The sequence below is a fragment of the Capsicum annuum genome, chromosome 5, assembly GCF_002878395.1.
Source record: "Capsicum annuum cultivar UCD-10X-F1 chromosome 5, UCD10Xv1.1, whole genome shotgun sequence".
Classification (NCBI taxonomy): Eukaryota; Viridiplantae; Streptophyta; class Magnoliopsida; order Solanales; family Solanaceae; genus Capsicum; species Capsicum annuum.
The window spans coordinates 155,362,837-155,507,015 of NC_061115.1; the positions used below are offsets into that span (position 1 = coordinate 155,362,837).

The window sequence follows — 144,179 nt, forward strand, 5'->3', positions numbered from 1 at the left end:
GGAAGATGAGGAAGCAATGAAATCTAAGTACCCTCATTTGTTCAAAGATGAAGAGGAAGTTCAAGAAATGGAGTTAGAACATTAACAAGTAAGATTTTTTTTATATATGCATAGTATTTATGTGATGATGTGAATGTTAATAATGGACTTGAACTTGTTTTGATCGAATAACTACACTAACATTCAAGGACGAATATCCTAAAGGGGGAAGGATGTAACACCCCATATCAAGTACGTGTATTGACATATTCAAGTACGTGTATTGGTCTTATTTAAATGGAATTAATTTTTTATTTTATTTATACCGGAATTTGCCCGTCGATGGTTTGATGCGAAGGTTACTGAATAAGATTTCCAATGATATAAAGATTTCCAAAAATGGATAGGTTTCGGATATAATCGAGCACGTTCGAAACTATAAAATGGTGGCCGGGAGATTTGGGAATAGTAAATGTCCAAGAAAATTCCTGCACACAAACTACTGAGGCCAGCTGAATTTTTAGGTCAATTTTGAATGATCATAACTACCTTAATATAATGAACTGGGAGATCTGCGACCTATGAAAACAAATATATTTGAGTTTTCTTTCCAATACAATTGGTTTCATCCAAATCCAACGTCTGAGTAAGGAGTTATACTTGTTTTACTTCAGCCTATCAAAACAGATTTTTAGGGTCAACGTCAAACGACCATAACTCCTTTTACAGGACGAACTGGGTGGCCTACTTTATATGAAATGAAACCCCTTTGAATTATCCTTCCAACGATATCAATTTCACCCAAATACAATATCGGAGCAAAGAGTTATGGTCGATCTACTTTAGCTTATCAAAATAGTCCACCAAAGGACAGATTTGACATTATTTAAATTTTAAAGGCATTTTGGTCATTTCCTATTATATTCTGGATGGTAATATGTGTATATATACATGTATATGAGTTCAAAAACTCATTTTCATCATCAATCATTGAGAAAGAACAAACCCTAGCCAAATTTGACCTTTAAATTACTTTTGATTCAACCATAGAAATCCAAAGTAATCTGATAACTGCGTTTGTCATTTCGAGAGCTTCGAACGGCACCTAGTATTTATGCAAATAGGATTACATAATCAAGAGGTGAATTCTAAGGTATAAATATTGTTTGCCTTGTTCTTTTCCATATGTATATGTGTGATAGAGGATTATATGTGTGGTATCATGGGTCTGATTGGTATCCTAGGGGCATAAGCCTATCATGGGTCGATCCCTATTTATGTGTTTATGGGTGGTATCCCAGGGGAATAAGCCTATCATGGGTCGATCCTAATTTATATGTACTGGAGGTAGCCTAATGGTCACAGTACAATATAGTAATGATTACAAAGATGATAAGAACGAAGGTAAAGTGATTGAATAAATATAATGTACAGGTTGTCATAAGTTCTAGTAAGTGTGGTCCACTGCTATTACGATTTATTCACTTGTTTCTGATTTCTATTGAGCTCGCATATCATATGTGATTATCTACAGCTTTACACACTCAGTACATATTTTGTACTGACGTCCCCCATGGGGACCTGCATTTTATGCTGCAGGCACAGGTACCTCAGCTCATACACTGCACAAGTAGGAGCCAGGATATCCAGCTGCTTTCGGTAAGCTCCAGTTTGCTTCGGGGCTTTCCGTGTCATATCCAATCACTTTTGGTATTGTATAGAAGTGAGTTATATGGCGGGGTGTGTCCCGACCTTAATTAAACTTTGTGTATTGTCTAGAGGCTTTGTAGACCTAATATAAAGTCAAGGTGGTGTTTTGATAATAGATGTGATGGCTCCAACGGCAAAGTATTGTATATACATATATATGTGTGCTCAAGCTTATACAGGTGATTATTTCCTTTTATATGCGACATGATGTTGTCCGAATTTCGGGTTGTCATAGAGGTATGCATGGGAAGTATAAGGTTATAAGCTGGTTCTCCCGGGCCTCATCGGTTACGGGTGCCAGTCCACCCCAATAGGATTTGAGGCTTGATAGTAATGCCCCAAGATATCATCCCGAGATGTCACACGATACTTAAAGCTATAAGTAGCCCCAAGCTAACCCTTCGAGCCTGCTACTAAGTCTAGAACTTACTTTAAAACAAATAAATTAAGTATTAACTCAATATCATGCCAAATTTGGGATAAAATAACTAAAAAACATCATTTGGATAACAAATACTGAAAATTTGGAAACTCCAACTCATAGTCCGACAAGCCTCTACTTACTAAAAAACTAGAGACTCATTGGGACAAACCCCCAACTGAATCGCGCATAACTAAATACAATAAATGACTGCTATCAGGACTGAAATCATAGAAAAAGGTCTTCAAACCATGAGGACTCACCAACTGCAGATGTGTAGATGAAGGTACTTAGGGATCACTGTCGTTGTTGAGGTTGACCACCTGAACCATCATTATGAGACAATGTAGCACATAGACATATATGTAGATCAGTACTTTGAGAATGTACTGAGTATATGGGGGTGTATCCAATAAGTAAGCATTATCATCACTCTTTATAAAACTATGCATGCTGATATAAATGACTCACATAGCTTGAATAAATCTAAAATCTAAATATCATAAATCATGAATAATTAAACATATAGCATAAATCTTGTGAGTCATTATACTTAGTACTAAAATTTGTATTCTCCTCTTATTCTCAAAGCTTGTAATAAAAAGGAATCTTAAATAATAACTTTCAAAACTTATGCTTTTATCTTGAGCAAAATAGGACTTTGGGGACTCAAGGACTTGAGGAATTTAGGACTATAAAACTTTTGAGACTTGGAGACTCTGGGAACTTGGGAGTTTCTTCTAACCAACATAAACCATGTGAGCTGACATGAAGTCTAACATCTTGCCCACGTTGGGGAGAGCTGTTCTACCTATTCCATTAGAATAGAACCTTAACTTTAGTAATCACTATCTTAACCCACTAGGGGTAAATCATAATACGACGTTGGCTTATAGTTCTGGGGTATGAGACCTTGGTATCAAGCCTAACTCGGTGCTAAATACTAATCCCATACTTAGGCTCAGAACTTTTAGAAAATCCACCCTAAAATAGTACAAAGATGTATAGAAGAAGCTAATTATACTTCTGTTTTCTTTATATCATAAATACAACCAATTTCTATTTTAGCTAAGGATTCAAAGATCAACTTTCTTTCTTGAAACTTGGTAAACAGTCATCAAGGAGGCTTAAAATCTTGATCTTATTAAAATATCAAGGATAAATCTTATAGCTTAAAGCCCATGTTTCAAACTTATGTTAAAACACCAAAATATTCACGCTTGATAATGTAATTATTGGTAAATCAACTCAAAATCTGGAAAAATATAATCATGTGCATAAATATTCAAAAGTAAACATGTAAATCAATATCCAAATTACTTAAGATCTCAAAATCATGCAATTAGCAATATGTGGTATAAACACTAACTTAAATTTCATGGAAATCATATCAAAATTCAAAAATTTGTAACTTAAAGTAAGTTTTTGGGCACAAGAACGAAAGAATTATTCTTGTTGAAAACCCACATAACTTATTTGGATTGATTCAATGGAACAAGTTGACTTTTGAAGCCTTGAGAATGTTCTTGGAGGCTTGACTTGGATGTCCTTGAATGGTGATGTTTTGATTCTTTAATTTTCTTGAAGAAGGATTTGAACCTTGTTCTAGAGGATTGATCTTGAAAGGAACCCTAATTTTGATGCTATGGATAAATATGAAGTTATGTTTTATGATTGGATTTAATTAGGTGTTGAAAATGGTGGAAAAAACCCAAAAAATCCTCTTAAAAATGGCTTAAAATTACTAAACGGAGGTCCCCGATGGTTTGGACGACGAAACGTTGCCATGGAGATGGACTGTCCCTTAAACCCATTGCTTTTTGGCCAGAAAAGAGGATTACTACCTCAGTTGCAATGGTTTGGTCGATGGTCCATCGCAGGCGCGACGGTCTGTCAGCCTTCCCGTCGCACTTTAGCAGTCCAGATAGCTCACTGTAAAATGGCCATAACTTTTTACCCCGATACCATATTTTTGCAAAATTAGTATCATTTGAAATCTAATTAAATTATCTATCTATTAGTTTATCATGATCTCAAAAATTCATAGTATAAAAAAAGATATTCTCGTTTGAAGTTGGCTATACCAAAATCCTTCTCAAAAATTCAATCGGTAAGGGATGTTTTGATTCGCCTTATAGCTAGGACATATTTGATTCCTTAATACACACCAACCTTGATCATAAAACTACCAATGAACTATAATTTATTTATCATGAACTTGAAGCATGGTTCTACTATCATTTGGAATTCTCGGGGTATTACATTAAGTGTGATACTTTTGTAAGAAGGAGCATGGTTGACAAATGTTGCTAAGTTTGAAAGATATCAGTCACATTGCTTGAAGAATAATTGTCTCATTCTTATTTTTGACCAAAAATACTCCTATTTCATGTCATATAACTTCAGACCAAGCATTTCTCATGTGCAACTCTTTTTTTGGTCGAACAATCTATCTTATTCCACATAAAACCAAGTCTCAATTACAACTCAACTCATAGCTATTTGCTACTTCACTGCTAAGCCCAAAATTAAACTATGTTTATCTTTACAAGTGCTCTCTGAATTGTGTTCTCTATCCAACTTCTGTCTTTATATGTCTTCTTCTTTAGACTCTCTATAATTCTGATTTTTCCTTCCTCCATCACCTGTTTCAGCAAGCACTTTGGTTGTGGTACTTTAGCATTCCATAGAGCATTAGTTTTTACCCTCTAGATATTATAAATCATCGCTGCCGTTAGTGCCCATATAAAGGCTCTACTGACTCTCCCTTTTGCCATCCTTGCAAGCCTTATCCAAATTTCTAGTACATCTCTCCCTATTAATTTGATTTGTAACCGGTCCATAAGTCCATTAAAACAAGCCTGGGAGAATGTACATTAAAAAAATAGGTGTTTGCTTGTCTCTGGAGCACTCCCACATAGAGGACATAGGTCACTTTATGTCATTTCCATCTTCCTTAGTCTATCCATAGTCAATAACCTTTTATGCTTCATAATCCAGCATATGAAGCTGTGTTTAGGAACATTAACCATACTCCAAACTCTTCTCTCATGTGGCCATACCACGCTTTCACCTCATCTCCATATATAGCCACTATGAATAGTATACTTCCTTACAAGTGTGAGCCAATGATTTTGTACATAACCAGAAGCAAATATCTTCTTTATTTCTATAATTTTCTTCCAATACCAACAGCTATCCTTAGGGTCTTGATACTGCCACCACTCTTGACCTTTTAAATATATGTGGTTCACCCATTTAACCCACTAATTATCTTATTTTTGACCAATATTCCAGATGAACTTCGCAATACCAACTTCAGTCCAGCAAACAGTATCCATTATCCCTAATCCCACTGACTTTTTTGGTCGGCAAACTATGTCCTATGCGATAAGTGGGGCTTTAGTGGTTTGCTCTTGCCCACTCCATAGAAAGTTTCTACATATTGCAATAATTTGTTTCATCAATCTCCTTGGTATAATAAGAATTGATGCCCAATAGGAGTGGATGTGCATTAGAACCGAATTGACGAGTTGCACCCGCCCTGTATATGACAAGTATCTAGTTCCCCATGCTTTAATCTACATGAAATTTTCTCAACTAGGATCTCACAAGGTTTGGCCGCGGGGGAGGGGGGGGTAGTGGGGGCGGGGGATGAGGAAAGAGTGGGAGTGGGAGGGAGGCCAAGGTTTGGCCGCGGGGGGAGGGGGGGTAGTGGAGGGCGTATGGATAGTGATAGTAGGTTGAGGGTTGGGTCTTGGAATATAGGAACCCTTCAGGGTAAGTCCATAGAGCTTGTGAAGATTCTTAGGAAGAGGAGGATCAATATTGCGTGTGTTCAAGAGACCAAGTGGGTAGGGTCTAAGGCTAGGGAGGTGGATGGTTACAAGCTGTGGTACTCTGGGAGCGAGAGGTGTAGGAATGGAGTTGGCATCTTAGTAGATGAAGAGCTTAGAGGTGAGGTAGTAGAGGTGAAGAGGATCAACGATAGGTTGATGACTATTAAGTTGGTCATTCGAGGGTTTACCCTGAACGTGTGTAGTGCATATACGCCGCAAGTGGGATCAGAGGGGGAGGAGATAATGCGGTTTTAGGAGGCATTGGAGGAGGTGGTGAGAGGCGTGCCTAGCTCGGAGAAGATTGTTGTAGCAGGAGATTTCAACGGGCACATCGGGGCGTTACCTTGAGGCTTTGGTGATGTGCATGGTGGTTTTGGTTTTGGGGAGAGAAATGAAGAGGGGCTACTCTATTGGAGTTTGCGAGGTCCTTTGGGCTGGTGGTGGTGAACTCGGGCTTTCCGAAGAAGGACGATCACCTGATCACCTTTTGAAGCGCGATAGCCAGGACCCAGATTGACTTTTTGTTGCTTAGGAAAGGGGATAGGGCGTTGTGTAAGGACTGTAAGGTCATCCCGAGTGAGAATCTTTCGACCCAGCATAGGCTTTTGGTTATGGATTTGGGTATAAAGAAGAATAGAAAGAGGAGGAGTAAGGAGTGTAGACCTAGAATTAAGTGGGGCAGCTTGACGCCAGTGAATGCATGGGAGATAGGGGAGAAATTGGCAGGAATGGGAGTATGGGAGTGTAGGGGGGACGTGGGTAGTATGTGGGATAGGGCGGTTAGGTGCATCAAGGAGAATGCAAGTGAGGTGTTGGGTGTTTCTAGGGGCCGGGCCGGGCATCATCGGGGGGATTGGTGGTGGAATGAAGAGGTGGAGAAGAAAGTGGGGACCAAGAAAGGGGCGTATGCTAAATTGGTTGAGAGTAAGGACGAAGAAGAGAAGCGGGTAAACAGGAAAGAGTACAAGCTAGCTAGGACGGAGGCTAAGTCAGCAGTCACGGCAGCTAAGATGGCCGCTTTTGAGAGCTTGTATATAGGGTTACAGGGGAAAGGAGGGGAGAAAAAGTTGTTTAGACTCGCTAAGGCTAGGGAGAGGAAGGGTCGTGACCTCGATCAGGTGAGGTGCATTAAGAGGGAGGACGGTAGAGTGTTGGTGGAGGACGGCCACATTAAGAATAGATGGCAGTCGTACTTTCATAGGCTCTTGAATGACAAAGGGGATAGAGATATTGTGTTAGGAGAGCTGGAGCACTCAGAGGAGTGTCGGGATTTCAGCTACTGTAGACGTTTTAAGGTAGAAGAGGTTAGAGAGGCTGTTCGCAGGATGCGAAGGGGTAGGGCGACGGGGCCGGACGAGATACCGATGGAGTTTTGGAAGTTCGTTGGAGAGGCTAGTGTAAGGTGGTTGACTGGATTGTTTAATGAAATCTTCAAGACGGCAAAGATGCTCGAGGCTTGGAGGTGGAGTACTATGATCCCTCTCTATAAGAATAAGGATGACATCCAGAGTTGCAATAACTATAGGGGGATTAAGTTATTGAGTCACTCTATGAAGATTTGGGAGAGAGTAGTCGAGGTGAGGCTGAGACGGATAGTGTCTATTTCAGAAAACCAGTTTGGATTTATGCCTGGCCGCTTGACGACGGAGGCAATTCACCTGGTACGGAGGTTGGTGGAATAGTATAGGGAAAGGAAAAAGGACCTGCACATGGTATTTATTTACCTGGAAAAGGCTTACGACAAAGTCCCCAGGGAGGTGCTTTTGAGATGCTTGGAGGTGAGTGGAGTACCGCTGGCATATATCCAAGCAGTTAAGGATATGTATGATGGAGCGAAAACTCAGGTGAGGACGGCGGGCGGAGACTCAGAGCATTTCACTGTCTTGACAAGATTGCATCAGGGATCTACTCTTAGTCCCTTTTTATTTGCGTTGGTGATGAATGTGTTGACGCGGCGTATTCAAGGGGAGGTGCCTTGGTGTATGCTTTTTGCAGACGATGTAGTTCTGATAGATGAGACTCGAGGGGGTGTGAATGACAAATTAAAGGTGTGGAGGCAAACTCTTGAGTCTAAAGGGTTCAGGGTGAGCAGAAGCAAGACAGAGTATGTGGAATGCAAGTTTAATGATGTGAGGCGGGAGAATGAGGTAGTAGTAAAGCTGGAATCACAGGAGGTATGTAAGAGGGATAGTTTCAAGTATCTCGGGTCCGTGATCCAGAGTAACGGTGAGATTGACGAGCATGTCTCGCACCATATTGGGGCGGGATGGATGAAGTGGAAGCTCGTATCGGGGGTGTTGTGTGATAAGAAGGTGCCGCCCAAGCTGAAAGGAAAATTCTACAGGGTGGTAGTCCGTCCGGCCATGTTGTATGGAGCGGAGTGTTGGCCAGTTAAGAACTCCTACATCTTAAAAATGAAGGTGGCAGAAATGCGGATGTAGCGCTGGATGTGTGGGCTGACTAGAGGGGATAGAGTTCGGAATGAAACTATCCGGGAGAAGGTTGGTGTGACTCCAATGGAGTGCAAGATGCGGGAAGACCGATTGAGATGGTTCGGACACGTGAAGAGGAGGGGCATGGATGCCCCGGTTCGTAGGTGTGAGAGGCTAGCGTTGGATGGTTTTAGGCGGGGTAGGGGTAGGCCGAAGAAGTACTGGGGTGAGGTGATTAGGCGGGACATGGAGCAGTTACAGCTCACCGAGGACATGACCCTAGATAGGAAGGTCTGGAGGACGCGAATTAGGGTAGAAGACTAGGGCCGGTTTGGGTCGCTAGTGTAGGGAATTACGTGGTGGGGGTTTTATTCTTGTTATGATTCCGTGTTCCATGTTTTATTACGAATCTGTGTGCTTTCCTCTGTTTTCTAATACTTATGGGTGCCGTATTTATGTTATGTAATCTAGTTCTGTGTTGTACTATGAGTTTGTGTGGTATCTCGTGACTTGAGTCGGGGGTCTATCGGAAACAGCCTTTCTACTTCTTTAGAGGTAGAGGTATGGACTGCGTACATCTTACCCCCCAGACCCCACTAGGTGGGAATACACTGGGTTTGTTGTTGTTGAGGATCTCAAAATCAATAAGGGACAGCTTTTTTGGAGAGATTGGAATTCCGAGGTATCTGAAGGCATTTTCCCTTTTTCATACCCTGTAAGATCATAGATGTCATCTACTTCATTTTTCTCCATGTTGGCGGTGAAAATATTTGAATTACTTGCATTGGTTGTCAATCCTTACACATTAGAGAACGTCAATAGGCCTTTTAACATTAGCATAATGGAGCTGAAATTACCTTTGCTAAAAATCAATATATCATCCGCAAATCATAGGTGGTTTAGCCTTATGGTTCAACATTTTGTATGAAATTCAAACACTGCATGTTCAGCTACTACATTCATAATTCTTGCAAAATATTCCATACATAACACAAACAAAAGAGGTGAGATGGGGTCCCCTTGTCTCAACCCTCTTTTCCCAGGAAAATAACCATGAATTTCTCCATTTATGGCGATAGAGTATTGTGGTGTAGTTATACATTCCATCACACATTTAGTCTATTTATATGGAAAGTTTAGCCTATACATCATCTCTTCCACAAATTCCTACTCCACTGAATCATACGTTTTCTTGAAGTTTGTCCTGATTAAGCAGCTACTACTCATATTCTTCCGACTGTACAATCTCACTAGATTTTGTCACATAAGTATATTTCGGACAATTGTTCTTCCTTTTACAAAAGCACTCTAGTTATCTGAGACAATATTTGGCAGGATCCTTTTTAATCTGGTGTATAACATTTTGGAAATTATTTTATATATTGTATTGCAGTATGAAATGGGCCTATAATCACCAACATGATCTACTTGAGATGTCTTTGGGATCAAGGTAATAATAGTATCGTTCACCCCCTTGAGAATTTTTCCTACGTTGAAAAATTCTAGGACGCCAGCAACCATATCCTTTCCCACTACGTTCCAAGCATCCTTATAGAATTGGCTTTCATACCCATCAGGGCCAGGTGATTTATTTTCGTTAATAGCCCATAAATCAGCTTTAACCTCTACCTTATTAAAGTCCATATTCAGTGCACTTCTCTGCTCTGCAGTCACCAGGGTCCCTTTTTGAATGACACTTTTGTTTACATCTTCTCTACCCCTAGCATTAAAGCCCAGTAATTCTTTGTAGAACTCAATAAATGCATGTGTTATGTCATGTAGTTTAGTTAGTTGTTGGCCCAGAAATAGATACACCAATAGAATTATATTTAGCAGACGATAGAATTATAAAACCTATAGAAAAAAGCATAATAACTGCCGTAAAAGGAAATCAGAGTTAGAGTTAGATTTATAATAAATTAATTATGCGAAGACCATTTAAAAATAGAGAAGCTTTTAGAAAAATTAAAGAATCTTTAATTAGTAATTATTCAGAATATATAAGTCTAAATAAAACAAAAGAAAATCCACAAAAACTAGCCTACTTAATTACATTAATATCTAGTATTGAATCAAAATTAATAACACATTTAAAATCTAGAAGAATGAAACATATACCACTTAATTATGATAAAATTAGATTTAGGTATCCACCGAGATATTATAAATATAATTTAAAATGAATAAAGTACAACGATATAAAGAATTAAAACAAATTATCTCTGAAAAACGTAAAGAATTAAAAATAAGAATAGAAAGACTAAATTATAATATATTTACCGGAGTTAGTAAAAATTCAATAGATACACAAAAAGATGAAATATCAAAATTAGAATCACAAATAGATAGTTTAGAATATGTATATCAACATGACCTATTCACAATAAAATGAATAAAGAAGAATTTATAATAGATGAAAAAATATATGAAAACTATGAAGGATCAAAAATAAAAATAGTATTTTCTAATCTAGGACGAAGATATAAGAAAATAGGTGAACATTTATATCTAATGTTAGAAAAAGAAGAATTAAAATTAGAAGATAAATTAACAGCAATGGTAAGAATAGAAAAAGAAAATGAAGAGATAGATAGGAAAAAGGAAATAGAAAAAATAAAATAACAAACTACGGAAGAAATACGAAAAATAGAAGAAACCGAAAATAGTAGGATCGCTGAATTAGAAAAAGAATTACAAATGTTAAAAGAACTGTATGAACAAAGACAAAAAGAAAAAGAAGAAAAAGATAGAGAACAGAAATTACTAAACGAGATAAATCAATTTAAGGAAAAATTAGAAATAAAAAACGAAGAATTAGAAATAAATAATATAGATATTGAAGAGACAGATAATTATGAATCCTAAGATAGTGAAACATATACAGAAATATTAACAAATACAAAAAATTTAGAAATCAATGAAAAAGAAATTAATGAGGAAAACTTAGAAGATACCCACACAGAAATAAGAAAACCTATATATTATAAGAATAAGTTTAAAAAATATAATGAATATGATAAATGGATACCAAAACAAATAGTGAATAAAAATTATAACTTTTTAGATCTAGATTGTGTAATAGATACAGAAAAAACAATACAATTATGGATAGGATACATGACAAAACAATTATTAGATAATAATATAAATATAACAGATGCACCGGAATATATAGAAAAAACACTAATAGGATCAGTAAAACTATGGTTTGCAAATCTAACCGAAAATAGCAAAAAAGTATAAAGAACTAATAAACCTATAGAAGGAACATCATCGACAACAACTAAACTAACACCTATAGAATTATTAAAAAAATATGAAACAGCTATAAAAGATGAATTTGGTAGTACGACAACAATCGAAGAAGAACAAAATGAAGAAAAAGATACAAATAGAAATTTAATGTTAAAATTAGCAATATGTAATATGTGTTATATAGATGAATATACTTGCGCATTTAAAGAATATTATTACAAAGGAGCATATAGTATAGAAGAAAGTAAAGAAATAAGAAAATTATATTTTAATAAATTACCCGAGCCATTTAGTTCGAAAATAATAAAAAGTTGGGAAGAAGCAAAAATAGTAGATACGTTAGGAGCAAGAATAAAATATTTACAACAATGGTATAGAAACTTATGTGAAAAATATAGAGAAGAATTAAAAATGGAAAAAACATTAATAAGAAATTTAGCTTGTTGCAAAAATAAAATAGCACCCCAATTTGGATGCGAAGAAAGATATTATAAGAAAAGAAAAAGACATAAGAAATATAAAAAGTATAAAAAATCAAAATATAAATATAAAAAACCAAGAAAGAGATATTATGTAAAAAATTATAAACATAAGAGGCCATATAGAAAAAAGAAATCTATAAAAGAATGTACTTGTTATAATTGTGGAAAATTAGGACATTTAGCTAGAGATTGTAAATTACCTAAAAATCCAAAAAATAAACAAATATCAGAAATAAAAATAGAAAATACCGAATACATGCAGATAGATTATATAGATTATGAATTAGAAAGTGAAGATAGTATATATGAAATTTCAGAAAACGAAACAGATAATGAAATAGATAGCGAAATAGATGAATCAAATGACTGAAGAAGATATAAAAATCATAACAAAGGAGAATATTTAAATGATGAAGAAACAGAACAAAAAATAATATTTGACAGTAATATATTTGATGAAATAAAAGGAAAAGAATTAGATTTAAGTGTAGAGAAAATATTTAAAATACCAACAATAAAAAATATTTTTACTAGGAAAAAGGATGAATATTATGTAGTATGTCAAAAAGAACATGTAATAGACTGCAGATATGCAAAAGGAAAAGCTAGTATACCACTGGTAACAAAAAGAATAATTAATAAAGAAATAAATGATATAAAAAGTAAAGGAGATCCAATAAAATATGTACACCTTGGAGGTACAGAGATATTAATAAAAGCATGTTTTAGAGAAGGAATAGATACACCAATAGAATTATATTTAGCAGACGATAGAATTATAAAACCTATAGAAAAAAGCATAATAACTGCCGTAAAAGGAAATCTAATATACCAAAAATTTAAATTTATAATAAGTGCAAATTATTCAGTAGCAGTAACAGATAGGAATATAGATAAATCATTAGTATTATATTGGAAAATATCAGGAATAGAGTTAACCCCAGGAAGTAAAATATTTACAGCAAGATGTAAAAATCTATATGTATTAACAACAAAACATAAAATAACAGGAAAAAATAAGATTAACAAAATACAAATAGAAAGCCCATTCGAACAAATAGTAAAAACAATAGATTATAATGATTATACCTATAGAGACATAGATACAGAAGAAAATTTAGAAATAGTAAATGATAGAATAAGTACAACGAAAAGAATAGCTAATGAAAAGCCAGAATCATCAAGCTCATAAAAAAGAACAAGTTATGAAACAAACTCAATAAGTAATTTAAACCAATATTACATAACAGGAAAAATAAATGAAAAAGAATATTTAATACTTTTGAACACAGGACAAGAAGAAAATTATATAGAAAAATATCTAGTAAAAAATGAAGAAATAAAAACCGACAATAATATATGCCCAGACTTACCAAGAAGTTTAATAAATAATAAAAATCTAGCAGAAAAAGAAATAATATTAGGAGTTAGAAGAATAAAAATAGAATTCGAAGTAAAAGAAGAAATGCAAAAAGCAGATATAATATTAGGAATAAAATGGTTAGAACAAGTAAAACCATATAATATAGAACATACACAATTAACCTTAACATATAATCAAGAAAAGTTATTCTTAAAAAGAGCCTTAACATGAAATGAAGATACATGTATTAATGAAGATAGTAGTAGAAGGATATTACAGTAGATATTATACGCCTATGATAGATACAGGAGCAAAAGCTAATTTATGTAGATATAATTGCTTACCAGAAAGCAAATGGGATAAACTAAAAACACCAATAATAGTTAAAGGATTTAATAATGAAGGAAGCTTAATTACTTATAAAGCTAGGAATGTAAAAATACAAGTATGGGATAAGATGTTAACAATAGAAGAAATTTATAATTATGAATTAACTTCAAAAGACATACTTTTAGGAATGCCATTCTTAGATAAATTATACCCACATATAATAACCAAAACAGACTGGTGGTTCACAACACCATGCAAACAAAAAGTAAGAGCAAAAAGAGTAAATAATAAAATAAGAAAGAAAACTGATTGGATAAAAGGAAGTGAAAAAATTACACAAAAGTTAGAAAATATAAACAATACTGAGGATACAGTAGAACTAGTAGTATTTTCAATAAATAAAACAGAAATAACTATATTTTCAATTAATAAAATAGAAATAATTCAGAAAAAATTAGAACAATTATATAGTGAAGATCCATTAAAAGGATGGGAAAAACACAAAACTATTATAAAAATAGAATTAATAGATAAAAATAGCATAATAACACAAAAACCATTAACATATAATTTTGATGATTTAAAAGAATTTAAAATGCACATAGATGAATTATTAGAAAAACAATATATACAAAAAAGTAATAGTAAACATAATAGTCCAGCATTTATAGTAAATAAACACAGTGAACAAAAAAGAGGAAAAAGTAGGATGGTTATTGACTATAGAAATTTAAATGCAAAAACTATAACATATAATTATCCGATATCAATTAAGATATTAAAAATACGACAAATCCAAGGATATAATTATTTTAGCAAATTTGATTGTAAATCAGGAGCAATAATGGAGCAGATACAGAGCAATAATGGAGCAGATAAAGAGCAATAATGGAGCAGATACGAGAAAATCAACGGAGACAAGATACTGTACAGAATTATTATTAATGTAGCAAAAGTCTTACTTGTAATAGTAGAACATTAATTAGGATGTAGAAAAACTTTACGTAAAAGTTAGAATAGTTAAGAAAAGATAGAATAGGATAGGCCTTATGGCCACCATTTTTGACTTTTTTGGTTTTAGTTTCAGAAAGTAAGAAACATGTAAATTGTAAACTTTTCTCGTTCTATAAATACAGAGGCAGAAGGCATTGCAAAAGGCAAGCCTTCATGCGTTGAAGCACTCTTACTCTCTCCAATCCACAAAAATATTCAGTTAATTAGATAAACATACTCCAATGGAAAAAGCTATGGAACAACAAAACTCAGAAACATCAAAGCTACCCGAACAGATATATCTATTTATAATTATGAATAGCTAATTTCATAATTCCCAACAATCATGATATGATAAAATAAATTCATATTAGTTACTTTATAGTAGAATTATTCGAAGAATAATATGTTAAGAAGTTTATTAATAAAGAGGAAACGGAGAAAAATCCCTAAGGACTATGCCATCCTAAAGGTGAAACCAATGAGGCAAGAAGCCGTGGCGGGGAGTAACCAGAGTAGAGGCGCTGTTTAAGGGAAAAATATCCGGATTACCATGTTAATAGTGACAGAAGAACATATTATTTAAGAATAATCTAGTATATAGTAAGCTAAGATGACTATATTTCATGTACATGGTTGAAGGGAATATTTTGAAAAAAGCAAATTTATGAAAATGAATGATAATATATCTGATATGATGGTAGATAAATTCAAGATACTTATTTTGTATGCACTTAGAAATATAAAAGTAGCAGATATAAGAAAAATAATATTAGAAAAAGCTTTTGGTAAATATTACATGACTAGAATAAATTATATACCACAACTACCTAACTACTCTTATAAATACTTACGATGATAAGTTACATAAAATTTTTAGAAAAAGATAAAAAAAAATGCAGTTACTAGAAAAACAGATAAAAATAAATATAGATAAATACATGAAAAACAAAGATATAAAATTTCTTAATAAAAATATGCAAAAACTACTAAGGCTAAAACAAACAACTACAAAATATTATAATTTTAAAAATAGATCATTTAGATTATCTTAAAGTTTTAATATTATATATACTTAAAAACATAGAAATCATAGATATCAAGAAGATAATATTAGCAAAAGTAATAAACTATGAAATTGAAACTATAAATTATCTAGAACAGTTATACGAAGAAATTTACCCAGAAGGATATTATTCAGATTAAAAAAAAAATGTTAGAATATATTAGACAAACTAGAGAAAATCAAGAAAATCTAAATAATGAAATTAATTATAGAAACCGAATTAGACAAATAATGAAAAACCTAAAAGAAAAATTAATATGGATAGAAAAAACTTTAGAAAATTTAGATAAAAGTACATGTGATAGTTTACATAATTTAAAAAACTCACTACGAGAAGAACAACACAAGATAATAAATAACATTGAAAATCTAGAATTAGATATACATTATAGCACAGATCAGATAAATTATTATACAAGAATTTGTAACTCTGCAATTACTACAGGATAAAATAATTAATGAATATATCTTACGAAAAAAGTAAATTATTAAAAGATATTGAAACAAAATATCCACGCACTAATAAGAATTAACCGCATTTACGGTACCACAAGGATTTTATGAATGGAACGTGTTACCATTTGGATACTTATTGGACTAGCTACGATCATACAAGAACTAGCAAATAACTACGCTAACGGAAATCCAATATGGAGCTACTATTCAAGAGATCACCAAATGATATATTCAAATTCAAAAGAACTAAGACAAGCAGATATGGAAGACGTAAGACAATGGATACTGACGCTACTTAACCCAGAAAAACAATCTACCGCGCGAGCAATAAAAAAGGGATTTATTTCAGACGGACTGCTAACAAGATACTGTAAGATAATCGGACATAAATATCCAAATTTATCACATACTAGAATTAACTTTTGAAATTGGTAGTCTAAATCATGAATTAAAACCCAACAATACAAAATCATGAACTCTAATACACATAAATCATGAACTCTTATAAATACATAAACCTCAAAATTTTGAAAAGATTCTTGAGCTTCTTGGGTGGAAGGAACCCAAGAATCAACCTCAAAATTTTGAAAAGGATTCTTATATAAAATAAATTTCCTTTTGTTATTCTTTTATAGGTAGTGAATATCTTATATAATTCCTCCATAGCTGTTAGCTCTTCTCCGTCTTGGGTGTATATGGTATTTAGTAGTCCATAGTCAAAACAAGTTTTAACTAGGCTTGGGTTAGTTTTGGGTAGTGCTATCAGTTTATTGTATCCTTGTAATTTTTGGGTTATATAATTGGTATTTGGTTCTTTGATGTTTGTAGCTCTGGGGTTATGGTTTAGAAAGGTTTGTACTCTGTATATATTTTCTATGTATTTCTGGGCGGTGTAGTTGTATACTTTTTTGTCTTGGTTTAGGCTATCTCGGTATGTATTAGCTATCTCGGTATGTATTAACTTGTGGGGGTATGAATAAATGGTCTTTTTGTGCTTTTGGGGTAAATGGTTTTTCAAATATTTTGTTCATATTTGCATTCTGGTATCTTGGTCTATTAACTCCTTTGCTTGTACCTGCAGAAGTAGATTGATAAATGTTATGGGTTTTATGGAGTGTCCCAACGTCTCCTTCTAGCTCTGGATTTTTAATGTCTTCCGATCGACATAGCTCTGCACACTGCTGAGTTAGCTGATTTGTAGCCATAGACTTCAGTTTACCTTCATTAGTCTTTAGCTTTTCTATCTCATTACCCATACTGTCCACTTTCATTGAAAGCGTAGTTAGGGTGTTAAGTATTTTTTCTAGAGTATCTTCCTCTACTATTTCAGTCTGTGTAGCTTTGTCTTGATATGTAATCTGCAATAACATTTTTGTTAGTACTGATCACTTCAATTGTAAATGTGAAATTTAATATATTTAAAACTAGTCTTCGAATCTCTTTTGTTGTAACTGAATTTTGTATTTTCTTTGTTAACCACCATCGTACCTGTGTATTATCTGTTCGTACAATAAATTTGTTATACACGATATATGGCTCAAATGCTAATAAACATTTATATAATGAACATAATTCTTTTCTATTTATTTCCCATTTTATTTCTGTCTCGTTGAACGTACCTGAGTAATATCTACAATGATGTTCTATTTTTTCTGCTTCATATCGATATTTAAGTACTCCTCCGTAACTATATTCACTTGCATCTGCTTCTACTATATATATAAATTTTTTATTTTCATCTGGAAATTGTAATTTTGGTAATTCTCTACAAAGTAATTTTATTTTTTGAACTTGTTTTTTATCTTTTTCATCATAATTATATTCTATATCCTTTTTTAATTTTTTCTGCAGTGGTTTTAAGGTTTCTGCCAATTTTGGAATATATTCTCTTACTTGGTTTACTAATCCTAAAAATGATTGTAATTTCTTTTTTGTATCTAATTCTTCTTTCGAATTTATTATTTTTTGTACTATATGTTGTTGCATTTTTACTCCACTTTTATCTATTTGTATTCCTAAAAATTCTATCTGGTTTTTCATAATTTCAGCTTTCTTTTTGCTTAGACTTATTCCTGATTTTTCTATTATATCTGTGAACTGTTCTAATAATTTTAAATGTTCTTCTTTAGTTTTTGTATATAATAATATATCATCTATGTATACTATACAATTAGATAATTGTTTAAAATAATTATCCATAAAATGTTGGTATCTACCTGGTGCATTTTTATATCCAAATGGTAACACATTCCATTCATAAAATCCTTGTGGTACCGTTCTTGACACTAAATATTCTATTTGTGCTCCTTCTGAATTTCACCATACTGTGGAAAAATTTTGTGTTCAATTACCTTCTTGAAGCCTTTTTACTTTGCATTTCTGCTTCATGAATTGATCTCTTTCCTGACTATATAATTTATAGTCACCTTCCAGTTTGCACTTTTCGTCAACAAGCATTGTATTCATAGGATCAATTTGCATCTTGGTCTGACAAGATAGTAATAATTCAAGTGCCTGCTCAGCTTATTGTTCAACATTGTTGAACCTCTCTTTATTTAGGTTGGTAAGAACTCTTTGCAGCCTGTTCATTTTCCCCTGTAACTGATGCATTTTCCTCCCTGTTATATCAGGCTCCCAACTTTGAGAAATTCTCTCCTTGAAATTTGAGATACGGCTCCACATGTTGAAATATCTAAATTGTTGCTTCCTTGGACCTCCTGATGTATCCCAATGTATAATACGACACTCGTATTTTAGGAACTCGGATCAATAGACTAGGATCCTAAGTTCATGTTAGAATCTTTTAGTAAGATGTCTCATCCAGATCATGCCCATGAGTCATCCCCATAATTTTATTATAACTTTTGACAAGGAGTGTCGAAGGAAAAATATATTCCTTTCTTTGTGACTCTTACAAATTGCACTTTGTTATCTATCGGTTCGCAGTTCTATATATATATTCATGTCATGATTACTTTATTTGAGTTCTAAGCTATTTGTATGAACATATATTTTATCATATAGGATGTTCTGGTAGTTTCTCCTTCTCTCTTTTAGTCTTACTCTTCTAAGTTCTATGGCTATGTCTATTCCATGTGATTTCTTATGTACATTCATGCGATGTGTAAATTTATTTGATATTGTTTTGGGTACACAAAATCTATATGTTTGCATAAACACTTCAACACAAGTTCAAGACTATATCAAGAAAACCTATGAAGTTTATAACACCTTCAACACAAGTTCTTCAAGAACTATCAAAGAAGTACGTTATTCCAAGAAATAAGATGAAGAAAAAATAGAATGAAGTCCTCCGAATTCACTAAGTGTCCTAAGGAATTAATTCCCCTCAAGTACCCGAGGTTTTGGAATTTTTCCTCCCGGGATTAAATGGCTAACAATCAGAATATAGCGGTACCTCAAACCTTCTGATTCTTCAAACACACTCAACGACTAGTGATCACAAAGAGTTTATAGAAGTAGAAGAGTATTTTTCAATGCAGAAATTTTTCATACTACCTGAGAAAAGAAGTTTAGGTATTTATAGCCAGCAAATCCCCTTTTGAAAAGAAAGCAATGGTTCATGGAAGGGTGTATCATTTTGGAACATTTATGTCCATCCATTTTGAAACAACATATCTTTTTTGAATTGTCACATCCAACCGAACAGTCACCCCTTTTCCAAAAAAGTGTGTCTTTTTCTCAAAGGATTGTGTCCCTACATTTTTCATTTACACCATTTGAACCCAACAATCCCCTACATGAATGGGGAATGGCTAGTATTCATAAAATATTATGGACAAGTATGTGATCACCAAGTAAAAACTAATTGATCTGGATAAGTGGATTTCCCTTTGAACTTTTCGTAGTGAACATGCATTAGATTCACTTGGTCAATTGGTAGATTTGATATATTTGAACTATGGACCTTTAATGTACACCTAGACAACACATGTTACACAACCAGCCTTTTACCATTTATGGTTCTCATGGTTTTGTTCGTTTTAGCCATGAACACGTTCTAGTTTCATGAGAGCTTAGAGAATAGGACTTTACTAACATTCACCTTGAAGGCTTCAATTTTACCCTCACATAGGTGATTTCTAAATGTTCAATCTTATAGATTAAACTATTTGGTCAAATCTGTCAAATTTAGATAATTATTTAAATTCGTCGCACCACAAGTCTTATCCTTGTTTAGTAAACATTATCTACATCATGAGAATGAGTTGGGTATATTGACAATTTTATACCTATCAGTCATAACTTTGTTTAATCTCCTTGAACCTAGCTCTTGGGATCTACAGTCTTCTAGGTAGAGTTACCGTCTTGCTAACTTGTCCTAAGCCGTAAACCCATTCCCTTAGATGTTCTCTCAACTCTCTCTCTAGATAGGTCTTTTGTAAGTGGATTTGAAACATTATCTGTAGACTTCGCATAGTCAACAGTGTTAATTCGACTAGAGTGTAGTTCTTTAATAGTATTATGTCTCCATCTTATATGAAAAGATCTACCATTATACATCATGCTCCTTTCCTTACCTATCGCCGCTTGGCTGTCACAGTGTATACATACTGGTGCCACAGATTTTTTCCAATAAGGAATATCTTTCAAGAAATTCCGAAGTCATTCTACTTCTTAACCGACTTTATCTAATGCGATAAATTCAGATTCCATTGTAGAGAGAGCAATACATGTCTGTTTGGATGATTTCCAAGAGACTTCTCCTCCACCTAAAGTAAATACATATACACTCATGGATTTTACTTCATTCAATCCGGTGATCAAATTTGCATCACTATATCTTTCAATTACCGCTAGATATTTACTATAATGTAAAACAAAGTCTTAAGTGTATTTAAGATACCCCAAAACTCTTTTTATTGCCATCCAATGAGTTTTATTGGGACTACTCGTGCATTGACTTAACTTACTAATAGAACATGCTATATCTGGATGTGTACAATTCATGATATAATCAAACATTCCAATATTCTTGCATAGTCCAACTGTGAGTCACTTTCACCTTCAGTCTTTTAAAGTTCAAAGATTTGGGCTACACCAAATTCCAAATACTTGAACTTGTTAAGTACATTTTTGATGAAATGAAACTGTGAAAATGCCAACCCTTGTGGAGTTCTATTGATTCTTATTCCTAAGATTACATTCGTAACTACAAGGTCTTTCATATAAAACATTCTCTCAAGAATTTATTTCATAGCATTTATGTCATAAATGTCTCTACTAATGGTCACCATATCATCCACATACAAACAAACAATGATCTAGTGATTTGGAATGTCTTTAATGTAAAAACATTTATCATATTTGTTTGTCTTAAACACATTTGCAACATTGTTTTGTCAAACTTTGCATGCAACTGTGTAGGTGTTTGTTTTATTTCATAAAGTGACTTAACAAGTTTCCACGCCTTCTTTTCCTTACCAGGGACCACAAAACCCTCAGGTTGTTCTATATAAGTTTTTTTCTCTAATTCTTCATTTAGGAATGCTATTTTCACATCTATTTGATGGATTTCAAGACCATATACCATCGCCAAGGAAATTAATATCCGAATTAACACTATCCTTGTTACAAGCAAGTATCTATCAAAGTAATCATGGCCTTCCTTCTTTTTAAAGCCTTTTAGTACAAGTCTTGCCTTGTATTTGACAATAGTACCATCCACTTTCATTTTTCTTTTGAAGATCCATTTAGAACCAAAAATTTTATTTCCTGGAAAAGATCAACCAACTCTCATATGTGGTTGCTTAAGATGAATCAGTCTCACTATTGACTGCCTCTTTCCAAAAGGATGAGTCTGAAGATGTCATTGCTTCTCTAAATGTTTGATTCTCATTTTCTAAGAGAAATGATACAAAATTCGATCCAAATAAAGTTGACGTTCTTTGACGTGTACTACATCTTCGATTCACATCATTATGTATATCCTTGCATGGTTCATTTCAGGGTCGTTTAGACCCTCCACTAAACTATTCCTGTCTAGTTTTATACGGATAAATATATTCAAAGAACTCAGCATTATCTGATTCAATTGCCGTATTTTTAATGATATCTGGTTGTTCGGATTTATGAACAAAAAATCAACTTTCTTTACTACTTTTAGCATATACTATGAAGATATAGTCCAATGTCTTATGTCCTATCTTTACTATTTTAGGCATAGGAACTTGAACTTTCTCTAGACACTCACAAACTTTGAAATATTTCATGTTGGGTTTTCTTCATTTCCAATTTTCATATTGAATTGATTGTGCCTTGCTATGGGGCTCTCTATTGAGTATTCGGTTAGCTGTATGGATATCTTCCTCCCATAGGTTTTTTGGTAAACCTGAATTATAAGTAAGACATTCATTATTTTCTTAAAAGTTTGGTTTTTCCTTTACATAATTCCATTAGACTGAGGTGAATATGCGGCAGTAGTTTGATGGACAATTCCATTGTCTACACATATTTTGACAAATGGAGATTCATATTCTCCACCCTTATCACTTCTTGTTGTTTTGATCCTTTTCTCTAACTGATTTTTAACTTTTGTTTTATATTGCGTAAATACATCTATTGCTTTATTCTTAATTTTTATCAAATAGACATAACAATAACTAGTGCAATCATCAATAAAAGTTATAAAATACTTTTTTTCACCACGAGATGGTGTTGACATCATATCACAAATGTCAGTGTAGATTAAGTCCAATGGATTTGAATTCTTTTCATCGAACTTATACAGATGCTAGTATACGTTGATTCCACCCACGTTTGATATTTTGATTTATTGCACTCAAAGTTTGGCAAAACTTCTAAGTTAATCAGTTTTCGCAATGTTTTATAATTAACATGTCCTAATCGTTCAGGCCACAAATCTTTAGACTCAAGCAAGTAAAAAGAAATGGAACTTTTATTGATTGGAACATTCATTTCATTCATCTAAAATTGGCCCTCAGTGAGGTAGCCTTTTCCTACATATACTTCTTATTTAATAAGTACAATTTTTTCAGAAACAAATACATATTTTGAATTTGTTTTTATCAACAAGTGATACAAAAATAAAGTTTTTCCTTAACTCCGATACATACAAGAGATTGTTCAGAGTCAACATTTTGCCTGGGGTCATTTTTAGACAGACTTTCCCTATTTCTTTAACTTTTGTAGTTGCAGAGTTTGCTATATAAATATTCTCTTAGCTTTGAGCAAGAGCGAAAACAACAAACAACTCTTTATTTGCACAAATGCGGTGGGTAGCACTAGAATCCATCCACTATTCTTGAGGATTTCCACCAAGTTACATTCAGACATCATGGCACACAGATCATCCATTTCATTCTTAGATTCAGCCATATTTGCTTGGTCCTTCTTTTAGACTTTCTGTGGGATATGATAATCTGTTGACTTGTGGTCAATCTTGCCACAATTAAAGCATTTTCCTTTGAATTTCTTCTTTGGATGATTACTTTATTATCCAGCTTTCTTCCGCTTCTTTGAATTTTCGGGGTTGTCTTCTACAATATTAGCTCCATTCATTATTAAATTTCCTCTAGACTACCTCCCTACGACTTTATTGTCCTCTTTAATGTGCAACCTTACAATGAGGTATTAAACTGTCATCTTCTTTCATTAATATTTCAAGTAGTTATTGAAGTCTTTCCACAAAGGTGGCAATTTCTTAATAATCGCAGCAACTTGAAATGACTCGTTCACAACCAAACCTACAAGAAAGTTTATGTGAACATTACGAACATTTTAGCATTTTTAAATAAGGTATCCATTAAATTCATTCCTTCTACAAAGAGATCATGGATGATGACTTGTAACTCCTGTACGAGAAACAATAGTCTTGCTGTCAATCATTTTGTACTCTAGGAATCGCGCAACATAGAACATCTTGGTTCCCGCATTCTCAGCCTTATATTTCTTTTCCAGCGTATTCGAAAATTCTTTAGATGTCTTTATTATGTTGTAGACATTGTATAGATTATCTTAGAGGCCACTTAGGATGCAATTCCTACATAGGAAATAAGAATGTTTCCACACCACTGTTACAATGAATTTCTCCTAATCTGATATTTCTTGGGCATTTCTGGAGCATATTCTAAAATAAACCTTTAAAGGCATAAGGTAGTCATATAGAAGAGCATCTTTTTTTGCCACCTCTTGAAATCAACTCTATAAATTTTTCTGGAGTTTTCCGCTAGTGCCATAGTAGGTAACGCATTTGTGCGACTGGTTGTAGCAATATTAGTTACAGGCACACTTGTCACACCATCAAAATAAACTTCTAGAGTTATTTTTCCTGTCACAAAAAGATAGTTATTTTTTTGGTAAATATTATACTAATCACAAGTTCGTAGCAACCTATAAATACCACTTGTTTCTAGTTTATTGATGAAGTTTTTATATCTTCCAATCGTTAACCGAATGAGCTTTAACTTGTGATAAAGATTTTATTTCTTCAAATCACTTGCTAAGTTCAAATGGAGTAGAAATATTAAAGATTTTATCTCCAGAAATAAAAAAAAAAAACTATACATATTATGGGTTTATTTTCTTCAGATTGTTGTTTCAGGTATAAAAAAATTGTATGTTTGCATAAATACTTCAACAAAAGTTCAAGTTGATATCAAGAACACCCATAAAGTTTTAACACCTTCAACACAAGCTCTTCAAGAACTATCAAATAAGTATATTATTCAAAGAAATAAGATGAAGAAGAAATAGAACCAAATCCTTTGAATTCATGGACTGTCCTTAAAAAATTAATTCCCCTCAAGTACTCAAGGTTGTGAAATTTTTTCTCCATGGATAAAATGGCTCATAATTATAATGTAGAGGTACCTCAAACCTTCTAATTATTCAAATAAACTCAATGATAGATGGTCACAAAGATTTTTTAGGAGTAGAAGAGTCTTTTTCAATGCAAAAATTTTTCATACTACCTGAGGAAAAAAGTTCAGGTTTTATAGCCATCAAATACCCCTTCGGAAAGGAAGCAATGGTTCATGGAAAGGTGTATCATTTTGGAATAGTTATGTCTATCCATTCCAAAACAATATGTCTTTTCTAAATAGTCACATACGACCGAACAGTCACTCCTTTTTCAAAACAGTATGTCTTTTCTTTGAAGGGTTGCATCCCTCCATTTTTAATTCACACTAATTAAATCCAAAAACTATTTTATGTTTATATATCCTATTACTTAAGCCCATCTCTATCCTTCATTCAAGGATAAATGATACTAAGGTGGGCATATTGCAACATCCTTGAAAATTAAGATTTTCATAAGGTTCACACCTATGGTTTTAAACCACAACTCATACTATTCATTTGTAGAATGGATCCAACAATCTTTTAAATTAGTCGAGATACCACAAGTAGAGTCAAGAATCATAGAATGAGACCACGAGCCATGGAACCATCCATGGAAACTTGTCTAAAAAATTCTACTACTCGATAAAAATGGTATTTGTAGACACATTCCAATATTATTTCCCAATCCCACGACATGTCAACTACCAAAAACTGTAAACATAAGTATAACAAGTGTATTGGATATGATTTAAGGTCAAAAAAGTACCTAACAAAAGGTCGAGTTGGAAACCCCTCTATAAACTAAGTTTTAGTATAAGATTCTACTAGGGTTTACTTTAAATGATAACTACTCCTAGAATATGAAGAGTTATGTTCCCTAATATCTACCAAATTAAATATTTTTAAGTACTTTTTTCATTTCACCAACCATTTTTCAATCCAATTTCATTCCTAAATGTTATAGGCATTTTAGTGGAGAATTTTCAGTTCCCACAACTCAATCCATGAGCCATGATTTATAGTACAACCTACGATTTCAAACTATGAGGTCAACATAATTAGTAATTTTTAAAAAACATCCAATAGTTGTATTAATGAGATTATTGGCCCTAATATACAAAAACTATGATGTTTTGATCCTTACAACGGAATATATCATGTTAAGTAATTGATTCCTTGCTCATTATTACACACTAATAGTTAGGAACTGTAAAGGATTTTCTCTCAAGTTTCTTTCAAGCAAAAAGACTAGGGTTCAACATCAAGCTCAAGTTTTCAAAGCTTTAGTTCAATATTCTTTATAAAATAAGTGTGTAGGAATTTAATGATGATTTCCTTTCATTCTCACATCCAACACATTATGATTTTTCATGAAATTAGGTTTCTAGTTAGGATTTACAAATCCACTTTAAATTCCATCTTTATTTAAGGAAATTTCATGATTTTCTTGAACTCCCATTTCATATGATTATGGTTTCTATGGATATTGTATTTTCTTATAAGCTTTGAAAGGAGTATCTTTGTTGGGATTTATACCTTGACATGATCTTCACATATTTTTCTTTAAGCCTATATTTTAAAGTATGAATTTTAGAGCCATAGTGACCTATGAAAGATATTTGAAAATCTATAAGTTATGCATGTTATATAAATTTTTTCATGATTTAAGTTATGAACATGATTTTAAATATGTGTCTTAGAAAGACAAATATCATATGATTTTAGATAGAAGATTTGAGCATTGTTCCACAACAAGAGATGTTTCAAAAAGAGATATTGATCAACGCTCATGATAAGCTTCTAGATAATCTTAAAAAATATGTTTTGAACTATATAGGTGTATGATTTTGAAGGATTAGTTATCTCTGAGAAGATAAAATTTATAATAACCCAAATAACAAAAATATGTGCCATCGCAGGATGATATTTTACAACAATGTCGGATGTTGTTCGCCTAAAGGATAATTTAGTAAATCCGTAGATAGATAGATAGGTCTTATACCCTGACAAGGTATAAGGTAGCCCTCTCTAATAGGAATTGTAAATTTGTACATCAGGAGCTTATATGGTGCATGTTGGCTATAAGAAACTCCTACTTATAGAACCTTAGATTTTTCAATGTTAAATTTAGTTGGATATTTATAGAAATATATATATGATGTTTATTTTTCATATATACAGCTTCAGATACAATTCAATTCAGTTATATAGATTTATGACTTCATTACTTCTTCTTTGAATGCGTTTTTACTAGAATTTCATCTATTATGATTTTATTCTGATATTTATCACATACGGACTGTTTTATATGATATGTTACTTGCTATGTTCATTCCATGATTTCAGATAGTATTATTTCGGATACACATATTTTAGAAATCCCTAGGTATGGCTTTTAACCATATTTAATCTTATCTTGATGTCTACATTCATGAAAGTCACATTTTTCTTTTCTCGAATCATGACAAATATATGAATTTTTGTTCTATAGTTTTCTTGTTTTTTATTTTCCAAAAATATTGTTTTGGAATAAAACCTCCTGGTTTTAAGAAAAGTTTATTCATAATTTGTTCTTTTCTTCAAGTTATGCTAAGATTATACTTTCAGTTGTATATTTTTCTTTGAACATAGTTATTACCTTCTTCATACTGATGATATACCACTTTCCACATAACTTTTTTTCTTTTAATGTAGAAACGGATGATCGTTCTCATGCACAAACATTAGTTATTAGCAGTTTAAATTCTAGCACTGGTGATTCCTTTCATTTAGGGACCTAACTTAGTTTCTCTTTTCTTTTATTATTTTAGGGTTTGTTTTATCGGTATCTTAGGGACTTGTCCCTTTATATTTTTTTATTCAAACATACAGGCTTGACTAACATTAGAGTATAGTTCATTAAATCTTTTTAAGCTTAGTATTTTTTGATCTACACTCTCAGTTGTGTTTCTTTTTAAAAGTTATGTATACGCTTTAAATTTTACCATCCACTTTATGTCTATTAAATGCTCAAATATTCTATGCCAAAGATTTGAAGAGACTTATTTGTGTTTTTAGACATCATGTCTTGATTAGGGTGTAGACTTGATTATGATATAACATTCCAAGAACTCATAATGACCATATCAAGTCCTCAAGGTGTTTTTAGGGATATCTGAAAGCCTTAATCTTTAATGAATAATTTCCCAACCCCAATTAAATCTTTGAAAATATAAACTCCCCCTAAGTCAGATCAAATAAGTTAATAATACATTATAGTAGATATACTGTATGGTCACTATAATGATCAAAAACTCTTTACACTAAAATAGAGTGTAAAACCTTTTTCTTGTTTCCCCTAGTCCCAGACATAGGCCTATTTGGAGTGTGTGATGGTTCAAGAAAATCTGGTAGTTATTAAAGTTTTTTTAGATGGTTTTTATATAATTTTGTATTAGAATATAAGTTTATATAGTCGTAGTAACTTATGATGCATAAAATGAGTTAGTAGAACTTTTGTTATAGTGATTGTCGTGAATGGGTTAGTTCAAAATGTAGAATTTTGAGAAGTGTGTTATGAAAATATCAGAACTAATACCAAGTCTCAAGTTACTAGTTTGGTCTTGCTGTAGTGGTAGAAGTGTCATTCTAGTTATAGAATTGTCATCGCAGCGATACCTCATTTGGGATGGTCTCGTTGCAGCTGTGAAAATACAAAATTTCAGATTTTAAAACCTTAAAACCAAATTTTCCCTTATATTTTTCTTGAAACATCAAACCTCTTAGTTAGAGGCAATTTTATTTAGTTTTTGGAGTTTTCATTTTTGAAAGTAAGATTCTTTTATATTATAAACGTAAATTAGTCCTTTAAACTCATAGAAATTTTAATCATGGTATAATTTGGAGGTTAGCCCTTAATTATGAACTATTGAAGAAATTAGTTTATTATTAGTTGTTATTGACCCTAGGGTATTGTAAAATACTTTGTATGGTGAAATTCTTAATGTTGATGTTAAAATATGTTGAAATCAAAAGATTAAAGGGTAGAAAACTATAAGAGGAGGAAATAGGGAAAAATATTTGGTTAATTTGATAAAAATGAGTTCTTGATGTTTAGAACCATTGAAATATTCTCAAGAACCATCTCATTATTGTTTATATATCAAGAATGATTTAATATTAAAAAGAAGGTCAACCTTTTTGGAAATTAAGTAGTTACAAGTAAATAATTGTGGTAAGGTATGGTTTACCTGCAATAAATGCTTGCTTGACCCTATGCTTATATATAAGTTGGGTGTTTGTGATTTCATTTCGTGCATTACTTGTGATTTTTGATAGTATCATGCATTCACATATGATTATGTAATAGTATTGAGATGACATATGGATAGGGTGTCACGACAAATAATTATTAGATTAGGTACTATGCTAGTACTAGTACATGGAGTAATCTTATGCCCTACAAGTAATATTTGAGAGTCAATATGACTCAAGTATGTGTGTACATAATGCATTCTTAGAATAATGATTTCAATTGAGCATATGTATACGTTGTGGTAACTATTATTGATGAGTCTTGCTAAGTGTAACTGATGTCCTTGTATACTAGTATTCTTGATGAGATGAAGTGTTATTAGTCTATTTGTTTGTAAATTAATTGTAAGTTTTCGTTCGGTCATGATATTTGTATTTAACTTGATTATTTATATGATGTTGACTCAATCGATGATGTCTTCTAGTACTTAATTGTTGTACTAATACTACCTGTACTTTTCTTCTTATTAAGTGTAAACCATTCTCTAGCATTTAAGACGAGACGATGATTCTAGTCTATGATTTTAGAAATCGATTCAATGAAGAACAATAGGTCTAGGCAGCCATTAGATCATGAGTATATTGTTTATGTCCTTTGTTTTAAGACCAAGACATTTCTCTTCTTAGTATTTTGATTATATTTTAAACATGGTTTTTTGATATGGTTTAGATGTTATAGTAATTTTCAAGTCTCGAGAGTTGTAATAAGTAGAGATACATTATGCACTCTAGTTTTATTTATGGATATTAAGTAAGTTAGTATTTAATTGACCTTTTTAATGTTGTATTTTACTAAGTTACTAGTAAGTATTTGAGGAAAATTACTTTTGAAGATCTAACTTAGTTAGTTAAGGATTAGGCTAGATGGTTCTCTCATCGAAGAGTTATAGTGGAAAGCCCCTCATGACTATTTGGGTCATGAAAAAGATAGTATCAGAGCATTGGGTTCATTGATCTTGTCATGCAAGAAAAGGTCTAGTATAGTCTAGAGGAACGATAGAGAGATGTCTATACTTTTCTTCGAAAGACTATAGGGCTTTAGGAAAACAATTACACTTCTCTTTTTTTTTTCCTACTAGTATTTGATTCCAATGGATATCTAACCTACATTACTCTTATTTCGTAGATGTTTAATACTTATTCTACATGAGCATAATAGTCAAAATTATCGTAGCAGCAGGTACACTAACATCAATTGATGAAGCTTTGGTTAAGGGTAGGTCTCATGGTAGGAGAAGTGTTAAAAAGAGATGGCGTATGGCTGCCTTATAAGGGTAAAGCCCGATCAAGAAGAGGACCAGCCAGCTAGAGATCACTGTCCCTTCCCTCATAGTCGGATGATCTAGATTTAGTCTAAAATGAAGAGGTAATGGTTGAGAAGGAAATAAAGGTAGGTTGTTTATACGTGGTGCTAATGTAGAATGGGGCCACTCAGGTGCCTATGTCTGTGGAATTGATTCAACAAGTCTTGATATTTTTGAGTAATTTGTTTGGCGTAGTTACTCCAGTAGTGCATGCATTTTACTCCCTAGCCTTACAGCGTGATACAGTTGTAGCGCCCTGTATGGGTGTGGTCTCTAAAAAGTGCTTCCCTAATAGGTATTGGGAGCAGTGATAATATCATGAGCCTAGGCTATTTTAAGTTCATAAAGATAAAAGCTCTAGTGTTTCATGGTAAGAAATAAGAGGATACATTTGTGTTCTTTATTGATAGTCACAAGCATCTACATAAGATGGGAATTATGGAAAGGTATGGTGTGGTGTTTGTGATAATTCAGTTGCATATGGGGGCCAAATAATGGTGAAGGTATTTTTTGAGTGTAGAGTTGGTTTACCTCTACTTACTTGGTCGTAATTTCAGAATGTGCTCCTTGAGAAGTAAGTTCCTCTTACCTATCATAACTAGAAGATGGATGAGTTCATAATACTTGAGTAGAGTAATTCTTCAATGGCAACATGTGAGGCCAAGTTTCATGTTTTATCTCGTTATTCACTCTAATTGATTACTCCAGAGAAGTATAAAATTAGGTATTTTGTAAAAGTTCTAAACTTAGACCTTTAGGTTCTAAAATTTCCGGTTGTTGTTTCTGGAAAGATTTTTCAAGAAATGGTATGTTCACAAAGATGGTAGAAGGGATTAAAAAGCAAGGCGAGGTAAATGCAGAGGTAAAGAAGGCCTTAAATTGGGTCATTTTAGTAGTACTTATACAAGGTGTTTTGATTCAAAAAATCCTTTTTTGGCTATTTCATTCATCTATGTGTGTGTCTATAGGGGAAAATCAAGGGTTAATTATCATCTCTCTTGGACTGATAGTTATACACCTCTAGAATTTTCAGTTTTGTAGCCTGCCTGAATTATCAGATGTCATGGTTGTAGGGAATTGGGTCATATTTGGATGTATTTTCCTATCTTTTTATCTGTAAGATAGTTGACTTAGCAGCCAACTTCTAGGTTTCAGTTTCACTGGGTCATAATAGTACATTATATGTGTCACAACCCAAACTAGGGCATGGCCGTGACAAGCATCTCAAGTCCCACATGGACCGGAGACCACCCCTTTTTGAACCTAACTAAACAACATGATATCTCTAATTTCGGATGAATTCCAAACATATAATAAGATAATTCAAAGAAATAAAAGACACTTCTATTATAAAAATCAACAACCGGACAACACAACCAACTAACATCACCCAAGTCCATAGTAATCCAAACAAATCCCCAACAAAAATTGAATATCAATTGAGTATCAGGACTTGCCCCCGACAATAGCCAAAAACAAGTCTAAACAGTTAAAGACATAAGAGACCAAAACATGAAATATAGACTTTCAAAGTATGGAAGCTCATCACTTCAATGTCAACTCATTAGCTGATCCCGGATCCTAATCACTAAGCATGAGTAGTAGAAGTACGGTGAGTTCCTTCACCACGTATGGATAAAGCATACGAAGATGGTTAGTGGGGTGAACACTAGTATGTAACTTAGGGATAAGGATAATATAATTCAGTGATCAACAATTTCAAATCATTCAAATCCAATACATATAATCAATGCATATAAATATCTATATCAGATGCGTGATAGGGAAAAAGTCTTAACATGCACTTTAAAACTTTATCCTGGGTTGTTTAGCTCAACCGTCATAACATATAAAGTTACCCACATGGACTATATGGGCCCAGGTCGACCCCAGCTGGTAGGGACCAAGTGTGTGTGGCCGCACGAACTAGAGGTTATACATTACACTATGGGGGACTCAAACGTCCCTGCATATCAAGGTGACACGAGCACCAAATCATGTAATAAAATGTAGGGGACTTGAACCTCCCAATCAAATTATATTAATAAGGGGGACTCAAATAACTCGGTCATATAGACACCTGTATTGGCAATTATGGTTCCAGTGTGGGTCCCTCGGGACCACTACTTTCCCGTCTCAGCTATGCAGTACTCATTAAAGCCTAGTTAAAAAATTTATCACACAATCCCATTCATTGAACCACAATAAATATTTAGGCATATATTATTGGTATCATTGTATCAACTACCCTTGCAAGGTAACATCAATATGGCACACCAATTATCTTTACTTTGGGCACAACCCCCCCTGGGTTAATTTTTCGTTAGCTTGGGGAATTACACAACCCCATAAAGTTCAATTCTAAAACATAATGCAATAGTTAAAGAATAGCTCAATTCCAATATTTTTCATAATTAAAACAATTTTACAATATGGGGTTGGGGTCATAACCACTTCAAAAGTCACAAGTTTGGGAAATCACAATCACTAGTTCATTCTATTCCCAAGCATCAAATTGACTTCTAAACCATCATTTAAACCTAACCCATGCAGGAAAAATCATGAAACATCACATAAATAATAGTTATACAAAAATCCCTAACCCATATTTTCAAAATCAACACCAATATCTCATGAACAACACTTTAAAACTTATGCTTTTAGTAAATTAATAATTAAGAAAGAGTAACATACCTGAAATACCAAGTTTCACGGAAGAAATTCAACCCTTGATCCTTTGTATGACCTACTTCTTGAAAATCCTAAGTATGGCTTTTTTGAGAAAACTTGAGAGAGGTTTTGGAAGTGTCCCTTGAGACCTTGGATGACCTACTTCTTGAAAACCCTAAGTATGACATCTTAAGATAACTTGGGGGAGATTTTGGAAATGTTTGAGTACGTTAAGGATGAAATACAGCCCTCTTATGTTTTTTATGGATGTGGGGTTTTAATAGGTAAATGAGGGAATTGTCCAAAGTGCCCTAAAAATAAAAGCAAAAATTTCATTGTTAATGACTACGGGCAGCTATACGACTCATATAAACTTGTTAGTACTCATCACCTTGAGTCGTATCCAAGACAGTTTCCAGGACACCCACACACCAGTGACCCTACGACTCAACTAGTACAACTTGTATTGGGACCCTACGACTCACAGGGTCCAGTCGAAGTCATTGCAGAACCCAATTGGGTAAATATTAGACATCCTACAATGTGCACCCAATGAATAATAACAAGTCCATATGACTCTTAGTGAGCCACTCGTACTCAAAATAAAACCTATCTACATACTTATTTATTTTGTTATGATTGGGTCCCTAGGACCTGCCAAGATTCGCTATGACATATCTCTAAGTAATACTCAAGACAACAACACAAGCACCATTCACAAGAAACCTAAAGACTAGGGTAACATGACCGGTCAAGACACCCTATGAGTCATAGGGGTAAGTCATTGTCAAGAAAGTAGGATAAAATTTATGAAATTTTCAAGGACCAACATCCTGAGGTGTCACATACTCCTCTCCTTAGGATTAATCATCCTCGAATGATAGGATAAGGAATTTCCTAGATCGATTTGACTCTAAACACAACCACACTTACCTTTAACAAAGACAGAAAATAAAGATGGCATGGAATTTACAATTTTCTTCAACAAAGTTCAAATACAAAAATATTAAGTAATATTCATACCTTACACACGATTATTCGAAAAGGGGGAACAAGAACAGATACTTGGACTTCATGTCCTCCTCGGCTTCCAAAGTAACATCCTTAACCTTTTGGCTCCTCCAAAGAAACTTTACCAAAACCACATCCTTAGTTCACAACCAATGAACTTGCCAATCCAAAATCACAACCAGGACTTTCTCATAAGACAAGGAATACAATATACCTACCTTCTCCAAAGGAACAATCGTTAATGGATCACCCACGGACATTCTCAACATGAAAATATTAAACACTGGATGAATAGGGCTTAATCTAGAAGGAAACTCCAACTCATATGCAACATTACCAACCCTCTTCAAAACCAAGTACGAACTGACATAATAGGGATTGAGTTTCCCCTTCTTGACAAAATGCATCACCCCTTTTACGAGGGACACCTTCAAGAATACCCAATCACAAATACAGAACTCCAACTCCCTTTGACTTACATTCACATAGGACTTTTGGCGACTTTGGGTGGTCTTAAGTCTATCCCGAATAACATTCAACTTCTATATGGATTAGTAGACCAAATCAAGGCCAAATAACTTACTCTTACCAACCTCAAACCAACCAATTGGAGATCTACACTTTCTACCATATAAGGCCTCAAATGAAGCCATACCAATGCTAGAGTGATAACTGTTGTTACAAGAAAAGTCAATGATAGTCAAATAGTCAACCCCACTACCATAAAAATTAAATACACAAGCTCGAAGCATATTTTCAAAGGCCTAAATTATCCTTTTCGCTTGACTATCCATCTGCGGGTGAAAAGAGGTACTAAGGGCTACATTAGTCCCCAAACCTCACTAGAATGACCTCCAAAAGTGAGATGACAATTGGGTACCCAAATCAAATATGATGGAGACAGAAGTACCATGCAACTTTGCGATTTACTCAATGAACCACTTGGCCTAAGCTTCAGACAATTAATTTATCCTCACCAGTAAGAAGTGAGCAGACTTAGTCATCCTATCCATCATGACCCAAATTGAATCAAACTGTTGAGACCATGAAAGACCTATAAAAAATCCATATTAATTATCTCTCATTTCTATAGTGGTAGCTCAATATCTTGAGTCAACCCACTAGGCTTCAAGTGCTCCACCTTCACTTGCTTACACACGATGCACTTAGCTACAAAATTGGCCACATCCCGCTTCATGTTATTTAATTAATAAATTTTCTTTAGATCATGATACAATTTCATCGAACCAGGATGAATAGTATAATATGAATCATAAGCTTAATTTTTCTTTGCAACCCATTAACAACGGGAATACATAATCTACCTTGGTATCGCAAGATACCATCACTATCAATTTCAAAAATCTCACCTTCTTCCTACCCATAGCATTCTTTATTTACATCAAAAAAGGATTTAACATCTACTTCTTCTTTATCTCCACTACAAGAGATGAGTTTGCGACCCCTTGAACAATTACACCACTATTTTTAGGGTCTAACATATGAACTCCAAGATTAGCCAAACAGTGAGTATCCTTCACCAAATATCTCTTCTTTTGGTCTGCATGAGATAAGCTTTCCATGTACAACCTGCTAAGAGCATCAGGAACCACTTTAGCTTTACCAGTATGATAGAAAAGTCTCATTTCATAGTCTTTGAGCAACTCAAGACATCTCTTTTGCCTGAGATTCAATTTTTTATGAGTGAACATGTATTGCAGGATAGTTGGTCTTCCTAAGACCCTATAGAATTATAAATCCATATGTTTGATCATTAATCGATTGACCAAGTCTACACATGTTAGTCTAGTGATGGAGGACTATAATGTAGACAAGTTGGCTAATATCTATGTAAAGGAGAGTATGAGGCTTCATGGGTTGCCTATTACTATAATGTTAGATAGAGCTACATAGTTTACCTCTACATTTTAGGAGAAGTTTTAGTCAGAATTGGGTATTATATTTAGCTAAGTAAAATTTTTATTCATAGACTGATGGGCAGTCAAAATGGATAATCCAGTTACTTAAAGCTATGCTTAAAGCTTATGTGATGGACTTTGGTGCTCAATGGGACCAATATTTACCCTTGTGTGAATCTTTTTATAACAATAACTACAACTCCAGTATTATCATAGATCATTTCAAAGATTTATATAGTAGATCACCGATTGAGTTGTTTGTTGCTCTTAAGGTGAAATTATGGGCACTGATATAATAAAGGAGTAGGCAGAGAAATAGAGTTTCATCTAGGAGAAGTTGGTCCATGCTTAAAAAGTTTGAATGGGATGGAGATTACATCATTCTTTGATATTTGAAATTATTTCACAAGGAGCTCACTAATAAGATGAGCAAATTTCTTTCATGGATAGGGATGTGAGAAATCTATGAACTAAAGTAATTTTGTTTATGAAGGTTCAGTGAAGAAACTATTTGTTGGAGAAAGTCATATGGGAGATAGAGGGGAATATTCATAAGCTTTATCTGTACATGTTCATTGACTCATGTATTTCTTTACACGTTTATTGTATCTTTTTGGGAATTTTTTCACTTGGTGATGAATAAGAGGTTAATTGATATCTAATGTAATGACCTAAATCGTTACTACACTAAAAAAAAAAGTAAAACCTTTGTCTAGTTTCTCTTTAGACCAAAATATAAAAATTTAAGGTCGGCCTAGACTTATACTTATTTTGAGTATGTGATGGTATAGAGAAATCAGGTATTTATTGGAGCATTGGTTTGTTTTTATAATTTGATTTTTGTGTTAGAGGATGAGTTTAGGAGGTTGTAGCAATTTTTGGTGTGTGAAAAAGGTTAGTAGAGTACTAATTATAATGATTATCATAAAGGGTTAGTTCATAATATTGAATGTTAAGAAGTGTGTTGTGGAGTGACCAGAACTCGGACCATATCCTGAGTTACTACTCTTGGCTTACTGCAGCGATGAAAGTAATAACATAGAGGTACCACCGGAGAAGAAAAATCATATCTACTATGGTAGACTATTTGGCCAGAGGGCTGTTGCAGTGGTAGATCCTCCGTTACAGCGGTGAAAATGCAAAATTCAAGATTTTATAATCAAAAAACCTATTTTACCTTCCCATTTTTCTAAAAACTTTCAAGGACTTAGCAGAGATCAAGTTTCTTAGGTTTTCAGGGTCTTCATATATGGAGGTAAGCTTTCTGTATATTCTAAACTTGACTTACACCTTTAAATTCATAAAAATATCAAGATTCATAATCATGGTGGAATTTCTAGGTTATCCCTAAATTATGAATTGGTGGAAATTGGGGGGGGGGGGGGGTAGTTTATTTCCAGTTGTTGTTGATCTTGGGTGTTAGCAAACACTTCCTATGGTAGAATTCTTGATTTTAATGCTAAAGTTTTTCGAATTCAAGGGTTTCAAAAGTTGGAAAACCTAAGATGACTAATTATGGAAAATTCATAGGTTAATGTAATAAATTTGAGTTCCTAACGTTTAGAAGAGTGAAATATTGTGTTAAGAATTGAGTAATTGTTGTTTATAGATCAAGAATAGGGTATTGAAATGAAGGGAAGTTTGTGGCAATTAAATCATTACAAGCAAGGAATCGAATTAGGTTCTGGTTTAATTAAAGTAAAGACTTACTTGTCTCTATGCTTATATGTGAGTTGAGTTTTTGTGATTTTATTTTGGGGATTACTTGTAATTATTTTTTGTATCATACTTTAACATACAATTTTGAGATGGCATTTAGATGATATATGGACATGGTGTCACGCTGGCACTATTATATGGGTCAAATGTCACATCAACATTTCTAATAGATCGAGTACCACGATGGTACTAGTACATGGTTGAGCTTGTCCTCTACATGTCATATTTTAGTGTCTTTACTGATTGTAGTTGGTGTGTACATTATGCATCCATGAAATCATCATTTCATTTAAGAATATGTAAATTCTATGGTTACCATTGTTAAAGAATTTTTCCATGTGTAAATGATGTACTTGTATACTTGTATTCCTAATGATATAAAGTGTTATGAGCGTATTGTTTGTCAATTAATTGTAAGCTATATTTTTTACACTGTTACTTGCATTTAACTTAATTATTTTTATGGTTTTGAGTTGAGTCAGACGATGATTTCTACCAGTATTTAGTTGTTGTGATAATACTACCTGTGATCTTTTTTTATTGGAGAGTAAAGCATTTTCCAGCATTTCAGATTAGACCTCGACTCTAGTTTGTGATTTCAGATACCAATTCAAGGATGAGCAACAGGTTTGGGCATCTGCTGGATCATTCTTATATTGTTTATATCCTTTAGTTTAGGACTAAGGCACTTCTATCTTAGTATTTTCATGATATTTTAAACAATTTTTTTGGATACTATTTAGATGTTCTTGTACGCTGACTTTTAGGTCCCGAGGGTTGTAATAATTAGAGATACATTACACAATCTATTTTTGTTACTGATAATAACTAAGTTAGTACTTAATTCAATTATTTAATATTATATTTTTGTAAGTTAATGGTAAGTATTTGAAGAAAGTGTCTTTGGAAGGTATTATTTAGTTTGTTAAGGGTTGGTTAGATGGTTCTCCCACCGAAGAGTTAGCATGGGTGCCACTCATGACCATTTGTGTCATGACAGTCACCTTATTCAACTGCAACTAATTGGTACATATGAGCATAGACCCATCTTCTTTTTCATAAACTACACCAACACTAGACAACCCTAAGGTGAAACACTAGGCATAATAAACCCCTTACAGAAGAGATCTCATAACTCGTCCTTCAATTTATTCAACTCTGGCAGAGTCGTCTTATAGGGAGGGATAGAGATGGGCTTAGTCCTCGGGTCTAAGTCAATAGCAAAATTGATATTCCTATTTGGAGGAATGCCTTGAAAATTAAAAATTAAATACATCCATAAACTCTCTAATCACCCTCACTGACTCCAAATAAGGTATGTCAACACTAGTATCACACATATAAGCGTAATAATATAGACATACCTTCTCTATTAATCATTGATTCCAAAGAAAGGCTATAACTCCCTTAAGATATGAACCTAGAGTACCTTTCCGCTCCAACCTTAGTAAACCTTGCATAACTAAGGTATCCATCTTAGCATGGCAATCCACGATAGAATGATATAGGGAGATCCAATCCATACACAAAATTACATCAAAATCTACCAAGTCTAGAATAATAAAACTCACCCAAGTATCATATTTTGGTAGGGTCACAACATAGGATTTGTATACCAGATCCACCACTAATGATCACCTATCAGAATAGAAACATGTATAAGCACATCAAGTGACATATACAATTAATCAGTACCCAAATAAAAATATACAGATACATATGAGAAGTAGATCTAAGATCAAATAATACTGAAGCAGGTCAATGGCAAGTTAGGATGATGCCTATGATAACTATCGTAAAGGCCTCAATCATCGGTCTACATAGGAATTCAAAACACTAACAATGTTTGTCATAGAACTGATTATCTTTGTTTCCACCACTACAAGTCACCTAAGATCCACCCTTGACAACCCGAGATCTACTTTTAGCAAACTATGCACCTCCTCTGGCCTGTGGTGTCGGTATCCTATAAGTCTGTATCGAACAATTCTATTGTGGATAGCCCTAACTATTTCTAGGATACTCTTGAACATAATAACCAATATATCAAAAATCAAATCATCCATTAACTACAGTAGGCTGATGGACTGGCTCGTATGACTACCATGAACTAAAAACCAAAAATAAGAACCTATGAACATCTGAGCCAAAATCTTACCACCCAATATTCTAGACCTCGAATATCCACCATAAGTAATATATAACGATGGTTGAACTAGCCTAATAATTTTATAGCATAAACACCTACCTAATAATTCTCTACCTTAGAATCAAGAACCACTAAAACCACCCTATTTGTGGACCTTCTTGCCGCTGCCTCCCTAGTAATTGCGACATATACCCTTGATACTCTTATTATGGTCTTTAATATTTTGAAAACTGGCCCAAGTAGTCACTAAATGTGTGGTACAAAATTGAATATGAGTGATCAATAATTTCACAAACTCTTTGACCTATTACTCTATTATAGAAGTACCCATCAAGGAATGTATGTATAATACCACATATTTTTGTGCTACAATTCTAACCGTCGATCTTATGAGTCTAAGTTCTAATCCAAATGAGTTGAAGGTGAATACAAGTTTCATGATCATTATCCTAGTCTATGGAGTAGTTTAGAGGTGAAAAATGTTCATAGCAATGACCTAGAACAAATTTGAGCTAAGACCAATTGATTCATTTAAAGCTTGACATTCGATTTTACAAGGGTCAACTTCAAATATGTATATCTCTTAATATACATATAATTTTTTATTCCAAGACCTATCAAATTGTATATAATAGAATTATCTTTCCAACGATACCTATTTGACAAAAATCTGATACCCGAGCGAAGAGTTATGCCCATTTTTATGAGAGACAGTAAGGGTGTGCGATGGGCAATGCACCGTCCAATCAAATGTGTGCGATTTAAGTGCCAAAATCACCAATATATATGTCTATAACACAGGATTTAACCCTAATTATCCAAAACCCTTTCACTTTTTGGTCAATAAACTCTATTAGGATTTCAACTTAAGAACCCAAATAAATCAAAAACTAACCATAGCTTTTCAATAATTTTTGGATATTCGGAATCCTTATTCGGAGGGCTACAAGAAGCACATAGCAATCTTGTGAATAACGTGTCGGAGTAGAAAGTTTGCTATAAGGCTTCAATTTTAAGGTATGTGGGGTTTTTCAAAAAGAACACTCTTTCATTCTTGTGCCTAAAAATACTTTCTTTTACGAAGTTACGGATTTCATACGTTTTACTATGATTTTGAAGCATGAACTTATATCCTATATTGATTATCACAAGATTACGATATTTTAGAAGCAGAATTATATGAGAATGATGATATTTTGTGCCTTACAACTGAATTTTTCAGATTTTGAAGGGATTTATATATGTTTATGATGTAAATCTTGAATCTTGATAAGTTTTAATGTGATATTGAGATATAAGTTTTGAACTCTATTTGAGATTGTTGTTTTTGAGAAATCATGTGTTATAAACACCTTGAGTTTGAATGATTTGAGATGATGAAGAAGGTTTGACCTTTCGGTCATGAAAAGAGGTGTTTTTGAACCCGAGATGGGAAAAGAAATCCACTTTTATTGATTATTATGAAAAGGGTAGCAAGATGGCTCCCATTGTGAATTGTTGAACTATTTATTAGTGGATTTTCTTTTGAAAAGATCTGATCTAAGTCCGGGAGTAGTCTTTAGCACCGAGCGGGAGGTATAGCTATTTTGGTACTTCCCTAGAACTACGTGCCCTCGTAGGATGTGAGCCTGAGGCTGATTTATATAGTGATCACCAGTGTTTGGATTGATGATTTAAGTTCCTACTCCGATGGCAAAGAATAGGGTAAATCTCCCCAACGTTGGTAGAACGTTGGACTCCATGTAGCTCATAGGGTTTATATCGGTTGTAAGAGACTCCCAGTGTGTGTGTGTATTCTTTTATCTGAGATGAAAATATAATTGCTTGAAAGATTGAGTTTGAGAAAGTCATTATTTTTGAAAGATTTAAAGACTATATATTCTAAAGAGATTTGCCATGAGATTTGATTGCTTTGATGAATTGGAATTGAGATAAAAGAGAATTGAGATTTATATGATGAATCACGTGTTTTACTTTACATATATTATGCATCCATACTTATAATGATTTTAATTGAGCTATGTGAGTCACTTGTTGTAGGATGCATGTTTTCTATGAATACTTATGATGTATGATTTTTGAAACTTTCATACACCCCCATATACTAAGTCCATATTCTATGGTACTGACCCACGTATTCTTACGTGGGATATATTTTCCCTATAATGTAGGTTCAGGTGCTCAGTTCCAGACCTGATCGAGATTCTCCGAGCATATTGATCCACATTTCCTGCAGTGGTGAGATCCGAGGACCAGTTATTCAGATTTTCTCATTTACTTTGAGTTATTCAGTTTATCTCCTAAGTTTGGGTTAGTTGGGGTCTGTCCCAATGGCTCATTAATATACAGTTTAGTAGAGGCTTGTCAGGCTAGATTGTCAAATTAATCAGATTTGTCAGATATGTCATATTTTTTTACTTTTCGTATTTCATTCGTATTGCAGTATGACATCATTGAAGATATTTAGATGTTTTGATTATAAATATCTTGAGATAAGTGTTGAATGGTAGAAAAATGGCTCAAATGGTTAGCTTGGGGCTACTTGTAGCCTTAAGCACTATGTGATGCTTCAGGACCCATTTTTGGGGCATTACAAATTTGGTATCAGAGCCTAAGGTTTAAGGAGTCTTAGGGAATCTGATAAGCCACGTTAAGTAGAGTCTTGATCATCGGTGTGTAGTGCGCCATATCTATGAGCAAGAGGCTATGAGATATTTTGGGAAAAAAGGTCTTTTCTTTCTTTTAGAAGTTCATCATGCTTACCTGTCTCTCTCTGCTATTGATTCGGGTTCTTTTCCTTCAGAATATGCCTCCTCACCGACCTAGAAAAGATAATGCCGGTTAGCAACCTAAGCCTGCTGAACCACTAAATAAAAATGTGTCCCATGCCAAATTTCGAGCAGCCTTTTAGGCACTAGCCTAAGTTGTTACTGTGAATATTGAGGCCAACCTGGCCTCGGTTCTACAGCAGCAGGGAGGTAATTCAGATGCTTCTAGGATTCGCGATTTTATGCAAATGAACCCGCCAAAATTTTATGGGTCCAGGCCAGAGGAGGATCCACAGTTGTACTTTGAGGAGGTGAGAAAGATCTCTTAGGTGATGCATATTTCTGAGGAGCATAGTGTGGAGTTAGCATTATATTGGTTGAAAGGCCTTGCTTATGATTGGGTTGTTGCTTGGAGGAAGGGTAGAGGTAAGGATGCTACCCCTATGACTTGGCAAGAGTTCCAGGATGCATTCTTGGATAAGTTTTTTCCTTTGGAGATGAGAGAGGCAAAGGTAGAGAAGTTTATGAACTTATGGTAGGACTCTATGACTGTTAAAGAGTACTGCTTGAAGTTCAATTAGTTGGCCAAATATGATCCTGACTTAGTAGCTGATAACCAAGCCAGTATAAGTAAATTTGTGATAGGAGTCTCGAGCTATGTTGTTAAGGATTGTAGATATGCTATACTTAATAGTGAGATGAACCTTCCCAACTAATGACACATGCCCAATAGATTAAAGCAGACAAGATCAAATAGAGGGATAGAATAAGAGGCAATAAGAGAGCTAGTTCCGAGCAGCACGGATATGGTTAGACTAGATCATAGGAAGGGGACCTCCCTCAGTTTCAAAATCATTCCTCAGCACCAACACCATCATCAGCTAGTGCTCCCGCACCTAGAGGTAGGCAGGAGAAGAGTAGAAGGTCATATGTATTCAGGTCCTAGTTTAGTGTTGGTAGTAAGACAACTTATCCTCCGTGTACCCAGTGTGGTAGGGTCCATTCGGGTGAGTGTTTGGGAGTGAATAGAGGTTGCTTTGGGTGTCGTGACATGGGTCAAAAACTCAGGGAGAGTCCACACGCCAGGAAAGGGCATCGTGATAATCGCCCTTAGACTCAGACTGATAGTGCCCCAGTTCAGGTGACTCACCCAGCCCCAACTCAGGGCATCTCTTCTAGCACCACTGGCGGTCAGTGCCAGAACCGTTGTATGCTTTACCATCTCGCCAGAAGTAGGAGGACTCTCCCGATGTTGTCACTGGTATGCTCCATATATTTCAATCTGATGTTTATGCATTGTTGGACCCTGGGTCCAGTTTTTCTTATATTACACCTCTGGTTGCTGTGAATTTTGAAATGAGTCCTAAAAATCTTCCTAAGCCTATCCTAGTTTCTACCCTAGTGGGTGAGTCGATTGCTGCCAAGTGTATAGAAAGTGCCCTGTTATAGTCCTTTATTGAGTTATGTTTGCTGATCTGGTTGAGTTAGACATGGTGGACTTTGATGTCATTTTGGGTATGGACTGGCTTCATTCTTGTTATGCCTCTATTGATTGTCGTACCCGAGTAGTCAAGTTTTAGCTTCCTAATGAGCATGTGATTGAGTGGTCTGGGAGTTCTGTAATTCCTAAGAGTCATTTTATCTCATATCTCAAAGCCAAAAAACTTATTTCCAAAGGGTGCATTTATCATTTGGTTAGAATCAAGGATACTAAGTCTGAGACTCTAACTATCCAATCAGTTAGCATTGTCAATAAGTTTCCGGATGTCTTTTCAAAAGATCTCCTAGGGATACCTCCTGATAGAGAGATAGAGTTCGGGATCGATCTTCTTCCCAGTACTCAGCCTATTTCTATTCCTCTTTATCGTATGGAACCTACAGAACTTAAGGAGTTGAAGGAGCAACTCAAAGATTTGTTAGATAAGGGTTTCATAAGGCCCAGTGTTTCTCCTTGGGGTGCTCCTATTTTATTTGTGAGAAAGAAAGATGGTTTTTTGCGTATGTGCATTGACTATCGTCAGCTAAATAAAGTCACTATCAAAAATAAGTATCCCTTCCCGAGAATTAATGACTTGTTTTACCAGTCGCAAGGTGAAACCTATTTTTCCAAGATAGACCTTACATCTGGCTATCACCAACTCAAAGTAAGGGAGTTTGACATCCCAAAAATAGCCTTCCAAACTCGCTATGGTCATTTTGAGTTTCTTTTTATGTCTTTTGGGTTGACAAATGCCCCAGTAGCTTTCATGGACTTCACGAATCGAGTGTTCAGGAAATATCTCGATATGTTTGTCATTGTATTAATAGATGATATTCTTGTGTATTCCCATAGTAAGAATGAACATGTAGATCATCTCCGAATCGCCTTGCAAACCCTTAGAAACCATCAATTGTTTGCCAAATTCAGAAAGTATGATTTTTGGTTAAGGTCAGTGGTTTTTCTGGGTCATATCATTTCTTTCAAGGGTATTAGAGTTGATCCCCAAAAGATCGAAGCTATTAAAAACTAGCCTAGACCTATCTCTCTGACCGATATTTGAAGTTTCTTGGGTCTAGCTGGCTATTACTGTCATTTTGTTGAAGGTTTCTCCTCTATAGCGTCTCCCATGACTAGGTTGACCCAAAATAAAGTGAAGTTCTTGTGGTTTGGTTCTTGTGAGAAGAGTTTTCAGGATTTGAAGACTTGACTTATTTCAGCCCCTATTTTGACTTTGCCTGAGGGAGTTGATGGTTTTGTGGTCTACTGTGATGCTTTGAGAGTTGGTTTAAGTTGTGTACTGATGCAGAAGGGTAAAGTTTATCTTATGCTTCTAGACAGTTAAAACCCCATGAGAAGAATTACCCCACCCATGATCTCGAGTTAGCTGTTGTTATGTTTGCTCTGAAAATCTGGAGACACTATTTGTATGGTGTTTATCGTGATGTTTTCACTGATCATAAGAGTCTGCAGTATGTATTTACCCAGAGGGAGTTGAACCTTAGGAAGAGAAGGTGGTTAGAGCTATTAAAAGATTATGACATAAGTGTGTTATACCATCCAGGAAAGGCCAATGTGGTGGCGGATGCCCTTAGCAGGGTATCTATGGATAGTGTTTCGCATATTGAAGAGGGTAAAAAAGAGTTGGCTCGTGATGTGCACCATTTGGCTAGACAGGAGGTTAAGTTGTTTGACTCTGTTGAAGGTAGTATAGGGGTTCAAAGTAGTTCCAAATCCTCCTTAGTTTCGGAAGTGAAGAAGAAGCAAGACTTAGATGCTAGTTTGGTCAGATTGAAGGAGTCAGTCAAGGACCAAAAGGTGAATGTTTTCTCCCAAGGAGGAGATGGTGTGTTGAAATTGCAGGATAAATTATGTGTTTCGAATGTTGATGATCTGAGATAGAGAATCATGGCTGAAGCACACGGGGCGCGGTATTCTATTCATCCTGGTGCCACCAAGATGTACCGCGACTTATGGGAAATCTATTGGTGGAGTGGCATGAAGAAAAATATAGCAACATTTGTAGCTAGGTGTGCAACGTGCCAACAGGTTAAGGTAGAACACCAAAGACCTAGTGGTATGATGCAGAAGTTTAGTATTCCCATTCGGAAGTGGGAAAAGATAAACATGGACTTTGTGATCGGTTTACCCCCTTTCCAATGCCATCATGATTCCATTTGGGTTGTTATTGATAGATTGACAAAGTCTGCGCATTTCTTGTCTATGCACACTTCTTATACTACTGAGGACTACGCTAGATTATACATCTGGGAGTTAGTCAGATTGCATGCAGTTCTCCTGTCTATCATTTCGGATAGGGGTACTCAGTTCACTTCGCAGTTCTGGAGAGCTTTTCAGAAGGGTCTTGGTACCTAAGTACTTTTGAGTTCTGCTTTTCATCTGTAGATAGATGGTCAGGCTGAGAGGACCATCCAGACCTTAGAGAATATGTTGAGAGCATGTACTCTTGACTTTAAGGGGATTTGGAATGAGCATTTACCATTGATAGAGTTTTCTTACAATAATAGTTATCATTCTATTATTGGCATGTTCCCGTTTGAGGCTTTGTATGGGAGAAAATATAGATCACCTACAGGTTGGTTTGAGGTGGGTGAAGCTACTGGGAGTGGTCCTAATTCGGTATTTGAGGCTATGGAAAAGTCAAGTTGATTAGGGATAGGTTGAAAACAGCTCAGAGTCATCAGAAGTCATATGCGGATGTTTGGAGAAAAGACCTTGAGTTTGAGGTTGGTGACTTGGTGTATGTGAAGATTTTGCCCATGAAAGGGGTAAAGAGATTCAGAAAGAAGGGGAAGCTTAGTCCCCATTATGTTGGCCCTTACAGAGTTCTTAACCGTGTTAGTAAGGTAGCTTGTGAGGTTGAGTTACCTTCGAAGTTGTTTGTTGTTCATCCGGTGTTCCATGTTTCCATGCTTAGAAAGCATATTAGTGATTCCACGGTAATGGATTCTTCTGTGAGTGATGAGGTTCAAAGTAGAATTTCCTTCGATGAGATCCCTGTTGAGATCCTTGATTTCCAAATTTGAAGACTAAGGAACAAAGAAGTTCCCTTGGTCAAGGTGTTATAGCGAAACCAATCGGTTAAGGGTGCAACTTGGGAGACCGAGGCAGATATGCGATCCAAGTACCCACACCTATTTTTCGCAAGCTCTGATCAAGCCGAAGGTACCATTTTTCTCTAAATCATGCCTTTTATGTTCAAAATTGCAGCAGTTCGGCTGTTATTTCTTATTGGTCAGCTGTTATTTCAAGAATTTATGTATTCTATATTGTATTTGGAGTTTAGAATGATGTGGAGGTGAGTTGGTAGGTTGTCTCAGCTGTATAATTTTGTTTCCTAAGTATTCTTGGCATATCTAGCATCATTCGAGGACGAATGCTCCCAAGGGGTAGATAATGTAATACCCCGTATTTTTATGATAAAATTCTAACCGTCGATCTTACGAGTCTAAGATCTAATCCAAAAGAGTTGAATGTAAATACAAGTTTCATGATCATTATCCTAGTCTATGGAGTAGTTTAGAAGTGAAAAATGTTCATAGCAATGACCTAGAACAAAGTTGAGCTAAGACCTATTGATTCATCCAAAGCTTGACATTCGATTCTACAAAGGTCAACTTCAAATGTGTATATCTCTTAATATACATGGAATTTTTCATCCCAAGACCGATGAAATTGTATATAATTGAATTAGTTTTCCAACGATACCAATTTCGCAAAAATCCGATTCCCGAGCAAAGAGTTATGCCCATTTTTGTGAGAGGCAGTAAGGGTGTGCGATGGGCAATGCGCCGCCCAATCAAATATGTGCAATTGGGAGTGCGAGGCACACTTAAATGTCTGCCATAAGGTGTGTGACATACACCTTAAGATCTGCCATGGGTTGTGCGCCACATACCTCACTTCCAAGTGACAAAAACACCCCTATATATGTCTATAACATGGGATTTAACCCCAATTATCCAAAAACCTTTCACTTTCATCAAAAAATTGGTCAAGAAACTCCATTAGGGTTTCAACTTGAGAACCCAAATAAATCAAAAACTAACCGTAGCTTTTCTATAATTTTTGGATATTCAAAATCCTTATTCCGAGGGCTACAAGAAACACATAACAATCTTGTGAATAGCGTGTCGGAGTAGAAAGTTCGCTCAAAGGCTTCAATTTTGAGGTAGGTGGGGTTTTTCAACAAGAATTCTTTCGTTCTTGTGCCCAAAAACACTTTCTTTTACGAAGTTTTGGAGTTCATATGTTTTACTATGATTTTGAAGCATGAACTTATATCCTATATTGATTATCACGATATTATGATATTTTTGATATTTTAAAAGAGGAATTATATGAGAATGATGATATTTTGTGCCTTATAACTTAATTTTCCAGATTTTGAAAGGATCTATATATGTTTATGATGTAAATCTTTAATCTTGATAAGTTTTAATGTGATACTGAGACATGAGTTTTGAACTCTATTTGAGATTGTTGTTTTTGAGAAATCATGTGTTACAAACACTTTGAGTTTGAATGATTTGAGATGATGAAGAATTTTTGACCTTTCGATCGTAAAAAAGAGTTTTTTTGAACCTGAGATGAGAAAACAAATCCACTTTTATTGATTATAATGAAAAATGTAGCAAGATGGCTCCTGTTGTGAATTGTTGAACTGTTTATTAGTGGATTTTCTTTTGAAAAGATTTGAGCTAAGTTCGAGAGTAGTCTTTAGCATCAAACAAGAGGTATAGCTATTTTCGTACTTCCCTAGAACTACGTGGCCTGAGGCTGATTTATATAGTGATCACTAGTATTTGAATTGATGATTTAAAGTCCTACTCCGATGGAAAGGAATAGGGAGACTCTCCCCAACGTGGGTAGAACGTTGGACTCAATGTAGCTCACAGGGTTTATGTTGGTTGTAAGAGACTCCCAGTATGTGTGTATTCTTCTATCTGAGATGAAAATATAATTGCTTGAAAGATTGAGTTTGAGAAAGTCATTGTTTTCGAAAGATTTAAAGACTATATGTTCTAAAGAGATTTGTCATGAGATTTGATTGCTTTGATGAATTGTAATTAAGATTAAAATGAATTGAGATTTATATGATGACTTACGTGTTTTACTTTACATATATTACACATCCATACTTATAATGATTTTAATCGAGCTATGTGAGTCACTTGTTGTAGCATTCATGTTTTCTATGAATACTTATGATGTATGATTTCTGAAACTTTCATACACCCCCATATACTCGGTCCATATTCCAGGTACTAACCCACGTATTCGTACATGGGCTATATTTTCCCTATAATGTAGGTTCAGGTACTCAGTTCCAGGCTTGATCGAGATTCATCGAGCATATTGATCCACTTTTCCTGCAGTGGTGAGTCCTCATGATCCGAGGACTAGTTATTTAGATTTCCTCATTTACTTTGAGTTGTTTAGTTTATCTCTTGAGTTCGGGTCAGTTGGGGTCTGTCCCAATGGCTCATTGATATACAGTTTAGTAGAGTCTTGTCAGGCTAGATTATCAGATTGATCAGATTTGTCAGAGATGTCGTATTTTGTTACTTTTCGTATTTCATTCGTATTGCAGTATGACAGCATTGATGATGTTTAGATGTTTTGATTATAAAGACCTTGAGATAAGTGTTGAATGGTAGAAAAATGGCTCAAAGGGTTAGCTTGGGGCTACTTGTAGCCTTAAGCACCGTGTGACACTTTGGGACCCATTTTCGGGGCGTTACAGTATGGATATGATATGAAATCTAGTCTCATACTCAATAATTGTCATGGTACCCTACTGAAAGTCATTAAACTTATCTCTAAGCCTTTTTCTAATATTGTGAGGAGCATTCCTCTCAAGAAAATCCTAGAAAACTATTTCTATGTCATAAGATGGGAACTCATTGGCGTAAATCCAAGATAAGATCTGGACAAAACAGAGGTTATGCAACCTCTCCTTAAAACTAAACATAGAATCGTATACGCATCCTTCTAAGATACACAAGTAAACAAAGGACGACCCAATCTCATAAACCTATTAATCCATTTCTACTCATAAACTATTTTATTAGTCTAAGCACAATATATGGAACAACAAGTTTGTCTAGCAAAGTATTAATGTATGGAGACATAGTTATAGTTGTATATTCCCTAAGAGTCTAGAAACCTTGAACTAGTACCTATTTTGGCAGATGGACATTATCTCTAGTCTGAGATCCCTCAAGAGTGATTAGTAGAGCCCCTAATTGAGTTATACCATCTAAGTTAAACCATTGTATCCTGCAGTATGAGGTGGCTATGAAACCCAATAGAACCGAGCAAGCCTCACTCCCTATGCTTGATAAGTTTCACCCATAAACTTAGCATTTGGCCCAGGAGATACATCTATAGGACATCTCGTAGTTGGTGTTCTATTTCATTATCTACCTTTGTCATGGCCTCAACCCTTACCTTATTTTCTTACTAGAGCCATAGTAGTGGGTGCAAGCACAGTATCCTCATTCACAGCTGATGTCATCCTCACCGTCTATTTAGAGAATGAAATACAAAGTTCAAAATTTAAGGAATAAATATAACCATATAATTAGGAATGATAGGAAATTGAATTATCTTGACAACGATACCAATTTTGCCTAAATTCGATACTCAGGTGAGAAGTAATGGCACTTTAAGTACCAAATAGTAGTCCAATGTGATAAGGCCGAATTGCGGAGATGGCCAAAATCACGTTCGTCTTTTTTCAATGGACCACCACGAAATGCCGCATTGCACCAAGGGGAAAAGTCACATTTGTGGGGCACTGTAATGGTGCCACATCGCGCCAAGGTGCCAAATCAAGATTGTCTATTTCTAGTGGTGCAACGCAATAGCACCGTGTTGGGCCGTTGGACAAAATAAGGATTATCCTTTTTCCAGTGGCCCGACGCGATTACACCGCATCGCGCCGAAGGCCAAAATAGGGATTTCCAATCTAGTTTTGAGTGTTAATTTCCAAGGGCATTTAAGTCCTTTCCCTTCACCTTATTTAGTCAAAACATGGATTTAAGTCCCAAGAAAGCATTATTTGCTCATTTTCTTCAATATTTTCTCGAAATTAAAGTATCCCTCTTTTAAGAACAAACGTTCGCCTTCAAGATTCAAGATCAATTCTCAAGAAAACCTCCAAGAACTCTAATGAATTTATCAACCCAGGTATGTTAAATGTTTATCCGTGGGTCCCTTTCACTCATGTAGCCAACGTATCTAATTTTAAATTCAAAGTTGTGACCTTTACAACTAATGGTGATTTTTAATTGTGATTTTAACCATGAATTTCCATGAATTGAAACTCTATATCATGTTTGCATGAAATTGTAGTTGTTATCAAACCCCACATATTTGAATAATGTTAATTGCTGATTCAAACCATAATTAGTAATGTTGATGTTGAAATCATGCTATTACTGCAGCTTTAAACTATTCCCATACTTAGTTTGCACTATGCATATCAATTGTTTGATGAAATGACCACAAGAATAAATTTTGAATAAATGTATTCATATTATGTCCCCAAATTTTGGTACTATTTTGCTATTATAGCTACATCATAGGGGTTAAGAATACCCAAAAACTTAGTTGTTTACCTAGCCTAGGTATCTTCAGAATAGTTTCATACTAGTTATGAGCAGTATTAGTTCAGTCAGTTATCATGATTAGCTTAACTTAAAAAAGTTTAGTATTCTGAGTCAGTTCAGTTGGGAGTAGGACTTACAACCGTGCGAGTGCTGGGATGACAACTTCCTCGTCAGTTAGGCAGAGTCATTAGTAGCAGTCCCCGTACTCAAGAAATATGTAGCCAGCATAGCATTTGAGGAGTCACCTGTCAGTTCAGGATTGACTACCTCCCAGGGGTCACCCGTTAGTTTAGGCTTGACACCCTTAGTCCTTCAGGACAGTACATTAGTAGATCCACATAGCGAGTGTTAGTACCCGTGGCACGTTACTGACACCCTTCCAATTAGGGTTATAGATTGGACTCCGAATTGCTTATTGGGGCATGTTAGTTAGATGATATCTCCCACAATTTCAATCTAGTACTCAGCTCAGTAATTCAGTTTCAGTTTTGCTTGACCATAGCTTACAAATATCAGTTATTCATTTATCAGTACTTATTATTTCAGTTTAAAGATTATATTCAGAATATGTTTTATGCTTTGTCATGCATTCTCAGTATTTACAGATTTCATGCATTCTATTTAGTACTTTATGCTATTTATTCAGTCAGTTATTACTCTTGTACATGAAATCATGCATATCAACCTACCTCATTTAGCATACCAGTACATTCAAAGTACTGATTGCATACCCATTTTTTGGCTATGATGCATCATATCATAGGTTTGGACGCTCAGTTCCCAGATTGCGTATAGACATTCTAGATTACCAGACGTAGCAGTAGTGAGTCCTTCTATTTTGAGGACATGGTTTATTTATCTCAATTATTTTATCAGTTTCAGTACTTTCTATTCAGTCGAAGTTAGTTGGGAGTTTGTCCCATCAGATCCACAGTCAGTCAATAGATGCTTTTCAGGCTAGTACAGACAGTCAGTTAGATTTGTTATTATTTTATTAGTTTCATACAGTTGTTTTCAGTAGTTATTTCTAGATTTATGATCCAAAATTGATTTTATTTGCTAAAACCCTATGGCTTATTAGTTGTCCTTTCGCATATGTTTTTACATTTTTCAGTGCTCAAGAAGGTATCAGCTTATGAGGTAGCTTGTAGTCCCTCAGGACTGTAAGCACCGTGTGATGTCCAGGGTATACTCTTGGGGCGTTCGAACTACTCATTCTATAAGAGTGTCATTTTCTTTTGTGGAGAGATCTTCTTAGGTAGAGTTATCTATGCATTGTTGCTAATTAGAGTTAATCAGTAGAGAGAGTCCTTGGTAGAGTTACAAAGATGAGCTTATAGTGGAGTTTCTATAAGCGAAAGGAGCCTAGAGGTAGGCTGAAATCATGATTATAATCTGAAACCTGATTATAGTAGATTTATTTTATGCTTGTGTGGGCAAGCTGTGGTTTTTTGCATGTTTGGTTTCCACATTAAAAACTTGTGTTTTAACTTTCCAGCATTGCTTTTAATTTTCAGCACCTCATAGTTTCTCTACTATTCTATCGCTTGAGACTGACACTGAGGGATCTGATCTCCCACTGTGTGGTGCAACACCCAAGGATTCTATCAGACTCAGAATGCATTTGACTAACTCGAAGCCCAAACCAACAACACTACTAGCTCAAAAATGGCATTCCGAAGCTAATAAAACCGACTTAATTCTCATAGAATGTCTAAATTTTCGGTCATTGACAAAATTCTACTCTACAAACATAAAAACTTTCTAAAATGAAAAACTAACAAAAAACTCAATCAACTACCTCAAAAACCATGCTACCCACTCTCGCAGATCACAAATATCATACTCCCTCCGTTTCAAAAAGAATGACCTACTTTCCTTTTTAGTCTGTTTCAAACAGAATGACCCCTTTCCTTTATTGGCAATACTTTAATTTCAATTTTCCACATGGCATGTTTAGGACCACAGGATTAAAGGGCATCTTGGTACATTTGACACAACTTTAATTTAAGGCCATAAGATTCAAAAGTTTCTTTATTTTTTTAAACTTTGTGCCAAGTCAAAGTAGGTCATTCTTTTTTAAAAAGAGGGAGTAATATAATTTTGAAAAAAGAGTAAAATGGTCAAAATACATACAAATTTAAAAATTTCTATGAGAGTTGTAATAGAAACTCCATTAAAACATATCAACTATGCTAGCAAACCAAAACTGACATTGTAGACTCAATACAATCATCAACTCACCGATCATAGCTTGTCGTAATCAAATATTGACCAAAGTCAACCCTATTCCTTAGACTTCTAATTTTTAATCAACTACTTAAAATCTGTTTGATTGCCTCATGACCTAAATCAAAGATTTACTGAATCAAAATCACATTTTGGAACTAAAGAAACTATCAAAATTTCCCTCCAACCTCTATGTCCCAAATGTTGATTTTGGTTAATCGGATTAACTTAAAAATATAGCATAATTCTCAATAGACCACCTTGGTAACGTTGTCAGTCACACTCGCAGACAATAAATGCCATCAAAAACAATTGCGAGAATGGATAAAATGGTAAATACAATACAATTGATAAATCAGTATAAGGATTGCTATAATGAGGGGTAGAGATTATCTCAGTAGGCGTGTCATAATTTTTTAATAATAAATTTTGGGTCAAGAAAAATAATAATCTAGACTAAAAAATTTAATAACAACATGTTGTATTTGATTTTAAATATAGTAAGTGTTACAATCTCTATGATAACCGTTTGACTCATCCCAAAGTAATATGAATTATCTTGACTTTGAGTTCTATTTAAATGTAAGTACCCGAGTAGCATGATCTTGAACCATTATATGTGAACTTGAATTAGAATTATTCTTCACAAACATGTGGATAATTGCCATCATTAATGAATATGAACAACTAACTTGATCTTGATTGTGGTGATATTTGCCTTCGATCTTGATCTTGACTTGATTTCTTGAGTATTTGAACCTCTAGCTTGTAGAAAATTTGAGGTCCTTGATCCATGAGCTCTCTCTTTGCTTCTTGTTCTTAATAATCTCTTTATTTTTTGTGAATTTTGAAGAACCCTATTTATAGTTGTAGGGGTGATGTTGTTGTGTTATTTGAATGATCGGGTTTAAACTAACCAATCACATTCATCTTGGGACAAGCTCCAATTTGATTGGTTAGAGCATGTTATCTACTCACTTGGCATAATTTTATTGGCTCGTTAATTTGGCTTTAATTGTTACATCATTTGACATGTGCGATAATTTTACTGGTTCATTAATTTAACTTAAATTTCCATACATTTGATACATAGCATATTTTTAGTGGCTCTTTTATGGTTCAAGAATATCAACATTTTTTTGTCCTTTTTCTTTTCGTTTTGGTGGTGTTGGGGTGGGAGGTTACGGGGATAGGAATGGGATGCAATGCCTAATCATAAGGGGCAGAGGGTGCTCAACCAACTAAGAAACCCTCACGCCCCAATCTCAATGTTTCTTTTTTTTTTTTTAAGGGGGAGGGGAGAGGGGGGAGGGGGGTTGTGGAGTAGGTAAGAGGAGGAGAACGGGATTCAATCCTCACCTCAAGTGATGTGAAGGGTCCTCAACCACTTGAGCTATTCTCATACCCCAATATTAGCATTTTAATTAGTTACTAAAAGTAGTATAAAGACCTTTGTCATTCGATTCAATGTAAGTTTGGGTTTGACACAACATAAATATTGTACAATTCAAACGTTAAGAGCCTTACAATATACAAGCAGAGGATTATTCCAATACAAGTAAAGATACATAAAAAAAGCAATAACTTTTTGCCTAGCTAGTTGTTCACAACTTCTTATAGGTAATACCTAAAATCGATAAAAAATTATACTCTCTTTTTTGCCGATGAAACTTCTCAAAATAACTACCTAGGTCCTCCTTTTTCCTTTTCTCCTTCACTTTTTTTTCTTTTCAAAATCAATTATAAACACATGACAAACAGAGTGCAAGTGTAAAATAGAAATGACGATGCTTTATACACGTAAATGGGACCTTCTAAGCTCTTAATCAGAAGAAAAAAGATTAAAAAGGAAAATAATTCAGCCCTAAACATTCAATCTTCACTAAGACCATATGGTAGTTAGTCACTCCACAACTGGCGAAGATCCAGCTTCATCAAAATCATCAAGGTTTCTTGTTATACGAGATGAAATGAATATATCCCACTAGAGGCTTTTAAGTCAAATAATTATACGCACGTAACATTTCAATCATAGTCAGCCAATAATCCATCCATCTTAAAAGAATATTGACAAGTGTATAATGAAAGAAGATAAATGTAGAAAAAAACACGGAGAGATTTTCTATTTTCATCAGCCGAAATCATGGTTGGAAGAGTATCACGACCAATAGTTGAAGTGAACACCAAAACTACTGTCGTGAAAAAGAAAAGAAATGATGAGAAAAGAAAATGAGAGCTAACCAGAATGGTTTTAATGATGAACGGGGGCCAGCTGATCTCTCTGATGATTTTCCATGCATTGCATAAGGTACTTGAAGGTCTCAATCTCACAAGGTATAGTGAGTCCACCAGTATGATCAAACCCAAACTCTTCCTCAACTTTTTCCAATAACAATTTGAACAATGGATCACTAAGATAACTTGTGGGAATTATGAACCTCCGAAGCTCCGGTCCAATATAAACAGCCAAATAGCCTCTAGGAACACCATGGGGTGGCTCTGGGCTTTGACAACTCTCCTCGTCTGAATCACAATATATATTGTAGTTCCTAAGCCTCATACTAATGGAAGGCGATATTCCTCCAAGGGAATTACTACCCAGATTCGTGGATAATTGAAGATTGCAATTATTATTTTTATTATTCTTGTTGTCGTCGTCATTGATATTGTTACCACCATTTCCCTTGGGGCCAAGTGTGACATGTTGCCATTTACTAAGAAATTCTTTTAGTCTTACAATCTGCTTAATGCCTGTAGCCTTGCTTCCTCCATGTTCATCCATTTTCCTTTGCTTATTGCGACAAGATTGATGATGAGAAGAAAATCCAGCTGACGTTGATTTTAAGCCCTTTGGCTCTTGGAATATTTGACTCATCTGATCTTGTTTTCTTTTACTGCAGGAAAATATCATTTTACAGTTTTCAATTTTATTTGCCATGCAAGGGCAAAAGGATTCTAAAGCGAAAAGATTATGAATGCATGCAACAGGTTGATTCCTTTTTCAAATGACTACACATGCATCGAATAAAAATTGAACTTTTTAAAAAAAAAAAAGAAGAAAAAAAAAAGTGGTGATGGATAAACAATGTTTTAAATAGTTTGGACAATATTCTACTCAACAATAATAATTATGTCTTAATGTCAAATAACTTAAATTCGTCGATATAGATTCTATATCTAAATCTTGGTCAAAATATTATTTTGATTGAACAATTATCCTAATGCCTGCCTCAATCCAATATATATTGTATTATAAAATCTAGTTTATCTATCCCCCATGGGTTCTATGGTTTGAAAATGAGGAGAGACGAATTTTATTTTAAACATTGTTCTTCAACTATGATTTTCTGTATACGACATCTAAAAAATAATAAGGTATTAATATGAATTCTTACATATATTTCTTAGTTATTAAAATCAAAACTTACGTATTTAAAAATCATATGAGAAAACATTGTACATCATTGTTCCTTGCAAGTTAAATATTTTTTAAATGTTAAAAAATTTATGATAAAACACTCAGTTGAATGTATCCCAAAACATACTACGAATAATACCAAAATAATTATATAGACATGCAGAGGGATATTAGTTTAATGCTTAATTCAATCCACGTGAAATGAATATAGCATATAATTAGTCATGTTATGCCGAGGAAAATTCTTTTTCCATCACATGAGCTGCAGCTAGATCAATCTGTTTGGCAAATAAAATCATCTTTGTATATTGGAATATATATTAAAGAACATGAATAAATTAGCATTACAGCAATAAATAATGGATTGTTGTATATGTAAAAGTGTCGGTGGAATAAAGCTAATTGCGTTTCTTTCTCACAGGAATTTTCTTAAATTTTGGGAAACTTAAGGTTCCGTCCATAATATTGGTACGTAAAAGTAAAATTATCGATCGGAATCTGAATGCGGGGAATCAAGAACAAATAGAGTAAGAATAGCAGAATTTAAAGTTATTCCTATAAGAGATTATTTCCATTTGAATAAATGTTAAATTTACAAGTAATTCATCTTTCTAAATTACCAGAAAATAATTATTTACCGTTTCGATGGAGAATATGAAGGGAAGGAGGCGAGAAGTAGATTTCAACAAACTGTGGGGCGAATAAGAAACGTCATTGTATTTGTATGACTCATAAAGAAAAGAGTTGGGCTATAAGTTTAAATTTTTCAGAATTCTCTAACAGGAGTAATGATTTTGAATAAAAGTGCTATTACTATTTAACAACTATAAGTATTTGTAACCCTACTTTCTCGCAACAGTTTTCTCCTTAACCTATTGGTTTTACCAGTATTTTGTGTGAAGATTAGGTGCTAGTAAATTTTTACCCTTTTTCACTATTCTTACTGTTTTCTTATTTAATATAAAATAAAAACAACGGAAATAATTATTATATTTATAAATAATCCCTTCTTTTAGGCTCAGCTGATAAATAATTTAGGAGATGAAGATTTTATATTGATGTTGATATTAATTACATGAAGGCATGGCTTGCTAAGATGCATGCATTAGAGATGTTAAGAGATGGACTGGCTGATGGATATAAACGAATGCCCAGATACTTTCATATGCTAAATATTGTGTATCCTAACTCATATATTAGGATTCATAAGTCTTCAAAAAATAAATTCATATATCTTTTTATAGCTTTATATCCAATGATGTGAGGTTTGAGTTTTGTAGATCTATCGTTGATATGGATGTTGCACATTTGAGTGGAGTATACAAAGAAATGTTTGTTTCAGCTAGCAGTTTCGATGGAGCAGATATACAACTGAACTTATGGTAGAATTTAATGTATATGAACACGATTGATAAACTGAACTACATTGACTTGATAATTTAATGTATCATATGTTGTTTGTATTTTACGTTGCATTTTGTGAATTGCGTATAGTGTTGTAGATACTGAGAATGATTGCTTATGGTCGTGCTTTTATTAGCGGTCTAAAAGTGCTTTTGAAGAATATGAGAATATGTGTGGTGTATCTGATAGGAATGACAGCATTATAAAAATGTAAGTATTGTGTATCCGAATGTTCCTCATTTTGCTTGTATTTGACTTCTTTAGAACAATGTGTACACAAACTTTAAAAAGAGCAAAAATCGACTTATTGACTTATACTATTCAATGGTCAAGGCTTATAAAAAAAAAAGATTTAGATTATATTATGGCTAAATTTGGGAAGGTCGATCACAGGGTTAAGGATTACTTGTATAATATCGGATATGATAAGTGGACAACATGTCATGCTCCAACAAATGGAGGTAGGATGATGACATCGAATATTACTAAATATCAATAATTGTCTTGTAGATTGTGAACTTCCTATCATGGAATTTCTGAAAGAAGCAAGAATACTTTTTGATGCATAAATTGCAAGAATAAAAAAATAGTATCATATACAAAGACTACATTGGATAGAAGTTTTGAAGATATTCTAGTTCTAAACATGACAAAATTTCCTCGTTTAACAGTATATTTGTATCAATACATCTCTTATGTATTGGCAGCGCACATATATCTAACGAAAAATAATGTATCTTTATTGATGTTAAAGACTTCGAGTATCGGTATTTTCTTTTTCATTTATGTTGATCTAAAATTTGTGGATTGTTTTATTAGAGATTTCAATTCTTGGTACATAATTTATGTATATGTTGTTATATTTCAAAAATTTTCCAATATTATAATAGCATGATCGATTATTGGTTGGACAAGTTAAGACTTCATCATAGTATGTATACTCTATATATGAAAAAGGTAGAAGGTATATCACTGATCTTGAGAGTGAAACATATAATTGTGAAAGGTTTCAATTGTATTTTGAAGAGCAAAAATATAAAAGATATGGGACCTATTGTTTTGATAATTATAAGCCAGTAACAATTATCAAGATATATGAAGTACCAATAAAATCAATGCCAGATATGAAGGACTAGAATATGTCTAAATTAGTTGAAGAGGGAGTGATATTATCACTGTGATATTATCACCGAAGTACAAAAGACCGGCGGATAGGCAAAAAAAATTGAGGCATAAGAAACCTGATGAAACTACTCTTCAAGAACAAATTATTATGGATGATGTGGTCATCAATTTAACAATAAAAGGACTTGTAATTTCTTTCTAAAGAAGAAGCAATGTAGCTGTTTCCCAATTGTTAGAAATGTATTTGAAACTTGTTTTTCTAAATAATGTATTGTCCTTAATTAATGTTAAAAGTATTGATTAAGAATTTTTTTGTAAGTCTCTTAAAATTTTAATCAATTTATATTTGACCTTTCTGTGTTTGTAATATTGATTTTTTACTTGAATTGTGTTTAAGAATGTTAAAAGGGTAATTTGTGGAGGTTGCAAAATTTTTGGAAAGGGTTTGGGGCAAATTTTGAACATCGAGGTAGTAAGCCTCTGCATTATCACTGTGTCATAGAGGTTACCCTCCACGATATTGGCATGGAACGAAGGATAATCTTCACAATATTTGTGTGCCACGCTAAGGTGTAATTTTCATGCAGTTTTATATTTGTTCACTTGAAATGAGAGGCTTTTGGTATTTTTACCTTTTTCGTGACTTTTAACCATAAAATAGACCCACTCCCATCAGTTTTAAAAGATCAAATCCCCCTATTTCACTATAAAACACAAAACCCAAGAACATTCAAGGGTTTCCCTGTGCATTCACCCATCAAATTAATTATAAATTCTTGTGTGTTTCAGGCATGTTTCTCTTCCCCAAACTATAGTTTTTTCATTATGGTATTGATTTGATGTATTTTTATGTTATTTAAATTTTGGGTTTTGACTATGGATTGAGGGATTTGAAATAGTTAATACTTAAATTGATTTCCTATAATTATAAATTGGTTGTTCATGCTTTATCCTCATGGTTTTGAACTAAATAAATGCATGGATGTAGGAATTGGGATGCGGAACATGGATTTTCCCATATTTTATGATATGGTTGTTTGGAATTGGCTTTAACCTCAGTCCAACTTGTGAAACTGGTTCAAAATATGAACATATATATAATCTACTTCACTTTTGAAACCTTACATTGTATAAAAGGTTAATGAAACATGAATTGGTTCTGAAATGCCTTGGTGGCCATGAATTGGTCAAAATTAAATACTTTCGTATCAATTTAGCTAATTGGTTTTGAGGTGGTATAATAGAATTAGCTTGCAAGCTCAATTTTTTTTGGTGTGACGATACCAATGGTAAATTCCTAATTAAAAGAACCCTTAGTTAATGGATGGTAAATGTGTGTAAATGGTTTTAATCTGGACTTACTAGGAGTTGTGTAGCTCACCGTGGAAGGTGGCGGTCCCAGGGAGACCAATACTGAATACCACGTTTGCTAACGTGAGGGTCTTTAAGATTGTTTGCATAGTTTACACATTATATATATATGTATGTATATATATATATATATAATTTTATATATATATATATATATATATATATATTAGAATAGTTGGAGCCTCGGTAGCTTTGGCCCTTCCTTAGATTTTTCCTGGCTCATACGACTAATATGCACTGGGACCCTTTCAGCTGGAGGAGCTAAACCCATATAACCCATGGGTGCCCTTAGGATGTTTAGAGCTACATAGTCCATGATAATGGTTTTAAATCTCATGCTTAAACCTTGTTCCTTGTCCCAACATCTTATATACATATATAAGAATATGTGCATATGGTTTTTGAATAGTTTTGGATTTATTTTATTATGGCATTATTTTATCCATTTTCTGAGTTATATGCTAGCGCTTATCCCACCAACCATTCTCGGACACTACATTATTTCATAATGTAGGGTGTGATGATACTTTTTTTACCCCTGTGTAGTATTGGGTAGATTAGCGCGTTTATCAAGTAGTCATGAAGTGCTTAGTCTCCATCCTTCAAAAGGCCTTATTATTTCTATATTATTTTATTTTGACTATGTATTTTTGGATTTTTTTTGTCATGGTCAAGACATGTGTCGACCTATTTGGTATTCATATTTTAAAGGTTATTGTGGACAAATATAGGTTGGTTGGTTATTGTTTTAACTCTTAGTGTCATTATGTTATTCATTAATCTTCTTATTTTTGTTTAGTTGGTTTTCATATTATTTTATTATTACTATTATTGTGCTCTTCAGATTGGGTTAAAGGGGTGGTCTCCGATCCATCGTGGACTTGACATACCTTTTACGACTAGGCCCTGGTTCGGGTCGTGACAAGCTTGGTATCAAAGCTAGATTTATAGTCATTGGGTATCTACAAAGCTGTGTTGGGTAGAGTCTTTTTATGGGTGTTTAGAGCATTACACTTATAAATAGGAGGGTATGAGGCATTTAGAAATGATTTCCCTTCTCGTGTTCTATTTTTGGGCTATAGAGTCTAGTGTTATAAAACTTCTCTAACTCTTAGCTTCTTAGCATTTCAGATCATACCTCCCTGAAGATCTTATGTTTATAGAAACTTTGTTGGGAACTCTATACTACCTGAGGATAATGTGGGGGGGACTCTCCCTATGTACGAAGTACAGACCAAGTATAGGGTCCCTGCTCTTGATTGTGATGCTCCACGTAGAGTTCCACCTATCCCTGCTAGTCCTCCTCGGGATTCTTAGGGTGGTGATACTTATGATCAACCGCCACAATGGGATTTTAATGCAAAGTTTCACCGATCTATTTATTTGGTTACTCAGTTCTCAGTCTCATTGGTCGGATTGTGTTAGTTATGTTGCTCTTCAACTGAGGTCACTCGGGATGGACGGTTCATGAGGTTGAATCCCCCAATATTTATAGGCTCTACTGTTGAGGAGGAGGATCCGTAGGGGTTTGTGGATGTGATGGAGAAGATTTTCAGAGTGATACATGCTACTGATTCTAAAAGTGTAGAGTTTACTACATATCCGCTAAAAATATAGCTTATCAATGGTATAAGGAGTAGGAGCAGTTGAGGGGTGATGATGCAGAGTCGATATTTTGGGATGAGTTTTTTGGTGCCTTAGTTGATCACTTATTTCCATAGAAGTTGAGGGAAGCTAAGACTCAGGAGTTTATAAATCCAAAGCAAGGTACAATGAGTGTGAAGAAATATGTTTTAAAATTTTAGTAGTTGTATCTTTATGCTCCAGAGTTAGTATCTAACCAGAGATCCAAGATGAGAAAGTTTGCTTTTGGGTTATCCCTAGACTTTGTATAGAAGTGTAAGGCTTTAATATTGAACAATGATATTTACATCTCCAGACTTATAGTTTATATTTAGTAGGTTAAGGACAAAAAGAAAAAAAAGACAGAGATTAAGTAGAGAGAGAGTAAGAGGTTTAGGTATTTAGAGTAGGGTAAGGGTCAACAGAATAGTGGAAGAGACGACAGACAGTTGACCAAAAAGAACTGGGGCAATGCTTATTCATGTTCTAGTTCTCTTTATCCTAAGCCTTCAAGAAATTGTTTTTCACAATCTAAGAATGGTTCTAAGGCATAGGCTGCCTAATCTTAGGCTAGTGGAGCTCAGTCAGCTCTACCTTATCACCAATGTAATTTTTTGGGGCAGTTTTATTGTGATTATTGTGAGGAGAGAAGGAATTGGTGTTATAATTATGGTTGGATTTGTCATATACAGCGGGATTATCCTTTATCCAAGGTTGCTACTGGAGCTTATAAAGTTTCAGTTGCCATATTGTTAGCTCATATGCCAAAGGGTGGTACTTTTTGTACCTGCACTGGCCAAAATATCCTCTATATAATTGCTACTCACTAGGAATCGGAGGCATCTCTGGATAGTTTTACCGGTATGTTATAACTTCTCTATCGTGATGTGTAGTATTTTCTTGATCCAAGGTCTACCTTTCTTATGTGACTCCTTATGTGGCTCTACATTTTGATTTTGGTCTCAAAAGTATTTTTGACCTCTTCTCTGTATCTACCCCAGTGGATGATTCTACTGTGGCTAGAAAATCTATAGGGGTTGTATGGCGTCTATCTTTCATAGGGAGACATTGGTGGATTTGATAGAGTTTGAGATGGTTCATTATGATGTTATCTTGGGGATGGATTAACTCCATTCGTGCTATGTTTCTCTAGATTGTAGGGCCTAAAATATCAGCTTTCACTTTCCTAATAAGCCAGTATTAAAAAAGGAGAGGAGTTCTTTAGTGCTTAAATAGAGGTTTATTTCCTATTTTAGAGCTCAGAAATTGATTTCAAAGAGGTTTTTATACCATCTAGTTTGGGTTAAAGATTCCAACTCTGAAATTACTTCTTTGCATTCTTTCCCCATAGTTAATGAATTTTTTAAAGTGTTTCTCGATGATCTACCTGGAATTCCTCCCGATAGAGAATAAACTTTGGGATTGATCTTCTACCAGATACTCTTCCTATTTTTATTCCTCTCTATATAATGGCTCTAACTAAATTAAAGGATCTGAAGAGGTAGTTAAAAGATCTTCTTGATAAAGGGTTTATTCATCCTAGTGTTTCTCCATGGGGTGCTCTTGTACTTTTTGTGCAGAAGAAGGATTGGTCTCTTTGGATGTGTATATACACTACCAACAGCTGAATAAGATTGCAGTAATGAATAAGTAACCTCTTTCTTGAATTGATGACCTTCTCGATCAGCTTTAGGGTGCTATATGTTTCTCTTAGATTGATCTTTTTTCAGGCTATCATCAATTTAATTTTGAGAGGTTGATATTCCCAAGACTTCTTTTTGAACCCAGTATGGTCAATATGAGTTTTTGGCTATGTTATTTGGGTTGAGCAACTTTGGCAGCGTTTCTAGCTCTTTTGAATTAGGTTTTCAGGCAGTTTTTGGATCTATTTGTGATAGTGTTCATTGATGATATCTTGGTCTATTCTAAGAGTGAGGAGGACCACGCCAATCACCTCCAAATTGTGTTGCAGACCCTTAAGGATCAAAGTTGTATGCGAAATTTTCTAAGTGTGAGTTTTGGTTGAATGCTATGACTTTTCTTGGTCATATTGTTACTATTAAGGGGGTCAAGGTGGATCATCGGAAGGTTGAGAAAGTTAAGAAATGGCCTAGACCCACGACTCTAACCAACATTAGAAGCTTCTTGGGCTTGGCCGGGTATTATAGAAGGTTTATTGAGAGTTTGTCTTCTATCATTTCTCCATTGACTAGATAGACTCACAAAAAGTTTAAGTTTTTATGGTCCGATGCTTGTGAGGGTAGATTTAAGAAGTTGAAGGATAAGCTGACTTCTGCGTCAGTTTTTTGTAATACCCCGTACTTCTACCTAGCTTGAAATCATCCCAAGTATGTTAGAAACTTATTTTGAAAGATGAATCCACTTTTGTATATGTGGAATATTTAAGATTTTCACTTTTTTTATATGGGAAATTGAATTAGCTTTCTAACGATACCTATTTCGTCCAAATCCGGTATTGGGGTAGAAAGTTATGGCCGTTTTATAGAAAGCAGTCAAAACCACCCAGGTGCGACGGTGAGGGTCGACGGACCATCGAGCTAGCAATGGACCATCGCCTAAACCATCACAGCGGAGGCAGTGAGACCACTTTTTGCCTAAGGGCGACGACTCAAGCCGATGGAACATTGAGCTAACGACGGACCGTCGACCCAGCGACATACCATCGCACCCACTATCGCATAGTTCATTTAGTTATTTTAAAGTCATTTTTAAAAGGGTATTTGGGTCTTTTCCCACCCATTTTAACCCATAATAATATCAAATCAACGGTCATAAGTTTATTATCCATCTACAATATCAAATTAGGGTTTTCTCTCAAAGATAATCCCCTAGAACAAGAAACCTTAGGTATTTAATTCCTAGTCAAGAATTCATGTTTTCATAAATTATGCTCAGCTCTCTCATGTTACTCAGTTAGTCCTTTTCTCATGTTCATAAAAACCTCCTTATTCTCAGTCCAGTTATTTAGACTAAGTATAGTTCAGTCTTTTATACCAAATACTCATCCATCAGTTAGTCAACAGATTGGATAAGTCAGTCAGTAGAAATTAGTTTGAACAAATAGTACTTCAGTCCGATAGTCAGAAGAACAAGTTCACATATTTTCCCATTCTGTCCATCTAGTCACACTATTCGAAGTCTCATGGATGTAACCATTCTAAGATAAACCAATTAAGTAGTTGCATGTTTATCTCAGTTCATGTTTCATGACTCAATCTCAGATCTTAGATATTCAGTCGCGATTCCATTTGTGGGTTCCCTATGCATCATTCCAGTCTCTCCTCAGTACCTTGGCCAAGTCAGAATTCTATGAGGGACGTAGTGTCCCAAGGGGGAGATACACTATAATCCCCTGAACTTTCATTACCTAAACATGTAATTCCCTCTTTATATAAGGAACCTAGCTTGGAGTAGTGGGTTCTCATAGGTGGACCCTCAAGCTCCAATCTCATCCATAAGCCATGTATGCAATGGCTCAGTTCAGTTTATGATACTCAGTCCATGTCACAAGTTACAAACTCAGTCATGTTCTCATGTTCCTGTTCATGAATGTTTAGTAAAGGATTTTGAGTTTGAGATTAATGACTTTATCTATCTAAGGACCTCTCTCATCAAGGGAGTGAAGTGATTTAGCAAGAAGGAAAAGCTCAGTCCCCAATATGTCGGTCCCTTCAAAATTCTCAGTCGCTTTAGTAAGGTAGCTTATGAGCTCAAATTGCCTTTAGATCTAGCCTCAGTTCATCCAGTCTTCCATGTATCTTTGCTCAAGAAGTGCATAGGTGGCCCAACAGTCGTAGTCCCTATTTAGAGCATAGATGTTCAGAACAACCTCTCTTATGAAGAGATTCCTATTGAAATCCTAGACTGTTCGACTCGCAGACTAAGGAACAAAGTAGTCCCTCTAATCAAAGTTCTTTGGAAAAATTAGTTCGTTAAGGGAGCTACTTGGGAAGCATAAATAGACATGCGTACCAAGTATCCTCACCTCTTCCTCGCAAACTCAGACCTGGCTCAAGGTAATAGTTCTCCTTAAGCTTATTCAGTTTTATTTGTAGATTTCAATGACAAGCTTGGTATCCATTTCATATTCAGAATTCCATTATAAACTTGGTATTAAATACCATTGCATATTCAATCATGCATTTATGTATCAATTTAGTTATATAATCATGCATCAGACATGCATTCTCATTATGAGAACCTTAGTTCATCAGAACACTCACTCATGCATTCATGAATTAGTTACGCATGCATCAGATATGCATGTTTGGTATGATATATTCAGTTATCAATTATGTCATTCATGAGATCATGTTCCAATTATTCATGTTCATTATGTACATCAGTTTATCTTCTCCCATCTCACTCAGTCTCATTCGAGGACGAATGTTCTCAAAGAGGATATATTGTAATACCCCGTACTTCTACCTAGCTTGAAATCATCCCAAGTATGTTAGAAACTTATTTTGAATGATGAATCCACTTTTATATATGTGAAATTTTTAAGGTTTTTACTTTTTTTCATGTGGGAAATTGAATTAGCTTTCCAACGATACCAATTTTGTCCAAATCTGGTATCGGGGTACAAAGTTATGGCCGTTTTACAGAAAGCAGTCAAAACCACCTAGGTGCAACGGTGAGGGTCGATGAACCGCCGCCCAAACTATCGTAGCAGAGGCAGTGAGACCACCTTCTTCCTAAGGGCGACAGCTCAAGCCAAAGAAAGTTGAGCTAGCAACGGACCGTCGCCCAAGCCATCGAGCAGAGGAAGTGAGCCCCTATTCTACCCAAGTGCGACGATTAGGACCGACAGACCGTCGACCCAGCGACGAAATGTCGCACCCACCATCATATAGTTCATTTAGTTATTTTAAAGTCATTTTAAAAAAGGTATTTGGGTCTTTTCCCACCCGTTTTAACCCATAATAATATCAAATCAACGCTCATAAGTTCATTATCCATCTACAATATCAAATTAGGGTTTTATCTCAAAGATAATCCCCTAGAACAAGAAACCTTAGGTATTTAATTCCAAGTCAAGAATTCATGTTTTCCTCCATTAATCTTTAAGAAATTATCCATCCAGATGTTATATTTTAACAAATATTATGTTACAGTTTTTAACCTTACGGCCTTACAGCCTTTATCTCTACATTTATACAGTATTTTATGCAATGTTCAGGTACAGATATCAGTCATGGGTTAGCTTGTGGTCCTTCGGGGTCATGATCACTGTGTAGAATTTTAGGTACCAGATTCGGGGCATTACAGTTTTGACCCTGGTCTAGGGTACTGATGGTTTTTTGTATTTTGTGATATATCATATGTGGGACTGGGTTGTATGTTTATGTGGCATGGTAAGGTAGTGGCCTATGCTTCTAGGCAGCTTAATGTTCATAAAAGGATCTATCCGACTCATAATATAGAGTTGGTGACTGTGGTTTTTGCTTTGAATATTTGTCACTATTATCTATATGGGGTGCATGTCTATATATATTCATATCATAAGAGCTTGCAATATGCATTCACGCAAAAAAAAATAAACCTCAGGCAGAGAAGGTGGCTTAAATTTCTTAAGGATTATGAAATGAGCCTTTATTACCATGCAAGTAAAGTTAATATTGTTGTTGATGCTCTTAACAGGTTATCTATGGGGAGCTTATCCTATGTTGATAAGGAGAAAAAAGGATTAGTGAAGGGCATTCTTAGATTGGCTAACTTAGGAGTTCATCTTTTGAGGATAGAGAAGTTATTATTCAGGGAGTGGTCAAATCATCTCTGTGTGTGGAGGTAAAGGAGAAAAGGCCTTAGATCTCACACTTATGAATATTAAGTATAATGTGGGTCATCAAAAATTTATGGCCTTGAGATTGGGGGAGATGGTATTCTGAGGTACCAAGGTAGGTTTTGTATTCCTAATATTGATAGGCTGCCAAAAAGGATTCAAATTGAGGCTCATGAGTCCTGATATATAGTTCATTTTGGTTTGACTAAAATATACCATGACTTTAAGGAGATCTATTGGTGGAACAATATAAAGGGGGACATAGCAAATTTTGTTGCTAAGTGTATAGTCTGTTAACAATTTAAGGTTGGCACTTGAAACCTGGTGGCATGTCTCAAGAGATAGAGTTGCCTGTATGGAAGTAGGAGATGATCAATATAGATTTTATTATGGGTCTTTCGCGGTCTTGCAATCAATATGATTTTATTTGGATCATTATTAATAGGATGACTAAGTCCACTCACTTCTTACATAAAAGGACTAACTACTCAGGAGATGATTATGCGACGTTTTTCATTCAAGGAATTGTGAAGCTGTATTGTGCGCTAGTGTCCATTATTTCAGATCAAGGTATGTAGTTTTCATCTCACTTTTGGCATTCATTTTAAAAAGGTTTGGGTACACATGTGAACCTTTGAACCACTTTCCACCCTCAAATGGATGGGCAAGCAGAGCGTACTATTCATACTTTGGAGGATATGCTAAGGGTCTATGTGATTGATTTTAAGGGTAATTTGCTTAATCACTTTTCTCTTATTGATTTTGGATATAATAATAATTATCAATCGAGCATTTAGATGGCTCCTTTTGAGGCTTTTGACGGAAGTAGGTATAGATCTCCCATTGGATGGTTAGATGTTAGTGAGATTAGTTTGTTTTGTCCTAACTTGGTTCACTAAGACATGGAGAATGTAAAATTGATTAGAGAAAGACCTAAAACTACTTAAAGTTGTCAAAAGTCTTATCAAAATGTGAGGCGAAGAGAGTAGGAGTTCAAAGTGAATGATTGGGTATTCTTGAAGGTGTCTACTATGAAAGCAGTCATGAGATTTGAGAAGAAGGGAAAGATCAGTCCACATTACGTTGGCTCATATCAGATTTTGAAGAGAATTAGGAATGTTGCTTATGAGTTGAACTTTCTTGTAAGTTTGGGTACTATTCACATGTATTTTATGTGTCCCTGCTGAAAAAGTGTTTGGGTGATCCTTCCTTGATAGTACCCATTAAGGATATTGGTGTTACGGATTCCTTGTCTTATTAGAAAGTCTCGATTGTGATATTGGATTTGTAAGTTTGAAGATCGCAGACCAATTATGTAGCTTCAGTGAAGGTCCTTTGGAGAATGCAAAGGTAGAAGAGGCTACATGGGAAGATAAGGAATATTTGAAGTCCAAATAGTTATTCTTGTTCCCCAGGATGAATGAAAGTTCTTAAGGTATGAGTTTCATTTTCCCCATGTCATTTTTGAGTTTGTCATTTAGTTCCAGTGTATTTTTCCTATTCTCGTGCTAAAAGTGCCCTAATTCATCATTTGGGGACGAATAATCCTAAGAGAGGATTGTGTAAGACCCTTAAAAATTTAATCAATTTATTTTGACCTTTTCGTGTTTGTAATATTAATTTTTCACTTGAATTATGTTTAGGGATGTTGAAAGATTAATTTGGCAAGGTTTTAGAATTTTCCAAAAGGGTTCGTGGCAATTTTGGAACACCGAGACAGTAAGCATTCGTGTTATCTTCATGTCATGGAGGTTATCCTCTGTAATATTAGCGTGGAACGAAAGATAATCTCCACGATATTGGCATGCCATGCCAAGGTATAATTTTCATGCGGTTTTATTTTTATTCACTTGCGATTAAGGGCTTTTGGTCTTTTCACCTTTTTTACTACTTTTAAACATAAAGTACTTTTATTCCCATCAGTTTTAAGAGATTAAATCCCCTTATTTCACTCCCAAACACAAAATCCAAAAACATTGAAGGGTTTCAGTGTGCATTCATCATTCGGACTCCACACATCAAATTAATAGTAAATTTTTGTGTGTTCAGGCATGTTTCTTTGCCCCAAACATTAATTTTACATTGTGGCATTGATTTTATGTATTTTCATGGGATTTAAATTGTGGATTTTGATTATGGATTGAGGGATTTGGAATGGTTAATATGTCAATTAATTTTCTAGATTTTCAATTGGTTGTTTATGCTTTATCCTTGTAGTTTTGAACTAAATAAATGCATGGATGGGGAATTAGGATGAGGAACATGGGGTTCCCCAAATTTTATGGTTCAATGGTTTGGAATAGTCTTTAACCTCAAACCAATTTGTGAAACTGGTTTGAAACATGGACATATACATAATCTACTTCACTTTTTAAACCTTACATTGCATAAATTGTTAATGGAACATAAATTGATTGTGAAAGGCCTTGATGACCATGGATTGGTATAAATTAGAAACTTTGGAGTCAATTTGGCTAATTGATTTTGAATGGCATAATGGAATTGGCTTGCAAGCTTAAATTCATTTAGTATGAAGTTTCTAACGGTAAATTCCTAATTAAAAGACTTCTTTGTTAATGGATGGGAATGTGTTTAAATTATTTTAACTTGGGCTTAAAAAGAATTGTGTAGCTTACCGTAAAAGGTGGAGGTCCCGGAGGGAACAATAATGGGAACCATGTTTAATGGCATAAGGGTCTTTATGACGGTGTGCATAGTTCACACATTATATATATATATATGTGTGTGTGTGTGTATGTGTGCGTATGTATGTATGTATGTGTGTATATATATTTGAATAGTTGGAGTTTCGGTGGCTTTGTCCCTTCCTCAAATTTTTTTTAGTTCATGTGGCTAACTTGCAATGAAACCCTTTCATCAGGGAGAGCTTAACTCATTCATACCATGGTTCCCTTAGGATGGTTAAAGCTACACAGTCCAGGATAATAATTTTAAATATCATGCTTAAACCTTGTTCCTATCACGACATCTTATATATGTAAATATGAATATGCACATATGGTTTTTCAATGGTTTTGGACTGATTTGATTATGACATTATTTTATCCCTTCCCTGAGTTACATGCTAGTGCTCACCTCTCTAACATTGCTCGAATACTAAATTGTTTCATAATCTAAGGTCCGAAGACACTTTTTAACCGTTGTGCATCGTTAGGTGGATTAGTACGTTCATCGAGTAGCCGTGAAGTGGTGAGGTTTTTTCCTTTGAAAAACCTTATAATTTTCATATTCTTTTATTTTGACTCTATATTTTTGAATTCTTTTGGTCATGGTTCGGAGCATGTCCCGACCTGTTTGAAATTCTGATTTTAGAGGTTATTGTAAACTAATATCGGTTGGTTGGGTATTATTTTGACTCTTAGTGTCATTGAGTTATTCATTCATCTTCTTATTTATATTTGATTGACTTCCGCATTGTTTTATTATTACTATTATTGTGCTCTTGAGATTAGGTTAAGGGTGGTGGTCTTCGGTCTATGGTGGACTTGAGATATCTGTCACGGTCAGATCCTGATTCGATTCGTGATATTTTTCTTATAAAATTATTCAATTTTTGTGTCCATTTATATTTATTGGTGATACATTTAATTTGAGTTGATAAATTATTGATTCATAAGTATTCTGTATATTGGGATTTTGTTATACAAATATACAATCTATAAAGATACATAATTTATTGGGATTTTGTTATACAAATATACAATCTATAAAGATACATAATATTGGTAATGCATTATACATTATAATCTTACAAGTTTGTGTAAGAATTCTTATAAAATATGAGATACGTTATTAACTTAAATATTTATCAAACGTATTAATGTATAAAAGATACATAATTTAGTTTTACAAATAATACATAAGATAACAATATGCAGAAACTGCTAAAGATACATTTATCCAAATGTATGTAGATGTATAATTGAAAGTAAAAATGCGTAAAGATAATTTTTTCGCTAATAATTTTTGTTAAACTGAAAAAATCTATAAAAATAATTTTTTTGGCTAACAAAGATATTATGAAGATACATTGTGAAGGTAATTACATTGCTCTATTTGTTGGAAGATACATTATGAAATGCATTGTTATGCAAAAACTTTTATTTTAATTGAAAAATGTCAAAAAAAAGTACATAAATTGAATGTTTTCATAAATAAATCAATTATGAAGATATATTTATGTGTAAAAAAAGTTGAGGATACATAAATTTAATCGAAAAAATGTATAAAGATACTTTTTTTCTCTGACAAATAAATAAATGATGGAGATACATTTATGAAAAATTATTACAAATGTAATATGTTAATTGATAGATACATTCTGAAAATACATTGTTATGTGAAAATTTTTGGTTAACTGACAAATGTATAAAGATACACTATATCTATATTTGATAAATATATCACCTATAAAAATACATTTGTAACAACAAATTTAAATAGCTAATTCCAAAGATACATCCACAACAAAAACTTTGGTATAGATAATCAGGTCTACAATTTCACAATAAAATTACCTAATATATAAAAAATTAAGGCATGTCTTGATTAGTATCTACGAACATCATATCCAAAATATTATTCACCAAAAAACAGAAATATTTTTCTAAGTTAACTAGACATACCTAATTGATACACATCTACTCAGTGTCGATAAATTGTGTAAAATTTGACTTTGATCTTGATGGATCTTCATTGTCGTTGGCATATTTATTCTGAGCCATCACAATTTCATAATTTCACAGAAGTTTCGTATATCTATTACGGAGTAATTCAGTATCAAGCCCTTAATTTGACAGTTATAGTCCATCGCTCAAATATTCAGTATAAGCGATAATAAAAATACTATAATTCCTTCGTAGATTAAAAAAATAGTTAATATTGATATACATATTCAAGTACTGTAAAGTTATAAATTATTAGAAAATTAGTCATGATGCTTACCAGTTGATTATTGACAAATACCATCAACATATTCAACAATAAGCAATTGATTCTCTAAAAATTGATTGTCACCTTTTTTTCACCTTGTATGCCTCAATAGTCGACCAGTCAGTATGAATCTTTTTAGTCAAAAAATCACTAATATGCAGGTAAGTAGAAAGCATTATGATCAATTTTTGTATCTTAAACGACGGCTAAGTATGTCTCTTTGCTCATATTGAATCATAAATATGGAAGCATCTCTCCTTTATAACAACAGCAATAACCATCACCCACTGAAACTCACTATCATAGTTTATGGGGGTGTATATTTTGTCGATCAAATGCCAAGGTAGACCAGCTGAAATGTCAAAATCTATAATGAAATTTCTTAAATATTCCTTATTTGAAGCAACTTGAAGATATTGTTGATAATCCTGCTATGATGATATCACTTCAGCTTTGTATTGTGGATAATACCTTTTGTATGTATTATCTATATAAACGTTGATCAAATAGTTTGCTGTCATATATATTTATTGTTTTTGTATTTTCAACTTAGCCTTATTTTAAAGGTAATAAAAGATGACATCAATGTGTTGTATCTAGTAGCAACGATTATTTTCAGGTTAAAAATTATAATTAAAAGATATATTTACACTAAAAATGTGTTAAACAGAATAGTGGTATTGATAAATTTTGAAAATGATATTTATATCTCATCATTTCATAAAGTTTTGGGTTGTGACAATAAGTAGAATCAATTTTTTGTTTTGAAATGTGCAACTATAAAGTCGATCATGTTAAATTCAGGATCCGAAGATTTTAATTTGTTGTGTTCAACCTTTTATTTCTATGTAATTGATATGTGTTATGAACATAGTTGTAGAAGAAGTTTACAAAATAGAATTTTTAAAAATAATTTATATTACCTATTTGTTTGATACTTTAACAGCTCATTCATAATTCATTCTTAATAACTATTAATCAACTATGTTAGAGCCACGTTCGAAATGTTAAAACCATCAAATGAATAATTCTGACGAACATCGAAGTTGCATCCTTATTTTCATTGAAAGATAAAATCAAACACCATAATATATGGAGACCTGAATATTTTTGAAGGTTGCCTAATCCTTGCAGCAGGGGTCTTTGTGTCATTAACATCAACTACCTCCGTTCTTTAAAGTTGTGTATCTATTGACCACTGGCTGTTAGAGAGGTAAACTTTATTATCTATTATTCGGATTGAAATTTGAGACAAACATTTCTACCACTTTGAAATCAATTGGTGTAGTATCAATTATGAATCTATCATGCTCAATAATGACAGGTACAGATACATTATTCTGGAAAGATACATATTTAAACAAAATTTATCAGAAAAAGACATAAGTAATATGAAAAGATACATGATATCTTAAAAGGATACATAATTAATAAACAAAAATGCACAAGATACATATTAAACTACATTAGAAAAAAACTTATTGATGTAAACTTGTTTTATCTTCTGCTCACTAATAGCAACAAATGTCAATACCAAAACACGTCTAAGGTTTGCTTTATCCACCTCACCAACTTGATTCGATGGATTTTCTGAACTTTTAAATTTCAGAGATCAATCAAGGTCTACGTTTTCATCCATATGATCATCGTATTTGGACTACTTCTTACAATGACAGTCTATTAAATCAAATATTTCTTGTCCATTAAATTATAACTAGTAAAATAATATTGAATTTGAAACACAATTTTCTTCTTCTCAACAGTCTTTTTGCTTTAAGGTTTTCATGATGTCCTTATATTATTTAATAACTATATTTAAAAAGTGAATGAATTTTTGGTCAATCTTAGAACATAAAAATTATAGACAAAGTTTGAATCTTACTTTATTAATATTAAGTGAAACAAATACAACAGACACTTACACATGACTTTATTGTATCTAAGACAATTGTTATCAAGTATTCATCATGATTGTTGTAGTAGTATCTTGTGACTTTTCAGGCATGCATGACTGCGAGCTGCCTTCCGGTGACTGTTGACGAATACTTAAAAATTCAGCGAATGTAATGCAACTATCAAGGAAATCTTTATCTTGAACAACCTAAGGCGATATGTTAATAGAAGAATCAACAACGTAAAAATGAGTCTATTTTTCAGTACTCATAGTCTATTTTTCTTTGGCAGACTTTGTTCTTTTAATTGTTTGACATTGAACAATTTTTTTCTTTGGTGTTGGATCAGCCTTTCTTTTCTTTGTCAGTGAGGCCAAATTTGTACCAAAAGTTACCTTCTTCAGCAGATAAGCAGGTGATTTTGTACTAAAATCATCAAAATTGTCATCTTCCGACAAAATAAAAAATTCTTATCTTCGGCGATAATTTTTTCACATATAACAATAGAAAATTTTGGTAAAACAATGTCTCCTGATCAAATACTAAAATAACAGTAGGGTTTGACAAGTTTGGACTGACAATTTTTTCTTTGATAGAAATTATATTTGTGTGCCCACACTGAAAAGTATGTTTTAAAAAAACATAGTAAAAATATATTTTGATAACATAATAACATTATGTATTAGCAAATAATCTGATAAAATATTGATTCAATAGTTAAAAATATATCATGTATGTGATTGTTGAAAGTTTATGTATCTTTTATCGATTAGAAAATACAAAATTGTTAGTTTATTATCTGTAATGTACTAATCATAACAAAAAAAATACTTTAAAGCAAAAGAATCAAAATTGAATACAAGACATACCTTGCTAAACATTTTTTCCTTAAAATATTGATATTTCATCCGAACTTCAAATACTTTCCAATTAAGCATCCTTGAAATAATGCTACTCTGATGGATTACATCCTTTTCTCAACTACTGAACAACTTGCATTCATACATTTAGTTCCTGTTGTATGCTTTCTAATTGATAAAATTTTTTTACAACATTCACATTTTGTCTAAGTATAAGCATCAATTTATCGAAAGCAATCTTTTCACATAGAAAGTCTCTACATCTCTCCTCCCCAATCATCTTAAAATCTGCAATGCTCACAGGTGCATCATTCATTTGAGAGAGAATAAAAATATGAATAAAATACAAGATTTCTATCTAGAGCGCATCCTGATCATTGTCAAAATTTTCAAACTTGAAAAGTTCAACCAAATATAGCTTACTCACAACATCTTTTTCAAAAAAATAATTTTTCATTAACTCATTTGGAGGTAAATTTCGGTACTCTAAATCTGATATATTACCAATGCATTTCAAATCGATTATAATAGCAAATTAAAATATGAAAAATCTTATAACATTATCAAATAAACATATATGAATTTCATCAGGATTGTCTTGTAGTAACTTTAACATCAAAATGTATTTGATTATCTGATCAGTAAACTTATAATTAGGGATATTAAGATAGACACCAAAACATATTACTAAAAATAAATCAACAACCTTCTTACTCAAAACATAAATAAAATCAGTTAGAAAATGTCATATGCATGAATTGCAAATTGTCAAAGATTGAGGTGAAAAATATCTGAAAACAAATTTTATACCATGTAAAAACAAATCAATTAACAAGAAAATTATTTATTATTTACACATTGTAAAATGAAATGTATAACACATGATAACATATACTATGTATTTTTCCTTCAGATTGTGTATCTTAAGAAAATGGTGGATTTCCCTGCTGTAAATAGTTTATGTATTTTTTTTTAGCATTTATGTATATGATATGCAATTATGCAATCTGATACATAAATATTATTTATCTTCTACACATGCATAACAATTTGTAAGGCTAGAATGTTATCTGATACATAACTATCATGTATCAAAATACACAAATTAGCGAAAGATACATAATAATATATAGATTCAGAATCACAATACTACTGATGAAACATAATGGCATATTTTGATGGAGACCAGCAAAATTTTTTCTCTTTAGCTTTTGTTTTTGAAGATGACGCCAGTCATTATTTTTTCTTTTAATTTTGCAGGCAGTTTCTCCCGTAGCTTCTTCACTATTGCAGGATCATTGTGATGCTTAGATCTATTTTTATGAAAATATTTATCTTTTGAACTAAAATGGCCTAGGGTAGATATTGCACTTTCTACATCTAATTCATTCATTGAACTTTGCTCATCCAATTGAGTTTCACCAAGACTAAATGATGATGTTGATTTCATTAAGTGAATAAAATATGTTTAAGAAAATAAATCTAAAATATATTAATCTTAATTTTTTTTGAAAATAAACTAACCTCTTTAATGATCTGGGGGAGAAGTTTAGATGAGATTGAAAATAGTAAAAACTTGTAATTGTAGATGAAGAAGAAGATGACTTTGATTCAAAAATCTTCAAAATCATCGTTCCATGCCATTAACTCAAGTTATTTATTAGCTCAGTATCTCTAAATTTCAAATTTTGTGGGTTATGTCATTATTGTAGCCGAATTTTGTGAATTGTGCTATGTATCAACAATATATCAGAAAATAAGAGAGAGAGTACTTTTAGGAATTTTTATAATTATTTTATTGAAAAACTACAAAAATAGCCCCAAATTAAGGTGGCTTTCAAGTTTTTGACCCCAAATTAAATAGTTTCATAAAAATAACCTTCAGTTATTAAGTGATATATTTTTAGACAAAATTACCCTGATTGATAGAGTAAATTATATAAATGGTCCTCATAATGGATAACGACTCCATACTTATTCAACTTTCAACTTTTTTTTCTCTTTTTTATTTTACTTTGATTTTTATTTTTTCTCGACTCTTACTTTTTTCCTTTTCTCCTCTCAATTTTTTTTCTTTTTTATTTTACTTTAATTTTTTATTTTTCTTTCCTTTTTTTTTGTTCTTTTTAGTTTTACTCAACACTGACTCTTTTTTTTCCTTTAATCCTCTCAACATCTATTTTTATTTAAAAATGTCTTTTTTAAAATTTTCTTTGATTTTTATTTATTTTTTCTTTTTAAATATTTCTCGACCTTTATTTTTATTTTATCTTTTTTTAATTATTTTTCTCAACCTTTAATTTTTTTCCGTTCTCTCTCAACTTTTACATTTTCTTTGATTTTTATTTTTGAAAATATTTTTCTTTACTTCCTTCTTTTTTTTTTGTAATTTTTATTATTTTTGTTCTTTTCTTCGATTTCTTCCAATCAAGTTACATCCCATGAGAAAGAGTTAACATTATCTAATTATAGAGGCAAGACTTATGACTTTCAACTAACAAGATACATTTCATGGAAAAGAGTTGACACTATCACATTGTAGAGACAATACTTATGACTTTCAAATAACAAGTTATGTTTCATGCGCAAGGGTTGATACTACCACAATGTGTTTTGATTTATGAGATGTGTTATAATTGTTACCTTAGAGGTAAGAATTAGCTCAAGGACTTTCAAACAATACATTATGCTCGTTGACTCTACACTTTATGTTTTCATTTATGAAATATTTTATAACTATTGTCTTAGAAATAAGACTTAGTTTAAGGACTTTATAACTATACATTATGTCCCACTATAAGATTTGACACTACCATATTATGACTTCGTTTATGATATGTTCTACAACTTTTACCTTAGATACAAGACTTAGCTCCAGGACTTTCAAACTACAAATTATGCCCCACGGAAAAGAGTTGACACTACCACGTTATGTCTTTATTTATGCGATGTTCTACAACTCTTACCTTAGAGGCAGGACCTTATCTCAAGGACTTTTAAATAATAAATTATGCCTTACGGGCAAGAGTTGACACTATCATGATATGTCTTTATTTATGTAATATTCTACAACTCTCGCCTTAGAGGCACGACTTATGCCAAAAATTTTCAAACAAGTTCTGTACATTGGGCAAGAGTCAACATTAAAACACTGTGTATTTTACTTATGAAATACTCTATAACTCTTGTCTTAGTGGTAAGACCCATCCTAAGGACCATTAAATAATAAGTTATGCCCTATGAACAATAGTTGATACCACCACATTGTGTATTGATTTATGAGATATTTTATAACTCTTTCCTTAGAGGCAAAACTTAGGCCAAGGGCTTTTAAGTAATAAGTTGTGCCCCATTGGCAAGAGTTGACATTACCACATTGTGTTTTGATTTATGAGATATTCTATAACTCTTGTCTTAGAGACAAGAATTAACTCAGGGACTTTCACACAACAAGTTAAGCCATATGGGTACGAGTTGCCACTATCACATTATGTTTTGATTTATGAAATATTCTATAACTCTTGCCTTAGAGGCAAAGCTTAGCCCATGAAATTTTAAACAAGAAATTACGCTCCACAGACAAGATTTGATACTACCATAATGCGTCTTGATTTATGAGATGTTTTATGATTCAAGGACTTTTAAACAACAAATTATGCCCCTTGGATAAGAGTTAACATTACCACATTATATCTTGATTTGTGAGATGTTCTATAACTCTTTCCTTAGAGGCACGAATTAGTCAAAAGAATTTCAAATAGTAAGTTATGCCCTATGGGCAAGAGTTGATACTACCACATCGTATCTTGATTTATGAGATAATATATCTCTTGTCTTAGAGGCAAGACTTAGCCGACATGTTACTCCCCATGGATAAGAGTTGATACTATTATAATGTGTCTTGATTTATGTGATACTCTATTAGTCCTGCATCTAAGACAAGACTTAGCCCCAAAACCTCCCAAAAGAACAAGTTACGCCCAATGGACAAGTATTGACACTACCACATTACTTTTCGATTGATTATATGTTCTATAACTCTTTCCTTACAAGCAAGACTTAACTCAAGAATTTTTCAAACAACAAGTTATGCTCCACAAATAAGACTTGACACTACCACATTGTGCCTTGATTTATGAGTTGCTCTATAATTTTTGCTTTAGAGGCAAAACATATCTCAAAGAACTTCTTAACAATAATTCATGCCCTTAAATTTGCTTTGATGTCAAGAAAAGAAGATCCCTATGCAGATTGTCTATTTTTTTTATTAGCAAAATATAATAGAATTTGAGAAAAAAGAAAAAAGAAAAAAAATAAAATAGAAAAATAAAAAAGATTAAGAAAAAAACGACAAGAAAAAATTAAGGGTTAAGAACAAAGTGAAGAATTAAAAAAAATAGACAAAAACAAAAATGAAAGAAAAAATATAAAATAAAGTTTGAGAAAACTGAGGAAAAAAGAGAAATGATAAAGAAAAAGAAAAATAAAGGTTGAGACAAATGAATTAACAAAAAAGATAATGTTTGAGGAAAAAATAAAGGTTGAGACAAATAAATTAAAATATTAAAATAAAAATATAGGAAGAATAAAAATTTTAAAATAATAAATATAAAAATTGAATTTGAGAGACAAATGAGTATGAAAAGTTTAAAAATATTTGAGGTGTATAGGAGCAAAAACGTACTTGTACTATACTTAAAAAGGAAAGAAGACTAGTCTTTAAAGACTTTTCTTATGGAGGTAAAAAATTCAAAGCCACCCACTATTGGGTTCATACCATGTAATTTTCTGTATTTTGTAAGGGGGTGTATTTATGCTATTTTTACTAATATAAATACTATTGTCATTTGGACCTTGTTATGCCCAGACCCAAACTAAATTAACATTTATATTTATAATGATTTTTAGATTTTTACTATTATTTTTTTTGTTGTTTTTGCAACATTATGGTATTAGTTGAAACTAGATCGATAATTTCTTAATATTTTTACAATGTTAAATCATATATTTGTCAGTTTCTTATGTCCTATTTCTTTTTTTTTTAGTTCGTTTATAAAAGAATATCTCTTTTTTTCAGTCTTTTTTAATTTATCTTTCTCTGTGACATATTTAAGACCACAAGATTAAATGATATTTTGATTCTTTTCACATATATCTTTAGTTTAAGATGATAAAATTTAAAAATCTTTATCACGCATTTAGACTTCGGGTTAAGTCATAATCAGACACAAGTATAAATGAAGGAAACAAAAGATTTTGTAAGTTAAGAAAAAACATTTATTTTAAAGTATATTTTAGACATTTTTTATTTTCAAACAATTGCATGCACTAAAACTTTTCTACTTTTTACAATACTAAATATTTTTAATTTAAAGTTTTTAAGAATCTAACATGATTGTTGTCTTATGTACCTTTGTTATCTGTTTCTCAATTAAACTTATTGATTAATCCATTCTATTTGTAAGAAAAACAATATTTAAGTTATGCAAGAAATATTTTATGCTATAAATTATTGTATGATTAGGTCAATAAGCTACTTGATAACTAAAAATATCATTTAATTAAATACTTTTTTATTTAAATTACATAACAAAAAGTATGATTTAGCACAACACTTTTGTAGATGTTCCTTCAATTGGTGAAATCTTACAAGATTATTAAAACCTTAATCAGGGGTAAAATAGATATGCCTCACTACTTTTTGTATAAAATTTTAAATGTTAATATAATTATTTAAATTTACAAAATGGGTGAGATCTTTCATGATCATTGAAATTTTAATTTGAGGTAAAATGAACATAATAAATTCATGTGAAGCCTACAAAAATTGAATGTTTCTATTATATATAGTAGTAAAGTAATGTGAATCATTATATGTTTAGGATTATTATTTATTGAAAAAAAATTTAAAATAAAATAAATACAAGTAACATATACTTATTTATCAAAATTAGTGACTAAACAACTTTATACATAACACAAAAGAGAAAGAGGTGGATTTGTGTGGGGGAGAGAGGAATAAGGTATTGTAAAATATGCCATTTTTTTCTTTAGTTATTATAAAGTGGCAAGTGAAGTAATATTTTACTAAATCAAGAGTAATATAAAAAAGGGGCAAAACAAATTAATGTGGAATAATAAGTTAAAAACACATGTCAAAAGATAAATTTAGAAAATAAATTCTTTTGAAATAATTGATGAGCGTTAATTCCAATCTTACTAAAGATGATAAAATATTTGAATTAGCATTAACTGAAATTCAATTAAGTAGTATCAAATCTTAAATTCTTTCTTATTACATGTATTAATTTATATTGTATAGCAACTCATTAGACATAATCAATTTATTTGTTTTGTATACTTGGCTAGCAGTTATTTAAGTTCTTGTTTATCCGCACGTGCTCTGCACGAAACATTTCTATTTGTACAAACTTCTTGAAATCACAGAAATACTAAGTACATTATATGTGTGGTGATTAACATGAGATTTGATACATTAAGTAAAATAAAAACTCAAAATGTGATGAATAGCAAGAATTAAAAGGCTTCAATGTTATTAGATCATACGAACACTTTTTTTCAACTCTTTTTTTCTTTTAAGGCGGTGTAATGATAATATTTTAATTGCTTATGATTTAAGATTAACGTATATGAAAATGATTTAGGAAATAAAAGAAGATAAAGAAGGGTTACAAACACGACAACATTCAATAATAATGTAGAATAACAGACACCAGAACTTACTTCACCTATGATGCTAGAGAGAGAGAAAAGAAAAAACATGCAATCGTTTTAGGCCAAACAACATAATTAGTCAAACATTCCTATTATATCTACCAGATGTTAACTTTCGTCAAACAACTTTGTATAAAAATTCTGTCTGTTCCAATAGCTCCGAAATGTCGATTTTAGGTCAGGAGGACCCTTGGTATGGGTCCCAAGGCACCCAAACTCATTTCAGGCTATAATTGGCTAGAAGTTAAGAAAAATAACAAATGTGTGTGGGACTAAATTTTTTATTAAAACGACCTCAGATGGAAACTTCAAATGTGGCGTTGAGTCTAGAACATCTAATTTGATAGGGTAGCATAGTCTGTTTGCAGATACAGGATTCCACATGAATCCTGAGGGGTTGGTGGTGACTTGAAAAAATTCCAAGTCTTAGCTGGTGGTGGTGCATCTCTTAAGAGATGCTTCTGATTACTTAAGTGATCTGCCAAACTCTAGCAAGTATCACTTAAGTGAAATATTTTGTCACCTAATCTAATGGCTTAACAGTTACAGGGCTATTGCATATGCGATTATGGTGTCACGTACGGGACATTTGCTCAGGAAGCCAGCTATATCATCAGCAATCAATTGATCATGTAATCGACAAGTGTGCCAGAGAGCAAGTGTTTCTTGAGTTTGCGTAAGAGATACTCGGTTAACTACAAAGGTCATAAATACCCAATTAGCATGATTTTTCAACACTTCTTATCCAATCTCTAGAATTGCGAACCGTAAAAAGTGTGAATTTATAGGAGAAATGACTATGGGTGATTTTTGAGCATGAGTAACATTAAATTATGTGTTTCTTCTTTGAATTTATGGTAAGCTTTTATCTATTTTAGGATTGACTCCTTTATTTTTTTCTAAAATCCCTAGAATCGTGGTGGCTTGATTATAACACCATTAAAGCTCGAAATTCACCGATCTTAAGGGTAAAAGTTCCTTGTACATAAAGGGATGTTTTATCGGTTGAAAGTGTGATTCCATAAATTGGCCCCACATATGAGTTTTATGGAGATTTGGACCCAAATAAAAATAGTGTAATTGAAACACCCTGGGTTTTTGGATCGTAGAAATTTCCTGAATTTCTGGTCTCTAGACAGGATACGACTAGGGGAAACCACTAGGACAGTAGGATAAGAGTGGTATGGGTTAGTCATAGATCATTATTGGTTGGTGGGTTGGATTTAGTTTTTGGAATAGGTACGACTTGGGGACCTATCCCAATAACTCTCTAGTTCATGGATTAGTAGAGGCTTTGTCAGACTAGTTATTAGATTGTGGTTGTGTTGAGGTTTCCGGTATTGCTTGGTCGTTTGGACCATGCATTTTCTCCGTATTTTATTTTATATAATATGACAATGCTAGTTTTTGAATTATTTCAACTTGAAATGAGTGTTATTAGTACAAACAGGCTCAAAGGGTTAGCTTGGGGATACTTGTAGCCTTAAGCACTGTGTGACATCCCAGGAGGCAATTTCGAGTCATTACAAACTTGGTATCGAAGCCTAAGGTTTTAAAGAAATCCTAGGGAGTCTGACAAGCCGCATTGTATAGAGTCTTAACCATCGGTGTGTAGCGCGCCACATATATGAGGAAGGGGCTACAAGGAATTTTAGGAAAAATGGTTTCTTTCTTTTGGATTCTATATTGCCTATAGTTTTCCCTCTCATCTAATAATTTGTGCTTTTCTATTTCAGAAAATGCCCCTCCGAAAAGCGAATGCCCGTAGGAACGATGATGAGCAACCCTCACATGTTGATATTTGAATGAGACTATGTCTCTTGCCGAGTTTCGGACGGCCTTTTAGGCGTTATCCAAAGCAGTCACTGCTAATGTTTGGGCTAATAACCAGGCTGCAGTTGCTAATTAGTAGGGAGATGATGTAGCGGCAGCTAGGATTCATGATTTTATGCGGATGAATTTGCCAGAGTTTTATGGGTCCAAGGCAGGTGAAGACCCACAGTTGTACCTTGAGGAGGTGAGAAAGAATACACAGATGATGCATATTTCTAAGGAAGAAAATGTTGAGTTGGCATTTTACAGGTTGAAGGACATAGCTTATGATTGGGTCATATCATGGAGGAAGGGTAGAGGTGAGGATGTTGCTTCTATGACTTGGTAGGTGTTCCAAGATGAATTCTTAGACAAGTTCTTTCCGCTTGAGATGAGGGAAGCAAAGATTAAGGAGTTTATAAACTTGAGGCAGGGATCCATGACTCTTAAAGAGTACTGCGTGAAGTTTAACCAGTTGGTCAAGTATGCTCCTGATTTGATTTCTGACACCTAGATAGTATGAGCAAGTTCGTGACCGGTGTTTTTGAGTTAGTACTAGAGGAGTGTAGGACTGCGATGCTGCATAGGGATATGGATCTGGATAGGTTGATGACGCATACCCAGCAGATAAAGACGAATACGATTAGGGAGAGAGATCAAGTTAGGGGTAACAAGAGGGCTAGATCTGAGCAACATGAGTATAGCCAGCCTAGGTTCTATGGAGGGAACCACCCTCAGTTTCAGAGGCATCCGTCTATGCCAGTTCCTTCATCAGCTAGTGCTCCCGTGCCTAGAAATAATCAGGAGCAAGGGGCAGATATTTTATGTCTAGGTCACTGAACAGTGTTGGTAATAGGCCCCGTTATCCTTCTTGTGCTAAGTGTGGTAGGGATCATCTCGGTGAGTGCTTCATAGATTTTAGGGGTTATTTTTGTTATGGAAAGTAGGGCCACAGACTTAGAGATTGTCCTCATGCTAGATAGGGGAACAGAGATGCCCGACCTCAGGCACAAGCTACTAGTGCACCAGCTCCTATACACCGTCCCACCCCTGCTCAGTGCACATTATCTAGCACTTCTGACGGCGAGCGCCAGAACTTATTTTATGTCTTACCATCCTGTCAGAAGTAGGAGGCCACTCCCAATGTTGTTACTGGTATGCTCCGTGTCTTTTGCCTTGATGTCTATGTATTATTGGACCTTAGGTCAAGTCTCTCTCATGTGACCCCACTTATAGCTATGAATTTCAAAATGAGTCCGAAAAAGATTTCTGAGGGTTTCCTAGTTTCTACACCTATTGGGGAGTTAGTTATTTCTAAACAAGTGTATAGAGATTGTCCTGTTACTGTTCTTCATAGACTCATACTTGCTGATTTGATAGTGTTAGACATGGTGAATTTTGACCTTATTCTGTGTATGGATTGGCTTTATTCTTGTTATGTATCTATAGACTGCCATACCCATGTGGTTAAGTTTCACTTTCCTGATAAACTAGTGTTTGATTTGTTTGGGAGTTTGGTACCTCCCAAGAGTTATTTTATCTCCTATCTCAAATCTAGGAAGCTAATATCCGAAGGTTGCATCTATCACCTAGTTATAGTCAAAGACACTAAGTCTGAGGCTCCAACTATTCAGTCAGTCGATATTGTTAATGAGTTTCTAGATGTGGTTTTGGAAGATCTCCTAGGGGTACCACCCGATAGAGAGATAAAATTCAGGATTAACCTTCTTCTTGACACTCGGCCCATTTCTATTCCACTATACCATATGACACCTGCAGAGCTTAAGGAGTTGAAAGAGCAACTCAAAGATCTCTTACACAAAGGTCTTATAAGGCCCGGTATTTCTCCTCGGGGTGCACCTATCTTATTCGTGCAGAAGAAAGATAGTTCTTTGTGTATGTGCATTGACTACCGTCAACTTAGCAAGGTCACCGTCAAGAAAAAGTATCTTTTTTTGACAATTAATGACCTATTTGATTTGTTGCAAGGTACAAGTTATTTCTCCAAGATAGACCATAGATTCGACTATCATCAACTTTAAGTGAGGAAATGTGATATTCCAGAGACAGCTTTCCGAACTCGGGTCACTTTGAGTTTCTAGTCATGTCCTTCGGGCTAACCAATGCCCCGACAGTTTTTGGACCTCATAAACTGAGTATTCAAGCAATATCTCGATATGGTTGTCATTGTCTTTATAGATGACATCCTTATGTACTCACCTAATGAGAATGACCATGCGAACCACCTTAGAATTGTTTTGCAAACTCTTAGAGACCACCAGTTGTTTGCCAAATTCAACAAGTGCAAATTTTGGCTAAGGTCTATAGCCTTTCTAGGTCATATTATTTCAGCCGAGGGTATTAGAGTTGATCCCCAAAAGATAGAAGCTGTAAGAAATTGGCCTAGACCTATCTCTCTGTCTGACATTAGAAGTTTCTTGGGTATAGCGGGCTACTACCGTTGTTTTGTTGAGGGGTTTTCTACTATTGCGTCTTTCATGACTCGGTTGACCCAAAATAAAGTTAAGTTCCAGTGGTCAGATTCCTGTAAGAAGAGCTTTCAGGAGTTGAAGACTCGACTTACTTCAGCTCCTGTGTTGACTTTGCTTGATGGTACAGATGGTTTTGTGGTGTATTGTGATGCCTCTAGAATTGATTTGGGTTAAGTGTTGATACAAAGTGGTAAGGTTATAGCCTATGCCTCTAGGCAGTTAAAGCTGCATGAGAAGAATTACCCAACCCATGATCTTGAGATAGCTGCTGTGGTCTTTGCTTTGAAAATCTGGATACATTATCTTTATGGTGTTTATGTTGATGTGTTTACTGATCATAAGAGCCTGCAGTATGTGTCTACTCAGGGGGAATTAAATCTTAGGCAGAGGAGGTGGTTGGAGTTATTCAAAGACTATGATATGAGTGTGCTATATTACCCAAGCAAGGCCGATGTAGTGGCGGATGTCCTTAGTAGATTGTCTATGGGTAGTGTTGCCGATGTAGAGGAAGGTAAGAAAGAGTTAGCTCGTGATGTGCATTATTTGGCTAGATTGGGTGTTAGGTTTCTTGATTCAGTTGAGGGAAGTACTTTGGTGCAAAGTAGTTCCGAATCCTCTTTAGTTTCAGAAGTGAAGGAGAAGCAAGATAGAGATCCTAGTTTGGTCAGACTGAAGGAGGTAGTTAAGGACCAAAAGGTAGAGGTTTTCTCCCAAGGGGGAGATGGAGTGTTGAGATTGCAGGGTAGATTATGTGTTCTATGCGTTGATGATCTAAGGTAGAGGATTATGGCAGAAGCACATGGCGCGTGGTATTCCATTCATCCCGACACTACTAAGTGGTACCGCGACTTGCAGGAAATCTATTGGTCGAATGGTATGAAGAAGGATATAGCCAAGTTCGTAGCAAAGTGTGCAACATGCCAACAGGTTAAGGTAGAGAACCAACGACTTAGTGGTGTGATGAAAGAGTTTGGTATACCCATTTAGAAGTAGGAGGTGGTTAATATGGAGTTCGTGACTGGGTTACTCTTTCACGTCATCATTATGATTCTATTTGGATTATTGTGGATAAGTTGACTAAGTCCGCGCATTTCTTGCCCATGCTCACATATTATACAGCTGAGGATTATGCTAGATTGTATATCCGAGAGTTACTTAGGCTGCATGGAGTTCCCTCATCCATTATTTCAGATAGGGGTACTCAATTTACTTCTCAGTTTTAGAGGGTATTCTAGCAGAGTCTTAGTACCCAAGTCCTTTTGAGTTCTACTTTTCATCCGCAGACAGATGGTCAGGCTGAGAGGACCATTCAGACCCTAGAAGATATGTTGCGAGCGTGTACTCATGATTTCAAGGGTAGTTGGGATGAGCATTTGCCATTGATAGAGTTTGCTTATAACAATAGCTGCCATGCTAGCATAGGGATGCACCATTTGAGGCCTTGTATGGTAGGAGATGTAGATCACCCATAGGTGGTTTGAAGTCAGTGAAGCTACTGCAATTGGGCTTGATTTAAAGCTATGGATAAAGTTAAGTTGATTAGAGAGAGGTTGAGGACCGCTCATAGTCATCAAAATTCATATGCCGATGTAAGGAGAAGAGATCTTGAGTTTGAGGTGGATGATTTAGCATACTTGAAGATTTCACCTATGAAAAGGGTGAAGAGGTATGGTAAAAAGGGAAAGCTTAGTACCCGTTATGTTGGCTCATAGAGAGTCTTGAGCCATGTTGGTAAAGTAGCCTATGAGGTTGAGTTGCCTACAGAGTTGTCAGCTGTTCATCCTGTTTTTCATGTCTCCATGCTCAAGAAGCACATTGGTGATTCCATTGTGGTAGATCCTTCAGAGAGTGCTAATATTCAGAAAAGTCTTTTATTCGATGAGATTTCTGTTGACATTCTAGACTTTTAGATCCGTAGACTAAGGAACAAAGAAGTGTCTTTGGTAAAGTTTTATGGTAGAACCGGTCTGTTGAGTGTGCTACATAGGAGGCAGAAGCAGGCATGCGAGCCAAGTACCCGTACCTTTTTTCCGTGAGTTAAGATCAAGCCGAAGGTATTATTTTTCCTTAACTCAGCCCTTCTAATCTAAAGTGCAACTGTGTATATATTCTTACATGAGTTCTTGCAATTTCTGAGGCATTTAAGAGTTTAGAAAGATTCTGAGCCCATTTAACAAATTGCTTCAGCTATGTATACTCAGTTCTTCCTGTGTTCTTAGTCTAACTAGCGACATTCGAGGACAAATGTTTCCAAGGGGAAGATATTGTAAGACCCCACAAAATTCTCTCGTAGAATGAGCCTTAGGGCATGTTAAGTGAGGCGTAATTCCAGCCCTAAAAAATTGTGAAGTGACTTCCTAAGTGAGTATCATGTTAACCATATAGAATTTCCCTGATTTTGACATTTTGTCACATGGGAAATTTGATAAACTTTCTGTCGATATAAGATTCGCCCAAATAAGATACCCGGGTAAGAAGTTATGGATAATTTAAGTCCTAGTAGTAAAACAATGTCATTTTAGTGCTTGGCGTGTTGTAGAGAGGGTCTATTAGACATTTTCAATTTCCAGTGGAACTTCGCGATAGTGGCGCATCGCGGAGGACCCTAATTTCCCAATAGTCAATTTCCAGTGGCCTAACACAATTGTGATGCGTCGCACCGAAGTTCCAGGTCCCAAATAGTGGGACAACATGATGGCGCCGCATCGCGATGACTACTAATTTCCCATTTGTCAATTTACAGTAAGCCACCGCGATAGTGGCACGTCGCGGTGGCCCATGAAATCGGGTTCCTAGTTTAATTTTTCCAGCTTTGTACAGAAGTTAAGAAGGTCACTTTAGACTTTTTTCAAGCCTTTTAAACTATGCAAACACCAAATTAAGGTCATTTACAAGCATTCTATGAAGTTTTTCTCAAGTTCTCTCTCAACAAAAACCCTAAGTATCCAAAACCTCTTCCAAGAATCTCAAGAATCCACCATAGATTTTCTTAATTGAGTCAAGATTCAAGGTTCCCAAGTCAAAGGCTCTAAGAACCCTCATTCAAGAGTACGAATAGAGTTCCAAAAGCGAGAGTTCATCCAAAGCTTCTAATTCAAGATATGTGGGGTTTTGAACAAGGGTAATCCTTTCACCCTTTTGCCCAAAGGCTTATCTAAACTACAATTTCACTGTAATTTATGAGATTTTAAATAAAATTGAATTGGGGGGTTTTCACCCATTGTCATTGTTTGCAAGCTTTTGATGTTTCCCATGAATTGAGAGTCTAATGGCATGATTTTTACATGTTTTCTTGAGAAATTTCAGATGGGTCTATACCCCATATTTTAATCCTTGAGAAGTTAATAGTTGAAATATTTGACATATTGAAGTATATAAGTATGTTGAGATTTTCAGACAAATTGCTGAAATTTCCAGATTTCTACACGAATTATGAGTCTATATGCTATCTATTATGCTTTTGATGAGTTTTAACTTAAGATTGAACTATGGGTTACTAAGCCCTACTTGAGACTTGAGATTTTATGAACTACTGTCCTATAAGCACCCATGATTTGAGTATTCTAAGATTATTGAGAAATGTTTTGACCTAATGGTCATTGAGTTTTGAAATCCAGTCTACTACGTAAGATTTCAGATTTGATTATTGGGTTTGTGGTGAACCATGAGATTATTTATGAAAGTGGATTTTTATGAGATGAGCGCAGATAATTTAAAGAGAGTAGTATTTAGCACCAAGAGTGTAAGATATTACGATTTCTTACACCAAAACTTGCCACCGTAGGTTGGGCCTGAGGCCGAGTTTATGATTATTATTGGGCCTAAGGATGATTTGATATTGGGACTAAGGCCGAGTTTGTTTAGTGATCACTGTACCTAGGTTTTACTCCCTGGAAAGAGTATGACGCCTCTCCCCAACGTGAGGTCTCTTCCTTAGAAGGAAAAAATGTTGGACTCCATGTAGCTCACATGGTTTATGTTGGTTAAGAGAAACTCCCTTGATATTTAAACTTTGAGATCAGTTACCTCCCTAATCAAAAGTATTTTCCATTGAGATAAGATATTTTTCTTTAAAACTAAAACACTTTCCCTTGATATGAGTATTTTTCCCTAAAGCTTGAAATAAGATATTTTCCTAACGTGAATGAAATGCCTTCAAGTATGTTTCAAAGTTATTTGATTTCGAATTCCAAGTATTTGAATTCAAAAGAGTCATGAGTTCTTGAGCATTGAAGAAGTTTTACTCTCCATGAGAAATATGTATGAGTTGAAAGTATTGGTTAAAGTTTTCTTTAGCCTTGATTAACGAGAATAAGAGAAGAATACAAATTTCAAAGCTGAAAATATAATGACTCACGAGATTGTGTTACATGTTCTATTTTACATGATTCATGAGCTTCGCATTTTATACTTATTCAAGCCATGTGATTCATTACTTATTACATGCATGATTTGATTAAAGAGTATTGATATTGTTTATATAAATGCACGCACCCCCACATACTCAGTACATTCCCAAGTGCTGATCCTTATATACGTCTATGTGCTACATTGTTTTATAATATAGGTTTAAGTGCTCAGTCCCAACCTCATCAGTGATTTTTGAGTACCTCTATCTACATTCCTTCAGTGGTGAGTCCTCATGGTTCGAGGACCTATGTTCAGATATCTCTATATTTTGAGAAACTATGTTGTTATTTCCAGTTCATTTCGAGTCAGTAGTGGACCTATACCAACGGCTCTCTAGTTCATGGATTAGTCAAGGCTTTGTCAAACTAGTTATTAGATTATGATTGTGTTGAGGTTTCCAGTATTGCTAGGTATTTTGGATCGAGCATTTTCTTCGTATTTTCTTTCATATGATATGACTATGTTATTTTTTAAATTATTTCATCTTGAAATAAGTGTTATTAGTAGAAACAGGCTCAAAGGGTTAGCTTGGGGCTACTTGTAGCCTTAAGCACCGTGTGACATTCCGGGAGGCAATTTTGGGTTGTTACAATTCTAATGGAACTATTGCATGGTTTAAACTTGGTATTGGTACCCTAAATAGTTTGGAATATTTTTGGTTTGACAATTATTTCTATGGGGTACAATGGAATCCCCTAAGTAATAAAAATAATAGAACATTTGTAGGGTATATGGGACTCCCCCAAGTTAATTGGATAATTTGATCTATGTGTACATGGAAATCTCTTTAACTCGAAAAGATTTGGCTAAGGTCAATACTTGTAAGTTATAGTCAGTATAAAGATACCACAATGTATAGCCTTAATTAATAACAATGGTTTGGTTGGTTGGAATTGTTTTAATTGGGCAATAATGGCGAGGTGTGATAGCTAACTATGAAGGTGGGAGTTCAATGAACGAACTTTGGAAACTCATGTTTTTCGACATGATGGGTAGGGAATGGTGACCCTTTTATGATAGTATGAGGTACGCGGTAATCCTCTAAGTGTATTTTACATATGTATCATGGAGGATGAGGGTAATTGGGAATTCCTTACTTTTATGGTATCTCAGGTTCGTACGTCTTCACACATCGAGGCTCATTCAGGGGGTTATACTGGACCCATATATCCCGTGGATGGTTAAGGATGGTTAAGCTATACATACCTAGGTTAATGGTTTTAAATACATGCTAAACCCAATTTCCTTTCTCGGCATGGTTATATATATGTATGGTTTGTATGCGTATGGTTAGCTTACTTTGTTTTACTGGTTAGCATTATTTTATCCCTATCTTGAGTTCATACTAGCATTCACCCACTAAACTATATTCGAGAGGCTGTATCCCCACGCGATATAGGAACCTGCCATTCTACTCCTCCTGCTTAGCTATTGAACATTTGGGATCAATTACTGGATTGAAGTGGTGCGCTTCCATCTTTTTAAGATTCTACATTTCATGGATGTTATTTCATACTTTTCTTCATTTATGGATATTGGTTTTGGCTATGGTTAGGGGTATGTCCCAACTAAATTTTGGTATTCTTTTAGTTAGAGGCTTTTGTGGAACTACTATGGGTTGGAATGGGCAAGATCGATACTGGTGTTAACCTTAGTATTGGTATTTGTAATGGGGTTGATATCGGTTGACTGTATTATTGGTTGTTGTATCCTCTTTTATTTTGGGATTTTATTTAATTATTAGGAACTCATTTGGTTATGGTTTGGTTGGTTTGGCTATTAGTTGGGTTCGGATGGTTGAACTCGATTGGGTTGGTCTTGGTAATAGACCTATCTAAGAGTCTATAATTTGGATAGTTACTCTATTTTGTTATATGCTCGAAATTCAGCCAATCAGGGCAGGCGGCTGGAGGTTGGGTTTGGTAACGGGGGTGGTCCCCAGTCCTGGTTGGACTTAGGATGCCTATTACGACAAGGCCAATGTTCTAGTCATGTCAGCAATATTAATATCAATGTTCTTTTATTGATGAGTAGATTTTGATTTTTATTGTATGGCACCTTGTGGAAGCTTCTCAAAATGGAAAATTGGTTATTTAGTGTCTTCTTCAGGTTTTTTCGGAGTCCAAGCAATCTAGGTTTAGCTTCTTCATAGATTGAGATATTTCATAGTACAATTATTATAATATTCTTGATATGGATTGGGTTTAGGTGTTTGAAGTATTAATGAGAAAATTTGGACTAGTTGGACCTTCTAGGTTATCTTGAAATCATAAATTAGGGTGAAATTAGCTTACCTACTTATGTGTTAGGTGAATTTGGCTTCGTGGCTCAAGTTTAGATTGGAAATGCCTTAGTTTCTTAAGTTAAATTAAATTTCCTTAGTTGCTTAAGTTAAACTAAATTTCCTTAGCTTATTCCATGGAAAAAGTTTCCTAATTTAAAATTCGGAGATTAAAGTGGTCCCCTTTAGTCCACCTTAGGTTAAGACCTATATAAGCCTTATATACTTATGTACGCATGAAATACCCTTATTAATATTTTATTCGGGACTTGAGGAGGTTGAATATATTTAATGAGTATATTATTGGATATTTGAAGATTGGTGATAATTCTAGGTATAGCCCGATATGACTAATGATATGGCTTATTTATATAAAATTATTGATATGGCTTCCGAATATGATTAATGGTATGGCCTTTCGACATGCTTAAGGATATTGTTATAGATTTGACTAATGAGTAATGACTTATAGATATGATTAATGGCTTATAGATATGACTAATGGCTTATAAGATATGATTAATGACTAGTAGATATGGTTTGTTGATTATGGATATGATTATAAATATAACTTATGGATATGACTATTGAAATAATCTATGAGCACGAGAATCGACACGACATAATAGATATGGCATTGGTGTGGTTTATGGGTGTGGCTATCTATAATGCCCCAAATCTAGTATTCAGAACGTTACACGGTACTCATGACCCCGAAGGACCACAAGCTAACCCATAACTGATATCTATAACTGAGAACTAAATAATATACTGTAAATATGCAGAATATAAGTTGTAAGGACATAAGGTTCAAAACTAAACTAATGCTAAATAGACAACAATGTCTGAAATGGGTTATAACAATAACCAAACTGAAATAAACTATCTGAAAACCTGCTGTAGTCTGAAAGCCTCTAAACTGTCTAAAAACTATAAAGTTAATAGGACATGTCCCCAACTAACTCTGAACTACTGAAATAATAAAATAATAAAATAATCATTCTTTCCTTGAATGATGAGGACTCACTGCTAGTCTGGATGCTAAGCGTTTGATCTACTAAGGATGCTCGGGAGCTCGTACTTCTAAACCTATATTGTATAACAACATAGCACAAATACATCAGTATGTTAAATATACTGGTATGAAAGTAAGGTAGGCTAAATGCAAGGGTTCATATGCATGAACAATAATAACTAACTGTATAACATAAACGTGAGAATATATGCATGGATATGTAACTGTAACTGAGATCGTGATAACACTGAATCATGAATTCTGATAACGTGGATTTACTGATATCTGGGTACTAATACTGGGATACTGAGTAACTGAGTCTATAGAGTACTGAGGAACTGATGTTGTATTACTGATAAAGGGATGACTGTTTCTGACAGTTTTGATTATGAAAAACTGGTATGATTGAATGTATATGATAGTCCTGAAACTGAATACTGATAATATGGATGACTGTATCTGATAGTCCTGATATTGTTAGAGCTAGCTGAATTTTACACTGTACTGAGTTGACTGTATTTGACAGTCTTGGATTTCATTAGAACTGAAATGAGTTCTATTACTGAGACTGGATCTGTAACTAAGACTATTGAAAGTAGTTATCTAACCGACATGCCCCTAATACGCCATTATGGCTGAGTTGGGGTCCAATCTATAACCCCAATTAGAAGGGTGTCAATATCGCACCACTGGTAAGGACAATCTGTGAGTAACCCTCATATAATAGGTAACTCTAATGAGAACAGTGGGAACCCTTATATAACACGTTAAGCCACATCATCTACCCTCATATAGCAGGCTATGATGTCTCAACCTACGCTGGCTACATAGTTCAGGAACACAAGGATTGCTTCTAAGAACCACACCTTCATATAACGGATGAGTTACCATCCTTGGGTTAACTCGGTGCTAACTCCTACTCCCTGCTGAATAGACACTGAACTGAACTGATACTACTGGTATTATTTAGCGGAGCTAAACTAAGTCCACTGATTTCCATTGACTGATGGAATGCTACTGAGATATGAGGACTGACGAAGAGTATTGAAGTTGCTGAGATTACTGAGTACTGAGATCACTGAAATTACTGGACTACTGAGATTACTGAGATTTTTGAGAATTTCTAAGATTACTTAATGAGACTAGACTAATACTGAGTTTACTTAGTTTTCCTGAGTCATATGACTGACTTAATTCTATTGATCATGGCTTGACTGAGAGTATCGTGAAAATATGACACTGGCTATTAGCATACAACTAAATTGTCAGATATAAGTACCCCAGGACTCGATAGCATAAAACTGATAGGACATGACACTTCTTGAACACATGACCAATATCAACCATTCATAATACATTAATTTGGGGATTTTATAAAACACATAGTTATCATAATCTTGTACATGAATGGAATTGCATATAAACATGTCATACTTTCATCAACCTAATCTCAGGGACATTCCCTCAACCATTCCAATATCATGAAAGTCATTCTTGATCATAGGTTAAAGCATTAGCTATAGTACGTAGTTTCTATTCTCTTAAGCATTTTATCAAACACCTAGGATACATGACTTCGGGCATAGGCATGGCCATCAAATTAACACAACAAAACTTCATATTTCAACTCAATTTCATATATTTCAGACCACATACTAGCATAGGTTAATGAAAAATGCATAAAGATTCCAACTTGGGAATCATACAATAATAATCACATGAACGTAATCAACCCACAATAGAATATTCACAATACAAGATTTAAAACTTGATTCTTAGGCTTCATGGATGAAAGAATTCCATGAATGAGCACTGTACATATCTTAGTTCTTGATTCTACGAAGATTGATGGAGAGATTCTTGAATTTGAGTTTTAAATTTGAATCCCCATTCGAAAACCCTATCTTGTTCTTGAGAGAAACTTGAGAGAAACACTATGTTTTGGATGAAAAGTGGCTAAATCATGTGTTATTAGGTTTAAATAGGGGTGGAAAATTGATCCTTTTAACCCTTTGATATGTATTTTATTTCTAAGAAAATTTCTCAATTTGGCAGGCTGGCGCGACACAGAGCTATCGCGCCGTGTCACTGGAAATTGCCAATTGGGAATTGGGCTAATGGTGCGACACGGTGAAATTGTGTTGCAATACTGGATGGGACCTGGAATTTCATTACTACATAGTGGTATCGCACTGAGACACTGGAAAAAGGACAATTTTGAATTTGAGCCCTAATGTGATGCTCCATAATCGGTGAGGCTTACTGGATTTTGATGATTACCATTTTGACCTGCTCCGCGATGCACTGATGGCTCAGGTGGGACACTGTCTTACTAAAATGGCTCTAACTCTTCGCTCGAGTGTTGGATTTGGGCAAATTTTGTATCGATGGAAAGCTTAGTGAATTTTCCACATGAAAAAAGTGAAACTCTTGGAAATACCACATGTATAAAAGTGGATTAATCTTTGAAACAAGTCTTTAATATTTTTAGGATGATTTTAAGCTAGGTAGAAGTACGAGGTATTACAGTATCACATAACTTATGGTTATGATTCTTGGTCCGGTATATTAGTACTACTAAAAAATTTGGTGTATGGTTATAGTTTGTTGATATATTCCATTTAGTTAGTTTATTTTTATGGCTTATTGATATGGTTTGTTGTTATGGTTTATAAATTTGAGTTTTGATCTAAGTCCGGCAGTTGATAATGATATTGATAATACGAATTTTCGATTCAATTCTAGAAAATAAGGATAATGATGCCGATACTATTGAGTTCTAATTCATGTCTGGCATTTGGAATTATGTATGATATGATATAGTATGGATGGATGTTTAGATTATGGTGTGATAATTTGTATCATAAGGTTATTTGATTAGTTAGTTCCCTTGATTGTACCCACCAAACTTATGAGGGCCTGTGTTAGGTTATTTTCTTTTCTGCACTTATTTGCTTATGAAGGCCAATCTTGTAGTTATAGTTATGTGATCTTTATTTTTTTTATACAGTATGCATTTATTTACTTATGTACAATAGTGTTGGAGCTTATTTGCAGGTTTAACCTATTACTTTGACTTAGCTTATCATTTTTATATCATGATTTAGCTCAATCGGCCGATGATGCCTACTGAGTACCCATGGTTTCTATACTCTTACTACACTTTTATACCTTTTTTATACAAATTTGAGTACTTGTTGCTGTCGCTGATTTAACACTCGAGTAGGGTTGAATTTGGATATTGGGTGAGCTCTTGGAGTTGGAGTTGTCCTTTTTCCTTCTAGTTATCTATGTTTAGTATTTCATTTTCAAGATTAACTATATTTTACTATTTAGTACTAATAATCCGTTGTGGTAGCTCTTGTGTCGATATTATTGATATTGGGAAGGTTTTTGATTTTCTCTCTATTTGTTAGACTATTATGACTATAATATTTCTATCTAAGTCTTCAATTGTTAATTTCTGGTTTGAGGTCATTTTTCCAGCAAGTTGGCCTATTTGTTATAGCTCTAAACTATGGTTTTCTGTACTATCAGCTGGATGATATATGTTCCATCATGAATCGAAAAAAGGATTATGATAAGTTGGTATCAAAGCCTATGTTTTATAGGTACTGTTGGTACAATAGCAAGTGTCTAGTAAAGTCCCATTGATCAGAACAATGATATCTATTTCTTATATTTGGGAGGCTATGGGACATCCATAATAGTTCTTCACTTCTTTCACTTATTTTGTGCTAAATTTTGAGTTGGTTTCTAAAGCTTTCCTTTAGTTTTATTTTTTTATGGTTGGCTAGGATACGTTCTACTACTATATGAGATGAGGGTCCCAAGACCGAGCCTAGGGATTTTATCATTATTCGTGGATGACCTAGAGGTCATGGTAACCTAGAGGCATGTTCCCAGCTAGTGTCTAGGATAGGGAGCCTTCACAAAACCCTATTCCCACTTCTGAGCTAGAGATTCTTCCGCCACAACCAGCGATGGTCCAGGGACCAACCCAGGCTCCATCGAAATTTATATTTGCTATGATGCCCAGTGATGCTGTGATTCAACTTTTGGGAGTGGTTGGTGGTACATTGTTTGATGGTGTATAGTAAATAGATCAAAATAGTACTAAGGCGAGGGCATAAACTATAGCTGTAGCTACCTCAGTTGAAGTCCTTCCTACGTCGGTAGTTTCTTAGCCAGTAGTTGCCTAGCCCACTATGTTTGTCAAGGAGTATACCATATTGAGTAGATTCTTAAGATTGACTTTGACTAAGTTTTTTGGTTTATCAGGCGAGGATGCATATAAGTGTTAGATTATTTGTGAGGATAGATTCTATTATTTAGGCCTAGTTGAGACTTATGGTGTAGATTACACCACTTTCCAGATGGACTTGGCAGCCCGACATTGGTGGAGAGGTCATCTTGATTCTAGGCCAGCTAGATCTTCCCCTTTGAGATAGACCTAGTTTTTTGAGTTCTTCATGGAGAAGTAAATGCCTCATGGTCTTAGGGATCATTTGAGGGATCAATTTTCATGGTTAGAGTAAGGCTCCATGACTATTGTGGAGTATATGGCTCCATTTAATGAGTTTACTAGGTATGCTGCTTTATTTTTGACTACTGAGTGTGAGAGGGCTTGTTGCATTATCCAAGGTATGAGACTTCCTTTTTGCATGTCTAAACAGATTTTGGTTGCTGCAGGTAGGTCTTTTGCTGAGGTTTCTGATCATGCTCAATTTATGGAAGAGATGCCTTGCGAGGCCCAAGATAAGAGGTCAAAATGTTAGGGTAGGTTCATTGAGAGTCTTTGTAGATCATGGTTCAAAGGTTGTGGTTCTGAGGGTAGTTACCCTTTGTGTCAATTGTATCAATATCAGGGTCAGTTTAGTACACCTATTTAGGTCATGCTTTTAATTATTAATGGAGAATAGTCTAGCTTTAGTGGTCATTTTAGCATGGGTCATGGTCTATCTTTAAGAGTTTCAATTTTTTGTTATTCTAGTCATGGTGATTCTTCTAGGTTAGTCATATTTTCTTATTTTGGATTAGTGTTTGGGATATGTTATGGTTGCAGATCTTTTATTCATTTCTTGAGAGAGCACCTCAATCATGGAGAAATTATTTCATTAACTTAGAGTGTCCTACTTATTATGGTAGCTCACCCCCAGTAAGAAGTAGTACGCGCAGTCGTAGAGGTGTTCCCTAGGGTGCTCATATAGGTAGGATAGGAGGTCAGTCATTGCCCCAGCCAGATGACAGACATGATAAGTTGTATGTTATACTTTCTAGACCTAAGGCTGAGTCTTCGGATGCTATAATATAGGTATGATCTTGGTGTTCCATCAGTCGGCTTTTGCTTTATTTGATCTGAGATCCACTTATTCTTATGTGTCTTCTTATTATTCTACATGGTTAGAGTTATCTTGGGATTCATTATTTATGCCATTACACGTATCTACTCTAGTGGGTTATTCATTAGTAGTGGATTGGGTTTTCAGATCATGTGTTGTGACTGTTTGAGAGTTTGATCTTCATGTGGATCTTATTATATTAGACATGGTGGATTTTGATGTATGTTTTGGCATGATTGGTTATCCCACTTTTATGTGGTCCTAGATTATTTTGCAAAGACCGTAACACATAGCCATTCCCGGCATACATTCGATCATGTGGTAGGCCGCTATTAGCCGTGAGACGTAGGGATTATTTCTTATATTTTTTATAGAAGGATTATTTTAAATGGTTGTGAGTCTTATCTCGCGTATGTTAGTAAAGTTGGTGTCAGGGGTCTGTTGCTTGACTCTGTTCTTGTTGTTCATGAGATTCCTAATGTTTTCCCTAATGATCTACCTGGCCTTCCTCATGAGCATAGTATTGAGTTTCTTATTGATCTTGTGTTGAGAACCTTATCGTATGGCTCCTACCGAGCTTAAGAACTTGAATTCTCAGCATCAGGATCTTCTTAGTAAGGGTTTTATTAGGCCAAGTGTGTCTTCTTGGGGAGCTCCTATGTTGTTTATAAAGAAGAAAGATGGCTCCATGCATGTGCGTATTAATTATAGGCATCTTAATAATGTGATGGTGAAGAAATGATATAATATATCCCACATTAATGATTTGTTTGACAAGCTTCATGGAAAAAAAGTCTTCTCTAAGATTAAGTTAAGGTTCGGTTACCATTAGTTGGGGATTTGGGCTAAGTATATCTTGAAGACAGCCTTTTGGTCCAATTATGGTCATTATGAGTTTCTATACTGTGTCTTTTGGATTGACTAATGTCGCAACTGCATTTATGGATAGATGAACTATGTGTTCATGACTTATTTGGATGCCTTTGTGATTGTGTTAAGCAGGGACATCCACGTATATTCGAGGAGTAGAGAGAAGCATGTACAATATTTGAGAATTATACTCTAAATTTTGAGAGATAATCTACTTTTTGCCAAGATCTCTAAGTGTGCTGGTGCACTAGGTTGCTGGTGCAACTTGAAAAACAAAGGGTAAAACTCATTTATGGAGCCCGGTTTATGCTTCAAATTCCTATAACTTGGTGTAAGTATAAATAGCCTCTTTTTGCCTGATTTTGCTCATTCTTTCACCTTGCTTCTTGAGAGTTAAATCCTAAAATAGTGTAAGAGCTTAAAGTGAAGCTTTTGTGTGCTTGGGAAGCTAGATTAAGGTCTATTTCTTGATTCTTTTACGGATTTAAGGTGAAATTTCATCATTTTCTTACTTTAATTCTCTATTTAATTTGTTCAAACTCCAAAAACCTTATTACATTATTTATCTCCAAATTTCACTTCTTTTCATTGGAATAATATTCCTAATCCTATAATTACTAGTTTTTCATAAATTTAACCTTCAAAATAACTTCGATTCATGATTTTAATATGGATTTCAAAGATTTTACCCGGTAGTGCTTTCAAATGGTTTTACTTCGATTTGAACCTCATTTTTCATTCGATTTGACTTGGGTTTTCAGCTGTAGATTCCTAAAAGTATGGAAAACATGTTTTTGAAGTAAAGTTACAATTTTGGCATTCTTTCTCAAAAATGCATTTTGGTGGTCCGTTTTGACCCTGAACCAAAAGTAGGCAATATGGGTATTGTTGGCTTTGTTTTGATGCATACATTCTATATTTGTTGGTTTTAGTGTATTTTGAGATTGTTCGTGAGGAGTAAGATTTCAGGATCAAAGTGTAGCCGATTGGTTTCAGCCTTCGACGTAAGTTATGGCTTAACTCTTCAAACTGAGTTGGGTAGTTAATTTATATTCCAAAATTCATAATTAGGGTGGGAACTAATAACGAACTACAGATATGTATTTGTTGTACCCGTGTGGGAGCCTCAATGAGATGTAATTTTTGAATTTGAGATATCATGTGATATGTACGACCATTGGAGGTTTTATGTTTTCACGACTCAAGGCTACCCCCTGGTCGTGACAACGGTGCTTACGACCTCAAAGATAAGCTAAAATATAATCTAAACACTAAAATAACATGTTTGGAAGATAAATTGATCAGATACTAAAATTTGAACACTGGAATATAATCCAACGTATCTTAAACTGAATGAATGTCTATCTGTCTAAAACAACTGATAAAAATTGAAATTTTACTGACTGTTTAACTGTCTGAAAGCCTCTGCAAATCATGTGGATTTGATAGGACAGACCCCCAACTAACTCCGACTGACTAAACAGAAATAAACACTGAAATAATGATAAAATACGTCGGTTCCTCAATAGAAGAGGACTCACCACTACTACTACTGGATGATGCTGGACTGCCTATGCTGGGTCGAGAAACTGAACGTCTAAACCTATGCTATAAGACAACATAGCACAAAAGAAGAGTATGTGATCAGTACTTTAAATGTATTGGTAAGTAAGATAAGGACTAACTGAAATGCATAAGACAAATGAACATGGAAACATGAACATGTAAAACTGAGAATGCAAGACCAAGCATAAGCATATGCTAAAATAATATAAAATTATAATAACTAAAATCTATGTAATTGACATCTTAAATCTGTACGCTTAGTCATGCAAACATGAACTAATCTATTCAAAAAACTAGACTGAGATTGTGGGAGCTAGATATAACCGACATGCCTCAATCTAAGCTATTGGGTCTAACTTGTAACACCGGTTGGATGGGTGTTGGTACCACGCTAGCGGTACCAACACAAGACTGACAATGTGGATCCACAAGACTGATGTCCCGAAGGACGAGGGTGTCTTTCCTATAATGATGGGGGACCCTTCACAATCTACGATGGCGACATAGGTCTGGAACTTAGGAATTTCTACCAACAACTCATGCCTCTACTGATGGGGGAGTCGTCATCCCGACATTCACTCGGGGCTAAGTGTAACTCCCAACTGAATTACGCTATTGTTATTATTCGTTTAATATGACATGGTACTTTACTTGTAAATGCTCAACATGAACATGATGTTCTAATTATAATAACGAAACCATAGTCTGACTGACTTGTTAATTAAAGCAGAATCCTAAAAAGAAAACACATACGTATCGGATGTTCATAACCCACCAGAACTAAATGATTACTATATATGATACATTATTTAAAATAATGACATAAAGTCATAATTCAAAACCCAAGACGAGATAATTCAATGAATAAGACAGATACATGAATTTGAACATGGGGATGGATTAAACATGAGAAAACAACATAGTCACATGGTTTAATACATAAATTGAGGCTTTATCATGAAATCAAGGGAATTAAGATGAGGGAAATTGTAATTTAAACATGGAGTGACTTAAATAACATGGAAACACATATTAACATGGCTTGAATTTGATTTAATATGAAGTTCATGAATTAAATTCATAAGTTATATGGATAATTTCATAAAATAGGGTAATATTCATACTTTTAAACAAAAATAGGGGTTTTGGGCTCAATGGTATAAAGGGTCCCACTGATAAACACCGCACATACCTATAGTAGAAGCTTCAGGGAAGAATCCTTGTAATTGTTCTTGCCTCTAAGAAATCGTAATTGTTGTTCTTGAGTGTGGGAGAGAAAGTAGTGTGTTAAGTTGTTGAGATTTGTGGGAAAATAATCCTCTTTGATAGTTTTAGGTAGAGCGTATACGTTACAACAGGGAAAAAGACTAAAAAGTCCCTTAACTTTTCAGAATTTTCTCACCAGTTTTTACGAGAATAACAATCAGGGTTACTATTTTATATAGAATAGCATTTTCAAATAATCAAAAAATAATAAAACCAACCATAGAAGAAAAATATATGCATACAAAATGTATCATAAATAAAATTACATATATGGAAACAAAAGTATTCTGAAGATATTAAAATGTTCTAACATAATAGTAGTGCTTCATGATTTTAATTATAAATGGATTCCCTACAAATCAAAATTATTTTTCCTATACTTTCTTCAAGGATCATTCTACCAATAAGATCATAAACCCTAACCCCAACCGGTTGTTTGGAGTCCTTGTGCTTTATGTAATTCTCAGCTATTGCAATCTTGTTGGTGCAGCTCCCCCAGTTTTTGTGTTTCAACCCGAAAACTCAATTTTTTCTAACCATTTTTTACCTCCTCAAAACTTTTAAGACACATTGAAGATGTGATTTTCTTAATATGGTCTTGGAATTTTGATGGAACAACCAAAATATTATAGACGGAAAGTTGAACATCACAATCTTGAAGGTGTTAGTGAAATAATACAGTGGAAAAGTAGTAGAGATGGTGCTAGCGATATATTATATAGTAATTTCTATGTCGTTGACTGGAATCTTTTCCACTCTTAGGAATCCATAGAAAGAAATAATTTCTTCTTCGGGATGTTTAGCACAATACTACATATGCTTCTTAAACTTAAGAATACACTTAAGAGAGTACTGTAATTAGATGACTTGATAGAAAAGTATGATTTCTTCATTTATATGCAATTAAAGTAAATTTTAATATTAAATTACCTGAATTCATTGTTCATGTTAATTGGAGGAGTTGTTACAAATTTTTCATCCCCATATTTTGATCCAAAATCATCCTTAACACACCCCTGAGGGTCTGTTGGAAATTGACTTCAGCTGAATCATTAACAACCACATTGTAAGCTGTAAATTGAATGATAACTTTAGCATAGGCATGTCGATTAATCAACAAATATGCAAAATTGGTATATATGTCATAGTACAAGAGAGTATCATAATAAATAATTTTCCGCTTAAATTCTTCATAGTAGCTTTAATTAAAAAGGGAGCCTGGTGATTTAAAGTTACCGCTTTGTACAGTATACGAGGAAGGGATCCACCACAAGAGTGTAATTGTATTCAACTTTACTTTGCATTTCTGCAGGAGGAGCTTCCAAGGCTTGAACATGTGACCTCTTGGTCACTTGGCAGCAAATTTACCAGTTACTCCAAGGCTCCCCTTCAAATAGTATTTATGTAATTCCATATATTAAACAGTCAGCAGATGCTCTTTACTTGATGGTAAAATAAAAATTACCAAATCAAGTAAAGTAAGAAGCTAAGTTCATGTATTTCGGAAGTTGAAGCATTCTTTAAAATATTCATCATTTTTCTCTTTTCAAAAAATGCTTTACCTTTGATAAGGATTATGAAATAAATAATATGAATTATTATGATCATAAATTTATGTAGGTGCCTTCAAGGTACTATAAGCAACTGAAAACAGTTAATATCACATCTAATGAAAAATACAACTGTGGATTTAATTCCTATAGGTATGAAAAGTTGTAGAAGAGAGTTGAATATATAGGGATACAAGACGACATCGAAGTAGAAATATCAATATGGAAATTTAAATGATCTTGACCAGAACTCTCTTTTTCTATTTGTGACAAACATAAAAGATACCAAAATGTGATAGCAAAAATGTTACAGCAAAATGAAGCCTATACATGAACAAATTAAAATAATAATAACTTGTTTCCTCATGGCTAGCTTATGTCAGGATTACTCCAACCAACCAATATGTTACTTGTGAATTGAAGAAATATTCAAATTTTCTAAGTTACGTGTACTTCTATTACAAAATGAAAGTACATGAAATAACTTTCATTGTCTATCATAATATCTTCCGGACTCGAATCGAGTAATGATATCATCAACACATCCTCCGTACTCAAAACCAGTATCAATATCATCAACATTCCTCCAGACTTAAACCGGGTATCAATATCATTAACATATCCTCCGGACTAGAACTGGGTATCAATATCATCAACATATCCTCCAGATTCAAACCAGATATCAATATCATCCACATATCCTTGGAACTCAAATAGGGTGTCAATATCATCAACATATCTTACGACCTTTTAGGGTATCATCATATTATCACAATATTATCATAATAGAAATCAATATCAATAATAAAGAAAAAGCCCCACAATAGCTAAAGTAAATGGCAATCCTCACGAGGGCTAAAGTAAAGAGCAAGCCTCACGAGGGCTGTAGTAAATGACATGTAAGTGAATGGAAATCTCCACAAGGGCTAAAGTAAATGACAAGCCCCACGAGGGCTAAGTAAAGTGCCAGACGCATGAGGGCTAAAGTAAAAGTGAAGTAAGGAGGAACACTCCTTTATATCTCATCATTCAGTGTCGAGGATAATTTATCCATAAATATGTGAATATATATATATATATATAGTATGAATATTACAAAGAAATAATGGGTTAAACATGGTTAGTAGCATAGCTTCTCATGTACTCAATAAATATACCATTTATAACCCTTATTATCATGGATCATAATATTAGCAACAAGAAGGCTTTCTAACATAATCACTAGTTGGGTTACTAGACAAAACATAACATGAGCCCAACATAATCTATAGAGTATCTTTACGCATAGTCAAAAAGTTTACCTTCTAACACCATTAACATCATCATTTCCAATATAGATAATAAAAAAGATTTCTAATATGATTGGTTAGCATAATTATTAAGCATGATCATAACTTGGGCAATAATACTATTAACAGCCAAAACACTAGTTTGCATGATGGTTTAATCAACAGTATAGTCAAGGACTAATCATTAAAAAATCTACAATTTAGTCATTTAGACCTTGGGCATAACCAAATGAAATATCATGAACCATAGCACATTAGTAGCATATTCATTAGCTTGCTATTGACCAAAAGATATTTCATTATTAATATGAATAATGGCTAAAGAATTACATGATCCTTAATTTATTCATAGTGTGGTCAATAATATAATTTATGATGGGCCATATTATAGACAGGGCTAGTTTAATAGCATGATCATTAGCCCAACCAATAGATAATCGGAATAACATAATTAATAGCTTGACATAGCTTTATCCAACAAGGCATACAAAGGGATAATTACTTGGGAATCATTCTCAATGTCATTCCACGTAACCAACAAGTACCAAGAATCATTAATATAGACTCAAAAGGTCACTCTATAGTTAATTACTATGCGTAAGTTTTCAGGAGAACTAATCACAAGTATTGTCTCAAGGTGGGTCAATAAGCCCATATTCTTCAAAATGCATTCTAAGTCAATTTCTATCCCTGACTAGGCTAAGGTTTCTAAATCAACTCTTAGATATATAGAAAGCCACCATAATACCTAAGGTAGATATTTTACTCAAGCATCTTTACTAAGTCTAATGGAACAAAGGCAACCTTCCCTAGTGTAAGCAACTATGGCCAATTTACTCCACGTATGATCAGTATAGTATAATATCTAAGGTTGAGTATTTTTAAGGCATTCTCATGCTAAACATGAGTAATGAAGTTTGTTCCACCTAATATATTTGGAAACAAGTCAAGCTTTCTAACTTCTAAAATTCATATAGCTTAATTTGTCCAGCTAACCGAAGTATTGCATTTTATCATTCCAATACTTAAAACCTATCCCAATCTAACGAGATATAACAATTATATCAAAACATAGTTCAATCTAACTAGAAGTAAGCCTAATCTGCCTCAAATCCTAAAAACGGCCACGAACCGCTAAACCTTTCCTTTTCCTTTTCAAGAAGCTTCTTCGAGGTGCCAAGATATCAAAAACATAATCTACACATTATAAGAATTTCAATATCCATATTTCACCATTGTTGTTCGGGTCCAGAAACAACACCCAAAACCCCAAGTGCATCCCACATAGATGAAAACATGTTTACGAGATCAATCCAATGTTCATACACCACTAAGGAATCATAACCCTTAAGAATTAGATGAAAACCAACCATATTTGGGCTAAAACCAACCGTCAAGAAATTTGGGTTTTTGGGTAGAATTCAAGAAACTAAAGCTTGAAAAAGGAAGGATTCATACCTTTAATCCGTTGTTAATCCCAAAAATATATGTTAATCAAGCTTCTAACTCACCCCCAAGAATTAATTTGAAGTTAATCAATCATTCTAGATCTTAAAGGGAAGTGAAAATTGTCAGTTTCTCTACCAAAGGGCTACCTGTAGTGCCTTGGTTGCTGTTAAATGGGTCCACAAGGTCAAAACATGTTTTTTGACCCTTCAGAATAATTGGGACTCTGTTTTTTACAAATGAACTATGTAGCTGCACTAAAATTGATGTTTCGAATGCATTGATTTAGTTATGTTTTCCATCCAAGGCCTTTTAGACCAATTATGGGCCCCATACCCATGTCTATGTATTTTCTTAGTTTTTGATGCATTGGTCAAAATGAACTCGGTTTCTTAGACCGAAACCAAGGGTCTTTCTAGCCTAAAATCAATATTTTGGAGCTGCTGGCATAGCCAAAATTTGCATCTGAAGTTATTTAGCTAAATTTTTCACTTAGCAGCCATTCAGAACCATTGAATACTAATAAATGGAGAATTGGTCCTAAAACCAAACACACTGTCTGGTAACTGAACTATCAATTCCAGCAAGCCAAAAATGACTTAAGGCAGCTATGGATAATCTCTAATGTCAAACATAAGTAGATGGTATGGAAAATGATGTGAAGAGTCATTACAATATCCACTACTTAAGAATATTCGTCCCCAAAAGTTAAGGATAAGTAAGTACTTGAAGCCTTGAACAGGTGAGGATACTGGGTCTGTATCTCGCTCTCAATCTCCCAAGTGGCCTTCTTCACTAGAAGGTATCTCCACTGAGCATTAGAAACTAGAACTTTTTTGGGGATCAATCACCTCAAATCACTAGCCAAAATGAGTGCAGGCTCCTCAACAAATATTGAGTGATCATCCAACTAGGCTAAGCCCCATCAAAACACAAGAGAAGGAATAGGAATAAGTCACCGCAACATAGAGACATAGAAAGCTAAATAAACTACAACCAAATCAAGAGGTGAACTTAACTAACTAGAGGCACAGAGAATCTCAAAGGGTCTAACATATCTCTAACTGAGCTTACCCTTTCTTCCAAACCTCATTAGACCTGTCATGGGTGAAACATAGATGAATACACAACCACCAAATCCAAATCTCAAGGCATAAAGCCGATGATGTGCATAGGCCCAATGCCTAATCTGTACCATTCTCAATCTATCCTGAATCATCCTAACTCTTTTGATGGGTCCTAAAGAAAATCTGAATGACGAGGTCTCACCTTCGATGTTTTAACCCATCCAACCAGAAATGACATCTCCTGGCATATAAAGCCTCAAATCAAACTTAGAAAATATGCTGTATCCTGAAGGTTATCAAACAAATCATCAATGCAAGCAAAGGATAATGGGTCTTCATCGTCACCTTACTAAGCTATGTATAACTAATATACATACGCAAAGAACCATACAGTAAGGTGCCATAGAAACAGGTCGGGTGCTAGGCTCTAGGTAAATAGAAAACTCAATCTCCATGACAGGTCGGTAGGGAGCACATCAGGAAAATCATAAATAATAAGGATAGAGTCAAGACTCGCAACCCCTAAAAATAAGTCCCAAAGATAAAATATAATCCTTGTTGGCTCGCATATAATAGCTCTCTGCCACACAAATGGGGATACATCGAGCATAGCTAAGGAAACAATCTAGGAAAAATATTCCATGACTGCTTGATAGTGGAATTATAAGTCCATGACTAAAATCATATCAAAATCCACCATAATCAGAATAATAGGTCAACATAAGTATCAAAATCACTGACAGTCATAAAACCTGATTAGAATACATCAATCCACTACTAAAGAATCACCCACACGAGTAGATGTGCGCGATGGCACAAATAATAAATCAATAGACAACTCAAATTGTGGTGTATATTTAAAAGATATAAATATAAGAATAAGTGGATCTAGGATCTAATAAAAGAAGGGTTGGCTCGTGGCTCATCAAAATCACACCTGTATCCACATTATCCAAAGTGTAAGCCTCGGGTGTATCAGGTATTGTACATAACTGAACATGTCTACCACATTGTTGGGCACCTAACTAGCCTTTTGTCCTACCCGTCTAAGGACCAACTCGAGCACTTTGGTAACTACTCTTGCAACCACGAGAACTACCTCTAACTGAGGGGGTGAACTTCTTTTAGACGAACAACCATCACCCTACAACTAGGGCTATCCCACAAATAGTGACCAGGAAGTCTACAAGTAAATCAAGAAATTTGAGCGAAACTAGAATCAATTGATCCAGCTGACCCAGAATGATCACCACGTTTAGATAGATCAAAAAATAAACCCTTCGAAGATTGACCCATTCCCCTACAAGGGCAATATTTTAGCACTAGAATGACCACTTCCAGTAATCTAAAGAGTTGTTAGAATTGGTCAACTCGGCTGACTCTAAGGCTGAAAAGATAATGCCAAGGATACTTATCTGAGAAGACATGCAAATAGAAAGCCTTAACTCTATAACAAAGAGGTAAGCTATCTCATACCTCACAACTATAATTGAGCCCTGCTCTAATTTAAGGAACTAATCCCTCAATCAACCTCTATGGCTGCGAGACATTACTCCTCAAAGAATATCTTAGAGAACTAAGTCAAGGAGAATCCAGTTATTCTAGAATCGATAAAATCTCTCCACCAATGATGAGAAGACAATTCTAACTGATATATATGGAATAATTCTTACCACATGTCTCAACAAGGTCCAAACCATGAATTCTATCCTCATACATAGTCAGGAACTCATGTGCATCCTCTTTAAGTGCACCATAAAATCTCAGCGTATTAGAAATCTGCCCAATATCTTCTGCTTTCCAGAAGATATAGCAGGCTGGGCAACCACTGACTAGACAACAATCAGTGCAGGAGAAATCTTAACTAGCCACAGTTACTGGTTGTCCCTCTACCTCAGTGTCGCTCTGATCCGTAGACTGTGCAACATCCAATGATACACCACAAATACTACTCAATAACTAACTAATGCATCTATGATCACTGTTGAAAAAATAATCCTAGTAGAGCCTGGATTGATTTTCGGTCCATAACTGGCGTTGGTGAAAGAATCTTTAGCTCCGGTGAAGGAATAGGGTCTGGGAAGATGAACTATCCTGACCTTTAACAAGGGACACATCTCTAGGTTTTCCATGACCTTTGGATCATCCATGTTAAATAATAGGAGTAGGATCCCTGGGGTCGGTCTTGGGATCCTTATCTCATGTAGCGGTAGCATGTGTCCTGGCCTTCTACAAAAGAGTAAAGTCAAGAGAATATTCTACGAACCAACTCAGACTCTCGGCACAATATGAGTGAAAGAAGTGAACAAATGCTAAGGATGTCCTATAAACTCCCAAAGATAGGAAATGCACGTCAACTTTCCAATCTACAGGACTATACTAGACATTTTCTCTTGTTCCAACAATACTAGTGAAAGCTGGCTCTGATACAAATTTTTCATGACCTGATTTATGAGTCATGATGGGACCTACCAATCCCCACCAGTAGGTAAGACAATACCATAACCAGAGCTAATGCAATAGGTTAATTCAACAAGAAAGTCCTAACAAACGCAAAATTTAAAGAACACCAACTACTAACACAGGGGTTCTAGATAAAATAAGAAATCATACAGCTACTAATCCCAATATCTGGTTGAGCTAGTACAAGAGCGACTAATAGTATTAATATAACTCCAAGTCTAAAATAGTTAATACATTTGTCTCTGATACTAAAGGAGGAATACAAAAGATAGAGGAAAATTGGGTGACTCAAACACTAGGAGCTCACCCTATCTATAAAATCAATCAATGCATGAACCATAATCAATGGCGATAGCTAATACTTGAATCTGCACCAAAAAGGTATGGAAGTATAGTATGAGTACCAAAACAACGGGTACTCAGTAGGCATCATGGACCGACTCAGCTAATTCATAATATAAGAATTATAAAGTGCAAGATAATCATAACTAAGTCATGGTTCAAAATTGAACCTAAATCATCTCTATCATCAATGTATATAATATGTAAGTAATTTCGAATAGCAGTATAACATAAGGCATCAATACAAAGCAATATTGCCACAAATAACAATCATGGAATATAATAAATAACAATATAATATAAGGTATCAATGCATGCCAATATTGTCTAGAATAAGGACTAAATATTTGAAATCATAAAGAAACACAAGTGCAATCACAAGCAAACACAAGTAAAAAGTTGGCGCCTATACACCAACCTATGCATAAAGGAAAGAAACCATCATGGCATTCCATACCACCAGGGAGTGTACCCAAGACAGTATAAAGTAAGGGATCGAATCACCAATATATATATAACCAACTTTTTCAATATCCACAATTTTCCACAATTTCTACCAAACGACCATTTGCCAATATTCATAATCATCACCAATAATCATAATTTAATAATATATACCAATATACTCATAACTGTAACTATACCACCATATAGGTACCTATCTTATCATTACACCCTATACACTTATTATTATCTATCCAATGGTTATTACTAAACTAATTACTTACTAGTAATCATATAACTTTTAATTCTTATCCATTCATTATTCATCACATCATTACTATTTATGAATTAATGACTAACCATTATTTACTCACTAGCCAAAAGTAGCGTCTAGTTAAGATTCACCACTAGACTGTGTACTCCAATTAACCAATATTCATTTCTAGCCTATATAATACTACTAGTAACCATTTAACAAAAGACCACTAATCACCATGAGTACACTAATTTATCTCTCAACTAACATTTCTTATTAAATAACATCATTAATCCATAAATCCTCATTAAACAATTAATCAACATCGGAAACTTAGTCCTCAATGGTATCTAATCATCACCATCCCTAAACCCATTATCATTAACCACCATAATGAAATAATCATCCTTATTAATAGCCATCAAAACCAATAGTCCTCTTTCCCACTAAGGTTCACAAATTCACTAGTCACTATTAGCCACTTAAGTAATATCCATCACTAAGCATCTTTCATCCTTATATCAACAACTATACCAAGTTATACCTCAACCAATTAGAAGACTATAACTGTAATGCCACGTGTCTATACCCTAGATGCTATACGATGCTTATAATCTCAAAGAACCACAAGCTAACCTATGACTGGTACCTGCTTTATTAACAGAATAATAATATGATAAATATATGGAAAGTATGCAAAAAACTGGCGATAAGGATCAATACTGTAAATACTGCCGAATATGGTATCACAATACCAAAAACTAAACATCAATACTAAAATTGAACAACTCTTTGAAAATACTCTAGTCTAAAAATCCTCAAAATTGTCTGAACTGTGGAGCTGAAGGGACAAGTCTCCAATTAACTCTGACTACTAAAAATAAACTGAAATGCTGAAATAAATAATCACATCATTAAACTATGAGGACTCACCACCAACTCTGTATGCTGAGAATCTAAACTGCTAAGGGTGCTCGGGAGCCTGTGTGTCTGAACCTATAATATAAGACATCATAGTGCAAAAAAAGGTATGCATTAGTACTTTGAATATACTGGTATGCTCTGTGAGGTAGGATTTAACTCATGGGTTCATATGCATTAACAATACTAACTGAATATCATGAGTATGACTAAATAAGAATACATGAATGAATATGGAAACTGTATTGAGATCGTAATAACACTAAATACTGATTAACTGATCTCTGAGTATACTGATACTAAATTACTGGTAACTAAATAACTATATCTGACAATCCAAAATCTGCGGCACTGAATTGAGTTCTATACTAAGACTAAATCTAAAGCTTAGATTGCAGGAAGTAATCATCTAACTGATATGCCCCTTTTCTAACTGATTTGGGGTCAAACCTATAACCCCAGTTGGAAGTGTATCAATATCATTCCATGGGTAAGGACAAGTGCTGAGTCACCCTTATTTTCTACGTGCTCTGAATGAGAATGGTGGTACCCTTAACTAGAAGGTAGATCACCTCATCAACCCTCAACTGGTAGGTTGACGTCTCAACATACGTTGGCTACGTAGTTATAGAATGTAAGGACTGCTTGTAAGGATTTCAAACTTTACTGGCAGGTGAGTCCCCATCCTTGGGTTCACTCGGTGCTAAATCCTTCTCCCAACTAAGTAAACACTGGCATGAATTCTAAATTGTACTAGGCTAGACTAAACTGTTACTGGTTGGACTGTATAACTGAACTAAAATTATTTTACTGAACTGAACTGGACTAATTCTGAGTTCACTGAGTTTTCCTAAGTTCTGTAACTAACTAAATTCTACTGATCGAGACATGACTGATTCTACTCTATGACTGACCACGGCTCTAAACAAGCAGCTAAATTATCAGTTATTAAATACCCGTAGGACTTGATAGCATAAACTTAAAAGAAATGGCATAATCTTGAGACATGGTAACTAACTACTTAGTCATCATTCATTCATTTGGGCATTTAAGCAAACACTTGTATACATGCTAACATGATATAATTTCACTATTCAACTCACATGAACGATTCATTAAATACTTGTGGGGCACATTATATGCACATAATACTAAAACAACATGTAGGCATCATGATTCAATCCCAATACATAATTCCAAGAGTTTCAGTATAAATTCACATTAAAAAGGACACATATCAATTAACACTACATGAATCATGTAATAAATCATGAATACACTTTAATTCAAATCATGGAAATTATAAAATCACTTTGCATGAGATTTAAAAGACTTTTTTTGACTCCAAGGGTGGAAGGAACCCTTGGATGAACATTTGACATACCTTAGTTGGTGAATTCTTGATAATTAATAGTGGAATATTTATCCTTGAATTTGAATTTTATTCACTTAGGGTTTTTGATCTTGAGCAATTTTTGAAAGAATGAAAATAACTTGATAAAAGAGGGCTAAATTTTTTGTTATGGGGGACGAAGGGCATGGGAAAAAGAATAAATTAAACTTGAGGACATGGCTTTTTAAATGAATATAAGCTAAACCATCAACGCACAGGCTACACTGCATCTTTGGCATTGACGCAATAGCAAATGTACCACGTCGAGTTCGTGTTGGTTCATTAGAATTTGACATTGGGAGTAGGGGAAAATATTTATCAAAACGATAGTCAATGCAATACATCAAGATCGTATTGATTCATAGGTTTACGATTCCAAAAATGCTTCAAACGAAGTCCGAAAATCCAAAATTTGTCCGGGATCACCTATTGAGATCCTAATCATGAATTTACTCAAATATCAATATTTAATGGACGTAAAGGCTAAGGAATAAGATGGCCAACGTTTGAAGGCTAAAATAATACTAAGTCTGAATACGTAGCAAGAATTTTCTAAGAATGGGATCCCTTAACTAGCTTCAAGGACTGAATTAAGCTAAGAATTTTGTGGGGTCTTACATTATCTCCCCCTTGAAAACATTCTTCCTCGAATGAGACTGACTAAGCTGAGAATAATGGTAGACTAAACTTACTAAATAAGTACATTTGAAACATGATTATCTGACCGACATTACTGATATACTGAATTTCATACTGAACATGCATATCTAATGTATGAATACATGACTGAACTGACTCATGAATATCTGGATGAATATGCAGCGGTAAATAATACCAAGTTTGTAATGGGAAATCTGAGCATGAAACTGAATAAACTTAAGGAAAACTATTACCTTGAGTTGAATTTGAGTTTGCAGAGAAGAGGTGAGGATACTTGGTCCGCATATCTACTTTTGCTTCCCAAGTAGCTCCCTCAATTGACTCATTCCGTCAAAGAACTTTGACTAAAGGGACTTCTTTGTTCCTCAGTCTGCAAATCTGATAATCAAGGATTTTGACTGGAATTTATTCATAAAAAAAGTTGTTCTGATCATCTATGCCTTCTATGGGAACTACGGCTGATAGGTCACCTATGCATTTCTTTAGAATGGAGATATTAAACACCGGATGGATTGAAGATACATCTGAGAGAAACTAAAGCTCATAAGCTATCATTCCAAAATGGCTGAGAATTCAAAAAGGACCTACATATCGGGGACTGAGTTTCCCCTTCTTGCCAAATTGTTTTACTCCTTTTATAGGAGAGATTTTCAAGTATACATAGTCACCAATGTCGAACTTAAGATCCTTTCTACTCATATCTACATACGATTTCTGTTGGCTCTGAGCTGTCTTAAGTCTTTCCCTGATCAACTAGAATTTCTTTAAGTTTTCAAATACTAAGTTAGTCCCTACTACTATGTCCTCACCTACTTCAAACCAACCAATGAGAGATTTACACCTCCTTCTATAAAACACCTCAAATGGAGCCATCTGAATGATGGAATGACAGTTGTTGTTGTATGCAAACTCAATCAAAGTTAAGTGGTCATCATAACTACCTTGAAAGTCTATTGCACATGCTCATAGAATATTCTCTAAAGTCTGAATAGTCCTTTCTGCTTGGCCAACTGTCTGAGGGTGAAAGGCTATACTAAGGTGAATTCGGGTACCAAGATCCTTTTAGAATGGTTTCCAAAAATAAGAGGTGAACTGGGTACCTCTATTTGAGATGATGGACAACGAAACATCGTGCAATCTGACCAACTCCCTGATAGAGAGTTTGGCATAATCTTTAGCCGAGTAAGAGACTAGTAGGAAATAAGTTCATTTGGTCATTCTATTTACAATGACCCAAACTAAATCACGGTGATGACGAGTGTGAGGCAAACCCATCACAATGTCCATGTTCACTTCTTCTCATTTTTGGATAGGAATACTGAACTCCTGCATAAACCTACTAGGTTTTTGATGCTCAATCTTAACCTACTGAGATGTTGCATATTAGCCACAAACTCTGTAATATTTCTCATCATCCCACTCTACCAATAGATCTTCCACAAATCATGGTATATCTTAGTATCCCCTAGATGAATAGATTAGCGCACACCATACATTTCTGCAAGGATTCATAGCCTCAAGTTATCTATGCCTGGCATACATAGTCTACCCTGACAACGCAAAACACCATATCCCCCTTGGGATAAAACCTCTACCTTATGATTTCTTGCTAATTATTTCAACTTGACCAGACTGGGATTCCTATCCTATTTTTCCTTCACTTTGAAAACTAGGGTTGATTCTGAACTACTCTGTACCCATACACTACCTTCTACAGAATCGACTAAGCGGACAACTAGTCAGGCTAGATGATAAAATTTTTGAGCTAACATCTTCTTAATGTCCTCAACATGAGCAATACTACCTATAGACATTCTACTAAGAGCATCGGCCACTACATTAGCCTTGCCTGGATGATACAAAACACTCATGTCGTAGTCTTTCAACAATTCCAACCACCTTCTCTAATAGAGGTTTAGGTATTTCTAAGAGAATACATACTGTAGGCTCTTATGGTATGAACACATCCACATCCACACCATATAAATAGTGCCTCCAAATCTTTAAGGCAAACACTACTGTAGCTAACTCAAGATTATGGGTAGGGTAATCGTTCTCATGGGGTTTAAGCTGTCTAGGGGCATAGGCTATGACCTTACCTCCCTATATCAGAACACACCACAAGTATACTCTGGAGGCATCACAATATACCACAAAGTCATTTGAACCACTTTGTAGGGTCAAAATTGGAGTTGTATTGAGTTGAGTCTTGAACTCCTGAAAACTCTTTTCACAATAATCTGACCACTAGAATTTAACTTTCTTCTAAGTCAGTCTAGACATAGAGGATGCAATAGATGAAAATCCCGAAGAAACCTTCGATAATAGCTGTCCAAGCCCAAGAAACTCCTGATATCTAAAGGATAGATAGGTCTAGGCCACTTTTTTACTGCTTCAGTCTTTTGGGGATCAACCCTAATTCTATCACTGGAAACTATATAGCTGAGGAAAGCTACTGACCGTAGCCAAAATTCACCTTACTAAATTTGGCAAATAGCTGATGATTTCTTAGAGTCTATAATACTATTTTGAGATAGTCTATATGGTTGTGTTCACTGCGGGAGTAGACAAGAATGTCATCTATAAAGACTATGACAAACATGTCCAAGTACTACTTGAACACATGGTTCATCGAGTTCATGAAAGTTTTTGGGTTATTGCTAAGACAAAAGCACAAGACTAAGAATTCGAAGTGACCATACCGAGTTCATAAAGATAATTTTGAGATATCACCCTCCCTGACTCTGATCTGGTGATATCATGATCTGAGGTCTATCTTAGAGAAGTAACTGGCACCCGGGAGTTGGTCAAATAAGTCATCAATTCTGCAAAGTTGATACTTGTTCTTGACCAAGACTTTATTTAACTGACGGTAGTTAATACACATTCTGAGGGAACCGTCTTTCTTATACATGAATAAAACTAGTTCACACCATGAGAACACACTTGATCTGATGAATCTCTTATCTAGGAGATCCCTTAAATGTTCTTTTAATTCTCTTAGTTTTACAGGTGCCATTCTGTATGGTAGGATAAATATGGGCTGAGTGTCTGGAAGAAGGTTTATTTCAAAATCAATTTCCCTTTTAGGAGGAATCCCCAGAAGATCTTCAAAAAACATATTTCGGAATTCATATGCTACTGACACTGATTCAAGAAAAGGGGTTTCTGAACTAGAGTTCTAGAGTCGAACGAGATGGTAGACACATAACTTAGATATCACTTTTCTTTCCCGGAGGCAAGAAATAAGTTGACCCCTAAGTGCTGAGGTACTACCCCTTCACTCTAGGACGGGATAATTTGGAAACTAAAACTGGACAATTCTATTTCTACAGTCTACTGAGGCATAGCAAGAATGAAGCAAATACATGCTGAGAATGACATCAAAATCAGTCATTTCTAATTTAACTAAGTTTGCTGAAGTAACTTTTTGAGATATCATAACCTAGGTAGTTCCTGTATACCCACCTGGCTATGATGGTTTTACCCACTAGGTTAGAAACAAAGAAAGGCTTTGATATAATTTTGGGATTTACTAAAAAATCGATAACTATATAAGGAGTAACAAAGGACTAGAAAGCTCTTGGATCTAGTAAAGCATAAAATGCAAATGATAAAATTGAAATGTACCAGTGACCATATCAGGAGAACTCTCCTAATCTTTTTAGGACTAAAGAGCATAGAGTCTATTTTGGTATTGCCCACTGGTGGTACTGGAAACGTCACCCTGCTGATTTGGGCGACCAACCTAAGCTGGAGGATGGTTATCCTGACCCTGAGAACCTGACTGGGGACAATCTCTGACTCTGTGGCCTGGCTTAGTACACCTAATATAATCATCGCTGCCTACTCTACAGATATGCTTGTGATTTCTGTCACACTTCTAACAAAGGGGATTAGTTCAGGCATTGCTAAAACTCTCTTGGGGTTTAGGGCCTGATTCTTTATCCTTGTTGCCATCTCTGAATTTCAACACAGAAGCATTGGCAGAGGATGGAGCTGGGACTAAAGATTTCAGGAAAAACAGAGAATGATTCCCACCCTCTGACTTAGGTAGAGCAAAGTTGAAACTACCTATTCTTACTCTCTTGCTCTCCTGCTCCTTCTCTTTATTCTTGGCCTCCTCTATCTTCTGAGCATGGACCATGGGTCTGGATATGTGTATCTCCCTAATAAGCATTGCAGTCTTACACTCCTTGACCATTCTACTAGACACCCTTGATATAAACTTACTCTTCGGGATCTGTTGTCTGCCACCACATGAGAAGCATTTCTAGAAAATTTAGTAAACTTGAGAGAATACTATTTTACTATTATATTTCCCAACTTTGGATTGATAAATTCTAGAATATTCCCTTCTCTCAACTCCAGTGGAAAGAACCTATCCACTCTATGGACCCTATATCTGCGGCCCATTTTGCTTTCCATTATTTAAACCATGAGTGTGACACATCCTGCAACTGATATGTATCCAACTCAGCACTCTCAATAGTGGTCACCCCTATAATATCAGTAACCTTCTACACCTAATCAAGAATTTCCTGAGGATCCTCATCTGACCTAGGCACGATAAATAATAGAGGGTTCATTTGGGTGAAGTCCCAAATCCTAGAAGCGGCATATTGGCCATTGGGTTGGCTGGAACATTAGTTGTGCCTTTATTCTTGGCTGCCATAAAATAATCTAGGCTGGTGAATGCTGCTCTAAACTCACCATGGGAGACATCTTCATCTAGTGGATCTGGCTGGATGGGCTGGGGTTCTGGATGATCTTTTATTCCTCTTCCCTTAGTCCTCTTTTGAGGAATATTTCTGTAAATGGAAGAGGAAGTATTAGAATAAGATTTTAACTGGAGATCATGCTCAGTCGCATGACATAAATACTGAATAAAGGAAAAATTTTCCTAAAATATCTCGTAGCCTCTTATCCATAGGTGTGGTGTGCAACACACCCATGCATAAGATGCTACTAGATGCGGCTTTTAGAATTCCTAGGACTCTGTTGAACCTTAGGCTATGATACCAAGTTTTTTATGCCTCGAGTACGTACCTCAGATGCTATGTTGTGCTTATAATCCCGAAAGAGCACAAGCTAACTCATGATTGGTACCTGCTGCTATACCTGAATAATAATACGGTAAATATATGAAAATTAGGTAAAAAACTAGCCATAAGGTTCAATACTATAAATAATACTAGATATGGTATCACAATACCAAAAACTGAACATTAATACTGAAATTGAACAATTATTTGAAAATACACTAGTCTAAAAAGCCTCTAAACTGTTTGAACTGTGGAGTTAATGGGACAAGTCCCCAACTAACTCTGACTACTAAAATGAACTGAAATAAATAATCATTTCTTTAAATTATGAAGGCTCACCGCTAACTCTATATGATGAGAATCTTAACTACTAAGGGTGCTCGGGAGCTCGTGTGTCTGAACCTATGATATCAGATATCATAGTATAAAAGAAAGGTATGCGTCAATACTTTGAATGTAATGGTATGCTTTGTGAGGTAAGCTGAAATGCATGGGTTCATATGTATGAACAATACTAACTAAAAATCATAAGTATGACTGAATGAGAGTACATGCATGAATATGGAAACTATACTAAGGTTGTAATAACACTAAATACTGTATATGAATATTGATTTACTGATATCTAAATATACTGATAATGAATTACTAGTAACTGAATGACTATATCTAATAGTCTTAAATCTGTACAACTATATTGAATTCCATACTGAGTTGAGTGACTGTGTCTAATAGTCCTGAATCTGTGGAACTGAGTTGAGTTCCATACTGAGAGTGAATCTGAAACTGAGATAGTGGGAAGTAAGCATCTAACTGACATGCCCCTTATCTAACTGATTTAGGGTCCAACCTGACACCCTTGTTAGAAGGGTGTCAATACCGTGCCATGGGTAAGGAAAAGTACTAAGTCATGCTCATATAGCATGTGATCTAAACGAGAACGGCGGTACCCTCAACTGGAAGATAGATCACCTCATCAACCCTCAAATAGCAGGTTGATGTCTCAACCTACGCTGGCTGTGTAGTTCTTGAATGCAAGGACTGCTTCTAAGGATTTCAACCTCTCCTAGCAGATAAATCCCTATCCTTGGTTTCACTTAGTGCTGAATCCTACTCCTAACTAAATAGACACTAGACTAAATTATAAACTATACTAGGCTAAACTGAATTGTTACTGCTCGTACTATATAAATGAATTGACCTGATTTTATTGAACTAAGCTGGACTAATTCTGAGTTCACTGAGTTTTTCTAAGTTTTGTAACTGGATGAATTCTACTGATCGAGGCATGACTAATTCTACTCTTTGACTGACCATGGCTCTAGACAAGTAGCTATATGTTTGGGTATTAAATACCCCCAGGAATGATAGCATAAACTTAAAAGACATGGCATAATCTTGAGATATGGTAACTAACTACTTAGTCATCATTCATTCATTTGGGTATTCAAGCAAACACTTGCATACATGCTAACATGATATAATTTCACTATTCAACTCACATGGACAATTTATCAAACACTTGTGGGGCACAATATATGCAGATAATACAAAAACAACATGTAGGCATCATGATTTAATTCCAATTACACAATTCAAAGATTTTCAACATGAATTCACATGATAAACCACACATATCAATTAACTCTACATGAATCTTGTAATAAATCATGAATATATTTTAATTCAAATCATGGAAATCATGAAATCACTCTACATGAGCTTTAAAAGAGTTTCTTAGATTCTATGGTTGGAAGGAACCCTTGGATGAACACTTCACATAGCATAGTTGGTGAATTCTGGAAAATTAACGATGGAATCTTGAGCCTTGAATTTGAATTTAATTCATCTAGGGGTTTTGTTCTTGAGGAATTTATGAAAGAATGAATATAACTTAGTAAAAGAGGACTAAATTTCATGATATGAAGGCTGAAGGGAATGGGAAAAAGACTTAATTAACCTTGAGGAGCGGCTTTTTAAATGACTATAAATTAAACCATCGATGCATAGGCCGACGCGCCGCATCGTTAGCATCAATGTGATTGCCAATGCTCTGTATTGAGTCCATGTTGGTTCACTGGAAATGGACGCTGGGAGCTGGGGAAAGCATTTATCAATGTGATAGTGGATCAAAAGCCATAAGATTGCTTCAATTCACCGGTTTAGGATTCCAAAGGTGTTTCAAACAAAGTTTGAAATATTCAAAACTTTTTCGGAAATACCTATTGACATTCCTGATCAAGAATTAATTAAATATCAATATTTAATGGCCGTCAAGGTTGCGAAATAATATTGCCAATTTTAGAAGAGTAAAATAATGCTAAATCTAAATAATTAGATAGAATTTTCTATGTCGGGACCCCTTAACAAACTTAAAAGACTGAATTAAGCTAAGAATTTTGCGGGATCATTATTATCTCCAACTACACAAGAATATAAATATACATATAATTTCCATGCATAGTGCTAGCTACAATCAACCTATAGGTGCACACATAGGCACATTATTAATTATATCCTTTGGCCTTGTCGGGCATCATCATTTCATTATAATATTCTCTAGACTAGAACTAGGTATCCGTATCATCAATATATCCTCTAAAATCAAAAAGAAATCATCAACATATCCTCCAGACTTGAACCAAGTGTTAATTTAATCAACAAACCCTCCGAACTCGAATAGAGTATCAATATCTTCAACATATCCTCCAAACTCAAATAGGTTATCAATATTATCAATATATTTTCTGGCTATGTCGGGTATCATTATATCATCATTATATCATCTTAGTAGGCTTAATAATAAGATTGTAACACCCTGCATTTTTGGGCTAAGGTTGAATCTTCTTTTCGACATATGTGGACCCGAATCAAGTGGTCTCTACTTAGAAATAAATGTTACTTATATTTTACTTAGTGTGTAAACTTCCTACGAGATGAATATACACCATAAAAATCTCCTAGCTCAAAAGTTAAGTTGAGCACCTTCCTATCGATTGATTTTTAGTAGATGATTTTACATGGGTCAAATTCCAGAGACTTTTTCTCCTAATATATAAAGATTCACATGGCCTAACATATACCAAACAAAATATCTTTTATTTTTCTTTCCAAAGACTCCAACCATTCATTAATCTGAGTCCAGAGTAAAAGGATATGAGTATTTGAATGAGACACTGTCCAGGCTAGGCAATGGCCTAGGAGTCGCCCACCTTAGGTTTGGCCATGGGCTTGGCCCCGCCAACCTTTGGTGTGGCCATGGGTTAGGCACAACATACCCTATATTTTTGTTGTGTAGGTACTCCGTTTTGAGTTATTTTGAGGAAAATAAGGTCTTTTGACATTACATAACCGTCCCTAAGCATCTTAATAGGGATTTAAGGCTCCCAAAAATGTTTTAACACTATCAAATCCCTAAATCATTTTCTAAAACATAAGAGGAGAAAAACCAACCGAGGTTTGCATATTTAAGCTAAAAGGGTTAATATTTTTGAGATTTCTTCACCAACTAAGGTATGTGGGGATTTCCTAAACTTCATAGGAATATTGAAATTATTTTTAGTAAGCTTCAAAGTTAAGAAATCATGTATTTTCAAAAGGTTATGTATTTACATTGAAAAGTATGCATTGTGAACCCTTTTTTATAATATATGTTTTGGCCTTGAGGCCTCTTTATATAATTGAATCACATTTGCATAGGTATTAGTGTTTTTAGTTTTAAAGTATATTGGGAGCATATGTAATGAATTTGTCCCTCTCTTGTTATGATACTTCTTGACTTTACATGTTGTGGGTTGTAAAATTGCTTTATTAAAACCATGAGATAAGAGTTTAAATATAGTTTTTGAACTTGATCTTGGTTGTGAATTGAAGAGAGGGTACTTTCATAGTGTTCAAGTGTTTTCTTGTTTATAAATGTTCAATGTAATAATCAAAAGAATTACATGAATTGTTTTGAGAAATTGACCATCATGTGTTGAAATAATGAAAAAGGAGAATCTTTGCATAAGTTTTAGATGTTTTGAAATAAGAACTCTCGTTTTGATTTAATTATTTTTGGTGGTCAAATGATTTGATCGAATTAAAATATCTAAAGAATAACATGATATGGATTAGATATATGACTTGCAAGTCTTGGATAACGATACCAAAATAGATTAATGCCATGGGAGATACAACATAGAATAAACTACAGATTTTTTCTGATTTTAGATTTAGACCTTAAAAGGATACATGGTTTTAAAGAACTAAAAATGGGCTCTAATAAAGTTAGATGGTTACCGAAGAAAGTATGAGTTTAAAGATTTTATTATAGAAACCGTGATTTGTTGACACGGGATTTTGGTACCTACTTTATGATCTCTTGTACCTTGTATTATCTTATCCTAATGTGGGACTATAGTTAGGAGTGCTGCTTTATGATCTCATGACCTACCATGACATATTGATTTGATTGGGCATTATGGCACCCAGCTGTGTGATCTTGCATATCTCCCCTTACTAATATTGCAATCCTTGTGGAAAACTTAGATGGTGGCTTAGCCGTTGAGTCAATGGCGGATTCCATATAGCCCATGGAAGTATAGATTGTAGGGTGTACTATCTAACTCAGAAGAGGAAAAAAGAGTAGAGTCATGATTCCAAGAAGTTATTTTAAAGGTAATCAAATTATGCCCATGTGTTTTCAAATGTTTTACGCCGACATGTTTTAATGAAACACTCTCACCTGTGTTGTATAAAAATGTATATTATTTTTAGATTGTTCTGTGTATTAGTACATTTGTATTGACCCCCTATATTTCAAGATCTGAGGCACTGTTATGGGGTCCCGCTAAGCAGTAGACCATTTTATCAGATGTTTGAAGTTGGTGAGCCTTTCTTGTTTATAGAGGGTCTTGGTCGATGTTATATTTTTATTTAGTCTTAGTTTATGGTCCAACGGGGGTCCTTGTTCTGGGGTTCAGATATATGTTGTTTTTATATTGTTAAAGATTTTACAGACTGGTGTTATGTGTTTTCTTATATTTGTATTGTTCAGTTGAGGTAAGAGAATGACTATGTTTCTGTTTTGCTATGTTTTTTTCAGCATTTCATTAAATTATATGAATGTTGTATATGATTTCAAGTTAGAAAAGGGCTCTTGGGCCATCATGGTTAAGGATGCTCATTGCAGCTAGGGCCTCAACTTGGGTCATGACAAACTTGGTATCAGAGCACAGTTGATAGTCCCAGGGTATCTGCGATGTCGCATTGGGTAGAATCTTTTTTATAGGTATGTAGCGCACCATACTTATAAGGTGGAAGATACTAAGCATTTAGGAATATCTCTCTTTCTTCATATTCTAGTTTATGCTATAAAGCCTTCATATTTCTCTTTCGTACTCTAGTTCGTGCTATAGCGTCGTCTGTATGAAAGTTTTCCCTATCCTTTCCTTACTCTAATATTATTATATTTGTCTCATTGTTGAGGCGATTTAAGTGCAGAAGCTTAGAGTCTAAATAATGTAGTCTTTTCAAATTGAGACATAAATAATTATGAAATTTGACAAGAACTTAAGAGGAGTCCATAGGTGCTTTAAAGTGTATTGATTTAAGATTATATCCCGATCTATATCAATCAAGCATTTTATCTGAGGAATAGAGTGTATTCAGTCCCCTTTGATAAAACCCTTACTGCAGATGTCATGCTTAAGGGTAATAATGTGTGGCAGAATGCTGGAACATTACTTCCACCTGAGTAGTAGTAAGTGATGAAGTGTAATAACCTATGAGCTGTAAGATGGTCCAGAAGTTAGTGATATAGAATCTAAATTCTAGAAGTCAGAGTGAGGATGAATTTCTGAATTAATAAGCTAGTTTTAGTTGTATAACCATTTGTTGAGGGATGAGTTGCCATTTTTTAGTGATAGACTAATATGGTAGCAATAATTGTAGATTCTATGCTAGTTTGAGGAAGTGTTTGATTGTGATTATTATTTATTTAAAATAGGGAAGGAGCCTAGAGAGGATAGTTATGGTGGTTAGAGAAATCCCTTATAGGCTACGAATGGAATCGGTTAGATTAGTCAATAAGTTATGGGTAGAGACTCACTAGTGTAGATGGAATTTGAAGGTATTCTAAATATATGTATGGGTAAGTAAATATGATGTGAAAAAGTAGAACATGTTGATAAGATCGTAATGGGTTATATTATAAGATTAAGATCGACAATCCCTATTATATTACTTTACCCTCCTTGATTGACTTTTCTCTAGCAGTTATAAACTAGTACTTCATGCAAGAAGGTATGTAGTGTATTTGGAGGTATAGTAGTGATGCCATGGAAGAGATAAGATTGTAGTTAGAAGTTAAGTGAAATGAGGTATTTGGGTTGATTTCCCAATTTGATGGACTAGTATAGTAGGTGTCATGCTTCGTCGGTGGTACCTGATCGATGCTAAACTATAGGCTTGAACTTTAGATGTGGGGTATGGTGGTAAAAATAGTAGCTTAAGGTTAGTAAGACATGTTTTGTGGGAATGAAGTAGTGGGCTTGATGTAAGATATGAAATGGCCTAAGTTGGTAATTTGTAGGAGAAAGAGTGGATAATTGTTATATATGTACCTGAGGACTAAGGTGAAGAGATAAGGTGTGGTTGAGTCATTAAGAGGATAAGGGTGTTAGGTATACTAGAATAAGTTGAACCCTGAGGTAGCATGTTGTTAGATAAGTTGTGATGTATAAGGGTTTCTCGAGTACCTAGATTCCATTTTTGAATTTTGTAGTATGGAGAAGTCTGTGGAGTGGGTATATAGTGTTCATTAAAGTTGAACTTGAGGAATATAGGTAGGTAATAAGCGCCTTTGGTATAGTTTTGCAAATTTTCTTAAGTTGTAAGTTATATGATTAGAGGTTTAATGTGAGTATCTGAAGTGGTGGAGAATAAATTGTTATGTGATAAGGTGTGTGGATATGTATGCTCACATGAGTATGAGTTGTAGGGTGATAGCTATATAGGCTAGCAAAAGTTAACTGTAGCATTACCGAAAAGCAAGGCCTTCATAGTATAGTTCATCAGGTAGAGTTTAGAGTTTAAGTTTATGGTGATGTCTCATTTGTGTTGAAAGTTGTGGCTATAGATTTTGATGTGAGGTTATGTTCACAAGTTTAGGAGTGTGACTTTGATCTAAGGGGGAGATGATGGATTAAAATAGTTTCCAAATTTTCTTGTGGTGTCTAGATTTAAGTAAGAATCATGATAAATCCATTCCTATTCAAGCAAGGTCCTCCTACTTCAATTTGAATGGACATCTACAAATGTCTTATGTATTCAAGTCTTGCCTATGTCTAAGGTTTGAGATCTCAATATAACTCATTTCATGTTCCAGCCTCTAAACTAGATGCAATAATGTCCCTCAGTGATCCAATATTCCAAGTATCTAAGATCTATAATATATTGATCATGATCCATAAAAATCTATGTCTCACATTATGCTTGGTTCAAAGATAACTATGCTTTCTATATGTTAGCGATTCATTTTATGTTGGGATTAGCCAAAGTAATAAAGTTCAAGCTAACTCATGGCTAATTTAAGATTTTAAATGAGGATCAATTGCTTTAAGTGGCAATCCTCTTCATAGTTGTTAACTACAAGAATTTTTGTTCTATGCTATATAGCTCATGATATTTGCACCCATGTTTCTCATTGTAGCTTGTCCTAAGAAATCATGTTGTGTTGTATTTTTGTCGAACGACTCTTTAATTATGATCTATACACTTAATATATAAAGCACTTCATGTCTTTTATATCCTATCTTCACCTCATGTCCCTCCTTGAGTAGTGCAATATGTATAAGTTATGGTCTAATAGTGTTACTTTCATTCATACTATTTATGCTCAGGTCCTTCAATAACACTTCGTATGCTAGTATGATGGTGGTTGTGGAAGCGTGCAGATATTTTGGGTAGAGGAGTAGATGTTCTAGAAGGTGAGAATTTTGATGTGATTTCTTGAGTTGAGGTAATAGGAGAAGGTGGAAGAAGGAGATAACCTTTCATTACATGAAATAGTTAGGAAGGAGATCTGTGGTGAAAATCTTTGTGAGGGTGATCAAATTTGCTGGTCTTAGTGGGGAGATCCATGAAGTGGTTGTAGTAATTATAGGCTTGAAAGTTGTGGTTGAAGAAAACTCAAACCAATGTGTTATGTCGTTGGTACTCCTTAATTTAAAACACGAGTATGTTTGATGGTAGTGACAAGGTGAAGTAATTTTCTTAATGGGATGTAAAGTATAGGGTTCCGTTGCTTAAGTTAGCACCTTTTAACTCTGAGTTAGTCTTCAACATTGAAGTACTATGTATTGGGATTCAAACTCTTGTCGTTAGAAGTGCTATAGGAGAATTGTAAGTTGGAAATAATCCAGTATGTTATTTGTTGTTTGGGTCATAGTTGAGTAGTGTCTCTAGGTTTTAGGTCTATTCATTGTATCGTGTTGTCATGAGCCGAATGTTCTGAACCATGAAGGCTCGGGTGCTCTTCTAAATATGATAATCCTGCAAAATGTTCATAAAATAAAAAGAAAATTTTGTAAAACAACACATAACAGAACCATGGTCAATCTCATAAACTTGAACAATTTATAAATGGGAATTCTGAATATTCTAAACATGTGACAACCGTCTGTGAAATATCTAACATTACAAGAATCATCATAAGTCAGAAACAAAATTGGGACAAGGCCCCCAGTAGACCATAAAATAAAGAAACAATAAGTTCTAAAAAAAAGGCCTTTTGAAATAGAGAAGGCTCACCAACTTCAACGTCTGACACACACGGATCTACTGTTGTATAGGACCGCGGGACTGAGCCTCATATCCAAAGATATAGGGGGTCAATAAATATGTACGGGTACGCAAAGCAATACAAAATAGTGTATTTTTATATATAACATAAGGGAGATCATTTCATAAACATCATGCATAAAATAATTTAAAGCACATGGGCAACTTCAAATGACCATTCAAGCAATTCTGTAGGTGCAAAACATTCTTTAGATTACTTCTGAGCTAGGGGGTACACCCTACTATTCTACAATCCATGGGCTATATGGAATCCTCCCTTAACTTGGTGGCAAATCCCACAACCCAAGTTTTCCACAAGGGTTGGGGTTTCTATTCTGATACGCCATAGGGCACTAAGCCAGCGTATAATTCTTCAGTGGGAACATAGTGAACCCGTATCGGCAAAACACGATTTTGGGTAATGATTTTTCTAAAATAATGCCGTCTTTGTTTAAACACCTAACTCTCTTTAAGCCCAATTTTAATCTTTTCTATACATACATAGTTCTAAGTTCAAAATCTGAAAAATCTGATTGAAAACTATTCCTTCTGTTCTATTCTATGTTACCATGGCATTATCTGCATTGGTATCGTCATACCAAGACTTGCAAGTCATATATCTAATCCATAAAGTTTCATGCATGATTTATTCAATTAAAACAATGTTCATTCCACCCAAGCATGCAAATAGTATAAGGGAATTCATATTTCGAAACACAAGTCAAAACCATGCAAAGTTTCTATCCTTTAAACAATTTATACAAGTGGTGGTCAATTTCTCAAAAAAATTCCTAAAATTCCTTCAATTACCACTCTTAGCATTTAAATCATAATAATATCCCCCTATCCCCCTCTTAACCATCATAAAATTCATATAAGATAAATAGGCTCTTGACTTATACTTTAAATCATGCAGTTTAGGAATTCACAACTTGTAAACCAAGTAGTAAGACAATGGGAGAGGGGAAGATTTGATAATTCATGCTCTCAATTCATATTTCAAAGCTTCAAACACATATATACATATATACTAGTCAAATCAATTTCGAGGGAAGGCCTCAAGACCAAAACAATATTATCAAAGGCATCAAAAACATGATTATAGTTGTAAATCCAAAACCCTTTTTGTAAATTCATGATTTCTAAACCTTTAACATAATTAAGAAGAGCTTACTATGACTATGTAGTTTTAGGAAAACCTCACATACCTTATTTCACTTTGAAGGAAGGGTGGAACCCGAATCTCGATTAAGATCTTAAAACTCTTGACTTTTAAGGATGAATTCTTGATCTTTGGGGAAACGATGAGGGTTTTGATTTAAGAGAGTAGGGGTAGTTTCTGATGTATTTTTCCCTAAACACATAATAATTTCATGTTATGACTGAGTTTAGTTGAGGGAGATATACTAAAATACCCTTCCTGCACAAAAATTTAAAAGAAAAACATGAACTGGGCACCCGGCGCATTACATGATGCGACACATCGATATCGCATTGGTACACTGCTTTATCGATGCGATCTTCAATGCGGTCCGACAATATCTCATTTGTTCACTATTTCATCAATGTGATCATCAATGTGGTGCATCAACATCTCATCGAGCCACTACTTTTGACATCCAAACATATTTCATTCCTCGTCCAAAAAATCAAAACCTTCTTCAAAACACCCTCTTTTCATCCTTGATCATGAATCAACTTTAAAATCCAAGTATCGGGGTTGGAAAGATTGATTTAAGAAACACCAAAGTTCAGTATCTATTACTGAGGCTAAGTCATTTTTGATAATTAGAAATATTTCAAGTTGCTAGTTTCTCAAGCGTGCTACTAGGTGTGGTACCATGCTTAAAATTTTTATGGGGTATTACATTATCCCCCAATGGGATCATTTGTCCCCGAATAATGGCGCGGGACACATATAAGTTGATTAATCTCACTGAAGAGAAGATAAAAAGAATAGGGCAAGGATTTTACCTTCTATATCGTTATTCACCAGATCAAAGACATTTGGGTATCTTTCACGCATATTATCCTCTGACTCCTAAGTAGCTTCCTCAGCCTTTTGATTCATCCACATCACCTTAACCGAAGTTATTTCCTTGCTTCTCAACTTCTGGACTTGGTGATCCAAAATAGCAATTCATTCTTCTTCATATGACAAGGAGTTATTCATATTGATTTCCTCAATAGGTAACACCAAGGAATGATCCCCAAGACAATTTTTCAACATAGACACATGGAACAAGGGATATACAAAACCCATGCTCACAGGCAAATCTAATTCATAGGTAACCCCATATATCCTTCTCAGAATCTAGTATGGTCCTATATAATGAGGACGAATCTTTCCCTTCTTTCCAAAATGCATGACCTCCTTTATAGGGGAGACTTTGAGAAACATCCAATCACCAACCTCAAATCCCAACTCTTTTCTCCTAACATCAGTTTAGGACTTCTGATGACTCTGAGCTATCTTAAGTCATTCTCTAATGATTTTCACCTACTCCATTTCCTGATGAACAAGGTCAAGCCCAAATAACCGGGTTTCACCCATTTCATACCAACTAATAAGTGATCTATATCTCCTCCTATAGAGTGCATTGAAAGGATCCATCTTAATTTTGGCGTGGTAGGTATTATTGTAGGTGAATTCCATCAATGGAAAATAATCTACCCATCTACCCTTAAAGTCAATTACACAGGCTCTCAACATATCCTCAAGAGTCTGAATAGTGCGATCATCTTGCCTAACGAACTGAGGGTGGAAAGAAGTAACTAGGTGCACTTGGGTACCTAAACCCCTCTGAAAAGATCACCGAAAATGAGAAAAAAATTAGGTACCTCGATTTGATATTATGGATATTGGTGCCCCATGAAAGCGAACTATTTCTTTAATGTACAGCTTGGCATAATCATCTCTCGAGTAATTAGTACTCACAGGAAGAAAGTAGGCTAACTTGGTCATCCAGTCTAGAATCACCCAAATGGAATCATATTGGTTTCAGGACCTCGGAAGCCCTGTGATGAAATCCATATTGATCATGTCCCACTTCCATATAGGCAAATCTATCACTTAAGAAGTACCACCTGGTCTGAAATGTTCCACATTAACTTATTGACAATTCAAACCCTTGGAAACAAAATCAGCAACATCACATTTCATATTATTCCACCAATATATATCTTTAAGATCATGATATATTTTAGTAGAGCCTGGGTGAACAATATATCTCGAAGTGTGAGATTCATCAACAGTCCTCTCTCGCAAACCATCAATATTCGATACACACAACCTACCTTGATACCTCAAAATACCATCACCGCCAATTTCAAATGCTATCACCTTATATTGACCCACATCTTTCTTAATTTGCAACAGGATGAGGTCTTTGGCTTTCTTTTCCTTCACTTCAGCACATAGGGAAGATTTAGCCATGTTATGAGCAATTACTCCCCCATCTTGAGAATCAACCATCAAAACCATTGGTTTGCTAGTCGATGAATATATTTCACCATCTCTCTTTTTCCTTCCTCAACATGAGGAAGACTGTCCATTGAAAAACTGTTAAGGGCATTGGCCACCACATTAGCCTTGACATGATGATTGTGCAAGCTCATTTCATAATCCTTTAACAGCTCCAACCAATGCCTCTGTCTGAGATTAAGTTCTTTCTACGAGAAAACATACTGCAAACTCGTGTGGTAAGTAAATATATAAATATGTACCCCATAAAGATAATGCCACCAAATTTTAAGTGCAAATACCACAGTCGCTAACTCCAAGTCAAGGGTAGGGTAATTTTGCTCGTGCACCTTCAACTACATAGATAAACAAGATACCATCTTACTATGCTGCATAAGTACACACCCAAGACCCATCTGTGACATATCACAGTGCACAAGGAAACCTTCTGTACCCTCAGAAAGGGTCAATACAGGTGCAGTACTCAACTTGTATTTCAACTTCTCAAAACTATTCTCGCAGGAGTCAGACCACATAAATTTCACCTTTTTCTATGCCAACCTGGCAAGTGGAGTAGCTATAAAAGAAAAAATCTTTATAAGCCTTCTGTAATACCCTGCCAAACCCAATAAGCTCCGATGTCGGTTGGGGTCATTGGTCTAGGCCATTTTCTCACTGCCTTATTCTTTTGGGGTTCAAATTTAATTCCCTCACTAGACACAAAATGCCTAAGAAAACAGTAGAACTAAATAAAAGAATTCACACTTGGAAAAATTTACATACAATCTATGATCTTTGAGTGTTTGAAAAATAATTCAGAAAAGATTGGAATGATCCTTCTCACTCTTAGAATAAATCAAAATGTCGTCAATAAAACTATGAAAAATAGATCTAGAAACTAATGAAGCACCCTATTCATTAGGTCCATGATAGCTGCAGGGGTGTTAGTCAATCCAAAAGACATGACTAAGAAATCATAATGGCCATATCATGTTTGAAAAACTGTTTTGGGAATATCAGCCTCCCAACCTTCAACTGATAATACCCTGAACGAAGGTCTATCTTGGATAAACACTTATCACCCTGAAGTTGGTCAAAAAGATCATTAATTCTAGTAGAGGGTATTTATTCTTAATAGTGACCTTATTCAACTAACGATAGTCTATACCCATATAAAGGGAACCGTTTTTCTTACTTACAAAAAGTACAAGTGCTCCCCAAGGAGAAACACTAGGTCAGATAAAATGCTTATTAAAAAGATTCATATGTTAATCTTCCAACTTTTTCAATTCTGCAAGAGCCATTCTATATGGCTGAACAGAAAAAGTATGGATATCTGGCAACAAATCAATTCCAAAATCTATCTCCCTATTCGGAGGTATACCTAGGAGATCATTTGTAAAGACTTTAAGAAATTCATTAACTATAGGAATAGATTAGAGAGAAGGACTTTTAGCATTGGAATTTGTGACCCGAATAAGGTGATACAAGAAGCCCTTGAAAATAAGTTTACGGGCTTTGAGGTAGAATATGAATTTCCTTTTAAGTTCTAACGAATACCCCTTCTATTCTAACACTGATTCATTCGAAAAATAGAAAGTAATTTTTTGGGTCCTACAGTATAGGACGGCATAGCACGAGTGGAGCTCATCTATTCCCAAGATAGCATCAAAATTAATCATGTCAAGATTTATAAGGTCGACCACAGTATCATGATTACAAACAGACACTACATAATTTTTGTACACTCTTCTAGCCACAATAGAGTCACCAACAAGAGTGGAAACAGAGAAAGGTTCAGGAATATTTTTTTAGGTTCAAAGCCAAAACCAACGGCTTCATAAGGGGTCACATAACAGAAGGTAGATCCGGGTCAAGTAACACATACACATTATGGGAGAAAATCTGTAACATACCGGTGACCACATTTGTTGATGCCTCTGTATCCTGGTATTTAGATAGAGCATACAGTTGAATGTGACTGCTCCCGATAGCTAAGGTATCACATTTGAGCAGTGGTGGTGGTATGGAGGAATTTGCTTGTGATTTTGCACCACTGAAGTTTCCTCTTATGGATTGGTAGTCTCTTTGAAAATGGCCTGGTTGACCACAAGTATAATATATCAGCCTACCCAACTGACACTTCCCTAGGTGATTTTTACCTTAATTTTGACATTGTGGGAAAAACTGAGGTGGCTGAGCTATAATACCTTGGGACTGAGTAGCTTATATTCCCGGTCCACAGTTAGGCTGGAAATTCTAAAATCACCGATCGACTGGAGGTTTGGGTGCTAGAGAGCTGGCTGTGGACTGAGCGTTACTCCAAACTTTTTATTTAGCCACTAGTTACCCTAATTACCATCTTGGTGTTGACTATTGTTCTGGTCTGCCGGTCTGGCCCTCTTGTCCTGTCTGTCTTTCTCTATTGGTTCAGTAACCCTCTTCTTCTTCTTCTGAAATTGTTGCATGTGAATGAGTAATTTGGAGAAATCCATATCCCTGTTGAGCATTGCCCCCTTGCACTTCAACACCAAATCATATAAGAGACCGGATGTAAACTATCTCAAGCGGGCCCTTACATTCCCCACTAATTTTAAGGCATAACGGGATAGCTAATTGAATTTTATGGTGTAATCCTTGACACTCATCCTTCCCTATTTCCAATTTATGAACTCTTCAGCCCTGGACTCCTTCAACTACTGAGAAAAGAATCATTCTCAGAAAGCTTTCATAAATTTTCCCCATATAGAAGGCTCGGCATTATTCCCCCCTCCATGAACCTTCCCACTTATTGTACCACTAATTTGCTACCTCCTTTAGTTAATAGGCCACTAGTTCAACCCATTCTACTTTATCCATATGCATAATTCAAAAAAATTTCTCCATCTCATCCACAAACTCCTATGGGTCCTCCTCAACCTTTGTATCTATAAACATATGCCGATTCAACCTCATAAACTATCCCACCTGTGTAGCCTCGGATACACCAGATGCAGTCCTAATATCCTCCGACAGTCTGGTCTAGGAGGCTACCAACTATGAAATTATACGTATCGACTGTTAGAACTTCATATTTGATACCTCTCTCTGGGGAGGTTGGGTATGGTTAATCCCAGACAGGAGAGTCCTATGTGCCCTGAGTGGGTTAGTCTTAACAGGAGGGACTCCTGGAGCAGCAACAAATTCAGGAGAGTGAGCTATATTCTATCCTCAACCCATGAGTAGGGCAGACTTTCTCAGCTAGGGTATTATGTTTATTATAGTAATGATGAGGCATGATAGCTTCTCTGAAATATAAGATACCACTAATTAGAGGACATTCAGTGTAACACCCTACATTTTTTAGCTAAAAAGCAAACTGTCATTCCTACATGTGTAAGCTCTAATTCCATAGTTTATATTTAAATTCTTATGTCATGACTTTTTTCCTAGTGTATGAAGTGATTATGAGGTGAAAAGTGTTCATAAAAATTACATGGATAGAATTTGAGCTAAGATTCATTCATTCATCAAAAGTTTGATATTTGATTCTTCTAGGGTCTACTTCAAACATGTATAACTTTCTATACACATAAAAATTTTCATCTTAAAACCTACCAAAGTGTACATAATTGAATTATCTTTCCAACAATACCAACTTCCCCTAAAACCAATAACCTTGAAAAAGTTATGGTATTTTTCGTGTGAGGTAGTAAGACGATCTGATCTTGACACGTTGCGTTAACTGCGCCCCGACACAAAACCTGACCCCGATATTTTTTAAGTTCCTAATGGGTCTAGGGGCATTTTGTTCACCTCTACCCACCCAAAATCCATCTATAACATAGAAGTTTAGCCCTAAGAAGCCAAAATTGCCTATTATTCACTCTTTCTCTTAAAATAAAAACCCTAACTCCTTCCCCAAAGATCAAGAACTCATCTCTAGGATCAAGATTTCCAAGAAAACTGAATAAGATTTTGATTCCATTCATCTAACTACCAAATCTAAGGTACGTAGGGTTTTTCTAAAACTACATGGGCTGGTTTAAACACTTTGAATATGACTTAAAGTTTAGAGTTCATGAAATTATAAAGGGGTTTTGAAATTTACATTTTGATTGTGCATTATAGACACTTAGATGGAATTATAGTTTTGGTCTTGAGGCCTTTCCCCAAAATTAATTTGTAATCTTATATATATATAAATATATATGTATGAAATTGAGTTTAATAGTCAATTGAGATCATGACTATTTATACTCCATCTCATGTTGCAACACTTCTTGATTTTAGAATGTTATGAGTTAAGAATGTTATTTAGAAACATGGTACCAATGTTCTTAATTTTCAAATTGATGTGAGGAGGGTTTTGCATGTTGATAAATTTTGAGTATATATAATGAAAGAATTGCTTGGTTTGATAAAAATATATGACCACCACACGTTTATTTGAAATTGATTAACAGGATGAGAATCTTTGCATGATTTTGAATTATGCTTTGAAATATGAATCCTCTTATACTTATATAAATGCTTTGGTGGTCTGAACATTATTTTAAATGAGAGAATCTTGCATGATATCATATGGCTTAGAAAATATGACTTGCAAGTCTTGGTATGATGATAGCAATACAAATAATGCCATGGTAATTCAGAATCGAACATAATGCAAATTTTCATTTAGATTTTTAGTTTTTGAACTTAGAACTATGAATGTCTAGAAAAGGTTTAAATGGGCATAAAGAGATATAAGGTGGTTACCCAAAGAAGGAACGAGCTCAGAAAACTTATTTCCCAAAACTGCATTTTGCCAATATGGGTTATTATTTTCGCTAGAGGGATTATACGTTGGAATAGTATCCTGTGGCTTATCAAAATTAGAAACTCTAACTCTTGCGGCAAACTTGGGTTGGGGTCTTGTTTGCCGATTTAAGGGCGGACTCGATATAGCCCGTAGGGTCATAGAATTGTAGAGTGTACAACCTAACTCAGAAGTAATACAAAGAATAGAATTGTATTGACAAGAATGTTTTATGATTATCAACGATTTGCCCATGTATTTTTAAACTATATCATGCATGAGGTTTCATGAGTTACTCTAATCTACTTTATATATATGAATACATTATTTTGGATTGCTCTGTATACCAGTACAATTATATTGGCCCCCTATATTTTAGGGTCAGAGGCTCAATCTAGAGGTCCTACTAAACTGTAGAGTTATTCAGACAGAAGTGTGCAGTTGGTGAGACTTCCTTGTTCCTGAAGGCCTATTTATTTCTAGATACTTGTTACTTACTTTGGTTTTGGTCCTCTTGGGGACTTGTCTTAGATTTCAGACAAATGTCATTTTTAGTTGTCAGAGATTTTGCGGACTAGTGTCAGGTGTTTTAAGTGTTTCATGAATACATTATTTTTTTTATTATTTAGTTAAATAAAAAGATAGTGACCTTGTTTCCATCTTGACTTATATTTCTACTTCCTTTAGTTATTATATGAATATTTGGCATAATTACCAAATATAGAAGGGCGCTCGGTCCTAAATGGTTTGAGATACCTATCACGGCTAGGGCCCCGGCTTGGATCGTGACAATCTTGGTGTCAGAGCATGGTTCATGGTCCTATGGTTTCTATGAAATCGTGTTTAGTAATATCTTGATTATGGTGTGTTGTACAACAAATTTATAATCAGGAGGCTATCGGGTATTTATGAGTTGTTTCTTATTTTTTCATACTCTAGTTCGTGCTATAGCGTCCCCCAAAAGAAAGTTATCCAAATTCCTTCTTTACTCTAATATCATGGGCCATACCTCATTGCCGAGGTGATACAAGTCTAAGTGTATAGCTCCCCCAGTGATGTGGTTCTTTTTGATATAGTTTTCCATAAAGTTATAAAATTGCACAAGGACTTGAGAGGAGTCCATGAATGCTCTAAAGTGTGTGGATTTAAGTGCACACCCCTATCTGTATCAGTTGTACGGTTGAGCCTGAGGTATGGAGTATATTTAGTCTCCTTTAATAAAATTCTTGTTGGGGATGTGATTTCTAATGATAAAAATATGTAGCAGAATATTGGAACTATATTTCCACCCGAGTAGTAGTATATGTTAGAGTGTCATGATCTATAAGTAGTAAGATGGTCCATAAGTTAGTTGTATGAAGTCACTAGTTTATAAGTTTGAGTAGGGGTGTTTTTTTTGCATAAAAAAGCTGGCCTTAGTTGCATAACCCATGATTGAGGTATGGTTTGTCTTTTTATAGTAAGTGACTAATGTTGTAGTAATATTCTTATATTTTATGGTAGTTTGTGAAAGAAGTGGCTAGCTACGCTTATTAGTTATACAAAATAGGGAAGGATACTAGAGTGGATAGTGATGATTGTTATATGAATCCTTTATAGGCTATGAATGGAAAGGGTTAAAATAGCAAATATGTTATAAGTATAGACACATTGTGGCATATGGAATTTCGAAAGTAGTTATGATGTATGCATGGGTAAGTAAATATGATGTGAGAAAGTGGAATATGTTGATAAGATTGTAATAGGTTATATTAGAAGACTTAGACAGTCTATTCTTAGTTAGTGACTTTACCTCCTCCCCTTGATTTTCTTTTCTCTAATAGTTTTAAACTAGTACTTCATGTGAGAATGTATGTAGTGGATGTTGAGTTGTATGATAATGTCATAGAGGCGTTGTGGTTGTAGGTAGTAGTTGAGTGAAGTAAAATATTTGAGTTGATTTCCCTATTTGGTGGACTAGTAGGATATGTGGCCTGCTTTATAGGTGGTATATCATTGATGATAGATATTGGGCTTGAACTTTAAATGTGGAATGTAGTGGAGAGAATAGTATATTGAGATTAATAATGTATGTTTTGTGGGAATGAAGTAGTTGGTTTGGTGTAGTTTTTGAAATAGCCTAGGTTGGTGACTTGCAGAATAGAAATGGACAATTGCGATATGCATATGGTCATGAGGACTAGTGTTAAAGAAATGATGAATTATGGTTGAATTTTTAAAGTGGATAAGAGCGTGAGTAGATAAGACTAAGTTGAACTACGAGGTAGCATGTAGTTAGACAAGGTGTGATGTGTATAAGTATTTTGTGTACCTAGATTTAATTCTTGAATCTTATAGTACGGAGTTGTCTGGGAAGTGGTTATATGGTGCTCCTTAGAGTTGAATTAAGGAAAAAAATATAGGTAGGCAATGTGAGCCTTGGGTATGGTTTTACAATTTTTTTTAAGTTGAAAGTTATGTGACTTTAGGTGTAATAGGAATATTTTAAGGAATTGAAGATAGAGTATTAAGTGTTCAAAAGTGTGGGTGTCTATACCCATGATAATATTAGTCTTAAAATAATGACCTTGGGGGTTAGATGAAATTCTTATTTGTGTCCCTGAGAGGGGATGTCCTAGAAAATAATATAGTGTCTTCGTATTAGAGATTAATGAGAGGTGTTTATGCTCATGTGTATACTTATACCCCTTTTGTGATAGAGTGTGGATGCGTACGCTCATAAGAGTGGGGTTGTAGAGTTATGGCTATAGAGACTTGCGGAAGTTAAAAGTAGCATTTACTGAAAAGCAAGGCCACCAGGGTGTTGTTCTTCAAGGAGAGTTTAGAATTTAAGTATGTGGTGATGCCTCTTTTATGTTGAAAGTTGTGGCTATAGATTTGATAAGGGGATATGTCTGAAATTTTAGGATTGTGACTTTGATCTAAGGGGGAGATGGGGAATTAAGTTATTTCCTAAAAATTTTCTCAATGTTGCAAGTAGCGGGGAAGAGTCATGATAAATCTATTCCTACTCAAGCATAATACTCCTACTTCCATTTCAGAGATTATTCTGCTAATGTCCTATATCATGTCTTCAAGTCATGCTTGTGCCCATGGTTTGAGTTCTCTATGGACTTATGTTTATGATCTGAACTTCAAACTAGAAGCAATTATGTCTCGTAGTAATCCAGTCTTACATATATTCAAGCCATATGTTATATTGCTCATGATCCAATCTATGTCTCTCAGCATGCTTGGTCCGAAGGAAATTTGTTTTTGTATGTCACCGATTTATCCTATGTCAGGTTTATCCAAAGTCATAAAGTTTATACAAACTCATGGAAAAATCTCAATTCCTTAAATGAGGAGAAATCACTTGAAGAAGAAATCTTTGTCTTTGTTGTAATGTAACAACCAGTAGTGTTCACAACTCAATATCACTCTTAGTTGCATGTGTGGAGAACTAACAACCTGAAAATTTTCTTTTTCTAATTGTTAAAAGACTTAGTCATATTTATGAGATTTTACCTTTCAGGATATTCAAGTTGATCTTCCCGACCCCAAATCATAGATTTTTGAGTTGATTTATTTTTAGGGATGTAAAGGGGATGTAAAGGGGAAGTTTCAGATTTTTCGAGCAACATCAGAGATGTGTTTGGATAATCGCATAAAAAAAAAAGTGGCCCGATGCAATGTCGATGCTTTGCGTTAGTTGGCGCATCGGATGCCCAGTTCGTCTTACTGACTTTAGGGTCTAGGAGGGTAATTTAGTTTCTTTCCCTCATTTTATCTTAATACATGCACCAATGTTTTATCACTGTGCTTTATCCTAAGAATTCATGCTATATTGTGTTTATTTAGAACGGCTCTCTGCTTATGATCCATACACTTGATATATGGAGCACTTCGGGTCTATTTTATCGTATCTTTAGTTCTTCTCCCACCTTGATGTAGGTCAATAGGTATGGGTCATAATTGAGTAGTATTTTTTCCATTCATGACATTTATTCTCGGGTGCCTTAATGACCCTCCGTATGATTGTATGATGGTGGCTGTGGAAGCATGGTGATATGTTAGGTAGGGAAGTAGATGTTCTTGGAAGTGAAATTGATGTGATTCTCGAGCTAAGGTTATAGGTGAAAGGGAAAAGAAGAAGATAGACTTTTGTTGTGTGAAATAGCTAAGAAGGAGGGATGAGGCAAAACTAATTATGGGAGTGATTGAAATTATTGGTCTTAGTGGGGAGATCCATGTAGTTGGTGTAGTAATGATAAGGCTTGAACTTTGTGATTGATAAAAACAGCAACCTATGTGCTATTTGGTTTGTACTCTCTTAATTAAAACTGAGGGTGTTTGATGGTAATGATAAGGTGAAGAAGTGTTCTTAAGGGGATGTATAGTACAAGTCCCCGTAGCTCAAGTTAGCACTTTTTAACTCCGAGTTAGGCCTCAACATAGTAGTACTAAGTTGTGAGATGTGGTCAGATGTGTGATATGAGAATTGTAAGATGGAAAGGACAAAAAATGTTATTTAATGTTGATGCATAGCTGAGTAGTGCCTTTAAGCTAAATATATTTTTTGTAACCTAAGGGGCGGAGAATGCTTCTATCCCGATCATCCATAAAATCTTAGTCCATTATTAATACCAATACAAATCAGGTCTATGATCATAAAATAAATCCATGCCTTATGTTGTGATGATTATGGTGCATAGAACTCATGTGCGAGATCATCCCAATGTAAAGTCTCATTATCCCATGTTTCGTGCGTACACATTTCACTAGGGGTTATCATGAAGCTCATTTGATACCTTTGTATATTTTGTAAAGGAAACATATTCAATATGAGGTTTAGTTCTTTATTTTTCACTTTTATAGCTTCAACAAGTCCCTACCCATCATTCGGGGACGAAAGATCCCAAGGGGGAGATAATGTAACACACCACATTCTCAAGCTAGAAAGCAAACCAAAACTCCTATGTACGTAGGCTCTAATTCCATTGTTTATATTTAAATTCTTATGTTATGATTTTTCTCCTAATGTATAAAGTGATTATTAGGTGAAAAGTGTTCATAAAAATCACTTGGAGCAAAGTTGAGCTAAGAGTCAATCATTCATCTAAAGTTTGATATTCGATTCTACTAGGGTCTACTTTAAACTTGTATAACTTTCGATACAAATAGTATTTTTAAGTTCAAGACCCACCAAATTGTATATAATTGAATTAGCTTTCCAACAATACCAATTTCTCCTAAAACAAATAACCTAAAAAAAGTTATGGCATTTTCCGTGTGAGGTAGTAAGCCATTGCGATCTTGACGCGTCGCGTCGACAACGCCCCAACACGAAACCAGACATGAATTTAAAGTTGTTTTATGCATTATTTAAGTTCCTAAGAGGTCTAGGGGAATTTTGGTCACCTCTCCTCATCCAAAATCCATCTATAACATAGAATTTCAGGCCCAAGAAACCAAAATTGCCTATTATTCACTCTTCCTCTCAAAATCAAAACCCTAATTCCTTCCCCAAAGATCAAGAACACATCTCTAGGATCAAGATTTCTAAGAAAACTTGTTAAGATTTGGATTTCATTCTTCTAACTACAAAATCTAAGGTACGTGTGGTTTTCCTAAAACTACATGGGCTGGTTTAAACACTTTGAATATGATTTAACGTTTAGAATTCTTG

The 144,179-nt window shown here is 34.6% G+C and overlaps 1 protein-coding gene across 1 annotated transcript; it reads right to left on the reverse strand.

Annotated features, from left to right (window-relative positions):
* Positions 1-55,802: 55,802 nt before the first annotated feature.
* LOC107854118 lies at positions 55,803-58,549 on the reverse strand. The gene is made up of 2 exons (XM_016699113.2): positions 58,385-58,549; positions 55,803-57,222 (listed from the first exon to the last, which is right to left on the reverse strand). The coding sequence occupies exon 2, from the start codon at positions 57,201-57,203 to the stop codon at positions 56,580-56,582; it is 624 nt and encodes a 207-aa protein (XP_016554599.1). The 5' UTR covers positions 57,204-57,222; positions 58,385-58,549; the 3' UTR covers positions 55,803-56,579.
* Between the last annotated feature and the right edge of the window lie 85,630 nt (positions 58,550-144,179).

Coding starts and splice junctions, on each gene's coding strand:
- LOC107854118 (XM_016699113.2), bottom strand. CDS start 57,203: ATGAGTCAAATATTCCAAGAGCCAAAGGGCTTAAAATCAACGTCAGCT.